Raw genomic sequence first — 135,103 nt, 5'->3', positions numbered from 1 at the left:
CCCTCTCTGAGGATTAAAACAGGACCCGGACCCAGCTAAAGAACCACATACTGGGGGCGCGTGGGTGGCTCAGTCGTTAGGCGTCTGCCTTCGGCTCAGGTCATGATCCCAGGGTCCTGCGATCGAGCCCCACATCGGGCTCCCTGCTCTGCGGGAAGCCTGCTTCTCCCTCTCCCACTTCCCCTGCTTGTGTTCCCTCTCTCGCTGTCTCTCTCTCTGTCAAATAAATAAATAAAATCTTAAAAAAAAAAAAAAAAAGAACCACATACTATGCGAGATGTCCAGATTAGGCAGAGCCATAGGGATAGAAGAAAGCAGACCGGTGGGTGCCTGGCTAGTGAGTGCTTATGGGTTCAGGCTTGCTTTTTTGGGGGGGTGGGGAGTGACAATGTTCTTCAGTGATTGTAGAGATGAATGCACACTTCTGCAGCCACGGGTTTCTAAGCCACTGATCTGCAGGCCACTACAAACCATCCAGTTATATACTTCAAGTGATTTGTGTGCTTTACATTTTCTAGTATGTGAATTCTGTCTCAGCCAAACTATTATAAAAAATGAACCACACCCGGCACATGGACACATGTCGCAAGTGTTCGCTATTATTGCACACAAAGCAAGGGGTGCTGGTAAACGTGGACGCTGGGGTGGGGACCCGTGGATTTCCACTTGTGCTTGAGGGTGTGCTGTTGCAGGTTGAAAGAAAAAAAAAAAAAGGCAGCTCTGAGACCATCAGGGAAATCATAATTTAGGTATTATATGATATTCAGAGATGATTTAATTTTAGGGCTAGTAACAGCATGGTGTTTGCTATACATTTTTAAATGTCTTTTTTTTTAAGGATTTTATTTATTTATTTGACAGAGGGAAAGAGCACAAGCAGGGGCAATGGCAGGCAGAGGGAGAGGGAGAAGCAGACTCCCCATTGAGCAGGGAGCCCAATGCGGGGCTCGATCCCAGGACCCCGAGATCATGACTTGAGCCGAAGGCAGACGCTTAACTGACTGAGCCACCCAGGCGTCCCCATTTTTAAATATTCTTATCGGTAAGAGGAACACACTGAAATGTGTACAGATTGAGCGAAAAGGCAAAGGACAGAACAAGCCGGACTGGCAACAAGTTGAAAATTGAGCCATGGGTGTATGGGGCTTTGTTGTACCAGTTTGTCTACTTCGTGCGAGCTGTTGAATTCAAATTCCATAGTACATTTTAAAGAAATTCACCAACGCCCCTTTTTGTGCCCAGGGACAAGCTTAGGGGTGGCCTGGCCCTGGTTTCCACCCCAGAGGGCTCCCAGTTCAATGGCAGAGGCTACAAGTAACCTTCAGGGTGGGGGGGGGGGGGGGAGAGCTGCCCAGAGCCTCACAGGGAGGCTGGAAGCAGGTTTGAAATAGTCCTTTAGTTTACACCGAGTGTCTCCTGACTGACGCAGAGCCTGTGGATGGAGGGAGATGGGGGATCTCCAGCGTCTCGCCCTCTGCTCTGCAATGTTTGGTCCCCACGAGCATCCCACCCATGCTCCCACATGTAGCCCTGGGCCCCTCTAACCCCGTGGTTAATAAGCCAAAACACTTCCTGGACTCAGATACTCATAAACACTTTTTTTTTTTTTTAACCTACATACGGGTCTGGCAAAATGTTCCAGAGTCATGGGGGTGCAGGACAATTCTTTATTAGGTAACAAATCTTCATTCTGGCATCCCCAACCCTGGTCATGGAATGAGGTAGTAAGTACTGTGTGTGATACATACAGCAGCCCCCCCAAGAACCACGCTGTCATGCACACATAGAGGCTGGTGGGCAGTGACCAGCTTCACCTACATCTCATGGGCATCATCCCAGGAGGTGGAGTTCTGAAAACCCTTCCCTCCCTCCTTTCCTTCCTTCCCTCCTTCTCTCCTTCTTCCCACAAATATGTATAGAGCACCTGCCATCTGCCAGAAAACATTCTAGACAGTGGAGACCCAGTAATGAGCAAAGCGGACATGCTTCCTGCTCTCAGGGACCTGTCACCTTAATGGGAGGTGTTTCAGCGAGTTAATGCTGTGTAACAAGCCACCCCAAAAATGTAATGGTTCTAAGCGCAGAATTGATGACTTCTCACAATTACGTGGGTTGACTGGGTGGTTCTTGACTCTGTGTGGTGTGGGAGGTCCCTCACGCAGCTACTCTCAGCACGGAGCTTGTTTGGGACTATCAGGCATCCTCCGTGTGGCCTCTCTCCTCCTGCAGGACAGGCTTCACTTCCTCTGAGCACGTTGGCTGGACTCCACGAGGACATGGACCAGTGTTCATGCAGATATAACAAGAGTTTGAACGTTTGAGCAGGACCTTGTATCGGGTTTCGCTTTATTACACTTGGCAGATACCACAATTTTTTTTTTTTATACAAATTGAAGGATTGCAGCAACCCTGAATCAAGCAAGTCTATAGGCACCATTTTCCAACAGCATTTGCTCACTAGCTGTCTCTGTGTCACGTTTTGGTAATTCTTGCGATATTTCAAACTTTTTCATTATTATTATATTTCTGTTGGTGATCTGTGATCAGTGATTACAACTCACTAAAAGCTCAGACAATGGTTAGCATTTTTTTTTTTAAGATTTTATTTATTTGACAGAGAAAGACACAGCGAGAGAGGGAACACAAGCAGGGGGAGTGGGAGAGGGAGAAGCAGGCTTCCCGCCGAGCAGGAAGCCCGATGCGGGGCTCGATCCCAGGACCCTGGGATCATGACCTGAGCCGAAGGCAGACGCTTAACGGCTGAGCCACCCAGGTGCCCCAATGGCTAGCATTTTTTAGCAGTAAAGCATTTTTAAATTAAGGTCAGTAACTTTCTGTATATATAAAGATTTTATTTATTTATTTATTTTTGAGAGAGTGAGCATGAGCAGGGGAGAGGGAGAAGCAGACTCCCCGCTGAGCAGGGAGCCCAATGTGGGGCTCGATCCCAGAACTCCAGGATCATGACCTGAGCCGAAGGCAGCCACTTAACCAACTGAGCCACCCAGATGCCCCTAGGTGAGTAACTGGTTTTTTCAGACACTTAATAGTCTACAGTAGAGTGTAAACATACCCCCCCCCTTTTTAAAGTAATCTCTCTGCCTGACTTTGGGCTTGAACTCATGACACCGAGATCAAGAATCAAACCCTTCACCGAGCCAGCCAGGCGCCCCTAAACATAACTTTTATATGCATTGAGAAACCAAAAAATTCATTTGACTCACTTTATTGAGATACTTGCTTTGTTTTTATTTTTATTTTTTTAAAGATTTTATTTATTTATTTGAGAGAGAGAGAGAGAGCGAGAGAGAGCATGAGAGGGGAGAGGGTCAGAGGGGGAAGCAGACTCCCTGCTGAGCCAGGAGCACGATGCGGGACTCGATCCCGGGACTCCGGGATCATGACCTGAACTGAAGGCAGTCCCTTAACCAACTGAGCCACCCAGGCGCCCTATTTTTATTTTTTTAAGATTTATTTATTGGAGAGAGAGAATGCTTGTGCGTGTGAGCGGGGGAGGGGCCGATGGAGAGGAAGAGAATCTCAAGCAGACTCCCCTCTGAGAACAGACCCCAACATGGGGCTCGATCCCAGGACCCCGAGATGACGACCTGAGCCGAAACCAAGAATCAGACGCTCAAACAACTGCGCCACGTAGGCGCCCCACGATATTCCCTTTATGGTGAATGTCCAGAACCCGACCCCCAGGATGTCCGAGGTGTGCCCACACTCCGATGAGAAGCACCAAAGATGAAGCCAGACCCCAAGCAGTGTGTGCTGGGGTCAGCACATACCGAGAGAGGGGGAGAGAGAGAGAGAGAGAGAGCCAATGGTTAAGTTTCCGGGCTGGTTTTTAAGCACAGGCATTACCTAGAATTAAAATGTATCACAAGTGAATACATTATATCAAACCAAAGGCAATGAAGGCTCAAAATTCCTCATGCCCTGACTATTTTTTACAGTCCAGTACTACTATCTCTTGAGGTTATCTACTGTATCTGTTTACTGGGTATTATATATCAGTGTTCTGTGCATCTCTTTGCAGTTTGGTGTGATGTCTGTGTTGGTTGCTTGAAATTGGCTGGGGGGTGGGGTCTTTATACCACGGAAATTGGCAAATGCCACTAAGCAGGGATCCCCCGCCCCCAATGGAGCTGGTTGTTAAGCTTTTACCAGCCGCTGGTCCTGCTGAAGGGGTAGATCAGCAGTCCTCAGTTGGGGAGTACTGTCCCAGGCGGGGGGCATTCTGGGCATCTGTGGGGCATTTTTAATTGTCACAGTGGTTGTCTGATGTTACTGCAGCATTTAGTGACTGAGGACCGAGGCTGCTAAACATTACATAGGGCAGATGTGTCCCGCATCCCCGTGACTTTTGGATATCCGTTCAGACATCCATACAGGTAAAAAAAAAAAAAAAAAAAAAAAAAAATCCGTTTATACATTTCTGAGCCCAGGATCTGCTTTGTGCATATTAGAAGGCTCCCTTTGCTTCTTTTTTTCTTTTTTCCCCAATGTTGGGGAAACCGGCTCATAGGGTCCTGTAGACTGTCCCACATTCTGGACTTGGCTTCTGGACTTGGACCCTCGTGGTGTCCATTCACCGGCAACTCTATCCTCCTGTTTTGTGAAAGCTGGTGATCACACTGTGAGGCTTGATCAGATTCAGATTCTTTTTTTTGCAGCGAAGCGAAGTGTGAGATTTAGAGACGGTGCAGCGAGCCTCCTGTCGCCTCCCTGAGGGGCCGGGAGGGGCTGCTCGTCCCTCTTTCAGCGTTAGGAATGTTGGGGGCTCTGGAGGTGCCCGCCTCATCCCTCCCCCGCAAAATTCCTCGTCGATCCTGCATTTGAGTTTCGGCAGCGGTAGACCCGCATAGCCTGGCCGGCTGACGTACTATTAGGGGATTCTCGTTTTTTGAAAGAAGGGAAAGGGAGAAGAGTTGGTATTCGCCAGGTGTTTTCCAAGATTCCGGCCTGCCTGGTTTCGAATTCTAGCTTGTCTGACTGCCTAGCTGTGTGCCCTTGAGCAAGTTACTTCACCTGTCTGTGCCTCGGTATCCCCCTCTGGACCGTAGCGCTGCTGAGAGGGTCGACCTCACCGAATTGTGAGGATGGAATGAGATTGATAGACCACGTAAATGCTACTGGTGTTGCCAAGATAAATAAAAGCAGGACCCTGAGAGGACTGAATCGGGAAGAGCCTGGCCCCGCGGGACTCGGTCCTCCTCCTCCTCCCCCTCCATCTTCCTGGCCAGCTTCCCAGCAGTCACGTGGGGAGGGAGAAGGCCGGGCGCCGGGCACACCTGGCTCCCCAGGCCCAGCCACCCCGCCCCCCTACGGCTCTGGAAGGCCAGGTAGATCCTGGGCGGGGTTTTCCGGACAGAGTGCTGGAAGTTCAGATTTCTGAGTAAGGAGTCGACCTCAGGGGAGGGAGCACGCTGATCTGCTCGCTGAGCAACCACGTCGGCGGCTCCCCGGATTCCTGCAGCCAGAACCAGGTGAGAGACGGCGAGGGGGGGCTCTCCCCTACCCGCAGCACGCGGGCGAGGGCGCGCACACACATTCGCACGCGCGCGCACGGGGCAGGAGCGGGGACACACTTGAACTCAGGGATCCCCTCTGGGATGCCCTCACCCCCGAGTCTCCGGAGGCAGAGGGTCCATCCCTCACAGCCCAGGCGTCCCCGTCCTCTGCCTCCAGCCCCCCAGACGCTGCCCCACTCGGCTCCCCTCACCTTCCCTCCTAACTGATCTGATAGCTCAACCCCCACCCTCCTCCATCACCCCCACTCGCCCCTCCCCCGCCCCAGGCTTCCAACTCCCTCCCTCCCTTCACCCGTTTCCTGGAACCTACCTGAGAATCACTGTGCCGACCCCAGAGGCCGGGGACGAGCCTATAGTACTAAAGTTTCCTGGTCGCTTCTCGGGCTCTGCTCCCCCACCCCCGGGACGGACGCAGGACCCAACCACAGGACCCCGGGGTCCTCAGAGCCCCCGAGCCGCCGCCCCCACCCCCCGGCCCACCATGGCCCCAGGGATCCCTGGCTCCCAGTCACCCCTTCCGTTCCCGTCCTGGGAATCAAGTTGGGGACATCAAAGTGGTGGCCTCACATCTGTGTCCCAAGCCCTTCCCCAGAGCCGCGCTTACACTGTGAATTCCGGGCGATGGGAAGGATAGGACAAACCTGCAATGCCCAGAGCTGTAGGGAGGGGACTGCACTGGGTGATCTGGGATTACCTGGGCGAGAGGCTGGGAAGTGCTAGGGAGGAGTTTTCCGAGCGGAAGGGACGGACACGCAAATCAAGAGTGTGACCACTGGGCCTGGGGACGTGGGAGAGGGAGTTATTTCTTGGTAGCAAAACCTGGCTGAGTGGGGGATGGGAAGCCCTGGGAGGGCTGTGAGCTGAGGAGGGGGCCCGGCCAGCTCTGGGGGTGGGGACGGGGCGGGGGGGGGGGGGAGCGAGGCGCCTGGGGCCAGGCTCCAGAGGGGAGAGGACAGAGAGGACGAGTCTCAGCCTGGGATATGAGACCGAGAGAGTTTAAAAGTAATTATGGGCAGATATTGGTGGCCCCATTTTTCTGAGGGACCTGCAGGCTGGGCTCCTCCTTCAAAGTTGGGGCCCCTTTCTATTCTCCAATCCTCCTGCTGCGATCGCCCAAGGGACGGCCGCCAGGGGACCTGGATGGAGGAAGGGCGCTTGACCCTTCCTCTTTTTTTTTTTTCAATTTGAGATAGAGAGCAAGAGAGAGTGAGCAGGAGCTAGAGCGGAGGGGCAGAGGGAGAGGGAGAAGCAGGCTCACCACTGATCAGAGAGTCAGACGCAGGGCTCCATCCCAGGACCCGGGGATCATGACCTGAGCCGAACCGACTGAGCCACCCAGGCGCCCCTTGACCCCTCCTCTTGCCCCTCCCTCCTTGGCTGGCCTGAAGTGCCTGATGCCGCTGCAGGGACTGAGGACAGATAAGGAGGTGGATTTTCTGCTCTCCAGGACTAGGGGGAAGGCAGACTCCTCCCACTTACCCCAAGCAGCCTTGCTTTTCATGCAGACTCCCAGCGGTTGGCTGGTTGGCTGTTGGCATTTCCCCAAATCTCCCTGTGCCCAGCTCCACGCCCCAGCCCTGGCCTTTCCCCAGGCTTGCCCCCTGGACCCCTCTCTGACTAGTCCCTGAGACTCACTTTGCCTTTGCTTTCAAGGCGTGTTTGCACTGACCTGCAGGATTGGCCCATGCTCTTAAGCATTCAGTTCAGATTTCCTAACCCATGTTGTGCTCACACAGCCCTGAGGAGAAATATTATTATCCCCAATTTTTGGATGACAACACTGAGAAGTAAAGGCCCTTGGTCAAAGTCACATAGCCAACATGAGGCTAATGACCGCACTCCCCTGAGCTTCTCTCCAGATCCACGCCCCACTCCCAGACACTGGGTTTCCTTCACCCTGTAAGCCTCCCTCCTTCCTCTCCCCACAGCCTCGCTCAGGGACAGGGGGTCAAGGTCTGCAGGTGCTTCCCTTAGGCCTCTCAACAGTGACCCTCCCTCTTCCCGAGGGAGGAAGCAGGAAACCACCAAGGAAGCTGAGAGATGCTGTTCTAGAACATTCTGTCTTCCTTTTTACCCAAACAAAACTAGCCTTCTTGTCTTTCTGTCTGCTGTAAACATATTTCGAGGGGATATTCAGGGCCAGCCCAGAAATTAAGAGGTTTGATTGTGAAGGTCGTCCTTCCAGTATTCATCTCTTTACCTACTTGGTGCCGGGAAATGGATTCAAAAACCAAAAAAAAAAAGAGAGAGAGAGAGAGGAACTCAAGGCAGGGAGATGCTGGCAGACACTTGCTGCGAGGAGGAAAAGCAACAGATGGAGTCCGACTGGGTCTTGACAGGTGGAGACAGACCCACATGCCTTCTGCATACATTTCTTGAGCACCTACTATGTGTCGAGCCCCGTTGGCTGTGGGCTGCCGGGGATACGGAGGGAATAAGACCAACGCTGTCCCTTCCTTCACGGAGCTGTGTGTGTGATCAGGAGACTGGGACTGAATGATCCGGACAGAGACTCACTTGGAGACACAGAATTGGGACAGAACAGGGGCCAGAGCTGGACTGAGTGCGGGCAGATCCACCCCATCTGCCTTATTTCTCTCTCCCTCTCTTTCCGTCTCTCACTCTCTCTGTCTCTCTTGTGGTTTTTCTGTTCCTGTCTCTCTTTCTCCCTGTCTCTCTTTCTTTCTCCCTCTCTCTTTCCCTGTCTCCATCTTTCTCTCTGTATCTCCATCTCTCCTTGTCTATCTCTCTTCCTGCTCTCTCTCTCTCTGGCTCTGTCCCTGTGTTCCTCTCGGTCTAGTTCCCTCTCTTTCTCTTTTCCTGTCTCTTTTTCCATTTCTCTCCTCTCTCCTTCCCCCCTTCCTCCCTCCCTTCCTTGCTTCCCTCCATCCTTCTGCCTTCCCACAAGCATTTCCCTTGGCCCCTGTTGTCCCACGTCCTGTTCTTGGCAAATTCGGAACTAGACAGAGGAGCTAAGTCGACTCCTTGCCCTTCGAAGACTCACAATCTAGTTGGCGAAAGGAAGAGAGAAACACCCAGAAGAAGTGGGAAGAAGGCACGAGGCCACTCCGGGGGGAGCTCTCCCTCCTCCTACCTGGGGTGGCCCCTCCTTTCCCCAGCTTCCTCCTGCTTCCCAGTCTCCAGACAGTTCCTTCTACCCAGCATCGGGGGCGGGGTCTTGAGGAATCGTGTTGGGACCTGGACATGAATGTAAGCGCAAGTGGCCTCGAGGAGACAGGAACCAGGAAACCATCAGGGTCCCAGTCATACTTTCCATTTTTCCCTCAGGATCCTCTTCCTTTTTATTCTCAGGATCGAATTCAATGTGCTTATGGATTTCCCTGGTCCATCTTAGATATGGCTCAACATGGCTGCACGTGGCCCTAATAGGCCCTTTAGCCACCAGCCCCACCACCAACCGGCCACCTTCTCTGTGCTTCTGACTTCAAATTCGCAAGGGAGAGAATCTGCTTGGTACAGATGAGTCTCTTGAGCCACACCACCCATGCCCACACATCATGAGCTGGCAATAAAGAGGCCAGCCTTGGACCAATATCATACGATACACCGTGGGCTGTGTTTTAGTTTAGATTTTTTTTTTATAAAGACACCAGTCCTGTTGGATTAGAGTCCACCTTAGGATGACCTCGTTTTAACTCGGTCACTTCTGTAAAGACCCTGTCTCAAATAAGGTCATATTCTGCAGTAACAGGAGTTAGGATTCCAGTATACCTTCCGCAGAAAGACACAATCCAACACATAACACACAAGGTCTATGGGTTGGGTGAGCAAAAATGTAGGGCCTGTTTTTTTTTTTTTTAATATTTTATTTATTTATTTGACAGAGAGAAAGAGAGAGAGAGGGAACACGAGTAGGGGGAGTGGGACAGAGAGAAGCAGGCTTCCTGCTAAGCAGGGAGCCCAATGCGGGGCTCGATCCCAGGACCCTGGGATCATGACCTGAGCCGAAGGCAGACGCTTAACCACCTGAGCCACCCAGGCGCCCCTGATCTGGAACTTTTTTTTTTTTTTTAAGATTTTTTATTTATTTATCTGAGAGAGAGAATGGGAGACAGAGAGCATGAGAGCGGGAGGATCAGAGGGAGAAGCAGACCCCCTGCTGAGCAGGGAGTCCGATGTGGGACTCGATCCCGGGACTCCAGGATCATGACCTGAGCCGAAGGCAGTTGCTTAACCACCTGAGCCACCCAGGCGCCCCTGATCTGGAACTTTTGACCAGTAAGACTGAGACTCTCCTGAGCATCAGCTGAGTTGTGAAGTGAACTTTATTCAGCAAGTCCAGCTTCTCTGGCTCCTTTCATTCAAGATGAATGGGGTGAGAGGAGATTGTACCTCCCAGGAGTTCATTTCAGGTTAGGCTCAACATCTGGTGATGACCCAAGGGGCCCAGACCCCCACCTGAGTTGGTTTAACTCAAATCCAGGCATCTAGTGGACAAACCTGAGTTTCTTCTAGAAAAATAATGCAGAGCGCCTGGGTGGCTCAGTCGGTTAAGTGCCTGCCTTGGGTTCACGTCACAGTCTCAGGGTCCTGGGATCGAGTCCCCGCATCAGGCTCCCTGCTCAGCTGCTTCTCCCTCTCCTCCCCACTCATGCTCTCTGTCGCTATCTCTGTCTGTCTGTCTCTCTCTCAAATAAATAAAATCTTGAACAAAAGAAAGACAATGCATGTAATCTTAATAGGCTATGAGGATGGCAGTGACTTAGAAACAGGGATATTGCTTAATTAGATCCTGTGCCAACTTTTATCAGCCATAATTAATCATTAAGGACCATACCTGCATAGCTTCTGGCAGCTTCCCAGGTTAAACCAGGTCACACCTGGTTTAGCCCCAGTGTTCTCTTCTTAATGGCCACTTGGTTCAGTACTTTTACCAGGAACCCAAGCCATGCACCAAGTCAACCAGAAACCTTTCATCTCGAATGTACCTTTGTGCAGGACCTCCAGGATATGCTTTGATTAAAGCCTGCTTATGAGGAAGAGTTTTAAAAAGAATGGGTGGGAACCTCACATGCACAGGGAAGGAGGAGGAAAGTCTTGGAAAGAGCTGGGGAAGCAGAAGGGTCTCATTCTTTTGACTCCTCCCACATATCCCCATTCCCATTATTCCGATTCCAAAGTAGATCAGTGGCCAAACCTGGACTTTTACTGTGGCAGCATGGTGCAGGTGTTGTTCCAGCCTAGACTGCGGAATGACAAAGCCCATCAGTCATTCCTGGATGCAGTCTTTAGCAACAATAAAGCATTAACTGTGATCATCCTAAACAATGCTTGCTCTGCTTGTCCTTTACTGGCTTCTAGCCACATAATTGGGAGTCAGCACCAATTCATTCCCTGCTTTCTTTCACTGTCAACTGTTTGGCTTGAGCTCAACAACCATATCTTCAAACCCTATCCTTCTGGGGCCTTTACTTTGTTCCAAGGGGTCCCAGGAAGGAGCTTAATTAACTGCTTTGCTCCGTAAATCACTGGCCCAAGTTGTATGGCCTGGGATGGGGAATGCCCCTACCTCCTATGATACCACAGTAAATCCCATGTGTTCTCAGAAGGTCTGTCCAGTGCAACCACCCCACTCCTAGAACTAATTCCCGTTGTAACTAGAGTTGAAAAGAACAGGTTGTATACTTGTTCAAATACAAGGGGATTTTCTCTGGGTTTTCTTGGCCAGTTCTCTTTACGTCTCTGCACAGGTCTTCAGGTGTCTCTCTGTTACTGGCTGCCTCTGCTTCAGGCTGCATCTGACATGTCCCAGCCACTCCAACACCTCCTCTCTCAGCATCACCTGCTGTAGTCTCCTACAGTGATATTTGGTCTTTGTCCCTAGCTCCGGCACATGGCTCGTAAAATCCTTGGCATTTCCTGAGTGATAGGGTGATAGGAGTGTCTTTTGCTCTGATGAGGTGACTCTTCATATGCCCCTAGATAGCTTCAGCATCTGGTCACCAGAAAAACCAAGCTTAATGAAGAGATTGGAACTTTCATCTCCAGCCCCCAACCTCTAGGGAGGGGAGAAGTACTGAAGATTAAGTTAATTACCAGTGACCAATGATTTAATCAATCGTGTCTACATAATGAAACTTCCATAAAAGCCCTAAATGGGTTTCAGAGAGCCTCTGAGTTGGCAAACACACCCATGAGCCAGGAAGGTGGTCCATGGGGACAGAAGCTCCTTCTGGATCTTACCCTATGTACTTCTTCTGGTTATTCATTTGTCTCCTTTATAATAAACTGGTAAATGTAAGTAAAGTGCCTTCCTGAGTATTGCGAGCCATTCTAGCAATTTATCAAACCTAAGGAGGGGGTCAATTTATTTTTTTATTTATTTATTTTTTATTTATTTATTTTTTTTTAAAGATTTTATTTATTTATTTGAGAGAGAGAATGAGAGAGAGCACATGAGAGGGGGGAGGGTCAGAGGGAGAAGCAGACTCCCTGCTGAGCAGGGAGCCCGATGCGGGACTCGATCCTGGGTCTCCAGGATCATGACCTGAGCCGAAGGCAGTCGCTTAACCAACTGAGCCACCCAGGCGCCCAGGAGGGGGTCAATTTATAACCTATCAGTCAGAAGAAGTATGAATGGCTCAGGACTTGCAGTTGGTATATGAAGTGGGACTGAACTCTTTAACTTGTTGGATCTGATACTAAGTCAGGTAGACAATGTCAAAATTGGATTGAATTGTTGAATTCAACTGGGTGCCCAACACCCAGGGGAGAAGAAAACAAACTCTCACCTGCACAGGGAAGGTTATCGATTGCCTTCTGACCTTTTAGTAAAAATATTCACGAGAGAATTGGCCAACTCATCTTTCAGAGCCAGCCTACAACCTGTCATGACCAATAAATGGCGAAGCCACCGTGGAACCTGGCGTTTATCTTGCATTCAGTTGGCTGTGGCCAGGAGGATAGGCAGGCCAAGTGGTTGAATTTGGGATGGGTTTGGCAATTTCCCTTCAAAGAGAATATAGATAGGTAGGGCATGCAAAGATGGACATCTCTAGGAACTGGATGCCCAGTAAATAGTAGGTTTATACACTTATACCCCCTATCTATAGACACCCACGTATGTATATTCAGGCTATAAACACCCTTATTTAAACATATAATGTATATATACATAATGTGTATGTGTGTATATATATCCACACTGTATCTAGAGTACACACCCACATATGTACACGATATATATACATTGATACGATACAATGTACACATGTCCATTATTTGTACACAAATTCACACACACCCATATGTGTATACAATGTATAGATACCCGTATGCACGCGCACACACACACACACTCATACAATGCACATGTCGTGTGTCAATACACACAGTGTACTCATATCTACACATGTAAATAGGAATAAATGAACTCAGTGTAAACACACTCCCATCACACACTCTGGAGACATACCTCCATACATGGACCTGAGCATTCACACCCCTTGAGACCCAGACCCAGCAAAGCCACCTGCACATACACCCACATGATGTTTGCACACACAACTGCGCTTGCACATTCAGGCACCACCCCAGGGCCTCCATCCCCGCCCCCGAGCTAACATTCCCTGCTCTCCCTTCCCTGACAGCCATGCTCAGCAGTCAGGTGCCTTTCTTCTTCCCCATGGCCCACTTCATCCTCTTTATCTTCACGGCTTCCACCATATTTCACCTTCAGCAGCGGCTATCGAAGATTCGCCCCACATGGGACTTTGAGACGCTGGTTTTGGCGAGGACGGAACACCCCACGAGCCAGCCACCCAGGGGCATGTGGACGATCAATGCCATGGGCCGCCTGGGGAACCAGATGGGGGAGTACGCCACCCTGTACGCCCTGGCCAAGATGAACGGGCGGCCGGCCTTCATCCCGGCCGAGATGCACAGCACGCTGGCCCCCATCTTCCGAATCAGCCTCCCGGTCCTGCACGGCGCCACGGCCAGCAGGATCCCGTGGCGGAACTACCACCTGAACGACTGGATGGAGGAGCGCTACCGCCACATCCCGGGGGAGTACGTGCGCCTCACCGGCTACCCCTGCTCCTGGACCTTCTACCACCACCTGCGAGACGAGATCCTGCGGGAGTTCACCTTGCACGACCACGTGCGGGAGGACGCCCAGAAGTTTCTGCGGGGCCTGCAGGTGAATGGGAGACAGCCGAGCACCTTCGTGGGGGTCCACGTGCGCCGGGGGGACTACGTGCACGTCATGCCGCAGGTGTGGAAGGGCGTGGTCGCCGACCGGGGCTACCTAGAGCAGGCCCTGGACTGGTTCCGGGCCCGCTACGACTCCCCCATCTTTGTGATCTCCAGCAACGGCATGGCCTGGTGTCGGGAGAACATCAACGCCTCCCGGGGGGACGTGGTATTCGCCGGCAATGGCCTAGAGAACTCCCCCTCCAAGGACTTCGCGCTGCTCACGCAGTGTAATCACACCATCATGACCATTGGGACGTTCGGGATCTGGGCCGCCTACCTCACCGGGGGAGAGACCATCTACCTGGCCAATTACACCCTGCCCGACTCCCCCTTCCTCAAAATCTTTAAGCCAGAGGCAGCCTTCCTGCCGGAATGGATTGGGATCAATGCAGACCTCTCCCCACTACTCAAGCACTGATGTTAGGCGGCGCTTGGCACCTCCTCCTTCATGCCTCCGAGACAAGTTCCCAAGGCATGAGGAGCATATTGTTACATGTACCAGGACACTTCCGTCTTGCATCGGAAGTCACTGACTTGTTTAAACAACCTATTTATGTGTCTCATACAACAGGACCAGAGGTTGGTGCATCTCTGGGGTTAGTTAAGTCAGCAGCCCAGCAATGTCATCGGTGACCCCGGTTCCATCCATCTTGTTTAACTGCCATCAACTCCTCTCAGACTGGCTCCCTCATGGTCCCAGAAGGGCTGCCACATAGCCGGGTGTCACATGCAGACAACCTCTTCATGAGAAAGCGAAAAAGAGCTTCGTTCTTGGGTCCCTTTTGAAGAGTGAGAGAAAGATTCCAAAGCCCTCCAGCCATTGCCACCACCCCTCCCACCCCCGCATATCTCATTGACCGGAAGTGTGTCACATGCCCACATGACCCGTTATAGGGCAAGGTGAATAAGACCCTGGGATTGGCTTAGCTTCAGATCAATAAATCTTTGCCCCCTCCAGCTGGGGAGTTGATCAGCCTCCTCTGAAAGACGTGGAGGCTTGCAGAAAGAAAATGGGTGCTCTTAACAAGGAAGAAGGTGTGACACAAAACAGAGAAGCCCTGAATTGTGTGGCTTGTTCACTACACAAAGGCATTTGGCCAAGGAGGCAGGTGGGACTCTAGGAGAGTCAACAACCTACTCTCCAAGCTATGTGTTCCTGGGACTGTGTCCACCCAGAGGGCTCACTGTTTTCTAATTAGTCTGCCCAGACGGGAGACCTTTTCCCCACTTTTTACAAGAGCGCCGCCCTACTGGCCAGTAGCTGGTGTGCATCTAAGACCTCCCACCCCAATTCTGCAACCCTGGCTTCCTAGGGCTTAGGATGATTACTGGTAAGAACTCAAGAGACCAGCACAGCTCAGTGAACTTGAAGAGAGTCCATTTGTTCTTTGTAAATGTCTGTGGTGGTGCAGCTAACAGACAAGATCTCCACTAGCAAAGGTTGTGTTAACAAAACATAGTGGCTTGAAATGACAGCAATTTTTTATTTCCCACAATCCTGTAGGTCAGCTGGGTGGCTCTCTGCTCCATGCAGTGTTGGCTGAGGCCTCATGCAGCTGCATTTTTGTGGAATTCAGGTGGAGCATCCCCTCAGTCATCAGCATCATGGAAGCAGCCCCCATGCTATGAGGAAGCCCAACCCAACTCCGGGGCCACGGGTAGGTGCTACAATCAGCAGTCTTAGCTGAGGTCAACTTCAAGTCGTTCAGCGTAGGCATCAGATATGATTCCACATGTCGTTTAAGTCAGCCAGGCATCCAGCTGAGGTTCCTGACAACATGTCGCAGAGAGGAGCCCTATCTCCATTCCTGATTCACAGAGTCTGTGAGCATAACAATAAGATTGTTTGATGCTGTGAAGTTTTGGGGTCGTCTGTGATACAGCCAGAGATAAACAAACTAAATCAATGATTCTCTATATTGGCAGACACTTTCATGACTTTGGCACAACCTAGGCAAAACTTGGACATCCCCACCTGACTTGAGATCACACGTGCAAAGGCCCTGTGTCAGGGGGAATCTAGTTACACATGAGAGCGGAACCAGACCAGCGTGGCTGGAACACATGGAGACAGAGGTGGGAGAGAAGTTAACAGGGTTGACTGTGAAAGGCCTTGTGGACCATGGCAAGGACTTTGGGTTTTATTCTAAGACCAAGGGGAAGCCATCAGAGGGTCTTAATTAGGGGAATAACACAATCTGATTTGCTGTGTGGACTTCTCTGGCTGCTATGCAGAGGAAGGGCTGTAGGGGTAAGAGAGGGGCAGAGACCAGGGAAAAGGCTACTATAACATTCCTAGCAAACTAACAGTCCTAGCAAAAAGTGGTGCTGGGGTCTCATTTCAAGTGCTCAACAGAGACTCCTAGTGTTTCTCTGCCAGTTTCACAATCTTGAAAGAGACAATCTTGATGCCTCAATCAGAGTGATGTTTGAGTCAAGCATTCACCATGGGCCAATTACCTGAGGCCATGCGGAGAGGTCACAATACAAACATGGCCACTATGTTTGTAAGGGAGTTGGTCTGAAAAGAAGGTAATAAAAGAATATAAGGATTGGGGGGACGCCTGGGTGTCTCAGTTGGTTAAGCGGCTGCCTTTGGCTCAGGTCATGATCTTAAGGTCTTGGGATCAAGCCCCATGTTGGGCTCTCTGCTTGGTGGGGATTCTGCTTCTCCTTCTCCCTCTATGTTCTCTCTCTCTCTCAAATAAATAATAAATCTTTTTAAAAATAAACAAAATTTAAATAAATAAAAATTTAAAAAAGAACATAAGGATCGGGAAGATGCTCCAAAATTGAGTATACGGGGAAAAAAGTTTGCCACTCACGTTTCAGTGGCTGAAGCAAGTCAAGTGGTCACACCCAATGTCAAGAACAACCCATCCACATACCCCAGAATATTTGTGCTCTAATGACCACCTCACACCTTGCAGGCCCCCACAGTCTCTCCAGATGGTTCTCTTGGAGTCCCTTTCTTTTGGCTTAGTGCCCATGGAATGGGTGCCACAATACTTAGTATGCTGATAGGTCTCTTCCTCAATAGCTATTTAACTCATTCAAATTTCCAGTCTGATTTTAGATTTTATTTTATTTTTTTAAGTAGGCTCCATGGAGCTTGAACTCACGACCCTGAGAGCAAGAATCACACTCTCTACCCACTGAGCCAGCCAGGTGCCCCCAGTGTGATTTTATACAGCTGGGATGGATGATGGTTGCCGGACCAGGTTTTGCCATTTAAAAATAAATAAATAAATCCTTAATTATTTTGCATATAAATTTGGCATTCTCTCGGGCGCCTGGGTGGCTCAGTTGGTTGGGCGACTGCCTTCAGCTCAGGTCATGATCCTGGAGTCCCGGGATCGAGTCCCGCATCGGGCTCCCTGCTCAGTGGGGAGTCTGCTTCTCCCTCTCCCGCTCCCCCCTCTCGTGCTCACTCTCTCTCTCAAATAAATAAATAAAATCTTTAAAAAAAAAAAAAAAATTTGGCATTCTCTCTTTTGATGTACGTTTTCAATGTATTGCAGGGGGGCACATTTTACATGGTGCTAAATTAAAACAACATCACGGTTGGTGGTCATTTCCAAAGATGGCCATGACAACATCTCCCCTCGATTCCAACCACCCAAATCTTCCCCTGCCCATCCCCATCTCAGTAAATGGCATTATGCATTCACTTCGACCAAAAACTCAACTTACTCTAGATTCTTCCTTTCACATTCCATCTACTGGCAAGTTCTGTTGGCTTTACCTTCAAAATATATCTTGAATTGGACCTTCTTTCCCTCCTCTACCATCACCACTCTATCCAAGTCACCACCATCTTTGCCTAGACACCTACAAAAGTCTCTTTCAAAATAAACTAGGGGACGCCTGACTGGATCAGTTGGTAGAGTGTGCAACTCTTGATCTTGGGGTCATGAGTTGAAGCCTACTTAAAAAAAAAAAAGTGTGTGTGTGTGTGTGTAATTCTGTATCACAATGCCAAGAAAGCTATGATGTAAAGACTATATTGAACATATGCCTTGAAGAATGAATCTGACTGATTTTCACTATCAGCAAGCCACGATGGTGGACCAGTGAAGTCATGGCCGAAGTGAGGTAAAGAGACCAGAGAGATTACCAGATTTCAATATTCACCATAAAGCTAATGTTACCTTGACAAAGTTGTACCGGCATAAAAGACAAATGGAATCCAACAAAGAGTCCAGAAATAGACCACATACATATGGTCACTTGATTTATGACAAAGGCATCAACACAGTTCAGGTGAAGGACAAAAGAGCTTTTCAATCAATGGAAGCAATCCAATATCCACATAGAAAAGGTGAACTTGACTCCTTCCTCCTCCTGTTCACAAACATTAATTCAAGATGGATCACAGACCAAAATGTGAAAGCTAAAAGCATAAAGCTTCTATGGGCACCTGGGTGGCTCAGTCATTAAGCGTCTGCCTTCGGCTCAGGTCATGATCCCAGTGTCCTGGGATCGAGCCCCGCATCGGGCTCTCTGCTCAACGGGAAGCCTGCTTCTCTCTCTCCCTCTCCCACTCCCCCTGCTTGTGTTCCCTCTCTCGCTGTGTCTCTCTGTCAAAAAAATAAATAAAATCTATAAAAAAAAAAAAAAGCATAAAGCTTCTAGAATAAAACATGGGAGAAAAGCTTCATGACCTTGAGGTGGGCAAAGGTTTCTTTCTTTCTTTTTTTTTTTTTAGTGATTCCCCCTTCAGGGGGATTTCCATTTTATTTTTTTAAAGTAACTTCTAGGGGCGCCTGGGTGGCTCAGTTGGTTGGGCGTCTGCCTTCGGCTCAGGTCATGATCCCAGGGTCCTGGGATTGAGCTTGGCATCAGACTCCCTGCTCAGCGGAGAGCCTGCTTCTCCCGCTCCCTCTGCCTGCCACTCGCCTTGCTTGTTCTCTCTCTCTCTCTCAAATAAATAGATAAATAAAATATTAAAAAAAAATAAAGTAACCTCTACACCCAATGTGGGGCCCAAACTCACGACCACCAAATCAAGAGTCCCACGCTCTACCAGCTGAACCAGCCAGGTGCCCAGTTTCTTAACCAATACACAACCCCCCAAAAAACAGTAACCATAGAACAATTAATAAAATGAACATCTTCCTAGAGAGCTCACACTGATTCCTGGCTCTTAACTGCAGGCTCACAAGACACCTGATTCATAACCTAGTATAGAGTTTTATTTGGGGTCCTGCAAACACAGCACTATCATCTGCCTCCTATTCTGTATCTTGCACCCTCTAGGACATCATACCATCCCCATTCTCCAGATTTTTTTTTTAATCAATTGCAGACAGAGTAAAGCTAATCTGGTCCATATGCTTCAGATATTTATGGTCTTAAACATACATTGCTTTATATTACAAGCCAGCAGGGGCCTGAACTAGGAGAGGGCAGTAATATTTCATAAAGAACTTGAGGCTGGTTCATCTGCTCAGAGTGGCACCTGTTATGAACTGAATTGTGTCTCCCAAAAGGGATTATGTTGAAGTCCTGACCCCCAGGATCTGTGAATGCAACTTATTTGGAAGTAGGGTTTTTGAAAATGTAGTCAAGATAAGATCATTAGGGTGGATCCTAATCCAATATGACTGTGTCCTTTTTTTTTTTTTTTTTTTAGATTTTATTTATTTGAGAGAGCACAAGCAGGGAGAGCAGCAGAGGGAGAGGGAGAAGCAGACTCCCCACTAAGCAGGGTATGTGGTAACATAGACATAGACAGAGAAGGGAGGGAGAAAGAGACAGGGAGGGCCGGAGAAACGGGGAGGGGTGGGGGAGGAGGAGAAAGAAAAACCAGTATATTCTCCAGGCTACTCAATGCAACCTTCTGGAGATTATGTCTATAAGATAAATTGATAGGGGCACCTGGGTGGCTCAGTTAAATGTCTGCTTTTGGCTCAGGTCATGATCCTGGGGTCCTGGGATCGAGCCCCACATCAGGATCCCTGCTCAGTGGGGAGTCTGCTTCTCCCTCTCCCTCTATGTTCTCTCTCTCTCAAGTAAATAAATACAATCTTAAAAAAAAAAAAAGAAAATTGATAATTTTGGTCATTTGTTTAATGTATTCTTGGTCTTTCTCATGTGTCTACTGAGCTCCTGGGATGGCAACATGGTACTCCCCGTCTTCCTGTGTCCCCCTTTGGTCCAGCCTTTGGGGGCGGTGCAGCCCTTTCCCTGGGGGACAGGAGGGAGCAACTGGGATGTGTGGAGAAGGGTTGGGTGACAGGTGGTAGGGAGTGTAGGGCCCAAGTCCTTCTCTCCATTGCTGGGTTCAAACATGCACACTCTACCCAAGCCTGTGCCTGTCTTTCAAATCTCCACCTACCAGAGAATTCCTTAGCTGCCACCCCTCGGCCTGACTCCCTCTGGAGCTGCCCTCCCCTGGACACAGGAGACATGGGGACAGAGGGTCACAAGCTCAGAGTTGGGCCAAGATGGAGACAGACAGAAGCACCACCACACCCCTTCCTGATCTTTCCAGGGCTGATGGCGCCCCTTTACCCCCAATTTTCAGCCTGACAGAAAGGTGCCTGCAGGCCCCAACTGCCACCCGCGTCCAGCCCCAAAATCTGGGGCAGCCACACCACCCACCTTTTGTTCCAGCAGCCCTGACCTCACAAGGTTCCTCAGGCTGTTCCTCTGACTGCCCTACCCATTCCCCACGGCTTCTGGTACTTTCTAGGAGTCATGGCACCTCTGCCGTGAAAATCCTTATCACCCTGCACTGGTACTCTCTCTGTGCAAATGTCTGAGCTTCACCAGAGCAGAGACTGAGGCTCTGTTTTTCAACTCCGAGGGCACAGGCTATGGACTCATGAATCTGATTTAAAGCGCCCATCCGACACCTCCCTGACTGGTCAGAAGACTCCAAAGACTGCCTTTGCCTCATGGTAGAGATCTCTCCCTCCCTTACCTGTTCTCTCATGACTCTCTAATGCCCATGGAGGAACTAGAATCGTGGATTCGCAGCTCATAAGGGTGATTATTTGTCAGCATGTCTCCCACGTCAGGTCCAGCTCATGGGAAGTCTCAGTGAACATCTCATCCTCATTGGGCTGTAGGGCTCAGTGAACATCTCATCCTCACTGGACCCATGAGCAAACGGACAGCCCCAGACGAGGGGCAGTCACTGGCTCTGGGTACTGTCGCACGTCACTGATCTGCTGTCCTTTTCCACCTGTAGTGGATACTGTGGATGGCCCACCCAGGTCCCCTCAGATAGATCTAGATCCCTCTTCCCAGCTCTCTGCACTCAGGTCCCCCCGCTCCCCATCTTCTGTGTGCTCTCCGCATTCATTATGGCTTTTTATTTCCCATATTTCTGGTGCTTTGACATCTGGAGGGACTGCCCCTCCCTCCCAGGGCTAGCCAATTCCCAGAGATAATAAAGGACTCACCCAGGAGCATGCTTTGCATATGCAAACCAACCAGTCCAGAGCCCAGACCCCCAACCATTTCCTTTATGAGCTTGTATACTCCTCCGGGCCATGATTCCTCGGCCTCATCACTGCAGGACCTCGTTCCAGACAACTAGGGATGGTCCCTACACCCCAGAGCCAGGTGAAATCATTCATACTAGACAATCTTAAGCCAGCTTACCCTGCCTCCCCTGTTCCCTCACTGAGAAACCACAACAAAGACTCTTGCTCAGGGCTCCCCTCTCCCCCCCTGCCTCCTGACTACCTTGGCACTTCCCCAGGTGGCCGTGCATGGCTTGGCACACCCCCTTCTTTGGGGATCTGTGAGAATAACAAACTATCTTGTTTGTTTTTTTGTTTTTAAGTAGGCTCCACGTCCAGTGTGGAGCCCAGTGTGGAGCTTGAACTCACGACCCTGAGATTGAGACCTGAGCTGAGATCAAGAGTCAGCCACCAAACTGACTGAGCCACCCAGGTACCCCAGTAAAGGATCTTTTCAATTGCGGTCATTCTGATATATCAGCTTCCCCACACCTGCATAATAATAAAGCCTATATTTTACAAGATTTTGCTGCTTATGGGCTTCCTCTGTGACCTTCTTCCCAGGACTGCCCTGGGGCTCAAGGTGCCCACAGTCTATGTCCCGCCCTCTCTTCATGACTGATGAGAGGGGTGTGGCGGAGTCTCCATATATGGTCCCCAATGACCATGCCTCCAAGATTCCTACATCTTTGTAGCCCCCTCCCATCTTCTGCCAGCCCGACTTGCATTAACCAATGGAGCATAGTGCAAGTGACACTGGGCCAGTTCCAAGCTTGGTCTTTATGAGACTGGCAACTTCTGCTTCCTGCTGCAGTAATGCTCGCTTTGGGGGACCCTGAGCTACCGTGTAGGGAGTCCGGTTACCCTGCCGGAGAGACCACAGCCCGGCTGGCTCCAACATACTAGCCATTCCTGCCAAGGCTCCAGACATGTCTGAGCCATCTTGGATGGTCCAGCCCACTTGGACCCTACGATGACTGCAGCCCTAGTCATATGATGCCAAAGAATTGCCTTGCTGAGCCAGTCAACCCATGAAATTGGGAGTGATCATAAATAGTTATTATTTTAAGACTCTAAGTTTGGGGGTGGCTTGTTATTCAGTAATAAGAAACCCAAATAGGGATCTCCCTCTGCCTCAAAAGCCTAGCTCCCCCCCCCCCCCAAAAAAAAAAAAAAAAGCCTAGCTCCTTTTGCCTCAGGGTAAGAAAGACCCTGCAACTTAATTTATCCTCCAGAGCTCCCCATGGGATCACGCAGAGGTTGGGACTTCACCTGAAGCCATACTCTTGATAGTCTTCTTCCCCTTCACTGTTTGGTTTCCTCCGCTCCTTTTTGGTTTCTCCTCGGAGCATTTCTTTAATAAATCATGGGCACACGAATCTTGTCTCGGGCTCTGCTTCCAAGAGAATCTGACCTCAGACATGACGCTTCTGATATTCTCACTTCCAACCGGAAGCCAAGGGTCTGGCTCCCTATTCTCCCTCCTGACTCTTCCCTGCCCCCTCTCCTGCACCCAAAAAACACAGACCACCTTCCAGACTCCCATCTAGTTGGTGGCATGGGAGGGGAGAAGGTGGGAACAAAGACATCCATGAGGTCTCTGAAGGAAGCAGCAAGCAGCTTGTTTGCCCCTGGCCCGCAGCAAAGGACACCTCCCCACCCCCAACCACACAACCATGGAGGGGATCATATGGAGGTCAGGCAGGCGAGAGTCAGGCGGTTGGCATGTCAGCAGCAGTTCGGGGCCTGGTGGGGATGAGAGTCCTCTCTGATTCTGTGTCTGTGGCGGGAGGGGCTCTGCCGGTTGTCCCACCCCTATCTTTGGGAGTCTGTCTCGGTGACCTTCCCATGCCCACCAGTTCTCCGTCCCTGGAAACCCCAGCATCCATCACCATGGATCCTCCAGCAGGTCCCACAGCCGGGTTCCACTGGAGTCAGATAAGTCAGCAGAGAAGATGCTGGGGGCTGGGGGACCACAGCCTAGCAGGGGACCTCCACTCAGAGCCTCCAACCAGTCCAAGGAGTCTGTGGGACCCCTGGGAGAGGGGGACGGGGAGTTTGTGGGGGACGGGAGCGAGGAAGAGAAGACAGAGGAGAGGCCTTCAGAGTCCGGGGAGGGGGACAGCACGTCGAAGGAGCCGGGGAAGTCCAGGGGGATGGGGGGCAGCGGGTCTGCAGGAGAAGGAATGAAGTGTGAGCTTAGGAAGGCAGAGATCCAGACCCACTCCGTTATTCCTCGTTTCCAGAAATCCAAGTCCCCAGCCCACCCCTCCCTAGAACCCAGGACTCCAGATCCCAAACCCTTCCTCCTTTGGACTAGGACTCCAGAAACTCAGTCTCCAACTCCCCCAAATCTAGGGGTTGGACTCTTACCCTCAGGCTCCACCTGATCCTCCAGGATGTCATCAATGCCCCGGTTCGGAAGCAACTGCGGACGGGCAGAAGCGGCGTGAACCTGGGATCCCGCACCATCCTGACCGAGACCCATAGCCCGCTCCCTCTCACCTGTGCCCTGCGGATGGCTTCCTGCAGCTCCTCCTCCACAGTCAGGGCCGCTGTGGGCAGTGCTGAGGAAGGAGTCGGTGCTGGAGCCGCAGCCGGAGCCGGGGCCGGGACCGCAGCAGTAGCAGGGGTGTCCGAGGCACTTGCAGGAGGCGGAGGGTGAGAGTTTGGGCTCGGCTTGAGCTAGAACCGTGGAGTTCCCATAAGCCACGCCCGCCGGGAGCAACCCCACCCACTCGCAACGTGTGGCTCCACCCCCTGGTCGCCTCCCGGCCCTCCGCTCGCTCGTCGACCACCCCCCCTCGGTATCGCCCCGTATTCTTTCATTGGCTTCTCTTCCCTTAAGAGCCTCCCACTTTGCTCTTAACCACGCCCCCCACACTTCATTGGCTATTCTTCTTTCGACTTCCCGCCCCGTCCCGCTTTGTCTTCTCCTCACTGGCCCATACGCGCGTAGCCCCGCCCTCACCGAGCCCTGCCGCCGGACGGCTCCCAGAGCTTTGGGCCTGAGGCGCGGCCAGGGAGCACCCGCGGGACAGTCCTCGCGCCGCGGCTTCGGCCGCTCGCGGGGCAGGGCGCCGCCGCGCATGCGCTCCAGGAGCATCGACTTAGTCCCCGACACCGGGAGGCCCCGCAGGCGCAGCTGCTGCCGGAGCTCTGAGACCTGGGGTGGGAGGCGGGGAGAGGCCTTGCTGGGAGGGCTCCGGGGCGCAGGCGGGAGCTGGGGCTGCACATTTGGAAACCGCGAGAAGAGGGACTGGGGACCCAGGCTCCTGGGTCTCCGATGGGGCAGAGGCAGCGGGGTTAGAACTATGGGTACCCACCTGGGAAGTTACTCCCCACACTCACCGTCAGCTCCTCCAGCTTAAGGGTCTGAAGTTCCAACTTGTGTGGAGGGGGCGAGGGGCTGGGGACTCCAGGTGGGGAGGGAGTGAGGGCAGTGGGCTTCATCCTGGCGGTGAGGCGTGAGGGGGAACCAGAGGTTAGAGGGGGTGGAGGGAGACGGGGCATTCCGGGGTCCTCAAAGGCAGGGGCTTGCGAAGAGGAAAGAGGGCCCAGACTTCTGGGTCTCGGAAGAGGCTAATTCCTGTGCGTGGGAGTGGAGGAACCGGAGGCCCAGTCTCTCGGGTCTGAAGCCAGGACTCCTGGGAACTGAAGGAAGAGGGACTGGGAACTTGGACTCTCGAGTCCTGGGGGAGGAAGGGGTTGGGGGCTGGCCTCTGGACTCCCCTGCTCTTGGACTCTGGGTTGAGGGAGGAGGATGTGCGGGCGAGGGCGGGGGCTGAATTTCCCCCCAGAGAACAAAAACAGGGATCATACCTGGGAGGTGGCTGCTGTGAGTTTGTCCCTTCCCACAGAGGTGGTCCAGGGGGACCCAAGGCCAACCCTTTGGCCTGGGAGTCTACCCTGGACCCTTGTCTCCGCCCTGGGGGCATGTACTGGTGGTAGGTCAAGGTCCCCTTTGGCTTGGGCTCTCTCCAATGTTGGGAGATCTTGGGAGACTCCTGGAAAAGCAGGTGTGATGTCATATGTTTCCGCTCTGTCCCCGCTGTCCTGCCCCAGAGCCTCAGCTTGGCACCACCAGAAAGGAGCCAAAAGGGCAGTAGCAAGGACGACCAATGCTAGACTCTCCGGGGTATTTCTCCTCACTCGATGGAGACTCACCTTCAGGGACCTCCAAGGGCAGTATTCTGATTCATGGAGCAGGTCCCCAGGGCTGAAGAGGAAAGGGGTGGGGCCCAAGGGCGAGACTGGGGCCGGAGCTCTGGGGGCCAGAGCAGGGTCTGTGGCTGAGACCCACGGATCTGGATCCAAGACTGGAGAGGCAGTGAAGGACCCTGAGAGGCCTGTAGACAGCAAGCCAGGCAGGGAGGAACAAGACTGTGTGGGAAGGAGGGCCCTGGAGGCCTCAGCCGCCCCCCCACCTCCCGGTGTGGGAGGGCAGGACCAGGGAGGGAAACCACAGTGTTAGGAGGTGGGTGCCCAGACTCCTGGATCTCAGGGCAGAGGTTCCAGAATTTTATATTCTCAAGAAAGTCAGGAATCAGGTCCTCAGTCACCAAGATTTAGGGGGTTTTGCTGGAACAGGGGCGGGGCCAGCATTCCTGGTTCTTAAGGAGAGAGAGAAGCTGAAAGCCGCATCCTGAGATTCGTGTGCATGCCAAGTGAGGAGTCTGGGATGCCTGTCTTCTCCAAAGAAATCGGATCTGGATGCATGCATTTCTTTGGAGTGGGAAAAGTCATAGGGCAGGAAGCAGAGCTTTGAGGGGTGGGGTAGCCAGGGACCTGTACTCGGGTCCTCAGGGCGGGACAGGATAGGACTTCAGGGTGTCCCTGGCAGAGGGGCCAAGGCTCAGGAACCAGTCCTGAGATCTGGTAGCTGCACTCCTGGGCATCCCAGGGTTGTCGGGCCTCCATCCCCTCCCTTTCAGGGCCCACACTTACTTGGGTCCTGATACCGTCTGTGGATCCGAAGCTGGAGGACTATGGAGGAAGGAGGGAGGTGGGAGGAGAAAGGCGGGAAGGGAGTGTCCAGGAGCCCGGCCTGGCAGGCGGTGCGAGCTGCAGTTGGCAGGACACGCGTGCCCAGCCCCCTTACACACCCCATGCAGGCGGGTGGGCCGGCAGCCTGTTCCCTTTCCCGGGCCTCCCGCCTGCTCCCTGCTCCCTGCCAGAGCTGTTCTGGGACTAGGAGCCAGCCAGTGTGCAGGCAGGAGGCAGCCCTGCCCCCAGCTCCACCTGCCCCCTTCATGAGCATGTGCCTACCCCACCCAAGGCATGATCGCCATCTTGGCAGACTGACCCATGTGTGCCTCACCTCTTCTCGTCCGTGCGCTCCCGTCTGCACCAGCCCGCTCCCTTCGGTGTACCCCCAGGCCTCCCCACACTCACCCCCTCTGCACATGCATTTCCCTGGGCTCTGGTCTGGCACCTGGGCCACTTGTGTGCGCTCGTACCCTTTGCTATGCTTCATCCTTGGCACCCACCCAGCCTTACTGACACTTCTTTGCGCATTCAGGATTTGGCTTCCAGTTCTGGAGCAGAGATCTCTCTTTGCACATTTCACGTGCACTCTCTGGCACACTCATTGCTCTTTGGGGACTGGTGTCTTTGCACCCATCTAGCATACTCATTTGCACACTCGTATGCCCTTGGCCCACTGAGGAACTGACATCCAGTGCCACACTCACTTGCACGCTTTCGGTCCGCATTGGGACCTAAAATACAACCTTTGACGCGTTCAAGTTTTGATATAGCGCACTGTCCCCTCACCAACACTCCCACACCGCCCACTTCTAAGTCCCCACTCTGTGCACTCCTCCACTTTGCACACATGTCGATTTAAGCCCCTGTTCCTTTGCACTACCTGACCCTCTGCACACCCACCCCTCGCCACCCACTCCTCACTGTTTACAGGAGCATTGCATTGGCCATTTGCACCCTCATTGAGCCCCCAAAATTCAACCCCTTTGCTGGGGCCTCCTTTATACACAAGTGACCTTTTGCACAGAAAACACCTGCCTTGTGGGTCCCATGGCCCCCCTCCCACCTCACCGACCACACACACTGCCTGAGTTAAGAGTATTTCAATCCCAGGACCCAGAAGACCCCTTCCCTACATGCATAGAGAGAAGCCTCTCACCAGATCTGAACTTGGAGCGAATGATTTGGGAGCGCTGAGAGGAAGTTGCGAGAGTCATTGCCAAGGCTGTGATGGGGACCTGGACTGAGGGGAGGACAGGGCCCCCACCGGAGGAGGGTCAGAGTGGAGGTCAGGAGGCTGTCCCTCCCTGTGAAGGCAGCAGGGAAAGGGCCTCAGGGGCTTAGGGATAGGAGAGGCCTTGAGCCAGAACTTCTGGAGCCTGGGGGAGGAGGGGCTGGGAGCTCGGACTCCTGGATTTGAGGGAGAAGGGGGTTGAGGGCCCCAATTCCTGGAGCCTGGGGGAGGAAAGACTGCGATCTATGAAAGGAGACCCCTGGGCCTGTGAAAAGAGAGGAAGGAAAAGAGGGTGAAGGGATAGAGCTCAATACTCTGAAGGGACTAGAATCCAACACCCTTGATCAAGAGGGGAAAGGGACCCGGTAGGTTCCTGGGGAATTGGGAAGGGTCTCTGCCACCTGCATTTGAGAGGGGAGTGGGTGGGTATCAGCCACCATGGTCTGTGAGGAAGGGACTGGGACCAGAGAGGTGACAGAAGAGTTAAGGTGGGTTCCCCCCACCCCCATCCCAGGGGCTTCTCACCAGGTGGGCTCGGCGCAGCAGTACTCTGGAGCGGGTTGAGTCCCCTGGTCTAGGCTGGAGGCCGCAGGCTCCGCCCCACCAGCCTGGGACTGCCTAGGACACCCCTTTCTAGGGCGTGCCAGGAGCCTGTGGAATGGGGCGGGGGGGGAGGGGGGAGACAGGAGCCCCGCCTGGGACCCTAAGAAGGGGTGGGAGCACGGGCTGGGAGGGACTGGGGCGGGGCGAACGTCGGGGTTCCCTGGGTCGCTCCTCCTCCGCGTCCTGGGGCTGCGGGGTCGGGCGGGGCAGCGGCGGGCGGACTGACAGAAGCAGGTGCCTGGAGAGGGGCGCCGGGTGAGCGGCGGGAGCAGGTGGTCGCGACCCGGCCCTGCGGGCAGGTGCCACCTGTCGCTTATTTTTTCCCTGACGCAGCAGCAGGAGTCGGATTTAGGGGAGTGGAGAAGTTCAAACTGGAGCCCCGAACTCCTGGATCCGAGGGAGGAGGGGGCTGAGGACCTGGACTCCCGGGTCTGAGGGAGAAGAGGGCTGGACTCTGGCCTTTGGGGTCGAAGGGAGAGAAGTCTGGTTCCCACCGGCAGGACTGAGGGCCTGATATTTGGCAGAGCAAGCTTAGAGCTCTGTCCTGAAATTCGTGGGAGGCCCCAGGGCTCCGGGTTTGGATTACAAGCCGCAGGGCAAGCTGAGGCCAAGGCTATAAATATCTCCTCGGACTCGGCAAGAACCCAACGCTCTAGTCGAGGACCCTGGTGCTCTAATCCGCAAAACATCATCATCACCAGCGTTCCCGAGTCTTAACAAGTGAGGCGTTGCCAATACCACAGATACCTTTATTGCTCCTTGCGCTCACATCCCAAGCCCATCTTCCCACTGTCCCATCCTCTACTACCCGAAAACTCAAACTCCCGGCAGCCCACGCGGGGAAAGAACTACAACTCCCAGAGAGCTCTGAGCTCGAGCGGGCTCCGGGGAGTAGAAGCCGAAGAATTTTCAAGGTTCGCGCGCTCGTTTGTTATTGGTTTTCAAGGAGGCGTGGCCACGGGAGGTCCGTGGCGGTGATTGGCCGGCAGTTCCTGCTGCTCAAGATCCCAGAGGAGGCGGCGGAGCCTGCGCAGTTCACGGTGCAGGGCGTCGTCTGTCACAGGACCCGTGAGGCGCAGGCGCGAGCTGCCCAAGGGCAGGATGAGGGGAGGGTGGGAAGAGAAGCTTTCGAAGATGTCCCCTAGGAGACCGAAGAAGACGGAGTCAAAGTCTGAAAATGGGCGTGGGGCAGCAGTGTTGGGGAGAGGCTGTGTCACGCCCGAAGGAAGGAAAAACTTCAACCCCCAGCAAATCCTGGAGCGGGAGTCACTCAAACATGACACGCGGGAGTCCCCAAGCATCATGGAGTTGTAGTTTCAGACAAAGAAAGGCCACCGTTGCCTGGGAAACGGGCGAGGCATTGGGTTCTTGGGCCCGTGAGGAAGGAAGGTCTGGGAACTTAGTTTTACGGATTCCGTAGAGTGGAGGGGGCTGGAACCCGAACTCCTGGGTGAGGAGGGTTGGTTGTCCGGGGAGGAGGCTGGGGGCCTGAACCCTGGGGAACAAAGGAGCTGGGGCTTGAACTCCTGTACCCTGGGGGAGGGGGGAGTTGGGGTCCATCACTTAAGTCTTGAGGGAGGAGAGGGTTAAGGGTCCAGAATCCTGGGTCAGAAGGAGGAAGGCGCTGGGGCTGTGGAATCCTGGGTACTGAGAACCAAAAAAAAAAAAAAAAAGCTGACAGCCCCAGTGCCTCTGTCCCCATCTCTCCTCACCTGTGTCCACAGCATCTCGCTCTGCAGGGGGCGGGTCCCAGGCAGGTGGTGGCCCACGGCCAGGACCCAGCTGGTAGTGGCTGAGCAGATGGTGGAGCTGAGCAGGGGTCAGTGTGGGGTGGTCAGTTCGTAGGCTGCTCCATGAAGCCTGGTGGGAAGATCAGGTGAGAAATCTATGGTCATTATGGGGCAGCTGAGAAATCCGAAAACAGAAGGCCCTCCATAAAGGGCATGGATGTAGTGGGTAGACAGTGGTGTCTGCAATATCTTCCGGACACTGTGAGGCCAGGCTGTCAACCAAAGGGATGGTGGGAAAGGGCGCTTTAAAAAAATGTCAATTGGGGGCGCCTGGGTGGCTCAGGTCTGCCGTCGGCTCAGGTCATGATCCCAGGGTCCTGGGATTGAGCCCCGCATTGGGCTCCCTGCTCAGCGGGGAGTCTGCTTCTCCCTCTTCTCCCTCTCCCACTCCCCCTGCTTGTGTTCCCTCTAGCTGTCTCTCTCTCTAATAAATAAATAAAATCTTTTTTAAAATGTGATTTGCTTCAGCATAAATGAGGATGTAGGAGTTGGTGGGGGGGTGGAAAAGAAACAAAATTGGCCATTAGTTTATTATTGAAGCTGATGATGTGTACCTAGAGCTTCATTACTGCACTGTGGCTATTTTTTGTATCTGAAAATTTCTACACCTGAGATGACATCTGAATCATCCGTGGGGTGAAAACCAGAGACTCTGGACCCAGAATGCCTGGGTTCAAAAATCCCAGCTTGACTACTCATTACTTTCTGGCAAGTCACTGTGCCTCACTTTTTTTTTTTTTTTAAGATTTTATTTATTTATTTGACAGAGAGAGACACAGCGAGAGAGGGAACACAAGTAGGGGGAGTGGGAGAGGGAGAAGCAGGCTTCCCGCCGAGCAGGGAGCCCGATGCGGGGCTCGATCCCAGGACCCCGGGATCATGACCTGAGCCGAAGGCAGACGCTTAATGACTGAGCCACCCAGGCGCCCCTCACTTTTTTTTTTTTTTTAAGATTTTATTTATTTATTTGACAGAGAGACAGCTAGAGAGGGAACCCAGGCAGAGGGAGAGGGAGAAGCAGGCTTCCCGCTGAACAGGCAGCCTGATGTGGGGCTCAATCCCAGGACTCCAGGATCATGACCTGAGCTGAAGTCAGACGCTTAACAACTGAGCCACCCAGGTGCCCCTGTGCCTCACTTTCTTCATCTGTCAATTGGGTGTGGGCGGGAATAGAACTAACAGGGTAGTTATGAGGATTCAATATGGCAAGATGGTAAAGACTTAGGACACTGCCTGGTGCTTATTAAATGCTCTGTAAAAGTTTGATAAATATAAATAAATGAAATCAAGTAACTTATCCTACCTGATTTTCAGTCTCCTTGTCTGAAAAGAATTGTCAATTAATAACCTATTTCATGAGGCTTAGTCAACATTCAGTGAGAGTGCTAGACAGCATCTGGCATGTTGTTTATATTCAATGCATGTTCTCACTATCACATTCCTTGGTCTCATAGCAGACTTTCTGAATCAGCATGTCTGAGGGTGGAGGCCTTGGAATCTATTATTAATAAGTCCCATGGGATTCAGATGCAGTTTGGACACTTGTGGCTGACTTCCTTCTAACTGTCGATGCATCATCCACAGTGTCAGAGCTGGGACCGGGGATAACATGAAGTCCAAGGGGAGATCCAAGGGTGAGCTGAATACAGAGGATGGCTGAGTGGGGTCGAGGAGTCAGAGGTCAGGGATCAGGAGTCACCTTGAGCAGGGAAGTGCGGGGCACGCAGAGCAGGTTCACAGCTATGGAGAGTTTCCGGAAGAATTCAGTGGCAATGTCACCCAGCCCAGCCCCCTGCAGCCAGTCCAAGACAAGGTCCAAGTTGGTTCGGATTTGGACAGCTCGGGACCATTGATAGAAAGGCCGGCCTTGACCTGTTGGGGGAAAGGTATGAAGGGCAATGAGCATGTGGACTCGGCCCTCCTGCCTCCCAGACCCTTCCTATCCTTCAACTTGGGATCTGGAACTTGCTCTCCAGAGTCCCTAAACATGAGGCCTGATCCTGGGGCATGCTCTCTGAATTGACATGGGTCTCAGAGGTTCCCATGCTTTCCTCCCTGTCCCTTCCCCAGTCCAACCCTCACCTCGTTCCATCAGCGAGTTGAGAAGGGATGCATTGGAGAAGAAGAACAAATAACCAAAAGTCTGAGACACGAGGTCCGGGTGCAGCTCACACTGGCTGGTCAGTTCCAGGGCTGCCTGGAACACGCCCAGCGTCGGTCTCAAGCCCGGAGGCATGGCCCCCAGCTCTGCTCCAGGCCCTGGCAGCTCTGCCCCAGCTGTGAAAGGGTTACTATCCAGGAGAGCAGGCAGCGTTGAATACAGAGTCTAAGAGGATACAGAGATGCAAACAAGTGATTGGACTACACCCCATGGAAGCTTCAGGGTGACAGAGCTTCTGGGAATTATAGTCCATTGTACCTGCAACACCCTAAAAGTTCTCTGTGAGCAAATCCCTACTTTCCAGATGGGTGTCTAATATGCATCAGGCCGAGGACACCTCAAGTCTTAAGAAAGCCTCCAGGAGTTTCCTGGGTATTTTACGACCACCTCGGTGCCTCATAGGTCTTGTAGTTCTCAACAGAGACAGCTCACAGAGGACAAAGGATACCGAACAAAGAGGCCCCCTTCAGTCAAAGAATTATTTATCCAGAGTTCCCGAAGGAAAGAAAAAAGAATGAAGAGTCAGGAAGTGGGAGTGGCGTGGCAGTGAGCCAGTGGAAAGTGAGATCAGGCCAAGGACAGGAAATGAGGTCAGAGCCGAAGAAGAAATAAAGCCACACTTGGTGGGGATGGACAGGAAGCGAAGCCTTGGAGGAATGGGCTTCACCAATCAAGGCTGCTTAAGGAACATAAAGAATCTCCCCAAAGATCCCCTTTGCTGTTACAGATAGGGACTCAGGCCCACGAGAAGCCTGAAAACCTGCGAATTCCAAGAAGCCATCTTAAGGTCAAGGGTGGTGGGGGACTGGGGCAGAAAGCACTCCAGGGAGAAGATCTGTGGCTCGGAAAAGGGAGTGAATTCCGAGCTGTAGGAAATGAAGTCAGCAAACACAGGAAGTGAGGTCGGATTCAAGAGGACCTTTCATTTAAATGACAGTGTCTGGCACTATTTGATCCCTATCTATCTATCTACCCACCTATTAAATTTACCAGTGGACTTAGAAAACAGGAGCTTAAAAAAGTGAAAATGGTGATATAACCAGATAGTAAAGTTAGCCTGTCAAGAGGGGGATCGTTGCAGAGACAGGAAGAGAAGCCAGAAAGACAGGAAGTGATGTAGGCTCAAACAGGAAGTGGTACCAGAACAGCAAAGTGCTGCGGTGAATGGGAAGTGATGTCAGAGAAGCAGGGAATCTTACAAGGTCAAATAGGAAGTGACATCGGAGCGATGTGACGTAATTCAAACCGGAAGTGAGATTATGTCAAACAGGAAGTAGGGGATGAGACCAACCTTGGTGAGGTAGTAGACAGACTGCTGGAAGGTACACATGATGACCTCGTCCAGGAGGGCCATGGCTTCATCACATAATTCCAAGTCATTGCAGAGCTGTGGGTCTGAGGACAGACCTGGGGGTGAGAGAGAGAACCAGAGGCTGACAGGCAGGAGCCCAAGTCCCCAAGTAGCAGGAATGACAGGGGGCTTGGACAGGTCTGGGCTTGGGTCAGAGCTCACCCTCCTGGTCAGCCTCCTTCTCCATCTCCAGCACTTTCTCCTGCACAAAGCTCAGCAGCTCTGTTGTGTTGGCCATCCACAGCATGAGTGGCCTCAGCTCTACAGACACAGCCTCGGGAGTCAAGGGCACCTCGGGGACTCCCTCTGGGTGGCTGGGGAGGGAGAAAAGGACCTGCGTCCTTTGCCCAACCCCCACTGTAGTGTCTAAACCCCGAGATCTGGGTCTAATTGGGGACTGAGACCAATCCTCATTTCACGGCTGGAAAAGTTGAGTGCCAAGGAAGAGCAGAAACCTGCACTAAGCCATGAATGGAGTGAATGAACCACCAGCTGCAAATCCCCACCCTGCATCCTTCTAGACCCTTCTCCCCGGAATTTCTCTTACTTCTCTGGCTGACGGTCTCCAATTTCCTTAATCTTTTCCTGTAGAACAGTAAGATCAGAGTCAAGGTGAGGAGGGTTGGGGAGAGGCCTATGAGTTATTACCCTGGTGTTTCTAGAAGCACCTTTTTGACAGAGACTCTCCCCACTCAAATGGACTCTAAACCTCAAACTTCAGAATGGTCTCTCCTCTTCTTACCTTTTAAAACACAAGCCCCTATGATTGTGAGTGGTCTATCATCCTCAGGTCCACTCAAATCGTTTCTTCTTACTGCCCCCTCCCCCCAAAAAAACACTTCCTTAAGCTTCTCTCTAATGAGCCCTAGCTCAGTGGGATGGAACCTTTAACCCCACTCTGGATGATTTCTCCCAGGCACTTCCATCTGTAAGTCGGACCAATGTGTTCTTCCTCGACTCCAAGAATGGTCTTGCCCACTACTGCTCAAAGCCCCCAGCCCAGTGGGCTGCCGGCCTCACCTCCCACAATGGTCTCTCCTGACTTCTCATCCAACGGGATCTCTCTCCCGATTTCCCGGAATGGTTTCTCCCATTATCCCACAAGTGCAAAGCTGGTGCTTCACTGCCTTCTCTTCCAGCACCGTGGATGAATCCACAACTCCCAGCATCCCGTGAGACCCCTTGCTTAATAGCCGAAACCCCTCCTGGAGCATCATGATAGAGGTAGTTTCATCCCGCCCAACTACGGCTGGAAGGTGGAGACGAGGGGTGGCTGGGGATAAGAACCTGCGGCGCCGACAGGGCTGGGCGGTGGTGGGAGGCACTCACCCAGACAGCCTCCTTGATGAGACGGGCCAGGCGGCCCAGCAGGCGCGGCAGGTGGCCCAGCTCCAGTTCCCGGGCTGAATGCTGCACGCACAGCGCCAGCAGCGTGGCGGGCCCGAGCGGCGGCAGGTCGCCAGCGCCCGCGGCCGCAGCGCGCACGATCTCGCCCAGCAGCGCCTCTTCCTCGCGCGGCCGGAAGCGCAGCACTGGCTCGCGGCCGTCCAAGTAGGCCGCCAGCGCCTCGCCCCGCTCCTGCAGGCCCCGGCCGCACAGGCGGCAAGAGAAGGCCCAGCCGGGACCCGGCGGGGCGGCCCCAGGGCGGGCGGGCAGCCAGGGTGGCCGCGCGGGCCCCGAGCCTCCAGTGCGGGGGTCCTTGTACATGAAAAGGAAGTGCTCGCCCAGCCCCAGCAGGTCGCCGGGGTGAAGCTCCGCCTCCCGCAGCAGGAGGCACCCGTTATGCGTGACTGGGGCACCCCGGGATGGGCGCACCATGGCCGGGGGCTCAGGGCCCGCACGCACGGTGCAGTGCCGCGGCAGGATGTCAGGGGCATTAAGAAAGGTGTCCACATATGGGGCCGGGGACCCACCACGGGCCGAGGAGTTCCCGCCCCGGCCAAAGACGTGCTGCTCCCGCGTCATCACATATACCACGAAGTCCTGGAGGGAAAGGGAAGACACAGGAGAGACACAGCTCCATGAGGAACGGATGCTTGCAACGAGGACCCTTTTGCCACAACTGACTCTCCCATCAACCACCTCCCTTAGAATGAACACTTCCAAGGAGATCTCCTGGGATGTCAAAGGACTCAGCAATTACCTCCCCCCAAGCATGAGTGGACTTCTCTCTCTCTCTCTCTCTCTCTTTTTTTTTTTCATGAGTGGACTTCTCAAAGGCACTTCCTGTGAAGGACTGGCCCATAACACTCATCTTGAAGACCGGCTGCTTGGGTATTTTACGACCCCAAGGAAACCCCTTTCTTGACAGGGGCTCTAGAATTCCCCTCCCTCAAATTGTTGTTGCTTTCCAGGAAACCTTTCTCCAGTAGACTCTCCCATCTTCTCATCTCCTCTGAACGGACCCTTATAAGGCTATCCCTTCCCACAGTGCAGTCTCCCACAACATCCAGCTCAAGGAATAGGTGCTTCCAAGAACACACCCCCACTACTAAAATGGACTGTCCTGTTATCTTTACCCTCAAAGAATGGAACTTTCCTAGGAAATCTTTCTCTTAGGAACCGTCCCATTTCCCTACCCTTGGCCCCATTTGCCCGACATTCCATCCCCATGATGGAGACTACCAAAGACGTTTGTTTCCCCTTCCAATAATAGCTTCTCTGAATATTTCCAAAACAAGGGATAGATATCTTTAAAGAGATTCCCCCTTTCAACAAAGGTTTCTTCCATTTTCTCCACCCCGTGAGTATGCACTCTGGGGAGACCCCCTTTCTACAAATGGACTCTCATTTTTCCCCACCCCATGCTGCACTCACTTCCAAGGAGACCTAATACTACAACGGACTCACCTACTACCCTCATTCCCATGATAGAGGATTCCAAAGATACTCTCCTTTCCATCAATGGATGCTTTCAATATTCCCATCCCAACAAAGAAAATCTCCATGGAGATCTCCATATAGTAGCTCTTCTAGCAACCCCACCTTATAAATAAATGTTTTCAGGGAGACCCTCTTCTTATAATGGAGTGTCCCATTTCATCCACCAAATGAAGAGGTGCATTCCAGAAGACCCCTTCCTAAATGACTTTTCCATCTCCATCCTATAAAAATGGAAGAGCTCAGTCTGATCCCCTTCCTAAAATACACTCTCTGTTCTCTACTCATGTCTGAGAGAATAGTCATCCGGATATTCATAAATCCCCTTCCTACACTGAACTCTCCTATTACCTATACCCCATGGATGGACATTTCCAAAGAGACCCCTTCCTACAATGGATTTGTTCATCTGCCTCTAGAAAATGGAACTTTCCAGTCTGACCACTTTCTGAAGGTCGAATCTCATGTTTTCTATCCCTGTTTGAAGCAATGGAATGGTCCAAAATACATGAACCCCTTTTCTAAAACTGCTTAACCCAAGAAGGGATGCTTCCACAGTGCCCACAATGAACTCTCTCGAGTTATAGCCACTTGTGAATACATGAGTGCAGATAAATTCCTCTCTATAAGAGATTCACCTCTTATTCCTGATCCCAAGGAAGGAAGACTTCCAATGAAGCCTCTTTCTTAAAAAGGAATTTCCCCATGAACCTCACTCAAAAGAATGGATGCTTTCAATGTTTCCCCCTCTTCTCAGAACAGACTCCACCATACTCCCAGAACAGATCCTTCCAATTTGACTACCTTCCCAAAATAGACCCTCCTATTCTCCAACCTTGTCTTGAGAAATGGGCTGTTATAATATATGCAAACTCCTCCCTATAATGAACTTGCCCCATCCCCTTGACCCGACAAGGAGGAATAAATTCTTCCAAGCAAGCCCTTCTCTAAATAGTCTTCCTCTCTCACTCATATTCAAAGCCAGGCCACCTAACCCAATTGGATCACTCTCTATGACCATGAAAATGGGACTATTCACTAAGTTCCACCAGTGGGCTTTTCCATTGATTCCCAAAAGTACCTGTTGAACTTGGCTGTACCACTGTTACCCAAAGTTGAACAACATCATAAAAATGATTCCCCCAATCATCACATGCACAAAAGTGAGTATTTCCAATAATTCATTATGTTTCTATTAATGAAATAATTTCCTGCTAATCCACTAATAATTTTCTACTAACTCCTAATCCTTTCTCCCCCTCTGCTCCCTAACACTCAAGCAAGTTCTATAGTCATCCAAATATATAAAATAGAAGTTATCAGTATCACCTACCCCCATCAACAATAGTCAGATCGTTCCAGTGTAAACCAGAACCTTTAAAGAATGGATTAGTTCACTCCTTCCAAGAAAATACAGGCTTACCCAGAACAAGATCCCATGCATCCATCAAATTATCTTCTTCCCAAACAAGATAGACACTTCCATTACTCCTCATCAAGAAATAGACCCTTACAAGGAGATCCCTTTTCTACAATAGGCTCTCAACTTTCCCCCCTTGACAAAGACAGCGCTTTCCCCCCAGTTTTGCATGAAATGAGCCATTCCCTACTTGTTCTTCCAGCGAGATCTCAGCCATCAACTTTCCACCACTACCACCTCCCCACGCAACCCCCATCCCCCATCTCTGACAATGACATCTCCTACCCTGGAACCTTGCTGGGACATACCTGAGACTACCACGACCCAAGGAATTCTGGGAGTTGTAATTTTGTCTCCCTGCCACCGAAGGGTGGAGCATAGGTCTCTTCCAGTAGCACGGACTGCGCGTACCTGGGCATCCTGGTAGCCCTGGAGCAGCAGGAAGTAGGGACGGTTGCTGGGGGCCTGGATGAGGCATTGGGTCAACTGATCGAAGTCGCCAGGGTCCGCTGGTCCGATCTGGGCGTCTGCTGCCCCCGGGGCCATGCTAAGTGCCTGCTGCCGGCGCTCCTGCTGCCGCCGCCGCCGCCCCTGCAGGCTGAGCTCCGACACGCTGCGCCGCAGGGACAGGTTTTCCGAGCGCTCTTTGCCCCCGGACCCAGCCGGGGGCCCTGACCCCGACCCCGGGCCGGGACTGGCCAGCGCCGCCCCGCCGGACGCCGCCCGGGTGCGGTTCTTCTGTGGCCGCCACGAGGGGGCGCCCGTGCCTGCGGAGAGATAAGGAGTCATGGATGAGGCAGAGACTCGAAAGAGAGGCAGGCTCCGAGAGCTGGAGATTATAAAGAGACAAAGAATTGACTACAGAGAAGTGAGGCGGCTTCCCACATTAGGTTTTTGCATATGCTGTTCCCTGTGCCTGGAACATACTTTCTGCCTGCCTCCTACCCACCTTGCAGTTTTCAGCTCAGAAATTCATTCTTTTAACTGTTTTTTGGGGGACACCTACGGCTGCACCATACTCGGGGCTTTGTCTGGACCCAGCAGAGCCCTGGTACATAGTGGGGGATTAGTGGAAATGAGCCCAAGGAATGAACTGATGGGTTTCTCACTAGGCTGTAAAATCTAGGGGGGGGGATCCTCACCTGTCATGTGCTCACTGTACTCCCCCACGGCCCTAAATAATGTGTGGCCCACAGTAGGTGCTAAACGAATGCTTTTTTGGGGGGGGGGAAGACAGCGATGGTTATAATTGCCATTCTTTATTAGGCAACTACTATGTGCCAAGTCTTGTGCTAAAGCCCTGTTATACATGAGCTCATGTCACCTTCACCTAGGGTTTTGCTCAGTTTAACTGGCAAAGGACAGACTGGAATCCAAGCCAGAGTTCAAAGCTCATGAGTTTAACTACTACACCACTCTATTTCCCAAAGGGAGGCTCAGAAACAGAAAAGCATTAGAAGGCTCCCTGAGCGGCCCGTGGCCCTGAGCCAGACCCCATCCCTGCCAGGCCCTGCTCCACACGCGCTATTCCACCAAGGGCATCACCTCCTGCTCCAGGCCCGGCCTTCTCCAAGACCAGTCCGGCATGTAAGCACGACCTTCCTCGGCCTCTACAAATACTCTTCCTCTTCATTTCCCTTGAGCCACCCTCAAGTCTCCCATTCACACTCTGCGGCCAACCTAGGCCTAGGGCCACCTGCTCCAAGACCAGCTCCCCTGAGGCTCCGCCCATCCTTAGGCCCCGATCAGGCAGACCATTTTTTCACTTTCCAAGTCCCTTCCCCTTATACGCTTAATCTACATAGGCCCGGTCCCTCACGAACCCCTTCAACCTATTGCTCGGAGAGGCCTCCTGCCACAGGGGCCAGCGCCACCACTCAACACCTCTGGCTGCGGGTTACTCTCTTCCGCAGGCCCCACCCCAGCATCCCAGGCCCCGCCCATCGGCTCTGCAAAAACCTCCGGCCTGGCCCATCTTGCCAAGCCGGGTCCTGCCCCAGCCCCACTCTCCACTAGACACGGTGCTCTAGGTCCCTCCCAGTCCCCATCTCCCCCGCGCCCCCGCCTCCAGCCCCGCCCCCGCCCCGCCTCCCGCAGGCCCCGCCTCCAGGGCAGGCCCCGCCCCGCCCGCAAAGCCCCGCCCCCAGCGTCCGCCCGCCCCCTCACCGTCGCTGTCCGCCGCCCCGAAGGCCTCCTGCTCCAGGCGGCGCGCCTCCTCGCGGCCGCGCAGCTCGAAACGCCGCGCCCAGCCGGGCCGCGCTCGCCACAGCTCCTGCACCAGCAGCGGCCGCTCCGAGTCGCCCAGCACGCGCAGGTGCTCCGCCCGCCACTCGCCGCTGCCCACGCCGCCCGCCGCGGGCCGGCCCAGCGCGTCGCACAGCGCGAAGGCGTCCACGCAGCTGCTCTCGCCCGGGCTGCCGCCGGGGCTGCCCGCCAGCCCGTAGCGCTCCAGCGCCTCGGCCACCAGCTCGCGTGCCGTGGAGCGCGCGGTGGCCAGCACGCTCTTGTAGTTGGCGCCCGACGCCAGCCCGGCGCCGAAGATCTTGAGGACCCCCGGGGGCGCCGTGGCGCGCGTGACCAGCGGGGGCTCGGGGGCCACGCCCGCCGCCAGCTCCGGCAGCTTCTTCTCGCTGGCCCAGCGCTGGGCGCCCCCCGGAGTCCCGGGGCCTCCCGCGCCGCCGGACCCCGTGGCCCCGGTCCCCGAGCCCCGAAAGAGCTGGGAGATGCGCTTGGCGCGACTCCCCGAGGCTCCCCCGGCCGCCTTGACCGCGCCCACTCGCCGCAACTCCACGTGCGGCGGCGGCGGGGGCAGCGGCTCGCTACTGCGACTCCCCGTGTCCGAAGAAGACGACCTGGGAGCCCGCCAGGGAGTGGAGAGGCGGGAGAAAGACCCAGAAAGACAGGCAGAGAGGGGAGTAGATAGATGGTAGAGAAGGAAGGAGGTGGGAAAGACCCAGATGGAGGGGACAGAGACCCAGGGAGGAAGAGATCAGGGACAGACACCCAGGGAGTGACAGAGACCCGTTGAGAGGGCACAGAGAACCAGAGAGAAAGGGCAACAAAAACCAGGAGAAAGAGAGGGACGGAGGCCCAGAGAAAGAGGGAGACGGGAGACAGAGACCCACAGAAGGGAGAGAAATGCGGGGGCGAGGTGGGGAGGGGGGACGACAGAGATGGAGTAGGGCAGAGGCCAGAGGCAAAGAGAGAGAGATAAATACATAAATAAAGGCGAGTCCCCCAGAAGGAAATTCCAAGAAGTAAGCAGGGAGGGGAGGAAGGAAGGTGAATCAAACCCCTGCCCCTGTGTCCCCATCCCGGTGTCCATCCAGCCTAACCCCATCTCCAGACCCAGCACTCCCCACACTGGGCCCCAGAGCACTGTGGCCCACTGTCTCCTCCTGCCTGTTAGCTCACTTGCCCATTCAGGACAGGAACTGGAAGCCAATCCTTGGGGCCCCTGGCATTACCCAGCGCAGAGACTGGGTCATAAACAGGGACAAATGGGAAGCAGATGGGGCAGGGGTGGGAGTCTCAAGGGGGTGAGCACTCACTTAACAGAGGCAGCGCTGGGCCAGCGCCGCCCCAGCTTGGCCAGCTGCTTCCTGGGAGAATTGATCCACAGGCCCACGGGGAGATGGAGCTTCCCGAAGCGGGGGCTTCCGCCCTCCTTCCGTTCACCAGATAGCATGGCCCTAAGGAAGGGTGGGTAAGACCCCAACACCTGAGGCCCTGAGTGGCGGGGTTGGGATGGAGGGGGATTCCTCAGTCAGAGAGGGGGCTGGGGCTCAGACTTCTGAGTCCGAGTGGAGGAGAAGGATGGGAGCCTAGACTCCTGGGTGCTGGGATGGGAGGTGGCTGGGGACTGGCTCCTGGGTCTGAAGGAGGAGGGTCTGGACTTCTGGGTCCCTGGTTCTTACCCTGCTTCAGGTCCCAGCAGCACCCCGGGGCCCTGGCTCCGTTGGCCCTGGTTGGTTCCTGACCCCGCTGCTCCTGTTCAGCCTTTGCCTCTGCCCCAGCTCCCAGCACTGGGTGGGGGACAGGAAAAGGCGAGAGGAAACCCGGCAGGAAGAGCGGGGAGGGGGCGTCCTGTGAGGGGACTGGGCCTGGGGGAGGAGATCTGGGTAGGGCTGGCCTTTCCCTGCTCCTTGATTCTGGAATTATGTCTCAGCCGGTTGGGCCCTTCCAGGACTTCGGAGCCAGCGTCCCGGCCCCTCCTGCCAGACCTCTCCTCTGGGGAAACCAAAAATTAGGATCAGACCAGAGGAATGAGTCAGATATTTATTTAGACAACCAGATAAATCTTTATTTCGGCCTTGATGGTGTGGCTTTTTCCTCTGGAACCTGGGGCTGCTTGGCAGGCTCCTTCTTGGTGTCGAAACAGGACTTGATGGAATTGATCACCTTCTCAGGTCGAAAGCAAAGTATCCTGGGGGGAGGGTGGGGTGCAAATAGGGGAACCAGATGAGGTCCTAACTGAGTGAGGGACCCCCCCCCCCAGCCTCCCTATATTTAATCTAATTCTAGCAGTGACCCAAGCTTAGTCCACCTAGGTAAGGCCCACCCTATTTTCTAAGCCCCATCCCCAACGGAAGTACAGCTCTCAGTATTTCCCTAGCTCCCAGACCCCCTCCTGCGTTAGGAAGTTGGAAATCCCGCCCCTTGCTCCAAGCCCTGCCTTCTTCAGTGGGCGGCTCACGCGGTCGTAAAGCCGATTATCAGCACCACAAAGCCCCAGATCAGCAGTCCTATCAGACGGCCTCTCAGCAGGTTCTCAGACTTCGGACACTGCGTCGGCGTAGGCTGGATGGTTGAATCCCCCTGACCTGGGGCCTGCCCACCCTGGCTGATGTTTGACGGTAGCTCTTCAGAGATCCTTCCGGGCAACACTGATAGAAGAGAGGGAAGGAGCAGTCCTGGGAGGGCATGAAGGTCCCGCCCTGGCCAAGGCAAGCCCGCTCTACTCCAGCCCGCCCCAAGGAGAGAATCACGCCCCTAAGTGCGTGAAGCCCTGCCACTGTGGCGGGAGGGCCACACCCAGGGCACGAAGCCACACCCTCGTGGCCTGAAACCACACCCCAACGGAAAGTTAAGCCCGCAGACCACGCCCCTGAAGCTGACTGCCTCCACCCCCAGGACCCTGAGTCCCACACTACTGTCAAGCCCCCAGCACTAACCTTTGACTTGATAAAAGATGATCGTGGCTGGGATGGATCGCACACTGTCCAAACTGCAGCGGTAGACACCCGCATCCTCTGCAGTCACCGCGGTCTTGATCAGGGTGGAATTTTTCCCCTTGGACAGCAAGGTCTCAGAATCTTTCCCCCAAACCTAGACCCAAGCTCAAGGGGTCACAGAGGCCTGGGAAATTCAGGGTTTAGGGTTGTACAGGGGTGAGATCATCACGGGCCTCATGGTGGGGGACATGGGAGTCCAGGGTGTACTGGTCAAGACATGGGGTCCCCGGGGATCAGTAGAAGCCAAACCTGGTAGGTCATGGGTCATAGGGATTGTGAGTGCAAACCTGTGGATACAGGGATCAGGGGGCTCACACAAGCCTGATGGACTTGGGGTTCAAGGGTTACAGGACTTAGAGGGCCCCACCCTGAAAAAGCTGTAATCGGTCAGGCCTTGAGAGAGTCGATGCCAGTTGAGCTCACAGTTCAGGATCAAGTCTTCCATTTCATGGACTGTGACTAGGCGCACTGGGGATAGGGGATTACGGTGGGATGCTTCTTCAAAGTTCGGGGCCTTCCTCAACTCCCTCCCACTTGGTCTCGGCCCTGCCTTTTCTCGCCTGCCGGCTCCAGGCTCCGCCCCCTCTAGATTCAGTCTCTCCTCTGGCTCCCCCCCTTTCGCGCCGACCCCCCCTCCTGCTGGCCCCAGCTCTCTCACCCCCGCAATCAGTGCTCTTTCGACAAGTGTGAACCTGCTTCTGGCAGGTATTGCACCAGATCAGACTCTGCAACATCATACCTGAAGGGGCAGGATCAACGCTGTATTCGCCCTGAGAGGCGAGGCTAAAAGGGGAGGGCAGGGTCAAGGACTGGGGCGGGGTCAGGGGCCCAATCCCTAGGAGGTCAGCCCAAGGGGCGGGGGTAGAAGGCAGCCCCGCAGGAAGAGGGATGGAACCAGGCTCGGTAAAGAGTGCAGTAGAATACGACGCGCTCCCCAGTAAGTGCGCAGTGCAGAAGGAATGTGGAACCTCTCAGACGTGGAGAATGAAGAAACATCGAGACCCAAAGGGGGAGGAGAACGGCTGGGTATTAACGGAGCGACCATGAGGGATAGAGGACCAGCTCCCATAATCCGCACTCACCACATTTGTTGGGACAAAAAGCTGCGTCAGAAGAAAGAAAGAAAAAAAATGATTATCATATTTCTAAGTTAAAGGAGATGAGAGAGGGCAAGGGAATAGGTTGGGGTTTGGGCTCTTGGGTTTGAGGGAGGAAGAACCCAGGTGCCTGGATCCCTGGGTCCAAGGGGAGGCGGAGCTGGGAGAGCTGAGGGGCTGGACCTGGAGAAGCAGGGGGCTGGGGTCAGGGACTCTGGGACTGTTGAAGAAAGGGGCTGTGGTCCCTGACGGACTCCCATCTTCCCTCACCCTCTTTTTGGAACTGAGCTGCAAAGCGGGCAAACATATCCTTTTGCAGGTGCAACATCCAGTACATCTCCTTCACGAAAAGTTCACCTGGGGAGGAGCAGGGTGACACACAGTGCTTCCCCTCTCCCTCACTCATCCCAGGAGTGAGGTACAGGAAGTCTGCTTCTGTCGGAAGAGCCTGGCATTCCACTTTGGGGTCTTCTCCGGGAGGGACAATGAAATTGACCACTTAACATAATGCTGGCCACTGAGCTAAGGGACAGCTGGGACTGTTTTGATCTTCATTTTAGAAGCGACAAAGCTGCGAAATCCCTCACTCAAGGCCACACGGTTAGGAGATGACAGAGCCGGAATCTGAACCTAGGCAGTTTGGCTCCAGAGCCACTACCAGACCAGTTGTCACCAACTATCACTTCTCCGGAAGATTCTGGAGCCCCTCCGCTGGCCCCTCTGTGCATTTACCTTTTACATTACTGTCTGTGATACGTCTCAAATCCTTCAGAAAACTCCAGGATGCCTTTTCCAGTGTGGGCTTATCTGGAGGGGTGGGAGGTGGGGATGCAGGGAGGGAGAGATAGAACTCCAGATTCCAAGCCTCACCGTCTCCTTGGCTCGCCTATTCTTAGAAACTACAATACCCATGAGGCTACTGGGCAAGGATAGGCCTGGTAAAGGGATTGTCTGCCCTTGCCTTCTGGGAGTTGTAGTTGTTGGTTTTTTTTACACAAACTTGCAGGCTAAGCGATGGGGAACACAGTATTTACTAGCCTTGGGTAAGGCCCAGAATCTGCATTCCAGCCTTCTACATTCCCGAACCCAGTAGACTCTGCCTCCATCCCTGCCCTCCCTGCCCCCGCCCCTCCGCCCCGGCCCCGCCCCCAGCAATCCTAGCCACAGACCCCTCCTTTCCCAGGACTCAGGATTTCCACACTCTTCCCTGCCCTCACCGATAACCCCCATATAGGAATCCTCTTCAATTGGCAGGTCCTTGAAATCCAGCACGGCTTGTTTTACCCTTTGCATAAAGCTTCGGTGACGATCGGCCGCCAGGCGGCCGGGCAGGTAATCCGTCTCCAAGGATTTTAGCGCCTCCACGACCTTTGCAGCACATAGGATACAGCCCCGGGCAGGAAGCAGGCAGCCGGCCAGCGCCGCCACCAGGAGGGGAAGTTGCGGACCCATTGCGGCCAGAGCGCTCAGTCCGCGCAGGGGGAGGGGGAAGGGGAAGGGTCCTTTCGCCCCAAACGTTCACGCTAAGTGGAGAGAAACCCTTCCCCGAGACTAAACCCCCCAATTTGCAGGGCGCACACTTCTCGGTTAGGAAACCGAGGTGTCCGGAGACCCGATGCGCCCTCAACAGCCGCTGCCCGACCTTGACCTTGAATGTTGTACCCTCAAATACTAGGGTCCGCTGAAGAGCCGAATCCAGGCTGAGGGCTTTTAGAGAGGAGGAGCAGGCCACGTCCTTCCACTCTGCTATTTTCCCACGACTAAAATTAAGGATTTTGTTGGGGGCGAGGGTGAGGTCGGTCGCGTGATATGGAGAGCTTTCTGACTGGAGTCACAGTCACCGTTCGCCCCGGTCTAGGAGGAATTCCCACAGCTTCCCCCTTCTAGCTTCCCACGTGGGGCCCCAACTCCCCAAAAGATACTCCCGGGGAGTTTTCTCGGCCCCGCCCACAAGCCCAACGCTGAGTCTGATAGGACCGCAACAAAGGGAGACTCCGCCTATCGTTCCATGATATCACAAGAGGTGGCCGTCCTTTCAGACTAGAATTTTCCCAGCGTCTACCGAGAGGAAAGTTATCTTGTCCCTTCCGACTTCTAAAGCCAAGGAAAGGGCTTCTGGGCTTCAGCTTCCTCCCGTCTCCGGATCCAGGCTTCCGGCTAGGTGCACGTGGCCTTTTGGAAACTTGGAGTCGAGCCACGAAGATGAGGGAAGTGGCCCTTTCTAGCCCTAGGACTACGACTCCCAGGAGGCCCTGGGGCCTCTCCCTGGCCAGCCAGATGGCTATATGGGAAATGTAGTTCCAGAGTTACACACTTTGCTCACTCCCTCCTCCACCTTCTCTCCCTAGCCCAAGGGGCTTGGTGCCAAGGTTCCAGAAGAAAGAGGCCTAGAGCCAATAGTGAGAAACTGGGGCTCTACAGGTCCTGGAAGGTCTCTCCTCTTCTGCATCATTGAAACAGGCCACCAGAAAAACAGGCAGCACTACTCAGCCAACTCTGAGAACAAGAGGCTACCAGATCTGAGCAGGACAATATCCCTAGACATGAATAATGAGTCCCTGGCAGTTCCGTACCTTTCCTCCTACACACACACACACACACACACACACACACACACGACTCCAAAAAACCTGCAGACACAGGGGTTGGCGATGTGGACTTTTAATTCATACCTCCCTCTTCCCCACCTGGAGCAGCTGAATAGGGAAAGATCCCTCAAAACTCCCTGAGAAGACTAAAAAAGGGGTCTGCATTCTTCTGGGTAAACGGGAGATGCGATCAGAGTTGTCTGCAATAAAGCTAGCTAGCCACCTTCACCCCCTTCGAAAAGCCTCAAGGGGTTCCTGAAATCTGAGTCCAGAATCCCATCCTCCTTGGCCAAACCCTGTGCTCCTTCCCGCCTGGGTTTGAGGATAGTCTGGAGTCTGAATACCCTCAGATTCTTTCAAACCCGAAGCTGTGAAATCGGGGGCAGACAGGGGTTGGCAAGGGACACAAGGCCAGCTGCTTTCTGTAAGCCCAAAGGAAATATTCAGGCCGGCTGAATTCCAGAAAATCGATCCCATCATCACCCGCCCACCCCCAGCCCTGCAGCAAAGGAGCAAACGTCTGTAATTGGGAGAGGCGACCTAACTCAGAGCCACCTTGTGGGGTGCTTGTCTTTGGCAGTTTTTGAGCTTAAAAAAAAAAAAAAAGTGTTCCTACATTTCTGGAAAACTTTGCTCCAGAAGCTGCTGCAATTCAGCAGCCGCCCCCCTCCCCCACCTCCCATGTTTTCGCCTATCTGCTCAAAAAAGAGTCTTGGTCTTTTTTTTTCCGGGGCTGAGAGGTTGGACAGATTTCGGGTCTGCTTGCAGCTACAGAGAGTTTGTCTTCCACCAATCTTTCTGGCAGTGGTTGAGGCGTTGAGCTTCGGATTGTACCTTCCTGAGATTCTCCTGGAATTCCAGAACTCCATCCCCTCTGGAAGAGCCCTGCAGGATTCTTCACAGGCACTAGAATTGACCCTCTCTAGAATGGCTGCATGAAACACAGAAGGGGAGTTGGTGAGTGCTTGCTCTAGAATACCGACAGATTCCTTCAGTCCTGGAGATGAACCTCTCTTCTAGAAAAGACCAGGGGCAACATTAGAAGGGGGAGTCCTGTACTTGGGGTGCAGCCATCTAGAAGTACTCCAGAAATGGCCTGGGAGGAGCAGGTAGGCATTGCCTTCTAGAACTGACATGAGCCTCTCTGGGCATTGCCAACCAACAGGAAAAGATCTTCTGCTGGTTCTAGAATGTCCAGACAGCTACAGAAAGCCCTCTTTTCTCTCCAAGCTGCCAGGCCTCTGGAGATGCATAAATGCTGGCCCAAGACTGATCAGCAATTCCAGAAAGTCTCCCTGCTGCTCAAGGCCCTGCCAGTGACTGGAGTGCAGACAAGTCCGCATTAATACCCACCCACTCGGGCAGGAAGGCGGCCTCAGGCTTAAAGATCTTAAGGAAGTTGGAGTTAGGCAGGGTGAAGTTGGCCAGGTAGACAGTGTCTCCACCGGCCAGGTAGGCAGCCCAGAAACCAAAGGTCCCAATGGTCATGATGGTGTGGTTGCACTGCGTGAGCAGTGCAAAATCCTTCCCTGGTGAGTCCTCCTGCCCGTCGCCAGCAAAGATCACATCCCCCCAGGAGGTGTCAATGTTCTCCCGACACCAGGCCATGCCGTTGCTGACGACCACAAAGATGGGGGCTTCGTGCCGGGCCCGGAACCAGTCCATAGCCTGCTGGAGGTAAGCGCGATCGCCCACCACACCCTTCCAGCGATGGGGCATGACTTGCAGGTAGTCCCCGCGGCGCACGTGGACACCCACAAAGGTGCGAGGACGGTCCCCCGTGTGGCCCAAGCGGAGCTGGCTCAGTAGACCCTGGGCCTCCTGCCGCAGGTGTTCGTGCAAGGTGAACTCGCGGCGGATCTGGGCGCGGAGATGGTGGAAGAAGGTCCAGGAGCAGGGGAAGCCCGTGAGCTTCAGAAAGGCATCCTCCAAGTGGGCATAGTCCTCCGACATCCAGTCATGCAGCTGCAGCTCCCGCCATGGCGTGTGGCCGTCCACCTCGGGGGCCAGCACGGGCAGGGTGATGCGGAACACGGGGGCGAGGGCGGCATGCATGGCGGGCAGGATGAACGCCTGGCGACCGTTGAGCTGGGCCAGGGCCAGCAGCGTGGCATACTGCCCCATCTGGTTACCGAAGCGGCCGTCTGGGTAGATAGTCCAGATTCCTGAGAGGGAGGCAGGGGGCTTGAGACAGGGAAAGGAGGTGTTGGGGGCCATCGGTGAGCCCGACAGGCAGAAGATGGCCACGGGGGGTGTCAGGAGGCGGCGGTCGGGACACAGGGCAGTGAGGTCTAGGCCACTGTGAAACAGGTCTTGGTGGATGTGGAGGAAGAAGACGGCTGAAAGAACACAGACTAGCAGGAAGGTCAGACAGAGCTGCCGTCGGCTGGGGGCCCACGTGGCTGCACAGGAGGAAAGGCGAATTAGCAGGTGCTCAGAGCCCCAGGACGAATGTCAGGGAGCAGAGGACGGGCGGGAGGAGGGTACTAAGGATTCAGACTCCTGGGTCCGAGGGAAGGGGAATCAGGGTCCTGGATCTGAGGGAGGAGAAGCGGGGAGCTTGGAATTTCGGGGGATGGGGATGGGAAATGGTGCTTTCCAAGATAGGGTCTAGGATCCAGCATCTCATCTCCACATCTTGGAATCTGGCTCCCCAGGCCCCGAAGGCCCACTGAAGCTGAGCAATGTTCCACCAACTCCCTTCTCAGGTGTACCTGGGTGGCGGGGGTGGGGTGGGGTGGGGAGGAGATGGGCAGCCTCCACCATGGAGGTGACAGGAGAGACAGGCCAAGCAGAACAGGGGAGGCTGGGAATGGATGAGGGATCTTGGTTCCTGGAGGAGCAGGAGTTGCGGGTGGGGTGGAGACTCCCGGGGTCCTAAGGGGCGAGAGGTTGGGGGTGCAGTTCCTGGGTCCCAGGCATCCGCTAGTCCCACTCACCTGAGCTCCTGGCGGATGGCACATCCGCAGTCGGCTTGGCGGGGCTGGAGCGCGCCGTCCTCAAGTGCAGCCCACATCCGCCCGCCCCCGGAACCCCGAACTCCAGGTCCCAAGGTTCAGCAGCCCTCCCCTCCATGCCGCTTCCCCCGACTGGCTCCAAGGGCTCGAGGAAGAGAGAAAGGAGATAGGCGCGGTTCCGAGGCTCGCAGCCTCCGCCCCTCCGGGGCGAGGCAGGTAGGTCCGAGGCGGAGCCCCGCCCCCGGCCTGACGCCCCAGGCTAGGGTGGTAGCCCCCGCCCCCTGCCCTCCCCAGACCCGGGACCCTGCGCCCAGCCCCATCCTCCTCGGCCTCGGCCTCGGCCAGCCACAGGGCTCTCCAGGGCCGGCCTACCTGGCCTCCAACAGCGGTATCCTTCGTGGACGTGGACTTCTAGCGCCCAGACGCAATGCTGGACCCAGGTGCTCGGGTCCATCGACTTCTCCCCCTTCTCCGGCGCCCGGGCTCACAGTCTGCCCCGGGTACCTGGATGGTCGGAGCCCGGCCACTCCCCGGCCGCTAGGGAGGACCCGGACAGCAGGCCCGCGCGGGGAGGAAGATCCTGCGCCCTCTGCCTCGTCCTGCCGGTGGGGGTGAAGAACCTGTTCGCCAGGCTGCTCCTGGAGCGGATGGAAAACCTCCTCCAGCTCCCAGACGTGGGAGCCTCCGGCCGTAGGTGTCCCCGCGCACAGCAGGGGCCGCTGATCCCCCAGGTCGGCGCCGAGCACCTGCAAATTCCAGAGTCGCGGCCCCCAGCCTCTCCTACAGACGGAGTGGAGGATTTGGCACCTGACCGCTCCTTTCTAGAAGGGCACCTCCCGGAGGCAGGCTCTCTCCCGGAGCACAGGAAGGAGCAAGCGGGCGTGGAAGCCAGTTTATCTTCCCAGCCTCCTGGTTGGGGTCCAAGGCTTCCCTCTGCAGCACACCTGAAGCTGTTCCCATCGTCAAGGTGGCCCTACCCACCCCCACCCCCACCCTGGCCGGAGCAGGGTGACCGTGGGCATTCAATAAATCAAACCCAGGAATTTGACGTCACTCTCCAGAGATTTGACCCTAAATGTCTCCAGACCCAGGAGTCCCGCCCCCAGGCCTCCCCTTCCTCAGACGCGGGACTTCCAACCCCAGCCCCCTCCTCAGACAGAGAAGTTCAGGTCTCCAGTGCCCTCCTCCCTCGGCCCCAGGTGGCCAGCCTCTGTACCTTTAGTTTCCAGGAAACTGTCCACCCCCTCATTCCCTTTGGGCTCTTGCCTCTCATTTCCCCCTCCAGAGCCTGGCTTGGCTACCAACGCTGAGTCAGAGACTCTCACCCTCCCCCCTGCCCCACGCTATTTTGAGAGCACTTTTCTGGGCCTGGAGGTAGCTTCTCTGGTGAAAGAAACACCAGGATTGCATCAGGGAGGAGAGAGGCCGGACGTTTGGTGCCGGAGGAACGTCTGGGCTGGGATTGGTGAGGTTGAGGTCAGGACGCCTCTGTCCCAGCAGAGGACGCTTTGGTCATGTGGCATTCACTGCCTTCCTGATGATCAAGGAACGTCAGCGTGTGACCCCAGAAACCTAGAAATTCAGGTGGCATGCAGAAATTCCAGTTATGGGACGCCGTCTGCGTCCCCATCAGCCAGGGAGGCAGATTTCCAGCCCCCCCCCCCAGCCCTCTCCTCCCTCAGACTCCAGGGGTCCTGGCCCCCAGCCCCTGTCACCCAGGTCCCAGTTCATCAGACCCCTATCCCCCTGATTCCTCAGACTCGGGAGTCCAGGCCCCCATCTGGAAGGACCCCCTGATTGCATCATCCGTTCAGCCTGATCTGGCCACGGTGGAATCCTAGCTCCTGCCAAGTGGGTCAAATATCATGGGTCAGGTGTGGGGAAGGTGATTGGGCGAGTCTGTCTGGATATAAATTTTGGAGTCCCTGCATCCATTCTAAGAGACCTGGGTATTCGGTTCAGCTGGGAATCCACGTGTGAGAGGACCCAGGCGTTCAAGCAGCGATCCGTGGATCTGCTCTCCCAGACAGCCAGGCTCTGAAATAGAATCTATACCATTCCGCTCATCAAATCTCAGACCCCAGATCTCGCCTGAGGACGTGAGCCATTGATGGGCTGGGAGGAGGCCAGGTCTGAGCACCTGGGGCTGTGGGTCCCTGTGCTGGCTGTCCTTTTCCTGGAAGCCTGCCGGGCACACCCTATCCCTGACTCCAGCCCCATCCTCCAATTTGGAGGCCAAGTTCGTCGGCGGTACCTCTACACGGACGATGCCCAGGAGACAGAGGCCCACCTAGAGATCAGGGCTGATGGCACAGTGGGGGCGGCTGCCCGCCGGAGCCCCGAAAGTGAGTGTGTAGACCAGGGCCTGGTCTGAAGGAGGAGGGGCCGGAGGCCTGGACCCCTGGGTCTGAGGAAGGAGAGGGCTGAGGCCCTGCAGTCCTGGGTCTGAGGGAGGAGGGCCTGGGGGCCTGGACTCCAGGGTCTAAGAGAGAGGGGCCTGGGCAGAGGCCCTCTGGGTCCCTGACCACTTTCTCCCCTCAGGTCTCTTGGAGTTGAAAGCCCTGAAGCCGGGGGTCATTCAAATCTTGGGTGTGAAAACATCCAGGTTCCTGTGCCAGGGCCCGGATGGGACACTGTATGGATCGGTGAGTTTCCAGGGTCCCCCTCCTTGTGCTCCCCCCTTCCTCATGTCCTCTTTGTCCATCTGGGGTACCACGTCTGGCACCTGCGGCCTGGGCCAGGTCTGGTCCTGTGCTCTCCACGTGCCTGCTCCACGCCAGCACCCCATGTGCATGTGGGAGCTGACCTTGTCAATGTTTACAAGAAGAGGAAACTGAGGCTTACGCAGGGACACACCAGCTGCCAGTCACGAGGCCTGTGAATGACAGAGTGGCCTGAGAGGCTGAGTCTTGTGACTCGGGACCCCTGGTGGCCGCATGGGCTCCTACATGTCCCGTTCCTGCTGGGCGCAGGGTCGCTCTGAGGACCTATGGCCTATAAAGTGACCGTGACCCCTGGGGGGAAGCCAGATGCCCTTGTCTGGACTCAGAGAGCCTCGACTGGAATATTCCTGTCTGTGAAGTGGGGACGGGGAGGTGGGCCTTGCAGGACTGCTCAGGGGGGAAGGAGGAGCCTGCTGCTGTTGTTCTTGTCCCGGAGGAGGGGGCTGGGGACCTGGACTCTGGATCTGAGGGAGGAGGGGCTCCCCCAGCTCCCTAGGAGTGTCTGGACTCCTGTATCCTGTTGGAAGAGAGCACTCTGTGGTCTGAAAGAAGAGAGAGCTGGGGGCCCGGACGTCTGGGTCTGAGGGAGGAGGGCGCCAGGGGCCCGGACGCCTGGGTCCTGCAGCAGGAAGGTGTGAAGGAATCCTATATCTCTGATCTGTCTTCTCGTCCCCTCAGCTCCACTTCGACCCCATAGCCTGCAGCTTCCGGGAACTGCTTCTCGAGGATGGGTACAACATCTACCACTCCGAGACACTCGGCCTCCCACTTCGCCTGCCCCCCCACAACTCCCCATACCGGGACCTGGCGCCCCGGGGACCTGCCCGCTTCCTGCCCCTGCCCGGCCTGCTTCCACCCCCCCCAGAGCCTCCAGGGATCCCAGCGCCCGAGCCTCCTGATGTGGGCTCCTCGGACCCCCTGAGCATGGTGGGGCCTTCGCAGGGCCGAAGTCCCAGTTACGCTTCCTGAAGCCACAGGCTGTTTATTATGGGGTCTCCTCTATTTATTGGGTTATTTATCTTATTTATTTTTTTATTTTTCTTACTCGGGATAATAAAGAATCTGAGAGGAGGACCCGAGTGAGCCTGTGTGTTTGAGGGAGGATATGGGATCCGGCTGCCTTGTCTCCCATCGACCCCAAGAACCCTTGCGCCCATTGTCAGGAGGCTGTGGGAAGGTCCCAATCGCCCTCTGGGCCTCAGTTTTCTGCTCTGCTTAGGTGTCCCCAGGGACTGGACTATCCCTGCCCTTTGACAGGAGAAGGCTTGTTAACCTCCCCGCCTCCCCCACCCACCCCCAACTTCGTGCTTGTGTTGTGGAACTATTTTTCTGAGGTCCCTCAATAACAGGGGAACATTTAAACAATGACACCACAGACCTACAGCCTCATGGGAGATATAGTTTTCTGGGTCCACTTAGCACGAGGAGTTGGATGACATCTGGGTCCTCAGGGCCGGGGCAAGGACTCTTGGATCCTAGGGTTTTGTTTTTTTTTTAAAGATTTTATTTATTTATTTGACACAGAGAGACACAGCAAGAGAGGGAACACAAGCAGGGGGAGTGGGAGAGGGAGAAGCAGGCTTCCCACTGAGCAGGGAGCCCGATGCAGGGCTCGATCCCAGAACCCTGGGATCATGACCTGAGCCGAAGGCAGACGCTTAACGACTGAGCCACCCAGGCACCCCGGATCCTAGGGGTTTAATTGGTGTTAGATGGGACACTTGGGTCCTGAGAGATCAGAGAGCTGGACATCTGGACACCTGGGTCCCAGGAGAACAGGGGAAGAGGAACGTGGAACCCTGGTCTGAGGGAAGGACTGGAGGGTGGGAGTCCTGATTCTCAGGAGGAGCACTTAAGGATCTAAATGCATCCATCCAGGTACTTATGGACGCCGGAGTATAACCACTGTCACAGACTCCAGTCCCAGTGAGTGAGTTGCCCGTTCTCCCTCCCTTCCCACCACCTAGATTTCCACATTGCTCCTCGGGTTATTTCCCGGTTAGGAAAGACGGGAGGACGGAGATACAACACCTCCCCGGGGTTACGGTCAGCGCCCTCTGGGTCCCGGGTGTCTGACCCACTACTGCAGCCTCTCAGGAGTTGTGGTCTTGGACCCTTCATTTTTAATCCCCACGTTCAAATGAGAGGAACATCTCAGTGGAAGGGCGGGGATATCAGTGCAGGTCCCGGCTGCTCATGGGAGGGATTCAAGGCCCAGAGGAGATGAAAGTCTGCATCTCGTGGATGGGCGGTTTTCCACTCAGATGGCACGAGGCTGGCTCAGGTGGGGGACAGCGTTGTCACTGGAAGCAGAAGCCGAGATGCCAAAAAAGTCACCGGAAAGAGAGTTTTCATTCCTGGGGGGGGAGCTTCACCGGAGATGTAGGTTCTTCGTCAGAAGAGTCTGCCTGCCTCAGGAAAGATCTCCCTCGAGATCTGCCCCATCACCTCTCACTGCTTCTAGACTCCATTCTGGCAGCTTCCACAGGGTGAGGTGCAAAGTGTGGTCAGTGAAGAGCTGCGAAGCACACCCAAAGAACAGCGGCATCTCGCCCTTGAAATTGGTAGTGACCTGGGGGGCCAGTCTGGGAAGGGAACTTGCTAGAAATGCACATTCCCGACCCCGGACCTCTTGAATCAAAAAATTCTGGGGACTAGGCAAACTCCTAGACACAGAAATCAGCTTAGTGGTTACCCCCAACTGGCAGGAGGGTGGAACAGGAAGCCTATTATTTTCCCCCCGGGGCTTGCCATAACAAAGTACCACAAACTGAGTGACCTAAAACAACAGAAATTTGCTCTCTCATGGTTCTGGGGCAAAAAAGTCTGAAATCAAGGTGTTGGCGGAGCCAGGCTCTCTGCAAAGGCTCTCAGGGAGGAGACTTCTTTGCTTCTTCCCAGCTTCTGATGGTCGCTGGCAATCCTTGGCATCCCTTGGCTGATAGACATGTCACTCCAAATCTCCATCTCCATCTTTATATGGCCTTTTCCCCAAGTGTCTGTGTGTGTCTGTGTCTAAATTGCCCTCTTGCAAGGACACCAGTCATATCAGATTTAGGACCTAGTCTACTCCAGGATGACCTCATCTTAATTTAATTACATCTACAAAGACCCTATTTCCAAATAATTCACATTCACGGGTTTCAGGAGAACATGAATTTCCAGGGGATGCTATTGAACTCAGTATGTACCCTGGCAGTTTCCTACTCTCATCTGGTCTCGCTCACGTGTAAGTATATTTAGGAGGGGTGTGGGCCAGGAAAGCTCTCCTGGGCTCAGAGTTCTTAAAGTTTACTCTTTGCTCTTTCCAGATGGTATTTAAAAATATAACCTCTCTTGGGGCGCCTGGGCGGCTCAGTCAGTTAAGTGTCTGCCATTGGCTCAGGTTGTGGTCCCGGGGTCCTGGGATCGAGCCCCGAGTCCAGCTTCCTGCTCAGTGGGGAGTCTGCTTCTCCCTCTCCCTCTGTCCCTGCTCATGTGCTCTCTCTCTCTCGCTCACACTCTCTCTCCCAAATAAATAAATCTTTAAAATAAATAAATAAAATAAAACCTCTCTTATTGGGGCACCTGGCCGGCTCAGTAGGAAGAGCATGTGACTCTTGATCTCAGGGTTGTAGGTTCGAGCCCCACGTTGGGTGTAGAGATTACTTAAAAATAAAATCTTTAAAAAAGGAAAAAATACATATATATAACCTCTCAGTATATCAAACTCTCCAAAATTGTGTAGACAGATCTGTTTCCTCCCCCACCAGTATCTGAACCTTTTCTCCCGGAGTTCCGGCCAAAATCAATCTGGGTTCTCCTTCCATTAATTTTCACAAGAATAGAGCTTAGTCCAACCACTAAAAAGAAAGGATAATTATGTAACCCGATAGAGGTGCTCATTATTGCTATAATGGCAATCATATTACAGTATGTAAATGTATCAAATGAACATGCCATGCGCCTTGAATTTATTTATTTATTTATTTATTTATTTATTTATTTATTTTAAAGATTTATTTATTTGACACAGAGAGAGAGACAGCTAGAGAGGAAACACAAGCAGGGGGAGTGGGAGAGGGAGAAGCAGGCTCCTGACTGAGCAGGGAGCCCGATGCGGGGCTCGATCCCAGGACCCTGAGATCATGACCTGAGCGAAGGCAGACGCTTAACGACTGAGCCACCCAGGCGCCCCTCGCGCCTTGAATTTATACAATGTTATATGTCAACTATATTTCAATAACATTTTTTTAAAGCACGGAGCTTTGTCCTTCCAAATGAGAGATTCTTGGGGGGGCCTGGGTGGCTCAGTCCGTTAAGTGGCGGACTCTTTTTTTTTTCCTCTAAGATTTATTCATTTATTTGTTTGTTTGTTTATTTGAGAGAGAGCACGAGAAAGAGAGAGAGAGAGAGCACAAGCAGGGGGAGAGGCAAAGGGAGAAGCAGGCTCCCTGCTGAGCTGGGAGCCCAATGTTCAGTCCCAGCACCCTGGGATCATGACCTGAGCCGAAGGCAGACACTTAACTGACTGAGCCACCCAGGAGCCCCAAGCAGTGGACTCTTAATGTTAGCTCAGGTCTTGATCTCAGGGTTGTGAGTTCAAGCCCCAAGTCGTCTCCATGCTGGGTGTGGAGCCTACTTAAAAAAGAGAGAGATTCTGCTGAGGAACTGTGAGATCTCAGGGGACCCAGACCCCCACCCCAGCATCTTCCAACCTTCCCATCATCTGGACACCACCTACTATACTAATTGGAGCTGTGAGCCAGGGCGCGTGTGCGCGCACACACACTCACACACACTCACACTCACACTCACACATACTCACACACACTCACACACACACACTATTTGAGTGCGGCTGTTCTAACTGCTCTCACCAAGTCCTCAGCTATGAAGGCAACCTCTCCTCTAGGGGTGGGGGCTGGGGGGAAACTTCCAGGCTTGCTAGTTTCCTTTTCTTCCTATACCTCTATACTGGGACGGGCTCCGCCCCCACTCGTATTTCAGGGCTCCATGGGGGCTCCATTGTCAGCTGGTTTTGTGCAAGATGTCATTTGTGAGTTTTTGCTGTCCTAGTTGCTGTACCTGGATTTGCTTCTGTTGTTGTTTTGTGGGGATGGGGCTGGAGGAGCGGGTGGGGGTGGGAAGATTAAGAGACCGTGCCCCGCAACCTGAATCTCATCGTGAGGAGACATCAAACATTTTTCAGTCAGGAGGCCTTCTGCCAAACAACTGGCCTTGACTCTTCAAAAAAGTCAAGGTCGAGAAAGAGGAAGATGGAGGACAAGTTCCCATTAATGGACGCCAGCAGCAGTCCTTTGAGCAATCAGGTGATATCCCGGTTGTGAGTAAGACACCTGATGAAATTTGAATGAGCTCCGTGCATTAGATAGTAGTAATTGATCCATGTGAAATTTTCTGACTTGGATCATTGCATTGTGGTTATTAAAAAGAATGTCCTTGTTCTTAGCAAATACACACTGCAGGATTCAGGGACAAAGGAGCGTGGTACCTCCAGTGTTTTCTCAAATACCTCTGGAAATGTAAATATATAATAATACAGAGAGATAGTGACCGGATGATAAAGCAAAAGGGGGGCGGGAACAGCGAGAACTGGGGAGCCTGGAAAACATCTATGGAGTTCTTTGCACGAGTCTTGAAACTTTTCTGTAAGTTCAAAATTATATCAAGTAAAAGCTACCCCTGCAGAAAAAAAATCCCCGCTGCGACCCCACTGTTATCTCGCCTCTTTCCAAACATCCTTCTAAACGTACAGATGAGCTTAAGAGAAGACAGGAATTTCCAGATGTCCTCCCTCACAGAAGACGAAGAAGACGAAGAAGACGAAGACGAAGACAGAAGAAGAAGAAGAAGAAGAAGAAGAAAAAGAAGAAAAAGAAAGAAAAAGAAGAAGGAGGAGGAGGAGGGGGAGGAGGAGGAGGAGGGGGAGGAGAAGGAGGAGAAGGAAAAAAGAAAAAGAAAGAAGAAAAGGAAGGAAAGAAGGAGGGAAGGAAGCAAGGACATTGAACAGCAGGATTAAACAGCCTTGTCTCACCCCATCCCACCCTGCAATAATTATTTTATTTTATTTTATTTTATTTTATTATTTATTTATTTATTTATTTTTTAAAGATTGTATTTATTTATTTGACAGAGAGAGACACAGCGAGAGGGAACACAAGCAGGGGGAGTGGGAGAGGAAGAAGCAGGCTTCCCTTGGAGCGGGGAACCCGATGTGGGGCTCGATCCCAGGACCCTGGGATCATGACCTGAGCCGAAGGCAGATGCCCAATGACTGAGCCACCCAGGCGCCCCTATTTTATTTTTTAAAAGATTTTATTTTTAAGTCATCTCTACACCCAACACGGGGCTCAAACTCACAACCCAGTGATCAACAGTCGAAGGCTCCACCAACTGAGCCAGCCAGGCGCCCCAACCCTGCAATAACTTTAGATTGTAAAGCTTTCAGAGAAAAACGGTTTTTGAAATCTATTTTTTTTAATGATCAAATATGCACTTTCTTAACTATTTTTAAGTCTACAGTTCAGCAGTATTGAACGTATTCACATTATTGGGTAGCCAGTCCCCAGAACTTTTTCATCTTGTAAAATTCAACCTCTGTACCCATTAAACAACTCCCCATACCCTCCTTCTTCCAGCCCCTGGCCACCACCATCTACTTCCTGTTTCTATGAATTTTACCACTTTAGATACATCAGTGGAATCATAGAGTATTTTTGTGTGTGTGAATGTCTTACTTCACCCAGCATAAAGTTCATCCAAGGTGTTGTAGAATGTGTCAATATATCCCTTATGGTTAAATAGTATTCCACTGTATGGACAGACCACATTTTTGTTTTCTTTTTTTTTTTTTTAAAGATTTTATTTATTTATTTGACAGACAGAGACAGCGAGAGAGGGAACACAAACAGGGGGAGTGGGAGAGGGAGAAGCAGGCTTCCCGCCGAGCAGGGAGCCTGATGCGGGGCTCGATCCCAGGACCCTGGGATCATGACCTGAGCTGAAGGCAGACGCTTAATGACTGAGCCACCCAGGCGCCCCCACATTTTTGTTTTCTATGTACCCATCGATGGGCATTTGGGCTGCTTTCACCTTTTGGCCATTGTGGAAAAGGCTGCGATGAAAACATATGTACAAATATCTCTTCAAAAACCCTGGTTTCATTCTTTGGAGGATACACTCAGCATTGTATTGCTGGATCATATAGTAACTCCACTTTTAATCTTTTGAGCAACTGCCAGTCACGGTTAATTGTATGGGTCAGCTTGACGCGACGAAGGGATACCCAGAGAGGTGGTAAGACATTATGTCTGGGTGTGTCCGTGAGTGTATTTCTGGAAGAGATTAGCATTTGATTTTGCAAACTCATCAATGTGAGTGGACATCATAGAAAGCTATATAGATACACATAAATCCCTAACCAGATATATGATTTGCAAATATTTTCTTTTATCCCGTGGGTTGACTCTGTTGACTGTCTCCTTTGATGCACAAAGGTTTTTAATTTGGATACAGTCCCATTCTTCTATTATTACTCTTGTTGCCTGTGTTTTTGTTGTAATATCCAGGAAATCATTGCCCAATCCAATGTCACGACGCTGCCCCCCTCCACCCCACCCCACCCCCGCCATGTTTTCTTCTATGAGCTTTATAGTTTGGGTCTTTACGTTTAGGTCGCTGATTTAATTTCAGTTAATTTTTGCATGTGGTGTTAGGTAAGGATCCACCTTCATTCTTTGGCGTGTGGACATGCACAACAAATGAGCATCATTTGTTGAGAAGACTGTGGTGAGGTCTTTTAATGTCAGAAAAGCTTTTATGGATGGACACAAATATTCACAACTATTTGTTTCTTTGGTAATGATTAATGAATTTTTAAGCAATCCACTTTCCTCTAAATATTAGCTGACGACTTCCACAGCTAAAGATAGACAGCTTGTGCGTTTCATAATTTTAGATTTTTCCAAACATAAATCTATGAACTTCCACAAGCCTGGTATCTCAGATTCCCTTAAATGAGTGAAGTGCCTTGAAGAGAAGACAGTAATAACAAGCTTGATCATATTTTTTGCAAGTCAAATATACGAGATTTTTCTAAATGCCTTAAATATCTCAAGGACAGACAGATAGGAGTACAGTGATCAGCAAATCAATTTCTTTACATTTAACTGGTTACAAAGGTGCCAGTGTGCTGGATACAAATATGTTTCTTCAATACCTCTATTCTGATCAAGATTTTGATTTCCTGTATCAGTCCTGATACTTCTTATCAGTCCTGATACATCTTACTTGTGATTTTTCTTACCTTATAGGTAGGCTTCAATCATCCACAAGCTGAAGTTAACAGTTTGAGGGTTGAAGATTCAATCCTACGATATGAGCCCTGCTACCTTCCAAGTTAGTTCCCACCACGCCCGAATTCCATGACAGTTAGACTTTGTCACCATCACACGGATTAAGAAATTGATTTTGGGGGGCACCTGGGTGACTCCGTCAGTTAAGTGGCTGACTCTTCATTTCAGCTCAGGTCATGATCTCAGGGTCTCAGGTCATGATCTCAGGGTCATGAGATGGAGTCAGGCTCGGCGCTCAGCGGGGAGTCTGCTTGAGATTCTCTCTCTCCCTCTCCCTCTGCACGCCCCCCACTCTCTCTCTCTCTCTCAAATAAATAAATAAATACATTTTAAAAATTGATTTAACAGGGGCGCCTGGGTGGCTCAGTCAGTTAAATGCCTGCCTTCCACTCAGGTCATGATCTCAGGCTCCTGGGATCGAGCCTCATGTCACGGTCTCTGCCCAGCGGGGAGCCTGCTTCTCCCTCTGCTTGTGCTCTCTCTCTGTGTCAAATAAATAAAATCTTAAAAAAAAATAAAAATAAAAAATAATAAAAGTGATTTAACATTAAAAAAAAAGAAGAAGAAATTGACTTTACTGATCCTGATATATTTCCCACAGCTGTTCGCTCAGAGTGGCAAGTCTTCACGCCACAGCCTACAAAGCGTGTTCTAAGAGTGCTATTATTTTAATAGGCGGGGAGGTGAGATGATTTAGCAGCTACTTGCTCTGGGTCCCTTGTCTGTTAAGCGTGTGGAGCATCTCCTCTTTCTTATGCATTCACGGTGAGCCCTTCCCTCTGCGAGTTCTGGTGAGGCCGCACTGCTGTCTCTCTAGCATAAAGCTCACCCCCCAATTCTGTGACCCCTGTTGACAACCAAGAAGGCTGGCGGGGAGGCCCTGGCGGGAGACTAGGAGGCAGGAGGAGGAGCAAAGGACCCCCCCCCCCTCCAGTGCGAATGGTGCCAGCAGCCATGGGCAGAACTGGCTCCAGCATCTGGTTACTTTTGGCACTTCTAGCACCAGCCAGCTGAGCGGCTCAGGCAGGAAGATTTCCAGCCCCCTCAGACGGAGGTGCCACCTGCAGAGGCCACACCCTCCTGGAAGCCGGAGCGACAGCGGCCTGGGGCATCCCCACCCTCCCAGCCTCCAGAGGGACGAGTCCTACCCTGCAGAGCGCCACTCCTTCTCGTGCCTACAGTCCCTGGGGTTTGACTGCTTCTGATAACAGCTCGGTCTCCTACCTCGGGGATCATGGGTTGCTCCTCCCGCCTCCCAGTGCTCGCAGAACCAATTCCCTTTAATAAACTCCCTGTATTTGAAATACCTGGAGTGGTTTCTGTTTTCCTCAGCTGGCCCAGAAACCTGGTCTGTTTCAGGGCAACTGAAAGCCCTTGGTCAATTTTGAAATCACAGCTTATCTTTCCAGCAAAGCGAAAGGTCTCGAATACTGACAACTACAAAATGAACACATTCAAATGCCTAGACGTTAAAAAAAAAAAAAAAAAAGAGGATGAGAAATGAGAAAAACCAAGGCATTATTAAAAGACCAGGCCGGTTTGGAAAAGAACCAAATAGAACTTCTAGAAGGAATGAAACACACACGGAAATGAAATAGTCATTGAAACGAAAAGCTGACGGGAAGAGTCAAACAGCAGATTAGAAACAGCGAAAGGGAGAATCCATGGATTGGAAGGTGGATCTCAGTAGGTTACTGACAGAGACAAATGGATGGAAAATGGAAGAAGAGACACAGAAAGTAGAATAAAAAATTCCAATGGGGGGCGTCCGGTTGGCTCAGTCGGTTAAGCATCTGCTTTTGGCTCAGGTCATGATCCCAGGGTCCTGGGATCGAATCCTGCATTGGGTTCCTTCTCAGGGGAGATTCTGCTTCTCCCTCTCCCTCTGCCTGCTGCTCCCCCTGCTTGTGCTCTCTCTCTCTCTGTTAAATAAATAAATAAAATCTTAAAAAAAAAAAAGTATTATTTTGGGGCGCCTGGGTGGCTCAGTCTTTAAGCGTCTACCTTCGGCTCAGGTCATGATCCCAGGGTCCTGGGATCGAGTCCCGCATCGGGCTCCCTGGTAGGCAACAGGGCTCCCTGCTAGGCGGGGAGCCTGCTTCTCCCTCTGCCTCTCTCTCTCTGACTCTCATGAATAAATAAATAAAACATTAAGAAAACCAAGCAAAAACATTTCTAAACTTAAAAAAAAAAAAGGAAGAAAAGGATATAGTGTGAGGAGGAGTCTGCTGACACCAACTCTTTTAGAAGTGTTCCCAAATTCCAGGGCAGTGCGGGGAGGGACTTCTCCCCTCACACACCACCAACGAATCCCTGCTCGTGTCCAAGAATTCCAACTCAATTCCGACACTGTCTGCCTAGAGGCAGCATCGGACTCCACACGCTCAGACGGCCCTCCACCCCCCACTGCAGACATCAGTCTACATAAACCTTAGGCTGTGGTCTGGACCCACCCACTACAGATGGGAGCTTCCAACAACCTCCTCTGTGATGCTTTTAATTTGCTAGGGTGGCTCAGGGAAACACTTACTTGTGTTTATCCGTTTATGAAAGGATATGATAAAGAATATGAATCAACAGCCCGATGAAGAGATACATAGGGTGAGGTCTGGGGAAAAAGTGGGGAGCCTCTGTGCCCGCTCCAAGTACACCGCTCTCTCCCAGACCTCCATGTGCTCACCAGCCCAGAACTCTCCAGACCCAGGCCTTTTGGGTTCTTCTTCTTCTTCTTCTTTTTTTTTTTTTTTGTAAGATTTTATTTATTTATTTGACAGAGACACGGCGAGAGAGGGAACACAAGCAGGGGGAGTGGGAGAGGGAGAAGCAAGCTTCCCACTGAGCAGGGGGCTCAATGCGGGGCTCGATCAGGCCTGAGCTGAAGGCAGACGCTTAACGACTGAGCCACTCAGGCGCCCCTTTTCTTTTCTTTTTAACTTTAATTTATTAGCTTCCCCCCCCCCAATTTTTATTTAAGTAACCTCTGCACCCAACGCAGGGCTGGAACTCACAACCCCAATATCAAGAGTCCCATGCTCCACCAGCTGAGCCAGTCAGGTGCCCCTGGAGAATTCTCTCTTGACCTTTCCCTCCTCGCCCCACAAGACATCAACATCTATTTTCCTTAATAGACTTCTTTGATCAGGGTGTCTGGCTGGCTCAGTCCGGCGACTGTTGATCTCAGGGTTGTAGGTTTGAGCCCCACACTGGGCGTAGAGATTACCTAAAAAAAGCAAAATCCTAAAAAAGAAATAGACTTCTTTGATCAATTCCCCTGTCTGTTACCCCTCCCCTCCTCTGTCCCCACCCAAACCCTCAGCACCTACCTTGGGCATCTGCTTCCAAACCAGCTGGCCCCCCAGCCAGCAAAAACCCCTTGGGTGCTCCCCACTGTGCTGAGCTCTCCCCACCCCACCAAGGTCATCACACCCCATTCTGGGCCATTGTTCCCCCATAAACTGACCTTGCCTGCTCTACCCGAGGGCCTTAGGACTATTTGCTCAAAAAGAAACAAAAAAGAAAGAAGAATGTTTGATCCTATTCCCCCTGTTTAAATGCATCAGTGTTTTCTTTTTATGGCTTCAGGATTATGAGTCACAGTTTATTTTTTTTTTTTAAGATTTATTTATTTGACAGAGAGAGACACAGCGAGAGAGGGAACACAAGCAGGGGGAGTGGGAGAGGGAGAAGCAGGCTTCCCGCTGAGCAGGGAGCCCGATGCGGGGCTCGATCCCAGGACCCTGGGGTCATGACCTGAGCCGAAGGCAGACACTTAACGACTGAGCCACTCAGGCGCCCCTATGAGTCACAGTTTAAAGGCTTTCTCCACACCCAGGTTAGAAAGGAACTTTCCAATGTTTGCTTCTCATTCTTTCAGGTTTCGTATTTTACATTGAAATCTTTGAGCCATTTGGAGTCTATTCAGCGAATTATTTTTTCCATTCCTTCTTTCTATTGGGTTGATGGGGTTTTCTTTATTCCCGTTTCTTTCTTTCTTTTTTTTTATTTTAAGATTTATTTATTTATTTGAGAGAGAGAAGACAGCATGAGCAGGGAGGAGAGGGAGAGGCAAACTTTCTACTCAGCAGGGAGCCTGATGCAGGGCTCGATCTCAGGACCCCGGTATCATGACCTGAGCTGAAGGCAGACGCTTAACTGAGCCACCCAGGTGCTCCCGCATTTTTTTTTTTAAGATTTTTATTTATTTATTTGTCAGAGAGAGAAAGCACAAGCAGGGGGAGCAGCAGGCTCCCTGCTGAGCAAGGATTCCCCTTGCGGGACTTGATCCCAGGATCCCAGGATCACGACCTAAGCGAAAGGTAGACACTTAACCAACTGAGCCACCGAGGCGTCCAGGTCTCTTGATACTCCTAAACAAACCCTTTTCAACCACATTTGCCTTTATATGCTGACTTTGGAAAGCACCTAAGTGTGGGGGCTGGTTGTTTAACCTAACCAACCCTGTGGTTAGAGTTAAAACTTTCAGTCCCTTCCCCTGACCACAGGGAAGGGGAAAGCAATTGGAGGTTGAATTCATCACCAATGGCCAGTTATTTAATCAGTCATGTCTGTGTAATGAAGTGGCCATAAAACCCAAAAGGACGGGATTCAGGGAGCTCCCAGGTGGATGAGCTGCTGGAAATTTGGGGATTGTGGCACCGCCGGAGAAAACATGGAAGCTCCGTGCCCTTATCTGGCTGTTCCTGGGTTATATCCTTTTATAATAAACCAGGGATCTAGTAACGAACATTTCTCTGGGTTCTGTGAACCACTCTAGCAAATTAATCCAATCCAGGGAAGGGATTGTGGGAACCTCTGATCTGTAGCTCATGGGTCAGAAGCTGGAATTGGAACTGGTATTTGAAGTAGGGGGGCAGGGAGCAGGCTTGCAGGACCGAACCCTTACCCTGCAGGATCTGGGGTTCTCTTCAGATCAATGGCATCAGGCACTGAGTTAAATTGCAGGACCCCCAGCTGCTGTTGGAGAATTGCTTGGTGGTGTTGGAAACCACATCGGAATTGGGGTCAGAATCATGGACCCAGAGGTTCATTATCAGTGGAATGGGTAATAAACAGGTACATTCAATGGCAAACTCTAACCACGCAAAACAGCGTTAAGGGAAAGAAGTCCTGTTTTCTTTCTCCTCTCATACCTGGCTGGTTGGGGTGTGATCTCATAACATCCCGTCTGACCCGTTGGTCTGACCTTCAGAATGCACCAGAATCCCATCACTCTTTGCTCCTCCCACAGTTACCACCCTGGTCCTGCAGCCCCCCCCCCCCCCCCCGCCCCCCATGAGTGCCCCGGTTGAAAGTCCCGGCTTCCATCCTCTCCTCCCTCAGTCTGTTCCCCACACGGCCGCCAGATGGCGCCCGTTCCCACTTACGGAATGTCGAGTTCCTTTTCTGCTGGGAACTCTTTCCGTGACTCCAGGCTCATGCCTAGAAAAGCCTCAGTGCCCGCAAGGCTTTGAAATATCTGGCCCCTTCCCTGTCTGCGCGCCTCACCGTCTCGCCGTGGCTCGTTGACTCTGTTCTGGCCACACCTGCCTTGCAGTTCCTGGAACACGGATGGCACCTTCTAGCCTCAGGGCCCTTGTACTGGCTGTTTTCTCTGCGCGGAATACTCTTCCCCCAGACACCCACGTGGCTCATCCCTCACCTGCTTCAGGTGGCTGCTCCGAATCTACCTGCCATGGACAATTAAATGATATTAGGGAATCGTTGATTTCATTATGGGTGGCATCGTTGGAAGACACACACTGGAGGGGGGGAGGGCTGAAGATGTCTGGAATGAACTCTAAGAGGGTTCAGCAAGGGGCACCTGGGTGGCTCAGTCGGTTAAGGGTCCTGACTCTTGATTTCCGCTGGGATCATGCTCTCAGGGTCATGGGACCATCTATCCCCCAATCAGGCTCCCTCGGCCAAGAGTTAGCTTCCTCCGTCTCCTGCTCCCTCTGCCCCTCCCCCTCCCTCCACCTTGTGCTCGTGCCCATTTTGGGGACCCTGGCACCGCTGGAGAGAACATGGAAGCTCCGTGCCCTTTCCCCGTGCCTTATCTGGCTGTTCCTGGGTTATATCCTTTTATAATAAACCAGTGATCTAGTAAGGAACGTTTCTCTGGGTTCTCTGAACCCATCTAGCAAATCAATCCAACCCAAGGAAGGGACTGTGAGAACCACATTTACCAGTGTGTTGTGTTTACTCTCACCCCCACCCCCATCCCGTTGGAATGTGAGAGCCAAGAGGGCAGCCCTGTCCTCTTTTTTTAAAGATTTTATTTATTTACTTGAGCGAAAGAGAGAGCTCGAGTGGGGGAGAGGGGCAGAGGGAGAGGGAGAAGCAGACTCCCCGCTCAGCATGGACCCCAAGGTGGGACTTGATCCCAGGACCCTGGGATCATGACCTGAGCTGAAGGCAGATGCTTAACCGACTGAGCCACTCAGGTGCCCCTATTTTTTTCCTAAATATCTTATTTATTTTATTCAAGGATTCCTGAATGGGGCAGCACCCCATCTAGCAGGTAGGTAGGAGCTCCAAGGAGGTGTGCAAAACGAAAGACTTTTACAGGCAGAGGGACTGGGGACAAGGATGTTATATTAGCAAAAAGCGGATTGGTGGTGGCAAGGGCCCCTTCCTTTAGGGGATGGCAGGGGTCTACCAGGCAGGTGGCCTCCTGAGGGCTGGTGAGGTGATTTCAGATGGTTTAAGATGCCATTCCTGAAAGAGGCTGAAACTGTACCTAGGTTTAGTTGGATGTCAAGTCTCTGGTGATGTAGGGCTTGGCTTTGCACAAGTGATTCCATGTTGGACCTCGTGTCTCTTTTTTAGCAGTTTCGTGTTTAGTTTTTAGCAGTCTAGTGGTAGCTCCATCCAGCTACCAGCCTTAATGTGAGCAGGTAGCCATATGTGCAGTTTGAGACATCATGGCGGCCGGACCCCAGCCTCCTTCCGGCAGTGACAGTTGGTCCCAGTCTTGTGGTCAATGGGAAGCTGCCAGCCTCCTTTTCAGCTTTGAGGATGTGGCCCATTCTGGTCACTGAGGTGTGGGAGGTATGTCTTCGGAATCTCAGTGTTGAATGAAGACAGATGGGCATGACAAAAGAGCCTTTGCTGCTTCTCTGAGGACAACAGAATTGCCCCCAGAAAGGCAAGAGCATCGCCAAGAAGCTGACCAACATCCGTGGATGGTTGAGCTGCTGATTTAACAGACCCTGGACGTATGTTCTTGCCTCTTTCTCCTTACCATTATTCTTTACGACTATTCAGGTCATGAAAGATCAGAAAAGATGCACGAGAGGCGCCTGTGGGCTCAGTCAGTTGAGCACCGGACTCTTGATTTCGGCTCAGGTCCCGATCTCAGGGTTGTGGGATCAAGCCCTGTGTCGGGCTCCAGGCTCAGCGAGGAGTCTGCTCGAGATTCTCTCTCTCCCTCTGCCCCTCCTCCACTGCTCTCACTTGCTCTCTCTCTCTCAAATAAATAAATAAATCTTTAAAAAGAAAGAAAGAAAAGCTGGAGGACCTTCCCCACATAGGAGGAGGGTAAGCAGCCATGACAAGTACGGAAACGTGGGATCCCAGATTAGATCTAGATCACTGGGTGATTGTAACAGGATATAACCCAGGAACAGCCAGATGATGAGACGCAGAGGACCAGGCCTAGGGAAGGGCGCAGAGCTTCCAAGGCCTCTCCAGGTGCACCACCCTCCCCCCAAAATAAGTTCTTTTAAGAGATAAGCTGCAACAGTAGCAGATCTGTTGCTTATTTTATTATTTAACCAAGTCTCACATTAGCTTGCTACGTGCCAAGCATTGCTCGTGGACTTTTTAGTCCTGAGACCTCTTGACCCTCCTCCACGAGGACCCCCCTCCCAAGGGGCCTTAGTTAATGTGGGTTACACCCATCAATATTTATAGAATTAGAAATCACAACAATTAACCAAATATGTATTCATTAAGTCATTTAAAAAATAACAATACTTAACTAATGATGTGTTATGTTTACCTCGCTGGGCCTCAGGTTCTTCAGGAGGGCCTCTGCCTCATAATAATGGCTGTTTACCAGTCCTTTCCCTTCAGATGCAAATCTAGGACAAAAATCTGGCCCACCCTTTTGGGGCCCAGTTACTGGCCAGCAATTCAATTGGCTACTAGAGTCAGGGACTCTCCTTGGCTGTGATCAGCTCTGGCCATCGGGAAAGACAAAGAAGCAAAGAATCTTTTGACTGGAAGTCACAAAACAAAGCAAAACAAAAACCCTACAAAATACAAAAAAACCCAAAAGCAAATCACAACCTGACAAAAGTGGTTTAAACCAGTTTTTGTTTAATTTTGACTTTTTTTATCTATTTATTTTTTAAAGATTTTATTTATTTATTTGACAGAGAGAGACACAGCGAGAGAGGGAACACAAGCAGAGGGAGTGGGAGAGGGAGAAGCAGTCTTCCCGCTGAGCAGGAGCCTGATGCGGGGCTCCATCCCAGGACCCTGGGATCATGACCTGAGCTGGAGGCAGACGCTTAACGACTGAGCCACCCAGGCGCCCCTTAATTTTGACTTTTTTTAAAGCAAAACTAGAAATCAGGGTTTTTTTTTTAAGATTTATTTATTTATTTGAGATAGAGAGAGAGGGCACGAACAGGGGGAGCGGCAGACAGAGGGAGAAGCAGGCTCCCCGCTGAGCAAGGACCCAGGGATCATGACCTGGGCCTAAGGCAGACGCTTAACCGCTTAACCGACCGAGCCACCCAGGCGCCCCTAGAAATCAGGTTTAATGGTTGGAGGACCCGAGGTCTCTGTGTTCGGCGGTCAGTACGTGGACAATGGCCCTCTTGGGCGTGAAGTGGCTACAGCTACTCCAAGCATCACACTTCCGGATGATCACAGCCAAAGGGAGGGAAGAAAAGAAAAGGTTGTCTTTCAGGATTTCTTTTATCAAGGGAAGAAAGCTTTCCCAGAGGCCTCCAGGCAAATTTCCCCATTATGTGCATGACCCCCTCTTGAGCAATCATTGACAAAAGGAAATGAGAGGGTAGGACAATGGTTATCAGCAAATCAGAATTTTGTCCCACAGCTGATAATTGCGGGACAGGCCCCAGACTGTGTCCGCCCTAGTCCCACATGGGTCTCCCTCCAGCAAAGGGGGTCAGAGATAAGGTGACAAGCCCAAGGTCACACACCAAGCAGATAAGGGAGGCACATTTGTATCCAGACCTGCAACCAAATGGATATGCCTGTGATGTGGGATGCAAAGGCAAAAGAAAAAGTAAATGTCTTTACCACTTACAGCCCACTGACAAGTCCTTGAGACAGGAAGAGTGACATTCCTCTAGGGCCTCGGCCGCCTCGATGTTAACACTTTGCTAAGGGCAAAAGGCAATCTTAGCTTAACATTATCCATCCAGACCCCCCAGGATCCTGTGAGTCTACTTTAACATATAAAAATGTCTTTGGAAACTTCCCTTATCTCTACCCGCCCCTCCCCCAAGATGTATGTTGGCACTCATCCCCCAAGCATGTGACCCACTGATACACATCTGAAGGGTCTCATGACTGAGGTTTTATTAGACAGTAATAAATGACCTTTTCCCAACCACAGCTAGCCCCCTCAAGGTCCTGGAAACCTTGTTTCCGAAAATGCCTTAGAGACTTAACGCTATCCCCAACCCCCTCCCAACTTTAAAGTATATAATGGGCCACTCCTCAGGACCCCCATGCGGCTCCTTCTGCCCACAGGTCCTGTCCCTGGGCTGTAATAAAATCAGTTTTTCCATCCTCCTTTCTCGCCGTTGGCCGTGCCAGCCTCACGCTCCCCTGCGCCCCCCGTAGCCATGCCTCCAAAATCGGGGAAATCGAGGACTTTTTGCTCACGGCCAGGCGAAAGGACGCCAAATCCGTCAAGATCAAGAAAAATAAGGATAATGTGAAGTTTAAAGTTCGGTGCAGCAGATACGTTTACACCTTGGTCATCACGGACAAGGAGAAGGCAGAGAAACCGAAGCAGTCCCTGCCTCCAGGTTTGGCAGTGAAGGAGCTGGAGTGAACCTGGCCCACTGATTTGAACTGGATTAAAGTTTGAAAAATTCTTAAAAAAAAAAAAAATCAGCTTTTTGCACCAAAGATGTCTCAAGAATTCTTCCTTGGTCGTCAGCTCTGGACCCCGACATTTTCTTACATCAGCCTGGTCTTAATGTCAGCTCTCTCCATACCTACACATAACAACTATTAAAGTATGTGTGTGGAAGATTGTGTCCAAGATTGGGACACAAGGCATGACACAGGGAGGGAACGGGGACTAGGTTTTATAGACTTCTGATGTTCACTCCTTCCAAGGGTAGAGCATCTTGCCTTGCTCCCCACCCACCAGGGCCCACTGTCGGCAGTATTGGCCATGGGTGCTGGGAAGCCCTTGGAAGAGAGTGAGCAGAGGCAGCTCTGGGGGTACAAAGACTCTTTGGGGGCCAGACTGGATGCAGAGAGCGGGCTAGGCAGGGCAAGGGTCCAGGCAGGAGAAGACAAGAACTGAGCTGAAGCAGGGCTGAGAGGACACAGAGGAGGAGACAGACAGGGCAGGGCTGGGGACAGGAGGACAGGGCTTGAGTCTGATGGGCTTTGGGGGGAAAAGGGGTTACAGTGCCGAGGGATCTGCCTTAGTGACTGGATGTACGGTGGGGCTGTCCCAAAGATGGGGAAGTAGAGGAGGCGTGGGTTGGTGGGGGCAAGAGGCCAAACTCAGTGTATGAGGTGGAAAAATCTCCCACGTCAGAGAAAACGCCAGGTCACTGGGGGCTCGGATTGCTGGGTCTTCGAGAATGAAAAGAGCCCAGGACAGGGATTCCTGGAGAAGACCCTAGAGTCCCTGAGCTGTATCATTGGAGATGACAGCTAATGGCTTGTTCTTTGGCATTTATTTCAAAATTGCAGCGAGGAAAAAAAAAAAAATCAACAGCAGCACGGGGAGATCCGGCCTGAGAACGGAGAGATGCGGAGTCGGGGCCAAAGTGTGTCTTTGACCCCACAACACGGAGCAGCGGGGAGCCCAGATCCCCCAAGGTCTGAGAGGCGGGGCTGGGGGCCCGGACGCCTGGGTCCGGCCCTTATGGCTTTGGGAGTGTAGAGACCACGTGGGGGCGCCAGAGACCCAGGCGTCCCGGCAGCCCCCGGCCTTTTATTTCATATTGCACTTCAGGTGAGTCATAGGTAGGGAGGCGAGGGTCCGGCGAGGACTAGATGCCGTGGGTGGGTGGGTGGGTCCGAGGAGAGGTAGGGCCGAGTCTTTAGCGTCACACCGGGAGCATCCACTCGTGAGGTCCCGCTCCGTACTGCGGGGCAACAGAGGCGAGGTGTGAGAGGAGAGCCACACTGCAACTCCCAGCAAGCCCGGGGGCGCCGCAGGCTAACTGGTTGCGGATTTGCGCCCCAGGACCTCATGGGAAATGTAGTCCACTTCCCGGAAGCCGGCCAATAACCGCAGGGAAGGGGAACCGTGGCCGAGTGGGCGCAGAGGCTGAAGGGAGATGGAGTTCTGCGAAGAGTCACTGGAAGAACTTTTTGGTGGTCGTGGGGCGGGGGGGGGGGGGGGGGGGGGGGGATCGTTTTTGGCTGAGATGGCCCAGAGAGTGGGGAGAGGTGTTGTTCTAGGTCCCGGTGCACAACACTGGACTTTAGAGAAGCTCACAGGAAAGGCAGTTCTAGGTCGAGTGCCGGGAAAGGAGCCCAGAGGTTCTCAGGAAAGAGAACTCTGCCGAGATTAATGGAAACACCTCCAGGAGCTTATGAGAGGAAATATTCCTGGGCCACACTGGGGGACCAGGATCCCGGGGCTTCTGGAAGATTTCTCAGGCCAAAGGGAAAGCCCGGGGCTCCAGGGGCTCTGCGCGGGGCTTCTGGCCCCAAGTCCCACGGGCCCCTGGGAAGGGGTCCCCACTGCAAGGACACGCAGGAGCCACGGAGGGGGAGGGAAGGGGATTCCACAAGTCAGCGTTTAGAGGCTCCCAGGAAAGGACAGTGACTCGGTCTGGGGCCCAGAGGCCCACGGCAAGGGCCATGATCGGCTCTTGGGGCTGCGGGGGCAGGAGGGCTCCCAGTCCAGGGGCTCCTGGGACGTGAACTTCCCCGGGGAGCAAACATCCAGCCCACTTCCCGGCCAGTGCACCTCACCTGGATCGCCTTCAGCTCCTTCAGGAAGCGGAGGATAAGCTCAGGCCCGTTTTCCATGGTGGGAACGTGCAAGTGCTGGAGAAGACTGTGCCATGAGGACCAGGAACCCCCTTCTTCCCTCCCGTCTCCAGTGGCAGCCCCACCTCACCTTGCCTTGGTACAGGATTTGGTGCACAGGGCAGACCTGGCAAGCAGTGCCTGAGCCAAAGACTTCCCGGACCCGCCCCTCCTGCAGCGCCCGCAACAGCTCCTCCATGGTGATCTTCCGCTCCGCTACCCGGAACTCCCCCTGCCGGGCCACACACGTGTGAGCCCGGGGCGGCCCTCGCCGTGCAGCCCTGCCTCTCCCTCCCCGAGAATGGGGACAAAGACACCCGAGGAGACAGACACCCAGAGAGAAGGGGCAGAGACGTGCTACTGTGCCCCAGCCCCCCACCCAGAGCCCCCTGAGGTTCCGGACCCCCCAGCACAGCAGTACCCCATCACTCCAGCCACCCACAATCACGGCGCCCTCACCCAGGTCCGGGCCAGGTCCAGCAGGCTCTGTCTGACCACTCCAGGCAGGATGACACCGTCCAGTGAGGGGGTCACCAGTTCCAGCACTGGGGCAAGTATAAGGGCTGGGGGGTTACCTCACGCCCTCAGGCACACCCTCCCATCTTCTTAGGAAGCCACTCCAACCCACCCACCCCCATCCGTGAAACCTGCAGTTGGCTAGGACTTAGGATAAACCCTCTTCCCCGGGGGGGGGGGGGGGGGGGTGTCATGGGAGGGCTCACCCCCGTCCTCGTGGGTCCAGTAGATGAAGATGTTCATGGTGCCCACCTCGGTGAGCTGCTGCTCAGGCCCATAGAGCCAGAGCACCTGCTCACAGCCCCTCTTTTTCGCCTCCTGCTGCACCAATACCGTGGGCCCGTAATTCCTGGCAGAGAGAGAAGCATGGTTGACCAGGAAACCGGCTCCTTCCTCAGACTCACCCGAGGGCTCACTGTCTCCTCGGTGAACAATGCCCCAGCCATTGCCATCACAGTGCCGGCTGCTCTGGATCCTGGGGCTCCCACTAGCCTGGGGGCCCCTGGAAGGCAGGGCCCAGACCTGATTCTTCTGCATCCCCAGCTTCGCCCGGCCCAGGGCCTGGCCCTCGGGAGACCTCACAAGATAGGTGTGTGGAAGGGACCCGAATGAAGCTCTCAGCTGGGGTCACACTTGCTATCCCAACACACTGTCACCCCACCTTCTGCTTGGATCACCTCGGGGGGGGGGGAACCCTCCCTGCCCTGCTGAGCTGAGGACCCTAGCAACAGATTAACACAGGAAGCCCACACAGAGCATGGTGATCACTGGAGGCCCAGGGGACTATGAGAGCTGCGCATGGGGGTGGGGAGGTGGGGGCGCTGGCCAAGCCTGGGCGTTTCAGGGGAGGCTACCTGGGGGAGAGACCAATGAGCTAAGGATAAACTTCATTTCTGGAGGCTTCCCAGGAGGCCAATCCGGGTTTCTCCACTGACTTTCACCTTATCCCTTCCAAATTCTGAGCCGATGTGTCCACAGCGCTTAGCACAGACCCTCTCCCCTTAAGCACCCCGCCCCCAATGTTGTTGGCACAACATCCCATCCCCACGGGCAAGCAGAGCTGTCCCCAGTCATGTGAAACAAGACGGGAAGGAAGGACAACTGACATCTGAAGACACAAATCCACACCCAAAGCAGACAGCCAGTGTCTCGGACATCCAGCGTCCCGGACATGTAGGGTTGGGGGAGGGACTGCTGGAGAGACTACTTACCCCCCCAGCTTGTAGTCACCGACCCCGCCCATCCAGGCCCGGATGAAGGCTGGGTCGGCCAGGAGGGAGACGGGGTCCACGGCGTCTCCCGGGAAGTATGCACCCACGGGGCAGAGAATGACAAACAGGAGCGCTTGCGAGGAACGGGAGACGCCTAGTGAGGGCTGCGGTGGGCAGAAGGGGGCATCAGGGACCCAGGAGTCCAGGCCCCCAGCCCCTCCCCCTCCCTCGCCCCTGGAGTCCCCACCCCCGCCCTGACCTCCACCCCGTCCCGGAGTCAGGGAGTCAGGCCCACCTCATTCCCGATGAGCACAGGCCGGACGTAGAGGCTGCTGTTGTTGCCCTCAGGGACCCAGTCCTTGTCCACTTCCACCAGCCGGCGGATACACTCGAGCAACTCGACCTTGTCAAAACTCTGGGCAGGATTCCCACGAGTCAGCCGCCCGCCTCCCTGCTGCCCTCGCCCCACGCCGCACCCTGCTCCCCCCGGGGCCAGTCAGGGCCCCTCACCGGCAGGCAGAGGCGCAGGGCTGAGCGCAGCATCCGGTCCATGTTGAGCCAGGGTCGGAAGAGGCGCACGCGCTGGTCGCTGCCTTTGAACGCCTTCATGCCCTCAAAGAGCTGCGGGGACAGGTGGGGGGGGGGGTCCCTGAGCTCAGAGACCACCTCGGGGAAGCCGCGAGACACCTCGAGAGATCCCAACACAGCGCCTGATACACAAGGATTCAGACACAGATGCAGAGACGGAGCCGAGAGACCAACCCGCTGAGCGCAGAGAGGAAGAGAAGGGGGACGAGAGAGACGGACAGAGAGAGCCCAGAAACAGCTGGACACCAAAGCCAGAGGTGCCGAGAGAGCGCCCTGCTTAAACCCCTTCCATGTTACTGGTCCGATTTCTCAGGAACAGCGATGGCATGCAAGTTCTGTTTTTAAAGACTCCTTGCGTTCTTGAGAAGCACTGAACTCGCTGTGGATGAAATACTGCATAGCCCAGGATTTGCTTCAAAATCTTACAGGAAGGGGGCACGACGATGGGAGTCCAGACGAAATGAGAGGGTGACCCACAGGTGTTAGCTGATGAAGCAGGGTGGTCGGCGGGGGGCTTATATATTATTCTATTTTTATGTTTGAAATTTCCCATAATAAAAACTTTTAAAAAATCTCTACACCCTACGTGGGGCTCCAGCTGATGACCCTGAGATCAAGAGTCACATGCTCGACTGCCTGAGCCAGCCAGGCGCCCCCAAAACATTTGTTAAAGTACAAAAAAACAAAAAACAAAAAACCAACACAAAGTTGACCCACACCCCCAGCCGGATGTTGACCTCGGCCTTCGAGGCCTCACAGGATCTGGCCCCTCTTATCTCAGCCTCCTGAGGCTGACACTGCAAACCATTTACTAGGGATGAAATACGTTCATCCAAATTCTTGTCACCACTGAAGCTCCCTCAGGAAGCCTCTGCTTTCAGCCATGGCTTTAAGTCATAACCTGAATGCCTCCTGGGTATCTTCCTTAAAGTCCCCGCACCAAGTCCTGCAAAGCCAATCTCCTGCGGGGTCCCCACAGGGGAACAGCCCCCTGGCCTACCTGGTCACCTGGCCAAAACTCTGGGCACCACACTCGGCCCTCCCTTCCCTGCTCTTGTCCAGCCTCCGGCCCCAGCTCAGGCCTCCTGGCCTCCAGCTCATCCTCCATCCGGCCTGAGGGGGTCTCACTACACCCAGAGCTGAGCCTGCTCCATGTCTGCTCAGGGCGCTCCAGGTTCCCAGTGCCCTTGACAAGGTGCCAGCCCCGAGGCCCCTCTGCGGCCCTGATGCCATCCTCAGCCTCCTCCGCCACGTTCCAACCCCCCAATTCCCCCGATACGCCGGGCTCTCCTTTGTCCCGTGGTTGCTCCCTCTCCTGCTAACACCCTAAGCTTCCTCTGCCAGACGAGACCCTACTTCCTTTCAAGTTAGAGGTTGGACTGGTGCCCCCTCTGGCTCCCAGAACACCTCAGGTGCCTCCTTCAGAGCATGACCGCACAGGGCTGTAACCAAAACGTGGGGTTTTCGAGTAGAAGAACGGGGTCTGCTCTTCTTGGGGACCCCGGCATCAGCCAGCACGGGGCCTGGAACACGAGAGACCTCAGAGAACACATCTGGAGCAAGAAGAAACAGACAAAGAGCAAGGCCAGGGCGGTGGACCTGGCAAGCGACAGGGCAAGAGGGAAGCGATGCAGAGAGACAGGCAGAGAGGTCAGCAGCCATGCCTGCATGGAGTAGTGGAGGCCGGAGCAGGCGGGGTGCAGCGTGAGGTTCTGGAAGGGCTGGATACGGGGCCGGCCCCAGCCCTTCTCCTCCTTCCATTCCACCATCAGCATGTGGTCGGTGAATGTCTTCCCAAACACCAGGGGCTTGCTGGGGTCAGGCTTCTGATGAGGCTCCCGCGTCATTTCCAGCTGCAGGTCTGCAGCCTGAGAAAAGAGAGGGGACCCGGGTAGCCTGAAATCTCGTCGCAACCTCAAACTGAAAAACTACAACTCCCATGAACCTCTGGGGCTAAGACCCAAAGAGAAGAGAGACCTGTAGCCCCAGAGGCTTGTGGGACATGCAGTATCAAATCTCTCCCACAGTCTTATGGCGGACTATTAGGACCCCACTGCTAACCACCTTCACCTTTGGACCCTGGACCCTTTTGGAGATGCCCAAATCCAGCTGCCAGCCCTTTCCTCAAACCTAAGAGTCCTGGCCCCCAGCTCCCTCCTCCCTCAGGCCCAGTAGTCCTGGCCCCAGCCCCTCTTTGAGATCCCAAAGTACATTCCCCTCCATTCACCTTGAAGTTGGATGAGGCATATCTTCTGGGGCCACACAGAAGCCAAGAGACAGGGAGGAGTTTTCGGGCCCAAATCTGAGGGTGGGGACAGAAGTAAGAAAGGTGGTGAGGCCAGGAAAGGTAGAGAGAGCAGGGGACCCTCGTGCCTGCTTTGCCACTACGCACTTGGAACGTCCCTCTGGCCTGATCTGTCCCAGGCCCAGTGCATTCTAGATGGACCACGTGGCCCTGGACAAGTCGGCTCCCCTGTCAAGCAGCACCTAGTGGGAGAGAATCCTGAAGGAGGCCAAGACCCCTCCCTGTCCTCACAAGCACAATCCCTAGGAAGGGCTGAATCAGCTCCTATCCCCTCCATGCCAGGGCAAAGTCAAATACAGGCACCTCCCACCCCTGGGAACTTTGGCCCCAGCCCTGAGATCAGCTCAGACAGAAGACTGCGACGCAAAGTGCACAGGTAAGTGACGGCCACCCTGGGGGACCCAAATCCTGATAAGAATTAGAAAAGTGAGGGGCGCCTGGGTGGCTCAGTCGTTAAGTGTCTGCCTTTGGCTCAGGTCATGATCCCAGGGTCCTGGGATCGAGCCCCGCATCGGGCTCCCTGCTCAGCGGGAAGCCTGTTTCTCCCTCTGCCTCTCCCCCTGCTTGTATTCCCTCTCTGTGTCTCTCTGTCAAATGACTAAAATCTTAAAAAAAAAAAAAAAAAAAATAGAAAAGTGAGGAACCTAGAGGCCATACTTCCCCAGAACCCAGAAGCTGGGCCTCCGTCCCCCTCCTCCCTCAGACCTAGGAGTCCGGACCCCCAGCTCCTTCCTCCCTCAGACCCAGGAGTCCAGGCCCCCTGCCTCCTCCCCCCTCAGACCCATAAGTCCAGGCCTCCAGTCCCTTCCTCCCCCAGACCCAGGAGTCTAGGGCCCCAGCCCCCTCCTCCCTCACACCCTGGAGTCCAGACCTCTGGCCTCCTCCTCCAGACCCAGGAGTCTAAGCCCCCAACCCACTTGTCCCTCAGATCCAGGAGACCCAGGCCCCAGCCCCTCCTCCCTCAGACCCAAGAGTCCAGACCCCCAGCCCCCTCCTCCCTCAGACCCAGGAGTCTAGACCTCTGGCCTCCTCCTCCCCGAGACCCAGGAGTCCAGAGCCCCAGTCCCTCTTCCCTCAGACCCAGGAGATCAGTCCTCAGTCCCTCCTCTCTCAGACCCAGGAGTCCAGGACCCCAGCCCCCTCCCTCCCTCAGACCCTGGAGTCCAGCCCTCTGGCCTCCTCCTCCTCCAGACTCAGGAGTCTAATCCCCCAGCTCACTCCTCCCTCAGATCCAGGAATCCAAGCCCCCAGCCCCTCCTCCCTCAAACCCCCGAGTCCAGACCCCCAGCCCATTCTCTCTCAGATCCAGGAGTCCAAGTCCTTATTCTTTCAGGATATCAGACCAACTGGGCTCAGATTACTTGAGCCCCCAACCCCATACCTTGGACACCAGTGATTCCAATTCCCTTCAGATCCCAGGGCTGAGAGGCAGCCACATGGACCTGGGGGGTGATCCCAGGGTGAGACCCTGCTCAGATAAACATCTGTGGCCTGCCTGAGACAAACGAGGGAGAGGAAATCGGTCTGTGTCCATCAGGGTGGCCTCTCCCCAGTATTCTTTGACCTCATAATGCCTCTTTCCCAGCCTGGCAGGAAAGCAGCTGGGTCATGAGATTGGCGCAGATGGAACAGCCTAGCCTGCTCCTGCCTGTGAGCTGGGTGAGCGGACACCAACCAGTGAGAACGAACATGAGTGGCAGCAGTCACTGGTCAGTAGGTGAGTCATGGGGAGATGGGGGCTGCGGAGCGTGACGTCTGAGCAGTGGTTCCGGATAGTGTGGGGCCCAAGGGCTTCTGGGCGGATCAGAGTGTAGGTTCACGGCATGGCCTCTAGGTGGCGCTGTGTAGCCCACCCAAGTCTGTGGCTATGCTTCCGTCCAGGAGGGAACAGGACACCCACAGCATAGAGAAAAGATAAGACACCCAGGGCAGAGACAGCCAGTATCTGGACAGGAAAGCAGAGCTCAGGAGGAGCCAGAATGGAAGAAAAAATAAAAGAGAGGGAAAAGCAAGAATGAGAAAACAAAAAGACATAGAAAACAAAACCGAGGGGGTGCCTGGCTGGCTCAGTCGGAAGAGCAGGTGACGCTTGATCTCAGGGTCCTGAGTTCGAGCCACGCGTTGGGTGGAGAGATTACTTAAAAATAAAATCTTAAAAAAAACCAAACCAGAAATGGAAACCAAACTGAGAACAGAAATCAAGAACACAAGATGCCAAAATAGATATGATCATAAAGAGAGACTGATATGAGAGACAGATAGGGAGGCAAACTCGGGCAAAGTGAAGTCTGGAGAAATCTAGAAAAAGGCCAAGGGTGAGATACGGAGAGGCTGAAGGAGGAAAAAGTAAGCAACGACCGGATTTCAGGTGACAGCACAAAGTGAAACGAGACCCAGAGAAATGAGGAAAGACAGAAAGAGAGCGATGCCAACACCTGGAGACAAACTTCTCAGGGATGCTTAGAGACAGAGTATATCCAAGAGAGAGAGAAGGGAGAGGCAGAAAACACATGCACGGGGCACAGAGAAGGAGCCGGGCACTGTCCACGTTGTACATCAGCACTGGCCATCAAGACCCTCTTGCCCTGAGAGAAGCTGCTTTCATCCTTCAAGGACATTTCTGTAGAAGCGGGGGTGGGGGGTCTCCCCTCAGCTCAGGGAAAGTGCTCCGCCATCTGACACCCCAAGCCATGGGGATTGGGACCAAGGGATGCTAGATGGGCTACTGGGACAAAGAATGTGAAAAGATTGGGGCTGAATTAAGAAACAAGGAAGGGTTGGGGGGGAGGGGCACAGAGCAGGGCTCTGCAATGTGATGGAGCCTCCCCTGTGTCTCATTACAGCCTAGGACTGTCCCCAGCACAATCCAGGACCATTCTCTCAGCACGGCCCCAGGAACGTCACCATCAAAGCCCAGGACTGTCTTTGTCATAGTTCAGCACTGTCCTTCATGCTTCAGGACTGCCCCCCCATCACAGCCCAGGAAGGGTCCCCCTTGTAATGCAGTGCTGTCCTTTATCTCAGCCAGGGACTGTCCCTATCACAGCCCCAAAGGGTCTCAGTCAAAGCCCCAAATTGTCCTCGTTGTGGCCCAGGACCGATCCCATCACATGTAGGACTGTCCCATGATAGCCCAGGACTCTCCCATCGTAGACCAAGACTGCTCAATGGCAGCTCGAGACTCTCCACCATCACAACCCCAAACCGTCCCTGCCACTGCCCGGGACTCTCCCACCACAGCCCAGAAGTGGCACCCCCAGAGCCCAGATGGTCCCAGTCACAGCCCAGCGTCAGTCACCCCAGCCTCGGAACAGTAACAATGTGCCCTGCTCTCCATCAGGCTGGGGTAGGAGTCCCAGACGGGATCCGGAGCAGAACAGGACGCGAACAACACTTCTCCCGGGGTGATGCTGCCGCTGTGCAGGGCTCTAAACATCCCTTCTGTGAGCTGTTAGCGTTTCTTCCCTCGCTGAGAAACTGTGCTGTAAAATCCCGCTCTCCAAAACTCTGCTGGTCGGCCGCTTCTGGGTAAGAATGGACCGGGAGGATCTGTCTCTGTCTCTGTGACAGTCGGAAGAGGGCTCCCTTTCCAACCCTGATGCGCAGCTTCGGAGGAGAGCTTGCAGGGACGGTCCACGTACATCTTAACTTTCAGGGGCCTTGGGTCCAATTCCCAGTCCAGACCTGAGATCTGTGCCTTCGTCCTACCCGCACCCCTAGAAGTTCGGGGTGTCTTATCCCGGCGCCCCCACAGGCTGGCTGTTATCCCTTCCTTCACCGCCCCCACCCCACGCAGCCCTGTGCCTGTCCCATTAACCGTACCCCCCTCCACGTTTCCCTCCTACCTCCCGTCGGCGGCCCCGTCCCACCAACTACCTCCCTCCACCTCCCTCGCCCTTAAAGCCTCGAGCTCCTCTCCAAGGGGCCCCTCCTCCTCGGCGCCCGGCAGCGGAACCCGAGCGCCGGGGGCGCGACGCCGGACGGGGCCGGGCGCTAGTGGTCCACCCGGAAGTGGGCCTCCCCCCGCCCCCCCCCCCCTCCCGTTTCCCCGGCCCGGGGCCGCGAACCCACCTGCCCCAGCGCGGCTGCGGCCATGGTCGGTGCTGCGGGGAACTGTGCCCGCCCGGGCCGCCGCGCGGGAGAAAGACGTTCCGGCCCCGCCCCGCTCACGCCCCCTTCGGCGGGAGGGCTGCTTGCCCTACGCCCCTGGTGGGTCGGGCCGCCCCAATTATACGGCGCCTGCGGGGAGCCGGGCCCTGCTCGAGAGCGCATGCTCTGGAATCCGCGGGGCTGGGGGAGTACAGGGACACGCACCCTCCTCCCCGCCCCCACCCAGATTCCGTTCCAGCCGCACCATTGCTGCGCAACACAGTGCATGAAGTTTTTTAAAAATGCATTTTAATAGGCACTGTCACGGGACGCTAACGAGGATGAGCAGCCCGAGGTGAGAGCTGAGAGGCCAGGAGCAGGAACCTCCGCATGTCTCCATCCCGTGGTGATAAGGCAACGCACTCGCTGTTAAGTGTCGTTAGGTGTCAGTGGGGGCGTGTATCATGTAAATGAAAAGGGAAAGCACTTCGGAAAAAGGCCTCTGAAGAGGGTAGCAGGTAGGGATGCATGAAGGAGTTGCAGTCAACCCCTGTTTGAATATAGTTTTTCTTTCCAAGGAGAAAATGTATGTGTATTCGTTGTAACTTTTTAAGAGATACAACACACGCGGGGCAGCTGGGTGGCTCAGTCCGTTAGGCGTCAGACTCTTAGTTTCCACTCAGGTCATGATCTCAGGGTGCTGAGATTGAGTCCCACACAGCACAGAGTCAGCTTGGGATTCTCTGCCTCTGCCTCTCCCTCCCCCTCTGCCCCTCTTCCTAGCTCGCATATGCACACACTCTCTCTAGAATAAATAAATATCTGAAATAAATAGGGGTGCCTGGGTGGCTCAATCGGTTAAGCCTCCAACTCTTGATTTCAGCTCAGGTCATGCTCTCAGGGTCAAGAGATCAAGTCCCTCGGCTGGCTCTGCGCTCAGCGCAGAGTCTGCTTGTCTCTCTACCTCCGCAACCCCCCCCCCCCCCCCCCCCCCCCCCCCCCCCTCACATAAATATCATTTAAAAAATATATACAACAGGGTGCCTGGATGGCTTAGTCAGTTAAGCGTCTGCCTTCAGCTCAGGTCTCAGGTCATGATCCCGGGATCCTGGGATCGAGTCCCGCCGGGAGCCCGCTTTTCCCTCTCCCTCTGCCTGCCTCTCTGCCTAGCAAGAGAGAACTTGGGTTCTCTCTCTGTCAAGTAAGTAAAATCTTAAAAAAAAAAAAGATACAACACACACGGTTCCGGTCCCATCAGTGAGGCCCGAAAAATTTTAATCCACCAACGCATGAGTGAGCCTCTAAGAACAGCCCCTAGAGCCCCTAGGGCAAGGTTACCTGGTTATGCCCCCTTGTGAGTATCTCCCCAACTACAGGACCCCCAGGGGCAGAGTTAGCTAATTATAGTTCATCAGGATCCCTCTAATGCCTAGCAATTCAAACCTGCATTAGTGCCCCCTATACCGAACTCCTTGGTCACTGTGGCCCCAAAACCTCCTGTGGTCAGAGTTCCCCCAACTCCTGCATCCGGATTACAAGAACCAAAATCTTTTTCCTGTCGAGTCCTCAAACTCCCATTCCTGGGCCACCGTGCCCCCACAATTCTGCTCTGGGATATTTTGCCCCCTAATTCTGTCCCCGGGTCACTGTCGCCCAGCCCTAACAGCCACAGGCCTCGGCAAACCCCCAGCCCTCCCCCCTCAGAGTATCATCCAGTTTTGCTTCCTACACCCCAGTCCTCCTCTCCCACTGCCTGGCCTAGGGCCCGAGGGGCGCGGCAGCCACGACCGCGCCCTCCCCGCCTCAGCCAATCAGCGATTGCCGCACACCCCCCGCGGCGGCCAATCCGCAGCGGCCATGCAGGCCCACCCCCCTCACTGAGGAGATTCAACCCAAAGTGGGCCCCGCGCCCCTGGGGGAATCCAGGCTCCGCCCTTCCGCAACTGGGAGTCCACGCCCCCTATGTTTCCTTCTCCCCCAAACCCAGGAGTCCGGATCCCAGCGCCTCCTCCCTCTGACCCAGTACTCTCAACCCTAGCTGCTGCTTCCCACAGAACTTCTGGAGCCCGCCACCCTCCTATTCCTCAGCCAGCGAGGTCAAATCTCCTTTCCCTTAACGACCAAGATTAACGAGGAGGCCCTTTTGTTTCACCTCCACTATTATCTCCTAATAGGGTTTAATTTATTCTCCCCTGCGGGCCTTTGTATTAGCAGGGGTGAAGCCGACCGGCAATACTTTCCCCAGGAGCCTGCTGCAAGGCCTGCCGGGAGTTGTAGTCCCTCGGGTCGAGGCTACGCGTGGGAACCCGTGGGGGCTGGGAACGGGGACGCGGTCCCCGCGTGGCAGAACTCAAGGGCAGAAAATAAATGTCATGACGCCCTCCTCCTGGCTGCAAACTCCTTTTATGGGAACTTGCGGGGTAGTCTGGCACATTGGTAAGTGGAGTTAACGTCTAGAGCTGGGGTCTGCACCTAAGAGGCAGATGGTAGACGCTGAAATCTGGGAGACTGAGCTTGGGGTGGGAGTTCTAGTCCGGAAGGCCCAAGTGGAAATGTGGGAAATTAGGAAGGGATGGTGGGGAGCTCCACGGGGGTGCCCGGGATGGCCTTGCGCCCATACCCCAGCTCTGCACCCCCGCTCACAAGCAGCTCAATCCCAGTGCAGAAGTTAGCTTCGGAGGCCAGGAACACGGCAGCGGCCCCCACGTCAGCAGGCTGGCCCATGCGGCCCAGGGGCTGGGGAGAGACCAGGGGAAAAGGAGACCAAGTGAAGCACCTGGTCTGACTGCCGCGCCCTGAGCCACTCCCGTACCACCTGGATCTGGCCCCACTCCCACCTGGGCCAACGTGCCCTCTTGGACTGCAGCGGTGGGGTCAGGCGTTGAGGCTGTCAGCTCCTCCCACAGTGGGGTCCAGATGTTTCCCGGGGAAATACTGTGGGAAGGGAGAAAAGGGGATCAGGGAAGAAGTGTGCCATAAACGTGGCCTCTTCGGCTCACTCCCAGCCTTCTCTGCCCACTTGGAGCTGCTCACCAGTTGACCCGGACGCCATATTGACTCTCATCCAGGGCCAAGGCTTTGGTCATGGCTGTTACTGCCCCCTGTGGAAGATGATGGGGTGGGGGGGAGTTCAGTCCAGGGAAGACGAGGTCCCTCTTGTTCTCTCCTCCAACAAGGGGGTGTCAAGCTGGGGCATCAGAATGGGGAGGTCATGCCTTCCCTGCTGGCCTCCATGGGATGCACCAGGCTCTGTTTCCTGGGAGACACTTGGTGCGTAACAACACGCCACAGGTTGTCATGCTTCAGGGCTGAGGTACCTGGAGGGCCTGGTAGGGAGTGAAGGAAGGGGTAGGGTACCTTGGTGGTCACATAAGGAACTGCCTGGACCTGGCCAATGGCCCCCACCAGACTGGAGATGTTGATAACGTTCCCCTGGCTCTTCCGCAGGTGGGGGAGGGCAAGCTGGGGAGACAGAAGGCAAAGTCAGCCAACTGAGCCCCTGGGTTCCCCCAGCCACACTGAAACACATCCTGATGCCTGGGCCAATGGCCATTGCCCTGGTATGTTCCCTAATGGATCTCGGTGCCTTGTAGCGACAGCATTCTAGAACTCGAGAGGGCACCTTCACTGGTTTGCCCCAGGGTCTCTGGGTCTGCTTAAGGAATCTCTCCATGTCTGGAAGGCATTTTTCTCTATGTCTCCTCTACTATCTCTCTCTTTCCCTCCCTCCCTTTGTGTCCCTGTCCCCCTCCCCCACCACCCTCCCCACCTTCTCCCCCAACCCCATCCCAGTCCCCCTCTCTCTAGGTCTCTGTCTCCCCCACCCCGGGTCTTTATATGTTACTCAAACTCATGTCCAAATCAAGATAGGAAAATGCAAGATGGCTGCATATTTTGCAAAAACGGGCGGAAGCTCTTTTATCCATGAGGGCAGTATCGCTGAATTTTAGGGAGAACTCTGTGGTCAGAATGTGATGTGGGAGACCTTCATGAAATGCACCCATTTTACCAGCTTCTCCCCGGCAACTCTCTGGCTCCCCGGAGGCCCCTAAACTAATTCTTTCTCCCTCTCCTCCCTTCCTCTGTCTCTCAGCTCTTTCACTACACATGACCTTGAATAAATTCAAATTCTATCCTTCTCCTCGCTTTCCTTTGACAGCTGAGCTGGCCTGGCAAGACCTGTTCCTGCCGCTAAAGATTAATGACTATAAACAGGTTCCCTTAAGTGGTTTCCAGAGTGGGAATCTAAATTAGCTCCCTCTCTGGGTCACCCCATCAGCTCTTTCAAACTTTCTCCACTCCCTCAAAAACAGCCTCCACCTTTTCTGAGGACTGTAACTTCAAACATACCCTGAGCGTTCCAACCTCAGGGCCTTTGCACTTGCGGTTCCCTCTGTCTGGAGTACTTTTCCTCTGATACGCATGGGACTCACTCCTAGGGTGACCAGCCATTCCGGTTTGCCCAGGACTGAAGCACTTCTGAGGACATGGGACATTCCGAACACTTTCAGGACTAACCTGGGACAATCCCAGGTAAACCTAGTCCCTCAACAATTCCAAATCTTGTTCAAATGTCACCTTCTCAATGAGGCCAACCCTGACTGTCCTATTTATTTATTTAAAGATTTATTTATTTGAGGGGCGCCTGGGTGGCTCAGTCATTAAGTGTCTGCCTTCGGCTCAGTTCATGATCCCAGGGTCCTGGGATTGAGCCCCACATTGGGCTCTCTGCTCAGCAGGAACCCTGCTTCTCCCTCTCCCACTTCCCCTGCTTGTGTTCCCACTCTCTTTGTCTCTCTGTCAAAATAAATAAATAAAATCTTTAAATTAAAAAAAAATGATTTATTTATTTGAGAGAGGGAGGGAGAGAGAGAGAGAGGGCAAGAGCAGGGGGAGGGGCAGAAGGAGAGAAAGAAGCAGACTCCCAGCTGGGCATAGGCGGGGGTGGGGGTGGGGTGGGGCATGCTTAACCGACTGAGCCACCCCAGGCGCCCCTCTGACTATCCTATTTAAAACTGCAACCTGCTTACCCCTAGGTCCCCATCCCTATTCCTGATTCCTTTTTTTTTTTTTTATGATTTTTATTCATTCATTTGACAGAGACACAGCGAGAGAGGGAACACAAGCAGGGGGAGTGGGAGAGGGAGAAGCAGGCTTCCCGCTGAGCAGGGAGCCCAATGCGGGGCTTGATCCCAGGACCCTGGGATCATGACCTGAGCTGAAGGCAGACACTTAACGACTGAGCCACCCAGGCGCCCCCCTGATTCCTTTTCTCTGTAACATAACACCTGCTTCTCACACACCATATCTATTTTACTTACTTATTTGCTTATCCTCTGTCTCTCCCACCAGAATGCAAAAGTTCATGAGGGGTGGTTGCAATTTCTTACTTTGTTTCACCCCTGGTATTCAGGTGTCTGTCACGTAATAGGTGCTCAATAAATATCTTTTGAATAAATGAATGAATTTATTGAATTTTTCTATTTTTTGAAGATTTTATTTATTTATTTGAGAGAGAGAGAGAGCACAGAGGGAGAAGCAGACTCTCCACTGAGCAGGGAGCCCGATGCAGGACTCAATCCCAGGACCCTGAGATCATGACCTGAGCGAAAGGCAGACGCTTAACCGACTGAGCCACCCAGGCGCCCCTGAATTTATCTATTATGTGCCTGGCCCTGTTGTCAGCTCTTCACACAGATCAGCTCATTGAATCCTCAGGACAAACCCAGAAGAAGGGACTGTCCATAGCTCCTTTTCCCAGGTGAGGAGACTGAGCAGGTGACCGATGCTCCGAGGGTCATGTGACAACTGTCAGGGCTGGTATTTGCACCCCACAGTGAGCAGTCAGAGACCAAAACGCACAACCAAAAAAAAGACAACTCTTAAGTCTTAAGAACTTGAAGATAATATGAGCATGAGTGCCATGATTATGTGGGCACTGGGGGGGGGGGATTCAAATCCTCCAACCTCTCCCCAGGGACCTGACTGCCCCCCACCCCATTCCTTTCTCTCCTCCCTCTCGTTGGCCTTGAAACCCTCCCTCCCTCAGCCCTGGCCTTGCCCATCCCCTCCCCCAGGCCCGGCCCCTGCCTATTTCTTTCCTAAACCTTCTCACTCCCTGCCCAGCTGTTTAACTCCCTCCCCACCCCCACCCTGCGAACATGACGTCCCTAAGGGCTGCACAATGTGGGTCGTTTGCCACCCTTGTCCTAGCACTGGGCATACAGCTAGCACTGAATAAATATTTGTCCCACACTCCCTGCGGACCCTTCTCAACCCTCCCACACAGTCCTTGGCCCATGGCCCACCACCCCCTCCAAGGTCACCTAGCGCCTCTGAGCAGCCACATCCAGGACGCGCTGGAACCTTATTGGCCCGTCCTTCCCCCCCCTCTCCCTCCCTCCCTTTGGACACCTGACCGACCAGGAGAGCCCGCAGCCTCGCTCTGGCCTGAGTCGATTTCTCCTAAATGTTGGGGTTCCTGGGTCGGCTTCTCTCTGAGCTCTGCCAGGGGAGCCCCTGCGTGGCTGGTTTCCCATCAGCATATCCTAAATCTCCCTTAGAACCACCTTCTGGAGCTCCTCCCCTGCCACCTTTGGGCACCCCCAGCTCCGTATCTCCAGTGCAAAATTCATCCCATTGTCTCCTCCTAGAATCTGCCTTTCTCCCGGATTTCCAGCCTCAGACATGGGGTCCACTCATACCCAGCTCTCAAGCCAGACACCTGAGAGCCTTCTAGAGCCTCCCTCTCCCTAAGTTCCTCATCTGATCCATCACCAAGCCCTGGCCGTTGTGCCTTCTAAGGACCTCCTGAATCTCTACAGTTCTCTCCCCCTCATTCATTCATTCGATAAACATTAACCAAGCACCTAGTATGGGCCAGGTCCTGGGGCAAATTGCCAGGGATACCACAGGAAACAAGACAGAGATTTCTGCCCTCATGGAGCCCAAGGTCTGGGGGGGAAGCAGCAATAAACAAATAAAAGTGCATGATGGAATGTGCTAGAGTGTGGTCAGGGATATGGAACAAGAAGTAGAGCAAGATGAGGGGAATGGGAGTGTTGGGCTGGGTGCAGCTGCAAACTCAGGTATGAACTGTGGGGATGTCTTGGAGAGGCCTGGGCCAGGCAGAAGGAATGGCATGTGCAAAGGCCCTGAGGCAGGACAGAGCTGGTGTGTTTGGCGCAAGAAAGTCACTGTGGTGGGAGGTGAGGTCAGGGGAGGAACCGGGGCCAGACCATGTGAGGCCTTGGAGGCCACCTCTTTTTACTTGCACAAATGCCACTGTCTCTTAATACTGGTTTCCCCACTCCCACACTTTGTCTTCTGACTTGTTCTGCAGGAAAGAGCCAGAGAGATTTTCTTTTTTTTTTTTTTTAAAGTAATCTCTACCCACAATGCGGGGCTCAAACTCATGACCCTGAGATCAAGAGTCGGGTGCTCTACCGACCAAGCCAGCCAGGCGCCCCTAGAGTGATCTCTTAACATTAATGATCTGTTAGTATTTTTTTTTAAAACTTTATTTATTTATTTGACAGAGGGAGACACAGCGAGAGAGGGAACACAAGCAGGGGGAGTGGGAGAGGGAGAAGCAGGCTTCCCGCGGAGCAGGGAGCCCAATGTGGGGCTCGATCCCAGGACGCTGGGATCATGACCTGAGCTGAAGGCAGATGCTTAACGACTGAGCCACCCAGGCGCCCCGTTAGTATTTTTTTTTTAAGATTTTATTTATTTATTTTGAGAGAGAGAGAGTGGGGGTGTACGCATGTGTGAGTGGGGGGAGGGGCAGACAGAATCCCAAGCCTACTCCATGCCTAGTGCAGAGCCTGACAGGGGCCTCAACCTCATGACCATGAGATCATGACCTGAGCCCAAACCAAGAGTCAGATGCTCAACCAATTGAGCCACCCAGGCGCCCCACAATCTGTTAGTATTAACGGCATCACATCACTTCCTTGCTCAAATACCTTCCATGGCTCCCTATTGCTCTTGAGATAAAGACCAGACACCTCAGCATGGCCCTCGGTTCCCCATATGGTCTGCTCCCCCAACCCCTTCTTGCACCAGCCCCTTGGCTCTCTCCACTCAGCCCCTCCACAGTGCCCAGCTTTCTGGCGGCCAGGCCTTTGCACGGGCTATTCCCTCTGCCAGGAACACTTGAACCTTACATTGTAGCCACATCAAGGACCCCCTTGGACTCTTATAGGTCTGGCTCTCCTCCCCCCTTCACCCCACCTCATCCCACTCCCTAGTCAATGCTGCACATTGTTCACTTCCTCTGGGAAGCCCACCCTGTCCCCAAGGCATATTACTCTTGATCTCGGGGTCACAAGTTTAAGCCCCACGTTGGGTGGGGAAATTACTTAAAAATAAAATCTTGGGGTGCCTGGGTGGCTCAGTTGGTTGGGCGTCTGCCTTCGGCTCAGGTCATGATCCCAGGGTCCTGGGATCGAGCCCTGCATCGGGCTCCCTGCTCAGCGGGAAGCCTGCTTCTCCCTCCCCCACTCCCCTTGCTTGTGTTCCCTCTCTCGCTGTGTCTCTCTCTGTCAAATAAATAAACAAAATCTTTAAAAAAAAAGAATTCTAATAATCTGAATAAGAAGGTCTCTAGATTACCCAAGACCACGGTATCAATGTTAACCTTACTGTGACTACATGAGAGAATGTTCTCATTTTTAGGAAATATTCTCCAAAGTACGGAGGGGTGAAAGGACATCATGCCTCCAATTTACCCTCAAACCGAGAGGCAGAAAAATAAAGCAAACAAATATTAATAAAAATAAAATATTGGGCGCCTGGGTGGCTCAGTTGGTTAAGCAACTGCCTTCGGCTCAGGTCATGATCCTCGAGTCCCGGGATCGAGTCCCACATCGGGCTCCCTGCTCAGCAGGGAGTCTGCTTCTCCCTCTGACCCTCTTCCCTCTCGTGCTCTCTATCTCTCATTCTCTCTCTCTCAAATAAATAAATAAAATCTTTAAAAATAAATAAATAAATAAATAAATAAATAAATAAATAAATAAAATATTAACAATGAGGAGTCCGGGTATATAGGAGTTCTCTGTAATATTCTGACAAGATTTTGTGAGTCTTAAATTATATCAATAATTATAAGTAAACATTCAAATCCATTGGTAGCATTTATGAAGTTCCTACTGATGAAATCATAGGATGTCTCGGTAGGGGATGGCAGGAGGCTATGGATAGAACAATTTAATAAAATGCTTCTAATTGTTAAACTGGAGGTGGAGATGGGAGATGAGTGTCTCTTGTTCTTAAAACACACCTAGGATGAACCATGAGAGACTATGGACTCTGAGAAACAAACAGGGTTTTAGAGGGGAGGGGGGAGGGGGGATGGGTTAGCCCAGTGATGGGTATTAAGGAGGGCACATACTGCATGGAGCACTGGGTGTTATACGAAAACAATGGCTCATGGATCACCTCATCCAAACTAATGAGGTACTGTATGGTGACTAACATAACATAATAAAATTAAAAAAAAAAAAACCACACACCTGGGTGGTTACTGCCCCCAGGACCTTTGCACACTCTTTTTTGGTAAATGATACACCCTGTGGCCTACTTCTCCAATTCCTTTCCTCCCACTCAGGGTTCAGCTCAAACCTCACCTTTTCCCTTCTACTTCTGCCAGGCTTCATCTGCCCAACGTTTATTTCAATGAGCTCAACCTGAGTTAGGTAGATTGGCCATAGGAAACAGAATGGGGCAATGTTCACAATAAGTAATAAAAATGTGCAGACAGTAAACTCTGTGCCAGGCATGTTCTAAGGGCTTCGTGGGTATTTTACCCTCATTCAATTCTCAGGAACAATCCAGTGAATCAGATGCCATGATCAGCCTCATTTTTCACAGGAGAAAACCCAGGTGCAGAGAGATTGAGTAACTTGCCATGTTGCAGGTAGGAGGCGGCAGAGAGCTTGGGCAGGCCTGTCTCCTTGGGCTGGACCTTTATTCCTACGCGAGGGTTCTGTACCAGCCATTCACACCTAACAGAGTCAGGTAGCCCCATCGGGAGAGGTGGGGACTGGGATATAATGGAGAGTCATGCCACATTTAGCAGACTGTTGTTCTGCCCCATGGGTCCAGCTTGCCAACCTTTCAAGAGAAACCAGAGATCTGGTTGCTTATGAGAAATCCCTCTCTTTTTAAATGGTGGGCACTGGGGCACCTGGATGGCTCAGTCGGTGAAGCGGCTGCCTCCGGCTCAGGTCATGATCCCAGGGTCCTGGGATCGAGCCCCGCTTCAGGCTCCCTGCTCAGCCGGAAGCCTGCTTCTCCCTCTCCCTGCCGCTCCCCCTGCTTGAGCTTTCTCTCTCTGTGTCAAATAAATAAATAAAATCTTTAAAAAAAAATAAAAAATAAGTGCTGGGCACTGAGAGATTATATATATAATTACATATATAATATATAATTACATATATATTCCCTTTATGGGCTGTGGTATATATCTTATCGTATGGAGGTGACAACAGAGGTGAACACAAGCGAGGGATGGGAGTGAGGGTTCACAGGTTGAGCAAGAGCACCCAACTGCCCAGAAACATTTCACCTGGATCTCAGGTGAGACCTCACCTAAAAATAGCGCCTGATCTTCCTCACACTAGTGACCCCCCCGGCCCCGCCCACTCCTGGGGCTCCTCCCTTCTCTGTCTACATTGCAATTTACCTTGTCTGTCTACACTGCTATTTGCTGGGGTATTTTATTTTTTTAAAAGATTTGTTTATTTATTTATTTTAGAGGGTGGGGGAAGGGCAGAAGGAGAGGGAGAGAAGGAGACTCCCCGCTGAGCGCGGAGCCTCACAAGGGGCTCGATCTTACGACCCTGGACCCTGAGATCATGACCCGAGCCAAAAATCAAGAGTCTGATGCTCAACCAACTGAGCCACCCAGGCGCCCCTTTGCAGGTAGGAGGCGGTATTTAGCAGACTAAATGAAACCCTGGTTTTTCAGACCTACTCCAGCCTCAGGTTGGTGAGCTCCCAAGTGATGACTCCAAACCTCTCTCTCACCTCACCCCAGACTCAAGAATCCCAAGTGGACATGGGCAGGGCACCACACCCCCACACCCCCTGAAAAGGTCTCCCAGTCCACCGGCTCCTCCCCAGGCTTCCCCCTGGCAACGGATGGCAACTCAGTCCTACGGCCAGTGGGGGACAAAGAAGCCAAAACCCCCATTCCTTTCTTTCTCGAGTCCACCCCCCCACGTCTAGTCTACAAGGAAATCCTGACAATTCTACTTTCAAAATGGATCCGGAATCGGAACACTTCCCACTAAATCCACCGCCACCGACCCGGTCGGATTCAAATCACCTCCTGCCTGGACCACCCTGGGCCCTTTGCCTCAGTCCTCGCCCCCGCCTGTTCCCCACGCGGCCGCCGGAGGGCGCCGGTTCCCACTTACAGCAGCTCACTTCGTTGGCTCCAGGCTCAAGCGCCAAAGCAAAGTCCTCTCCGTGGTTGACAAATCCAGATATGATCTAGGCCCTTTTGTCCCCTTTCTGCTCTCACCTCCCGCCCTCTCCCCCTTGCCCTGCTTCAGTCACCCTGGCCTCTTGCTGTTCCTCCTACACTCGGAGCAGTCCCCACCCCAGGGCCTTTGCACAGGCTGTCCTCCCTGGCCCACTCTGCCCCACGCATATCCTTGACTTAAATGTCACCTCTCAGAGAAGGCTTCTGACCACCTCCACCCTGTCTCAAAAAGCACATAAATAATCTAAAACAAAAACAAAAAACCCAAACAAAACAAAATCTCGTCTGCTAAAAACACATACTAAATTACTTACATGTAAAGTATGTCTGAGATTTGCTTTAAAATACTCCAGCAAGGGCGCCTGGGTGGCCCAGTTGTTAAGCAACTGCCTTAGGCTCAGGTCATGGTCCCAGGGTCCTGGGATTGAGTCCCACATCGGGCTCCCTGCTCTGGGGGAAGCCTGCTTCTCCCTCTCCCACTCCCCCTGCTTGTGTTCCCTCTCTCGCTGTGCCTCTCTGTCAAATAAATAAATAAAATCTTAAAAAAAAAAAAAATACTCCAGCAAAAGGGGCTCCTGAATGGCTCAGTTGGTTGAGCATCAGACTCTTGATTTTTGGCTTGGGTCATGATCTCAGGGTCGTAAGATCGAGCTCCTTGTGAGGCTCTGCAGTCAGCGGGGAGTCTGCTTCTCTCCCTCTCCTTCTGCCCTTCCCCCACCCTCTAAAATAAATAAATAAACAAATCTTTTTTAAAAATAAAATACCCCAGGGACGCCTGGGTGGCTCAGTCATTAAGTGTCTGCTTTCGGCTCAGGTCATGATCTCAGGGTCCTGGGATCGAGCCCCACATCAGGCTCCCTGCTTGCCAGGAAGCCTGCTTCTCCCTCTCCCACTCCCCCTGCTTGTGTTCCTGCTCTTGCTGTCTCTCTCTGTCAAGTAAATAAAATCTTTAAAAAATAGAAATAAAAATAAAAATAAAATACCCCAGCAAAAAGAAAGAAAGAAAGAAAGAAAAAGAAAGAAAAGGAAAGAAAAGAAAAAAGTGAGGGGTCCACAGGAAGAATGACAGAATGTTGATAATGGTTGCTGGGTGATGGGTATGTGGAATTTGGCCCACAATCTCTCTACTTTTCTGTATGCTTGCAAAATGTCAAAATAAAAAAGTTTTATAGGGGCGCCTGGGTGGCTCAGTCAGTTCAGCATCCGACTCTTGATCGAGATCTCAGGTCTCGATCTCAGGGTTGTGAGTTCAAACCCCATGTTGGGCTCCACACTGGGCATGGAGCCTACTTAAAAAAAAAAGTTTTCTACAGGGCGCCCGGGTAGCTCAGTTGTTAAGCGTCTGCCTTCGGCTCAGGTCAGGATCCCAGGGTCCTGGGATCGAGCCCCGCATCGGGCTCCTTGCTCCGCGGGGAGCCTGCTTCTCCCTCTCCCACTCCCCCTGCTGGTGTTCCCTCTCTCGCTGTGTCTCTCTCTGTCAAATAAATAAAATCTTTAAAAAAAAAAAAGAAGCTCTTTGTTCCCCATAGTGATTCACAGGGTGGAAAAGCTGTAACTGCCTATCACTGACTCCCTGCCTCAACCCTTTCCCCCCTGTTCCTAACATCCCCCAACACAACCAGCACACCACTCTGGAAGGTTCTGGAAGGTCCCTAAGGGGACTGGGTCAGGTACCCACACAGTTAGCTTTGGCCGGATGTAGGGATTTGCTCCCACCTACTTGCTATAAAGAACAGAGTCCTTTTGGAGTAAGATCAAACCAAGGCAGAGGAAACATTCTGCTCTGAGAAAAAGTGGGTCTGACAATCTCATCATCAGGAGGCCCCCTGGCCTGGCGGCTGGGGCTGCAGTCCTCACCTTGGTCACGGTGTATGTCCCCAGCAGGTTCAGCTCCAGCAGCTGCCTGAAGCCCTGGGCAGATGTCTCCTCAGGCCACTGCGGAGGTGGATCTAAGGGTGGGGGACAGAGAGGTAGAGAGAATGAGGGAGTGATACAGAGAACAGGGAAGAAATAGGGATATGGGGGGGAGGGGGCACCGGGTTGGGGGGGCAGACAAGAGGGTCAGGGATCGGGAGAAGGAAGGGGGGTTGCATAACAGTGAATTAAAAAGCCGCCTCAGGCCAGAAGGCTTGGGTTCCAATATGGGCCCCTGCCATTTCCTGGCTGTGTGACTCTGGGCAAGTCACTTTGCCTCTCTGTGCCTCAGTCTCTCTATCTACATAAGGAGGATGACACTTTGCTCTTGGGCTTAGAAGTTTCCCAAATCTGGGGGCACCTGAGTGGTCCAGTGGGTAGAGCATCGGACACTTGATCTCAGGTCTTGATCTCGGGGTTGTGAGTTCGAGCCCCCACGTTGGATGTAGAGATTACTTAAAAATAAAATCTTAGGGGCGCCTGGGTGGCTCAGCTGGTTAAGGGTCTGCCTTCGGCTCAGATCATGGTCCTGGGGTCCTGGGATCGAGTCCCGCATCGGGCTCCCTGCTCAGCGGGGAGCCTGCTTCTCCCTCTCTGTATCTCTGTGTCTCAAATGAATAAATAAAATCTTTAAAAATAAAGAAAGAAAAATAAAATCTTATACTGTATGTTGTCTAATTGAGTTTAAATTTAAAAAATAAAGTAAATAAAATCTTAAAAGAATTCTTTTTCATGAGTCAGTATTTGTGCCTGACCCTTAGTCCCTTAATGTATTTGTAAAATAGATAGGAGGAATCGGTGGGAGGGGAGGGGTAATGGCTAGAGGGACAGAAAAATCAATGTTCAGAAGAAAAGGAGCTGGAAAGATAGGGGGATAAGAACAAGGAGAAAAGACAGGCAGGTCGGAGGAACGTACCCTGAATGCTCCAAAGGCTTTAGGAGACAATAGGAGAAAGAAAACAAGATGGCGACCAGAAAGTTGAGGGACTCTTGGATTGTTCTTCCCCAGGGACCCAGGGCTTGTGGCCTGGCTTCCTTCAGCGATCTGCTCAAACATCTTCAGAGAATCCGTCCTGGATCCTCTGTTGAAAACAGCCCCTGCCATTTTCTAGACCCTAAACAGCTTTTTTTTTTTTTTTTTTTAAGTAAGCTCTACGCTCAATGTGGGGCTCGAACTCACGACCCCGAGTTCAAGAGTCGCAGCCTCCACTGACTGAGCCAGCTGGGTGCCCTGACTTTATTTTTCTTCATAGCCTTTATCACCACCAAACATGCTAGTATATACAGTCGATTCTATTATTCAAGGCAGTTATGGTCTACAAAATTTCAGTGAATACTGAATTAATGAATATTCATCCATTGCTCCCAGGGGAAATAGGTACCTATTATACAGTAATGTGTAAATGCTATGGACTAAATGTGTCCCCCACGCCCCCCAAATTCATGTGTTGAAATCCTAACCTTCAGTGTCATGGCATTTGGAGGTGTGGTCTATGGGAGGGGATTTTTAAGTTGCGAGGATGGACCCCTCATGAATGGGATTACTGCACTTAGAAAAGAGACCCCAGAGATCTCCTTGTCCTTTCCGCCCTCACCAGACACGAACCTGCTGGCACCTTGACCTTGACTTCCCAGCCTCCAAAACTGTGAGAGATAAACATTTGTTGCTTGAGCCCTCCCCGGCCGTGGCATTTCTGTTCTACCAGCCCAAACAGACTAAGACACTCTATTTGTCTGCCTGTAGACATGTATATACATATACTCCATAGCTATCTGCATATCAGATTAGAGTCTTAAATCCTCAAAACAATTCCTATGGGGAGACTCTATTTTATTTATTTTCCAAACAAGGAAACAAGGCTCAGAGGTGTTAAGCCATTAGCTGGAGGCCAGAGCTGGGATGCTAACCCATCCAGCTGGCTCCAGGGCAGAGCCACACCTTGTTTGACCTCCACTGGGAACAAGTGCTTCAGGCAACTGGGGATTTTTCTTGCCACTTTCCCTCCCTGCAAATCCGCAAAACACCTGGAAAGCAGTGAGTACTGAGGCTATTTTGTGTGTGAGTTGGTGATTTCACGAATATGGAAACCACCAACGGGGAGGCTTAACTGTATCCTTTCTTGTCTATTTCCTTACTCCAGCATGTGAATCCCAAGAAGACGAGAATGTTTTTGTCTCTTTCGTTCACTGCTCATTGCCCAGTCCCCAGGAAAGAACTTGGGACATAGTAGGTCCTCAGTAAATACCTCTTGAATGTGCAAAGAACACAGAAAGAATGAACTAGTATTCGCCATCTCTTTGATCCTTACAACAATATACGGAGGAAAATGCAGCCCAGAGAGGGTGAGCCACTTGCTTAAAGTTGCCCAGCCAATAAGTGTGTGTGTGGGGGGGGGTAGTAGTGGGGGGGTGTCTCTCTTAGCACAGCCTTGCTGTGTGATCTCGGTACAGAGAGTTCACCCCTCTGAGCCCTGGTTTACCAGCATGAGAGATTCTTAGGAAGGGTAATAATTAAGCTGATGGCATTTTCCCTTCAAAGATACCACACTAAGACCTATAAACCTCATGCATGAGGATATCTTCATAGTCATCAGCAAAGAGAAGGGCCATCCATGTCACTTCATGGATAAGCAAATTGAGACCGCAAGACTTCTGGAAGCTGTTTTCCCAAAATAGTTCTGGTAATTATGAGGCTGAGCAATTTACCTTATTGAATACTCACAACAACTCTGTAATGATGATGATCATTATCATCATTCCCATTCTAGAAATCTAGGAACTGAAGCACAGAGAGGCGAGGGCACGGGCCTGAGGGCACCCGGCAGGGATGGAACGGAGCCAGGACGTAAGCCCAGGAGCAGGGGGATTCCTTAGCTCTACTGTCCCATCCAAGGGGATGGAGAAGGGGATGGGGAAGACGAAGGGGAAACTGAGGTGGGGGAGGAAGGGATGGGAAGCCAGGAGGTAGGTGGACAGCAGCGGAGAAGGGCCTGTGGGCCTCACAACTCACGGTAGCCAGCGTTGTTGACCACACAATCCAGGCGGCCAAAACAGCGGACGGTCTCAGAAATGAGGGTCTGAGGACAAAGATGTCTTGTAAGTGGGCAGTGCGGGCACCCAGCCTTGAGGAGCCTGGACTCCCAAAAGCAAGGGGAGGGGGAAGCTGGCTCACAACCGAGGGGACAAGAACTACGGGAAGTGGGGACTCCCTCAAAGCACCAAGCATGGGAGGAGAAGAGGAGACAGAAAGCCAGGGGGGCCAGAGCCCAGAGGGCTGGTTATATTCACACTGCAGAGACCCGGGGTCAGGGTCAGGGTGGGGGGCGCACATCAGAGAAACATTGACTGAAGGGAAGGGCTAGGAACCCAGAGACAAGAGAAGGAAACTCTTCCAGAAGGAGATCCACTGTGAGGGACTTTTTTGTTCCAATCTCTGTGACAGGTGTGACAAGAGCCTTGAAGTAGTGAGAGAGAAAGGAGAACCTTCCCAGGAGACCCGGAACCTGGCCAGGGGGGAAAGCCTGGAAATGAGGCTGAGCCCAAACCTTTGGGACCAGGCAGGGACAAGAATAGCTCACCCTCACATCTTCCTCCCGAGTCACATCACAGAGGATAAAGAGAGTTCCAGCAAGTGCCTGCTCCAGGGCCCGACCCCTAGATTCTGCAGGGAGAGAAAGGCTGGGGGCCTGGACCCCTGGGTCTGAGGGAGGAGGGGCTGGGGGCCTGGACCCCTGGGTCTGAGGGAGGAGGGGCTGGGGGTGAGGACTGAGAGACACTCACTCACCATCTTTGTCACAGATAACTACTTGCGCGCCGTTTTGCACTGAGAATGGAAGAACAGGTTACCCCAGCACAGACCTTGGCAAAGGCCTCTGCTGCCCTCTTGTGGTCTCCTGGAGTGGGGGCCCATCTTCCCAAACGTTCCCCTCGTGACCCCAAAGTCTCATGATGATCCTCTAGATCAAAGGGCAGACAACTTGACACATATTCTCGTTGGCCACTCCAGGTGCCTTCTGGGGTTCCTGAGCCCCCCATCCCTGGGTTCCAGAATAAACCCTAAACCTGCAAGTGCCATTCCCCAACCACCCACTTTGTAGATACAATAACTGAGACCCAGAGAAAGGGAGCAACCATTTTTGGAGACCCGCCAAAAGCTCAGGCCCCAGGCTTATACCGCCTCCCCTTTCATTAGCATCGCAAGTTGGGTTTTTAATAAGGATCTTGGCTCCAGTACTGAAGATCCCCCACCCACTAGTTCCCAGGGTCCCTCTTCTCCTGGTCTCCAATATTCCCGAGCAGCCAGACCCCTACTCACCGAAGGCTCTCACGATCCCGGCTCCGATGCCGCGCCCGCCCCCTGTCACAACCACCACCTTCCCGGCATAGCGCGTTCCCGTCGCCATTCTGCTTCTGTCTGTTTCTCCCTGTCACTCGCTCTGGTCTTCCTTCCACCCCCAAAGTCGGGTGAGGCCGTGGAGCCGAACCATTAAATAGGGGCTGGATCCTGGAAGCCCGGCCCTGGGGGGGCGTTGCCAGGAAGGCCAGAAGCCTGGAAGTTTGGCCTCGGCTCCCTCCTCCCTCAGAGCCAGGAGTCCGGCCCCCCCCCCCCCCCCCCGATCCCCTCCTTCCTCAAACCCAGGATTTACGGCGTCCAGCCCCTTCCTCCCTCAGACCCAGGAATCCAGGCCCCAGCTCCCTCCGTTTCCAGACCTACAGGTTCCAGACCCTCAAGACACAGGAGTCCACGACTCCAGCTCTGTCCCGAAGAGACCCCAGCGTCACAACCTCAGACAGACAGAGAGAAAGCTATTGACTAAAAGTTCAAAGTTTTAATCCGAATTTGGACAAGTGTTGGGAAAACCAAACTTTGGCCATAGGAACGTCTCCCTCCCCAAGCCAACGAGGACCAGACCACGCCCCCAGGCGCCCTGAGTGGCTCCAGATCGCGGGGCGGTTCCTCCGGGCCCCGCCCCCACGCTCCGACGGGCTGCGGCGCTCGGGCGGGTCAGAAGCTGGACTGCAGCAGCGTGACTCGTAGAGGCCACGCCCCCTCCTCTTGGGTCATGGCGGGAGGGGCGGTCCCGGATTCCCACGTGGGCTCCCAGGAGGCGGGGCCTGCGCCGCGCCCACTACCTCGGCGGGAGAACCCGGCGGAGCGGGAATTAGCCACTGGAGATCTTGGGGGCGAGGTCACCTGGGGGGTGGGGTCTGACGGAGGCGGTGGCGCAGGGGGAAGAGGGTCTCCTCGGGAGTCCGAGTTTCCACCTGGACGGCACGAGTGGACAGTGAGAATGGCAAACTTTGGCACACAGGAGTCCGGACCCTCAGTCCCCTCCTCCCTCAGACCCACAGGCCTGGCGCCCCACCTCCACCCCCAGATCCAACAGTGTTGAACTCCTGTCTCCTCCTGCCTGGGATCTGGAACTCCCAAAAACCCTCTACGGCACTCTCCCCATCCAGACATAGGATCCCAGCAGCTCCCAGAACCCTCCCGACCAGAACCAAGGATTCCAGGCTCTGGGTCCCTCTTCCCCAAAACCCCTCTTCCCCCAAACCCAGGAGTCCAAGGTCCCCAGCCCCTCCTCACCCGTCATCATTCTGTGCCACTGCGATGCCTCAGTGGCCAGAGCTTGAGAGAGGCTGAGGACTCTCTCCCGGTGCCCTTCGGCTGTCGGCAAATAAGGGGTGGTATTCCTCGGACTAAAAAAGAAAAAGAGAGAGAGAGAGATCTGGGGGACGTCGACAATTAGCCAGTACTGCAGTGCCACGCGCGTCCTTCTGGGAGTTGTAGTCCTTAGGCCATGTCCCTAAAGGACTTTAAACAGGGTGTGGCCCTCATGGAGGCCTGCGCGCGTTGTGGGATTTGTAGTCTAGTCCTCCCTACATTTCACCCGCTTTCCTGACGCAGGAGCGGAGTTTGATATCGACCCAGTTCTGCAGTTTGGGGAACTGCAGTTCTCCTGTAGATCTAGGTGCTTTCTGATGCCCCAGGAAGTCAAGCAACTCTAGAAGGTTCTGCAGTCTGTACTTTAGTACTCAAAAGACAGCAATAATAATGCCTTCCCTTTGGAAATTGATTTCCTGCTTTTTGCCCCACTCTCCAGTTCTTTACCTGCTCCAGGATCCAGAGCTTCTGAGCCATTTGGGGGCTCCTGAGTGTCCCTGGACAGGCTGCAAAGGAATTGGGGCCTTAAAATTCCTCCTCACCTGGAAGTGCCCACGTGCTCATTTTGAGGGTGAAATGAAGGGGGCTCAGAGAGGGAATGAAATTGCCCCAGAGACAATGTTTAACTTTACATGCATTCCTGGAAAACAGCAAGAGTTAAGAAAATCCGCCCCCACCCCCACCCCCCAACACACATCCTTTTGCGTTCTGGGAAATGGCTTACCACAGAACCTCTCTTCCTTCCTATGACCTCCACAGGACTGACAGATGATCACCCCCTTATTTACCTATGACAAGGCCAGGAACAGGCCCTCCAAATTCACAATTTTTGGCTCATAAGGAATTAGCTGAACTGCTCATCCCCCTAATACTAACTAGACAGAGAGATAAACATTTGGTGTTCCGCTGACTGAGACGCCTCCTGATTACAGAAATAATCCCAGCTGTAAAATCACCCTACCTATGACTTGTCTAATTACTCCCTAGGAAAGTCTCAGATGAAACCATCGGCCGAGAGACTCTTATCTTCAGATCTGGAAGGCTCTCCCCATTGTGACGGTATGAATATAATCATTTCCTTACTTGCTCATTTTCCCCCCCTTTGATAATACATAGTAACTAAAAAAAAAAAAAAAAAAGCAGGGCCCACAGTCCAGACCTGTGACCCCCATCCTGAGGGAAAAACATTGGTGAAGAGGTCTCTGCCTCCCCCGCCCCCACCCCACAAGGGGAGCCACCAGCATAGGTACACTTTGGGGTGAACTTGGAAACCCAGCTCTGGGTAAAGAGGGAGGGAAATCCCTATTTTACAGAGAGGGAAACTGAGGCTCACACTAGGAACAGAGGATCCACTACCACCCCACCGCCCCACCTTGCACCCTCTGTTCCCTTCACCCTCGGTTCTGTGTCAGGCTGGCGTCTGGTTGGGGACAGCGTCCCCCCCAGAGTGAGAAGCCGGGGGGAGGCCGGGCGAGGGAGAGGTCGTCCAAACTCCTGGTTTCTGCGTATTCTCTCCATCTGCTCCTGAGCACTCATCCGAGGCCGGGCGAGGGGGGCCTGGGGAGATGAGAAACACCTTGAGGCCCCAACCTGGGCCTCCTCTTTCTCTCTTCCCTGAACCTCTCGGCCTTCAGTGTTGCGCTTTCCAGTAAGTTCATCACTAGACTCAGAAGGATCTTTCTGCAGCCAGAGCTGAAGCCATCCTCCCATGCCTCCAAGCACCCTCAGGACAAAGGTGTTTGAGGCCCCACCCGCCCCCCTGGCCTCATTTCCATCTGCTGCCCTGTTCGAATCCAAAGCCACAGCCCAACAAACACCCACATGTCCTGGACATGCCCAGCTTCCTCACACTGGTAATTAGGAGCCGGGTTGTCAACTCTGGGTTCCTTGTGATGAAAAACAACTCTGAGTCAGCTTAGACAGAAATGCAGGAGGAATGAGATGCATTCACTAAATTGTCAAGAGGATCCGTTTGGGTTGGCCTTTGAGAAGGCTTTGTGAGCGCTCTCTTGCTCCCGAAACCAGATGGATGACACAACAGGGACAACACCATAACGCCATGTGATAAGTGGAGTGGGCGGCCACAAGACAAGGACCTTCCAGAAGCTAGGACGGAGGCCTGAAACAGATCCTTCCCCGGCACCTTCAGAGGGAGCACAGTTCCGCTGACACCTCCATCATGGACCTCTAGCCTTAAGAACTTAAAATGCAAGAGGACAGAGATAAATCAAAGAAGAAGAAAAGGGGCGCCTGGGTGGCTCAGTCGTTAAGCGTCTGCCTTCGGCTCAGGTCATGATCCCAGGGTCCTGGGATCGAGTCCCGCATCGGGTTCCTTGCTCAGTGGGAAGCCTGCTTCTCCCTCTCCCACTCCCCCTGCTTGTGTTCCCTCTCTCAGTGTGTCTCTCTCTGTCAAATAAATTTTAAAAAGAAGAAGAAGAAGAAGGAGAAGGAGAAGGAGAAGGAAAAGAAGAAAAACCCACTAAAATGAAACCAGAACTCTGGAGATAATCCCAAGGGCGTGGCTGGACACCCGTTTGCTGAGAGATTAGACATGTGACGTGTGGGTCCAGGAAATCAGCTCAGCAGAAATGCCACCAGCCTGAACTGAAGGGGACAGACTGGGGATGAAATGCAGGAAGGTTGTCATTCGGGCAGGAACCAGGCCAGGGCGACAGATCTCTCCTGCTGCAGACATGTGTCATCCTTCAGGAAACGGGGGCCATGTGGACACAAACGCATACAGCAAGAATGCCAGGGGACACCTGGAGTTCTCTTGCCACCAGTCAAGGGACTATCAGATGTCTGGGAACAGACCCTTCCCGGGTGCCTTCCGAAGGAGCATGATTTTGGACTTCTAGCCTACGACCCGAAGACAATCCATTTGTTGTCTCAACAAACAAAACCAGAGGGAAGAGAACCTTTAGCTGCAGCCTCCTACTAGAAGATTTTAGGGAGCCGGCTTGGGATCAGCTGCCTGGTACAGGGCCAGTTTACTCTGGTTGGCTCTGATCTGGGCAATTGTGAGTCACAGGTCCACCTGCTGTAAAAATGATGGCCCCTGTATATTGACCCTATATTTCTTCTTCCCAGTGGGCCAGCCCATTGGCCCCAAGCCGCCATCACCAAATTCTAAGGTTCACACACCCACTTGTTTTAGACACAGCCCAAGTAGGCAGATAATTGTAGCCATTTACAGCCTGCTGGCTTTGAATCCTCCAGGAAACAGGAGCTCCATCCCAGGACCCCGAGATCATGACCTGAGCCAAAGCTCCCAGTCCTAAACACTCCTGCCTCCGGAATCCAGCAATTTCGGAACTCCCCACTGTAGGACATCGGCTCTCCGCTTTGCTTGCGGAGACTGCATCTTACGAGAATAGGTCTGTCTTAAGCAAGTCATACATTCAGCTTTGCCTCCAACACAGACTAGCAGCCTCTGTCGGGATCACCTCCATGCTGTTGCACATATAGCTTGCACCCTCTGTTTGAAGGACCATTTTCTGCATGGCCCACATCTTTTTTTCACTCATCCGGACTCAGCTTCCCAATTGTTAAAAAAAAAAAAATTTAATTTTTAAGCAATCTGTACGCCCAATGTGGGGCTCGAACTAACAACCCCAAGATTAAGAGTCCCATGCTCTACCAACCAAGCCAGCCAGGCCCCCCAACTTCCCTATCCTTTAAAAGGCTTCCTGATGCTTTGAGTCTTATCCCTGTCGGTTATGTAGGATTGGATTTGTATCTCTCTCCCATCAGACGGGAGCATCAGGTTTAATTCTTGGCTGGACCCCCAACCCCTCCCACAGGGCCTGGATCCCAGCAGGCCTCTATATGCTGAGCAAATAAAGGGATTTGAGATTTCTTCCTGCAGCTACCACCCCTCAAAGCTCAGGGGAGAAGGGAGAAGCGGCAGCTCCTTGGCCCTCCTAACACACTGCTTGGATTGGTCATCTGCTTATGTCTTTTTTGTGGGCATCAGAATGGTCCTGCCAAGACCAGAAGCCAAGCTTTTCCTGCAGGACCCCTCTACCAGCTTTCGGATGGGGGGAGCCATAGAAAAATAGAGGTCGTGATGCAGAGGTTCATCACCCAGCAAATTCAGCTCAAAAGCGTAGATCCTTGGGGTGCGTGGGTGGCTCAGTCAGTTAAGCATCTGCGTTCAGCTCAGGTCATGATCCCAGGGTCCTGGGATCAAGCCCTGTGTCCGCCTCCCTGCTCAGTGGGGAGCCTGCTTCTCCCTCTGCCCCTACCCCCAACTCATGTTCTCTCTCTCCCTCTCTCTCGATAGCTCGAGATAGCATTAAGTGGAGAAATTCAGGTTTCATAGGGTACGCATGGGGAATCCACACGGACATGGAAATTCCAGAGGCAGTCGGGCAAAATGAGGTTATGTGTGTCGTTCTGAACCAGGGAGAAGGGGGCAGCGGTCTGGGACTTCATGGGAAAGGAAAGGAAAATCACACTTCACAGGGTGATTAAAAGAGCAGAGGTTTAGGAATTAGATGGTTGCCTTGTCCTACAGATGGGTCACTCAGATAACATTTATCTCAGCTAATAACCTTTCATCTGGGAAAGACCCCCAATCTAGATTCTTCTATGTAGTTAGGGGAGGGGCAAAAGTTTCTCTTGAGCCCGTAGGGTCTCAACTACCTTCAGCTCAGAATAATCATCATGCCAAAGTGGCCCATCTTGGGGTCCCTCAGCTGCTACACAGTTCATTGCTGATCTTCAACAGTGTATGTGTATCAGGGACCAAGAGATTCCAACTGGTTTGCTCAATTAAAACGAGACCTCCCAGGGGCGCCTAGGTGGCTCAGGTCATGATCTCAGGGTCATGAGATCAAGCCTTGCATTGGGCTCCGTGCTCAGTGAGGAGTGTGCTTGTCCCTCTCCTAACCCTCTGTTCCTCACCTCCCCCCACCCCCCGCTCACCTGTACTCTCTCACTCAAATAAAAAAATAAATAAAATCTTTTAAAAAATAAGAAATAAAAAGTGTATGATATTTATAATCCATTTTTATTCCACTCTGACTCGATCAATCATTTAGTTGTTCATTGCTCTATTTTTGAAAACCACAAGTTTAAATTGAGAGGTTATTTATAAACTGAGCCCCATTTAAGTATGAATATTCATAGTATTGCTAGAGGAATGTAATGTGTCTGATTAAGGGCGCTGTGCCAGACGCTGCTGGAGGATTTATTTATTTATTTATTTATAGATTTTATTTATTTGACAGAGACATAGCGGAGAGGGAACACAAGCAGGGGGAGTGGGAGAGGGAGAAGCAGGCTCCCCGATGAGCTGGGAGCCGGATGCGGGGCTCGATCCCAGGACCCCGGGATCATAACCTGAGCCAAAGGCAGACGCTTAGCCTACTGAGCCACCCAGGCGACCCTAGAATCTGCAAATTTTGGCATTTTGCATTACATCTGGTCCCCAGGGTTTTGGATAAAGTTTGAAGATCGGTATAACTATAATCTACCTTCCTCTCAACCAACATCTCCAGTTCTTCCACTTAACCTAGTGGAAGTTAGGTTATCTCCCGCCTGGACTGTCCTCACTGGGTCCCCTGCCTCGGAGCTCGCCCCACAGCTTGTTCCCCGCATGGCCGGCAGAGGGCGCCGGCTCCCGCTTATCGCAGCTCAGAACCCTCCGCGGGGCGCACCTTGAACCACAAGCCCCACACCGCCAATACCCGTCTCTCCTCTCCTCTCCACCCCTCTCTCCCTCGCTCGCTCACTCGGTTCCAGCCACACGGGTGGCCCCTAAGCACCAGAAATGCAGTGAGTGCAAGCGATTTTTTAAAAATTTTATTTCGGGGCGCCTGGGTGGCTCAGTCGTTGGGCGTCTGCTTTTGGCTCAGGTCATGATCCCAGGGTCCTGGGCTCCCTGCTCAGCAGGAGGCCTGCTTCTCCCTCTCCCACTCCCCCTGCTTGTGTTCCCTCTCTCGCTGTGTCTCTCTCTGTCAAATAAATAAAATCTTTAAATTAATTAATTAATTAATTTTATTTCCTTTTAATTCATTTAAATTTAAATAGTCCGATGTAGCTACCGGCTACCTTATTGGACAGCCATGAAGATATATATATATTTTTAAGATTTATTTTATTTATTTGAGAGAGAGAGAGAGCGCACGAGCGGGAGGGGCAGAGGGAGAGAGAATCTCAAGCTGACTCCGGGCTGAGTGCAGAGCCTAACTCGGGGCTCCATCTTACGACCCTGAGATCACGACCTGAGCCAAAACCAAGAGTGGGATGCTCAACCAACTGTGCCACCCAGGCGCCCCCAGCCATGAGGATATTTAATAAATATTTTCAAATGAATGAATGAAGTCCTTACTACATCTAAATACTATTTTCTTTTCTTTCTTTCTTTCTTTTTCTTTTTTTTTTTTTAAAGATTTTACTTATTTGAGAGAGAGAGAGATAGTGAGAGACAGCAGGAGCAGGGGGAGGGAGATGGGGAGGGGCAAACGCAGGGCTCGATCCCAGGACCCTGGGATCACCACCTGAGTGGAAGGCAGATGCTTAACTGACTGAGCCACCCAGGCATCCCTAAGCACTATTTTCAACCCTAGTTTGAGATCCAATTTGAATCTTCACATCAGCTCTGGCGGGGATGGGGGAGTGGGGTGCTAGGAGCTCCATTTTGCAGATGAGCACACGCAGGCTGAGAGGTTTCATAACAGACCCAAAGTCACACGGCTTAGAATTAGCAGAGACAAAATTCAATCCCAGCACTCTCAACAAATCTCACTCTCTCTGCTCTGGGGCATGATCTCAGAACTCCTTTCTCCCAGCTGTTTGCCCAGAGTGGGTGGTGGTCGGGTTAAAGGGTTACAGATGGGCCTGAGGACGCGCGGATGGACCACCTACCTTGGTTCCTGGTTGTGGGGAAGCCGGCCGGCGACTCTCGGGGCTGGAGGCCCGGGAGACCCTTGGAGATCCAAGACCTGGGAGTGCAGAATAGGGACTTGGTGAGGGCAGGGAATGCCAAGCAAGTCCCATCCAGCCCAGGACGCTCACCTGAGCGAGGGCTGGAGAGGTCTCTGTCGCCCCCGGGGGGCCGTCCCCAGTCAGCCTCAGGGGACCGGGATGAGCTTAGTTCCAAGGACTCAGGCAGGCTCTGGAGGGGTCAGGAAAGGAGAATAATGCTTATCATCGTCATTCTTTTTTTTTTTTTTTTTTAAGATTTTATTTATTTTTTGACAGAGAGAGAGACAGCAAGAGAGGAACATAAGCAGGGGGAGTGGGACAGGGAGAAGCAGGCTTCCCGCCGAGCAGGGAGCCCGATGCGGGGCTCTATCCCAGGACCCTGGGATCATGACCTGAGCCGAAGGCGGATGCTTAATGACTGAGCCACCCAGGCGCCCCTATCATCATCATTCTTACTATTTCTCAGACACTCAGCAACCAAGACACAGCATGAATAGGAGTCAGATTGAAAACCAATCTGGTTTCAAATCTCAGCTCTGCCATTTATGAGCTGTGTGACCCTGGGCAAGTTACTTTACCTCTCTGGGCCACATTTCATCTTTGATATGAAGATCGCATTGAATCCCCTCCATAAACCTGCAAAGCAGCAATTATTATCCCTATTTGACATAGGGAGAAGCCAAGGCCCCAAGAATGAAGTCGACGGCTGAGATCAAAGATGGCAGAGCTGGATCTGAACCCAGGTCTCTCGGATACACAATCAGATGGTCAAGGCCCACAGCAGCTCTAACCCAACTACAACAACAGAGGCTCCTGCCTCCTGAGGGCCTACTCCGTGTCAGACACTTTCTAATCATCATCTCTCCTTTTTACAGAACCCTACAAGTTGAGGGTTATGATCAGCGGTGTCTCGTAAATGTTGAATAAATGCCTCTCTGGGAGAAAACCGCCCTGGTTTGCAGCATTGGCCAATCTCTGTGGTGCAAATACTCCCACCATGGTCAATTTCAAGCTACCAATATGACATCACTGAATACGGAGTTGAGATGAGATGCACAGAAGTGGCTTTTGGGAGGTGCTGGGAGCTGGCTCCAGCATAACGCTGGACTACGATCACAAGATAACAAAGAAACAAAGGCTTCTGGAGTTTAGGATACTTGCCTGTGGATGGTTAGCTGAGAGAAAGAAAGGGAGAGAGAAAAAGGTTAAGTGGGTGATGAATTGTGCAGATGGGACAGGAAGCTGGGGGTGGGGAGAGAGGCTTGTGAGTCTCACCTCCCTCTCTGATGACTCCTCGCCTTGGAGTGCGGGGGATGGGGAGTCAGGTTCAGTGTTGGGGGGTGGCTTTTGTGGGCCCCCCCAGACCTGCCAGCGTGTCTTCCACCATCCATAGCTGCTGCTGAGCAGATGCTCTGTCCTGGGAGGAGGAAAGAAATCTGTTATTCAAAGGTGGGAAAATGCCAGGAGGATTAAAGTTGGGTCTGAAATCAGTGAGGCTATATTTATGGAGTCCTAAATGGATTATGTACGCATGGGGAGGTTATACTTGTGGATATCCATTTCCATATGGATATCCCATTGACCCACCACCATTTACCACAAACATGGTCTTTTCTAATCTGCTCTAAAGTGTGACCTGTTATACATAGGTGAGCATATAAATATGTGAGTCTGTTTCTGAATACCCTATTCTATTTCTTTGGTCCATTTGTCTAAACTACACTGTCTTTTTTTTTTTTTTTAAAGATTTTATTTATTTATTCATGAGAGACAGAGAGAGAGACAGAGGCAGAGGGAGAAGCAGGCTCCCCGCGGAGCAGGGAGCCCGATGCGGGACTCGATCCCAGGACCCTGGGATCATGACCTGAGCCGAAGGCAGAGGCTTAACCGACTGAGCCACCCAGGCGTCCCTAAACTACACTGTCTTATTAACTGTAGCTTTACAGTCAGACTTGACATTTATTTGCCTTAGTCCTCCAGCTTTGCTCTTGGAGGTTGCCTTGGCTACTCTTAGTCTTTTGCACTTCCAGACACAATTTAGAGTCAGCCCGTCAATCTCTACGTAGAAACCTCCCAGATTTGTATTGGGATTCTAAATCAATTTGGGGAGACTACATCTTTACTTTATGTATCTTTCCTATCCACGAACATGGTATATCTCTCCATTTATTTAGGTCTTCTTTAAGTTCTCTCAATGACGTTTTGTGGCTTTCAGAATAGATGTCTTGTATATATTTCATTAGATTTCTTCTTGGATATTTAATTTGTTTATGTCAATTACAAACACTGTTGCTTATAAATATTTATTCTCTATTCATTTGGTACTAACATACAAGAAGATAATTGATTTTTGCATATTATCCTTGCATTCAGTGACCTTGATGAATTTGTTTATTCTAATAGCTTAGCTGGAGATTATTTTGAATTTTCTACATTTATACAATCATGTGTCATCTGTAAATAAAAAACAGATTTACTTCTCTGGTCCTTACACCTTTATTTCCTAGACTTGTACTGTCTAGGACCCCTGGTACAATGTTAACTAGAACTGGTAATAGCAGACACCCTCGTCTTATTCCAGCTATCAGGCAGAAAATTCTCAATATTTCACTGCCAGTTATGTTTGCTGTAGGTTTGTTATAGATGTGTTATCAGATTAAGGAAGTTCCCTTCTATTCCTATTTTGCTGGGAGCCTTTATCATTAATGGATATTAAATTTAGTCAAATGTTTTTCCTGCATTTATTGAGATGATCATGTGCCTTTTCTCCTTTTTAAAAAAATGTGGTGAGGGGCGCCTGGGTGGCTCAGGCGTTAAGCGTCTGCCTTCGGCTTGGGTCATAATCCCAGGGTCCTGGGATCGAGCCCCACATTGGGCTCCCTGCTCCGCGGGAGGCCTACTTCTCCCTCTCCCACTCCCCCTGCTTGTGTTCCCTCTCTCGCTATCTATCTCTCTGTCAAATAAATAAATAAAGTCTTTAAAAATAATAAATAAATAAATAAACAAATAAAAATAAATTTTAAAATGTGGTGAAATACATGGACTGATTTTCAAGTGTTAAATTAACCTTGCATTCCTGTAATAAAGCTAATTTGGTTCTTTTTGTATATTGCTGGTGCTGAGAGATATTTAACACTAATTGTTGGGGGATTAGAGTTGAAGGGTGGATTTTAGGAAGAAAGGGAATGGATTTAACATGAAGAGAGCAGAGCTTAAATCTGTGAGTATGCATTTCATACTGGAAGTCAACAGTTTGTTTAATTTCCTTTTTTGGGCTTAAACCCACCACCCCGATCTCAAGACCTGAGATCAAGAGTCAGACACTTAATCAACTAAGCATCCAGGCACCCCTAGAAGTCAACATTTAAGGGGTGCCTGGGTGGCACAGTCAGTTGAGCATCTGACTCTTGGTTTTGGCTCAGGTCATGATCTCAGCCCAGAGTCTGCTTAAGACTCTCTCCCCGGGCGCCTGGGTGGCTCAGTTGGTTAGGCGACTGCCTTCGGCTCAGGTCATGATCCTGGAGTCCCGGGATCGAGTCCCGCATCGGGCTCCCTGCTCAGCAGGGAGTCTGCTTGTCCCTCTGATCCTCCCATCTCTCATGCTCTCTCTCTCTGTCTCATTCTCTCTCTCAAATAAATAAATAAAATCTTTAAAAAAAAAAAAAAAAAAGACTCTCTCCCCCTCTCCCTCTCTGTCTGCCCCTCCCCCATCTCTAAAATAAATAAATAGATCTTACAAAAAAGGAAGTCAACATTTTAAACTAAAGATATATGTTTCAGAAACTCAATTATTAGGCTTAGATTGAAGAAGTGGGGGGAGGGGCTCCTTACTGACTCAGTGGAGCTTGTGACTCTTGACCTCTGGGTTGTGGGTTCAGGCCCCACCATGGGTGTAGAGATTACTTAAAAATAAAATCTTAAAAAAAAAAAAAAGGATGAAGAAGTGGATCTGAAGCTAAGCAAGGAGGCTTATACTTCAGAAGCGGAGCCTGAACCAAGGGATTGGATTTAGAACTAGAAATTCCAGAGGATAAATATAACAGCAAAAGTCAGGAGGCAGGATGGGGACAGGGCTGAGGGGTGGAGCTTTGAACTGGAAGACAGGGCTTCAAAATTAGAGGAGAGATTTAGAACTAGAGGGGAGAGTGGTTCCGAACCTGAGACAGGTCTTCAAATGAAGGGCATGATCTCAAGTACAAAAAGGGGTTTAAAATGAAAGGCAATGACAGGGGGGAGGAGCTTGAAATGAAGTGGGAGGGGCTTCAATGCCCAAGGGGTTTTCAGGGGAAGATGGCGGAGAGGGTGGAGTTGGGGGACATACCTGGGGGGAACCAAGGTGTAGCAGGTACTCCAGGGTCTCCCTCAAGGTGCCCAGCTCCTGTTCCAGACTGCTGTATGCATCCCAAACCCGCTCTCGCTCCTCAGGTCCCAAAAAGGGGGAGACACAGGTTTAGTATGCCCACCCACCAGATCTTTCCCCACTCCATTTTTTCCCAGCTGAGGAGGAGGAAGAGAAGCCTGGTCCCTAGTGCCCTGGGGGGTATATGCACTACAATTCCCAAGAGCCTCTTCGCTCAGTCACTAGGATCCCCAGAGTCTATATGGAACCTGCCATTCCAATGAGCTGCTAGTGTAGACAAATAACAGATTTTCCTAAATTCTCTGACTACCTTTGAACTTCCCTAGGGAGATAGACTCTACAGATCCAATAAGCTCTTGGGACAGTCAAGATCACGAGCCCCAAGTGCCCCCGGGAAAGCATCACCATCATCATAGCAGTTAACATTGATTAGGCACCTACCATGTGCCAGGCACTGTTCTTAGCTCTCATTTAATTCTCATGAGGTAAGTATTATTAATGTCTCCATTTTACAGATAATAATTATAGCTAATATTTCTTACCATATACCAGGCACCTGTTAAATACTCATATACACTTCTTCTTCTTTTTTTTTTTTTTTTTAAGATTTTATTTATTTATTGGAGAGAGAGGGAGAAGCAGACTCCCCGCTGAGCAGAGAGCCCGATGCGGGACTCCATCCCAGGACCCTGGGATCACGACCCGAGCCGAAGGCAGACGCTGAACCGACTGAGCCACCCAGGAGCCCTCATATACACTTCTAAGGTATATATTTAGATGACATTTATATGATTTATATTTATATATGTATATATTTATATGCTATATATAAGATATATAAATATATAAAATACATTCTATATTAAATATAATACATCAGTGTTAAATATTCATTCATTCATGTATGTTATGTATAAATATATGTATTTATGAAATTCTTATAATGACTCCATGAAGTAAATACTATTTTTATTATTTCAAGTTTACATAAGAGGTATCTAAGGCCCAGAGGGGTTAAGTAACTTCTCTAAGGTGACACAGCTACAATGAATAGGAGTCGGAGTTGAGATTCAAAGCTAGGAAGCCCATATTAAATTCACCCTCTCAACTCACTAAATTAAGTCTCCTGTTTCTTGGCTGCTTGCCCCTCGCCCTCTAAGACTGTCAAGATGACTGATTTAAAACTTGGGGTGGGGGGAGGGCACCTGGGTGGCTCCATCAGTGAAGCACCCGACTCTTGATATCGGCTCAGGTCATGATCTCAGGGTCGTGAGATGGAGCCCGGGGTCCAGCTCCGCGCTGGGCGTGGAGCCTGCTTAAGATTCTCTCCCTCCATCTCCCTCTGCCTCTCACTCCCCTAAAAAAGAAAAAAACTTGGGGAGAGCAGAATTCTCAAGAACAACCTTCCCATGAGCTTCTGCTGTCGGGTTTCCCTTCGCTAACACCCTGTAGAGTCCTCCTGGGAGGGCATGCCCCTTCTCAGATGCTCACCTGAGTCAGGTGACAAAGAGTAGCCCTCACACTGACCAGTCGGTCCTGCAGGAGGCGCTGGTGCCCCCACGCCCTCCCTGGAGCCGCAGCCTCTCTGGTTTGGCCCAGCTGCTGCCTGGTCAGCTCCAAGGCAGCTTCTAGCTGCTCCTGCACCAAAAGGGAGGGTGGTTAGGCTTCTGAATCCACATTCAGCCCCAGGGATAGAGAAAAGGTGTCCTCCCAAATCCTTGGGTGTCCTGGGGAGCAGGAAGGGAGAGGCCACATGTCCTTCCCCATCTCAGAGCCTCATACCTTCTCCTCCTGCCTCTGGTCTAGCTCCTCCTGCAGCCTCCTCAGGAGCCGGTCCTGCCCACACAACTTGGTCAACAGAGTCTGGAGAAAGGAGAACAGGTGCTACTTATGGACCAGACCTGGCTCTTCCCCTGTCCTCCCTGCCACTCCCCACCCCCACCACCATCTAAAGCATTCTTCCCCAACTCTGAGTACTTGGAAGGGTTTAGACCACAGAAACTTACATCTGTCTCTAAGCTTTGGGGTAAACTTGAGTCCAGGGGGGGACCTGGCTGAGGAGAAGGAGAAAAGCCAGGGGTCACATGGACAGACAGGCCTTTATTGTAGCTCAGTGCTCAGTCAAGCCCTGTTTCTATTGATAGACCCCCTTCTCCTTAGTAGCTTTTTTTTTTTTTTTTTCCCTTTTTTTAAATGTAAGCTCCATGCCCAGCGTGGAGCCCAACCTGGGGCTTCAACTCACGACCCTGAGATAGAGACCTGAGCTGAGATCAAGAGTTGGATGCTTAACTGACTGATCCTCCCAGGCACCCGCTTATTAGCTTCGTTCCAAGCTTTAGCAGACCTCAGGAGACCACATGCCAGATTCCTGGCTTTAGGAAGATCCAATGACTCTGTTATCAAAAAGCTTCAGCAATGTTATAATTAATGGAGAACATTTAGACATTTCTTTTACAACTGAAAATAAAATAAGGATGCTCGCTACTATTGTTACAGTTTAACACTGTATTAGAGATCTTGACCAATGCTATAAGAAAAGAAAAAGGAAACAAGTAGAAGTGTAAGAATAGGAATGATATGCTCATCAACCCAGAGAAACCAACGAAATCAAAGAGTGATTAGAATAAGAGAATTTAGGGGCGCCTGACTAGCTCAGTTAGTGGAACATGTGCCTCTTGTTCTTGGGGTCTTGAGTTCGAGCCCCACGTTGGGTGTAGAGATTACTTTAAAAAAAAAAAAAAACTTAAAAACAAAGACTAAAAGAATTCAGCAAGGGTGCCAGGTGAAAGATGAAGTTCCAAACATCAATAGCCTATCTCTACACCATCCATAGCTAGAAAGTATAATTAAAAAAAAAGAAGATACCATTTAAATAGCTATAAAAACTATCAGGAATTTAGGAGTTATCTTAACAAGAGCATATAAGATCTCTATGGAAAAAAATTTAAAACAAATAAATACCCAGAAGATGATATGAATGAATGGAGAGATATTCGATATATATGCTACCCAGTTTGTGGCAGCCCTAGGAAACTAATAGAAGCATCAGTCAAGGGACCTTGAAATATTCACTCTTCTGTATGCACACTAGTCCAGGAGATGACATTCTCCATAGCAAAGAAAGCAATGGAGGGGGCTCTGGCAGATTTGAGGTGCCCCAGGACACTTACCAATAAAACCATGGAAGCCCGTGTCCCGGGAGCTCTCGGGGGTAGTTGGAGATATGTGGAGGAGCCAGAGGGAGCCTGGGAGGAATATTGAAATAGAGATGTTTAGAATTTGGCATGTTTGGGGCACCTGGGTGGCTCAGCGGTTAAGCGTCTGCCTTCGGCTCAGGTCACGATCCCAGGGTCCTGGGATCGAGCCCCGCATCGGGCCCCCTGCTCAGCCAGGAGCCTGCTTCTCCCTCTCCTGCTCCCCCTGCTTGTATTCCCCCTCTAGCTGTCTCTCTCTCTGTGTCAAATAAATAAAATCTTTAAAAAAAAAAAAAAAAAAAGAATTTGGCATGTTTTAGTAACAAATATTAGAGTGGGTGCATCCAGAATTGATGTGACTTAGGAGACTCTTTGAGGTTCACAACTGGGTCCCCGCAACTTCCTCAACTACCTGTTCTCCAGCTTTGTGCCACTGTGGGAACACATAGGATGATAATAAATGGACAAGCCTGGCAAAACTGCCCCAGGGTTCGATAGAAGTTGCAATCTACTCTCACTCTTACATTTGTGTTTAACTGTGGATATTCTGGGCTACAATTCCATGATGCTCAGGGGAAATAGCAGGTGACCATCTTGGAAAGCTAAACTGGAGACACAAGACAGGTGCACTCCAGACTACCTCTCCCAGCACTGTCTTGGAGGACAGTATTCTGGACTACAATCCCCATAACACTTAAGGTGTAATGGCCAGAGACTGGCCTGAAAAGACGGCCCTGAGGACTGATGGGAGATGAAGTCCACTTTCCCCTCACATCTGAACCCAGATGTGATTATGTTGAAACACAATCCCCATGATGCCCAGGGGACCATGGCCTGCAGACCAGCCTGGAAAGACAGACCATAGCCATATGGGAAATGTAGTCTCCCTCCCCATTACCTCTCTGCTCACCTGTGTTCTGGCCTCCTGACTCCAGTGCTGGGGACTCCTGGGGGGCCTTCCTCCCCCAGGCTCAGAGGAGGGTCCTCGCCGGGGAGTGGGGGGCCTGGAGAGTGTCTGGCGCTGAGGGCCCCAATCCAGGGGAGGCCGGACATCGATGCGACTCAGAGGGGTATGGGGTCTGGCAAGAGGTGCTATGTCACCGGAGGATGGAGGGGGTCTGCGTGCAGGAGCAGACCGGGGCCGGGGGAGACTCAGAGGGGAGGGAGGGCGAGAGAGGGCTGTGAATAGGCTGTTGGGCAGAGAGAATAGGGGAACTGGTGAACTAGAGCCCCCTCACCCTGCTACCCACCCAGTCAGCCTCATGTACCCTTTCAGTGAGTCTCATTGTCCCTCTAGAGTAGAACCCCTCTCTATTAGCCTGATCCTGAAAAACTTCCCCCTTTGTGGCATCTCCTTAGGACTACCTTTCTATGGGTTCTGACCTCACAAGAACTCCAGCAACTCACATCCACTCAAGAGAGAAAGCACAAAGCCGCACCTCGAATCAGCCGCAGACCCCGCCCTTCTCTTAGGCCATGCCCCCAAACATAGCTTTTCCTCTGACGCTCTGCCCCGTAGAACTTTCTTGTCCCAGACTCCCTCAACTCACTCCGGGCTCCTGGTCCTCCGGATCCGAGGTCCAGATTGGAGGTCGGCTGTGGGGCTGGGGGTGAGCAGCCCGGACCGTCCACGACCTCTGGAGAGCCGAGCCACCTCTGGTGACTCTAAGCCGTGTCTCTCTTCCCCTCTGCTCACTTCCGGGGGACCACCGGGGCCGCCAGGGCCCTCTCCGGGCTGCGGACGTGCGGGTGACCTGGGTCGCCCACTAACGAGTGGGCACAGAAAAAGACATCACTCCTCTGTACCTCATGACAGCCCTTATTCCCATTTCACGGGTGAACGCACGGGAACCTACACAGAATAAAGGGTAAGTGGTGCACGGTAAATCATTGTTCCCACTTTGCAGATGGGAAAACTGAGGCCTCGAGTGTGGAAGTGACTAGTGCAGGGCTACAAGGTCCATTGGGGTTTCCATTCCATTCATTCCCAGAATGAAACTTGGGAAAAGCCGGGACAGTTTGTCTAAAGCCTTTCTTTTTATATTTGACTTTCCTTAAGTGGTAGCTTTGGGGGTGGAGACTTCTGAGGGAGCCAGTCAGAATATGGAATATTGATGAAGGGGGGGGCTGGACAAAATGGTGGGCGGAGTTTAGAAGAGAAAGACTTTTTGCTGATTGGAAGACATAAAGTTCCCTGGAGGTGGGGCCTGAAGGGCGGAGCCGCCTTAGCTAGAAGATGTGTGATTGGACGTTGAAGAGGCGGGGCCTAAAGGGGGGCTGGAACTAATTAGATGGACTCCGATTGGAGGTACAGGTCAGGGGCGTGGCCAGGAACTATACTCACCAATCGTCCCCCTCTGCGCGCGAGGCCCGGCCCAGCGCCCTCAGCCAGCCGCGCAGATCCTCCAGAGTGTCAGCAGCCAGAACGTAGGTCCTCATGCCTGGGTGCTCGGCCTGCGGGGAGAGAGAGCTGGGGACCTGGACGCCCGGGCCCTCTAAAAAGGAGGATGCCATGGGCCCTGGTCAAGGCTTTTTATCTCCAATAATGGATGCTCCCATGGCTGCCCCCGTGGCCTACTGCCTTAGTGCCCACGGGGAACGGACGGACTCACGGTGAAGGTGAAGCGCCGCCCTCGGGGTGCTCCTGGCCCATCTGGCCTGATACTGTAGCTGGGGAGCAGGACGCTGCCCAGGACGCTCTCCTCGCGGCTGTCTGCAAAAGAGGGCCTGGGGTCAGGGATCACACAGGGATCTGGAGGCCAAGAGGCTAAGGGAAAGGGAGGGTGGGCAGGGGGCCCGTCCACCCCGTGCCAGCCGGGGCACTGACCCTTGTAATAGAAGAGGCAATGGCCGGAGAGGACGAACCAGCGGCGTTTCCAGAGCCGGAGCCCGGAGCTGTCCTGGGGAAACACAGTGGGAAGGGAGGCCTGAGTAGAAGGGGAGTGGGGAGAGGAAACGTGGAAATAAAGACAGTGACACCCGGGGACGGAGAAACCCAGAAAGAGGAGAGGAACAGACACATGTTTGCTGCAATAGATTGAGCCGGAGAGCTGGAAGCCAGAGTTTAGGGGTTGAGCTCACATAGATTCTGGACTCGGTCAGGCCTGAGTGGGGCTCCTAGCTCCACCCCTCTCGAACTATGCCATTAGACTAGTCATTTCCTGGCTAGGACACTCGTGTTTTCTCATCTGTCAATTGGGGATTGAGAAGTTACCAGAAGGTTGGAACGAGCTACTGTACAACCCGTGGGCTGGGACTTTATATACTCAGACTTTTGATTGGATTATTCCGGGGTCAGACACACAGAGAGGCCAGGAAGGTGGCACTGGGAGCCCTAACCTGAATCCTGCGTCTCCCCATCTCCTCTGCCAAAACTATTCCATCTCCAACCTTGTGCCCCTCTTCTCCTCTATAATCCATTCCTACAGAAGTCAGGTTGATCTTTTTCAGTTATGTCAGATGGTGGGAGTCCCCTGCTCAAAACAGAGCCTACCGTCATACTTAGAATAAATCTCAAATTCCTTCCCCTCTTTTACTGGCTTGCAGGGAATCTCAAACCTGGGTCTTAATAAAAATCACCAGGGGAGCTTATTAAAACACAGATTCCTGGGTCCCAACCCCAGAGTTCCTGAGTCAGTAGATCTAGGGTGGGCGGGGGCTGACAGTCTGCATTTCCAGCAAGTTCCTAGCAGGGACACATTGCAAACCACTGCCCTGCCATCCCTCCTATCTCCACCCTTGGCTGGCTCCAGACCCCAAGCTTTGGCCTGCCATAGGGCCTGTCGCTCTCAGATTCCCTCTGTCCCCCAGCTCTTAGCATAATGGGCTCCTTCTCGTCAGTTCGTTCTCAGCTCAAATGACGCCTTCCCTGACCAAGAGTCAAAGGATGCCCTCATCCCTCTACCACTTTTGTGCATATCCTCCTGTGTTATTTCTTCAGAGCAATTCCTACAATCTGAAATATGCTAATGTAGTACGCATCCCTGCCCCACCCCCTCTTGAGCGTACTATAGATACTTGTTTGTCTTATTTGGGCTTGGCATGTTATGAATATTCTGGAAGTGGTCACTGAATGAATGAAAGGGTGCAGGGAACAAGGACAGAAAAAGGGGGAAAGCCTCGTTAGAAAAAAGGAACACGTTTGGAGACTGGGAAGGAGAGAAACAGGGAACAGCCAGGGGCCCAAGCTCTAGCGTCACTCAGTGTCCCTTCCCTTCTTGTGCTCACTCCACCTGCTTATGAAGCCAGCCTCGGATGTGCACCGGGAGGTTGGGATCCCTTCGGAGAGCATTGCCTCTCTTCCCGAAGGCATGCACCTTGCTTACTGCCCTGGTAGGCTTCTGAGGAGAGAAGGAGGACAGAAATGAACAGGATGGTCTTGGGTGCCGTGGGATGCAGGCAACCCAAGGCCCTGGCTCGGCTGCCCTTAGACACCAAGCCAAGGAGGAAACTGAATTTTGAGATCAGAACTGGATGTGCATGGGGGCGCCTGGGTGGCTCAGTCGGTTAAACGGCTGCCTTCGGCTCAGATCATGATCCCAGGGATGGAGCCCCGCATCGGGCTCCCTGCTCAGTGGGGAGCCTGCTTCTCCCTCTCCCTCTGTCTGCCGCTCTGCCGACTTGTGTTCTCTCTCTGTGTGTCAAATAAATAAATAATCTTAAAAAAAAAAAAAAAAAAAAGAACTGATGTGCATGGAGTCCAGTGGGACTGTTACTCTGGTTGAATTAGGAAAATCCAAGGGGTGGGGACAGCTGGGAGTGCCTGTGAATTCCTAGCTGGGGCTGTTGGGCAGTCTGGGATCTTACTAGGTGTGGTGGAGCCCATCGCTAAGGGTCCTTGCCCTTAACAACGGGAATCCTTTGGGTTGGCACGGAACCCAGGGCTGGGAAACAGGAGGATGGGGCAGTCCAGAGCCCTGCCCTCCTCCCCAGCCCCTCCAAGAACCTCGAACCTTGGTGCTCAGGCTGCCCAGCGAGGAGATGGTGGAGGCGCTGCTGGCCAGGCTGAGGCTGCTCCGAGGTCTGCCCTCCTCCATCAAGGGCTTAGGGAGAGAAAGAAAGGGTCTGTGTGCCTGTCTCTGCAGCTGACCCGGCTGGGGACAGAGACGGGGTCAGGGGCTCGCAGGTCGGAGGAGGCTGAGGAGAAAGAGCCCGTTGTCTGGGGACGGGGGGGCTGGGGGAGGCCCTGGCCCGGGACTGCATACCGAGAGTGATGCCAAGAGAGGTGGGCGGCACTGGCAGCTGCGGGGAGGGGGCAGCTGTCTGCAGCCCAAGACAGAGAATAGGGGCTCCTTTATTCTTGCCCCCTGCACTCTAGGCAGGAATTTGACCCTCTCTGTGCTCAGGGAGCCCCCAGTCCCTGCCTCTTCCCGGCCGCCCCCAGCTACCTGTCTCCTGCCCTCCACCCGCACCCCCAAGAAAACCCTGCCAAGTTCTGGGATGCCAGGAATGCACACCCAGGCAGTCCCTCCCAGGCGAGCCAGGGAACTTACCAGCTCTGGGGTCCCAAGGGCGGGGGCAAGAGGGCCGTGTGAGTGCTGAGGCCCCCAGCTGCAGTGTCCCTCCTTTTCTGGCGGGATGGGGGACGACCTCTCAGACTTGTCTCCCTTCTCACCTGCTCACTCACGCGCGTTTTGCTTTTCTTTTCGTCTCTCCTCTCTTCTGATCACTCTTCCCTTTCTTTCAGAGCGTCTCTGTCTCTGGCCTCACCTTGTCTCTCAGTCTCTAATCTCTCTCTTTCAGTCGCCTCTCACTCATTCTCTCTCCCCCGCCCCCAGCACTTTCCCTTCCAGTCTTTCTGTTTCTGTTCCAGATCTTTTTCGCTCAGACTTACAGAGTCTCTCCTCCTCAGGTTTCCGTCTCGTTCTCTCCCCCTCTCTCTCCCTCACCCTCAAGCTCTTCCTCCTTCTCTCTCTCTGTCCCCACCGACGCTGTTTCCTCCTCTCCCTCAGATTCCCCTTCTGTCTTCCTCCCCTCTCCGATTCTCTTTCCTCCCTGCTGGTCGGCCAGCCGCCCACGCTGCGGTCTCCCCTTCCAATCCCGGCTGACCCCGCCCCCCGTGTCCCCCCCCCCCCCCCCCCCCCCCCCCCCCCCCCCCCCGCCGGCCCCCCCCCCCCGGGGGGGGGGGGGGGGCCCCCCCCCCCCCCCCCCGACTCTTGGGTCCCTGCTGGGCTGGGATTCCTAACTGTTTGGAGAGGAGGAGCAGGGCCCAGACTCCGGGGTCGGGCCACTGGCACGCTGAAGGAAGGTAGCTGGGATCCTGGAACTAGAGGGGTTCAGACTTCTGGGTACCTGACAAGGTGTGAGCCTGGAGTCAGGACTCCTGAGTTGTTAATGGAGCCGGGCATCTGGAAATGTGTTTGAGCGGATGGGTCCAGGTTTTCCAGGGAGGAGAGAGTGACCCTGGACTCCTGGATTATGGCTAGGGCGGGGTCAGGTGGCCATGTCAAACATCTACCTCAGATCCAGGTGAGAATTGTGTTCTAGACTGAGGATGCTGCCCTCCGGAGGGAGACATGGTCCCTGGGCATATTTCGAGGCTAAAATTATGGACCAGGTAGGGGGGATGGGTGGGGAATTGGGACTGTGTACCTGGTCCTGGAACTTGTGGCAGGAGACCCCACCCCCATGAGGTTCAGTCGTTCTACCCAGCCAGGATTTCAATTTGTGTATGAGCTTTCTTTTTTTTTTTTTTTTTAATTTTTATTTATTTATTTATTTGACACACAGAGAGAGAGCACAAGCAGGCAGAACAACAGAGGGGGAGGGAGAAGCAGGCTCTTTGCTGAGCAGGGAGCCTGATGCGGGGCTTGATCCCAGGACCCCGGGATCATGACCTGAGCCAAGGCAGTTGCTCAACCAACTGAGCCACCCAGGCGCCCCTGTGTATGAGCTTTTGTATGAGTTTGAAGTGGGTGAAATCCAGGTATGGAGCCTTGTGCTTGAGACCAGGAAGGAGTCTGAGTTTTTGGTTTCGAGTCCACTCACCCAGGATTTGTTGAGCACCTACTATATCCCGGGCACTGAGAAAAAAAAGCAGTGAGCAAAGCCAAGTGCCTGCCTTCAGGGCGCTTACATTCTTGTTCTCGCCTCAATCTAGACTCTGCTGCGACCACCTCGGGCAAGTGACTTAATTCCCAAGCCTCAGTTTCTCATCTGTGAAAATGGACTGTGTAAAAACAATGCTCTCCTCCCCCCCCCAGGAAGGAAGCGGACCGGCTGTGACGATGGGAGACTCTAGCCGGGGTCCTGTTGATTAAGTCGGGGCGGGAAGCCCGTTTTCCCACCCCAAGAGTCGTTGGGAGAGCGCCCGGGCGGCTGAAGCCGTGCACGCGTTTGATTGACAAGCTCGCGTGTTTCGGGGCGTGGTCGAGCTTCACAAAACCCCCGGAATCTCCGCGAGAATTCCGACCTTACTTTCCCTTCCCCCAGCCCTGGCGCCTTGGTTTCGAAACCCCGCCTCCCCTCGTGACGTCATCACGCGCGGGCGCGTAGGCCCATAAAAGCCTTGCGGGCCGAAGTCGTTCCCAGCCTCGCTGTGGATCACTCACGCCGACGACAAGAAGCCCGCGTCTCTTGGCCGCGACGGTGCTTGCAGCAGCAGGTGATAACCTGAGTCCCCGAGCCCGGCACCGGAGGGCGAGATGAACGCGCTGGCCTCCCGAGCCGTCCAGATCTGCGATCGCTGGTGGCAACCCGAGCCGGCGCTCTTGCCCCCCGGGTGACGCGCAGCCCCGAGTCGGTGAGTGAGGGGTCCGAACGCCTGCCCCCCCCCTCCCCCCAGCAGCTGGGGCCGGGGATCAGACTCCTGGTCAGTGAGGAGGGAGTTTGCACTTCTGGGTACCGAGACAGGAGGGTTTGAGGCCGGGAACCCTGGGTCCTGAGGAACGAGGGTCTGGGAGCCCAGACTCCTGTGTCTGGGGAGAGGTGGGACCAGGACGCACTCCAGGGCTCGGACTTGGGAAGGAGAAGAAATTGGGAGCCTGAGCCTGGCGAGAGGAGGGTTCTGGAAGCCAGACTCATGGATCCCCAGTGGAATGGATGGAACCCCGCGGGGGCCGTAACTTTTGGGTCTCAGGGGGAGGAGGGTGATGAGGGCCTGATTTGTGGATCCTCAGGAAGATGAGAGAACCAGGAACTAGGACTTTGTCTCCAAGGGAAGCAAGTAGAGGGCCTGTATTCTCAGTTCTGGGAACTGGGACTTCTGGGTCTGAGAGAAGAGGCTGGGGCCTCAGACTCCTGGGTATTGAGAGGAGAGAGGTGGGAGCCACACTGTGCCTCTGCTGGAGATGGGAGTGGCAGGGATCAGCAAGGAATGTGGGGCAGGGACTCTCTCGTTGCTATTTGTGTTACTATTTCTGTTGCTATGACTCACAGTCATCCCTTGATGCTCTCCCTTACATGGCTTCTAAACTCTATTTCCTGTTGTTTATTTCCAGCCCAGACAGATGGCCCCAGGCCAAGTACCCCATCAGCCTGCCCCCTGGAGGGATACCTACCCCTTTTTCCTCCTGTCCCCGCTGATGGGCCTTCTCAGCAGGGCCTGGAGCCACCTGAGGGGCCCAGGACCTCCAGAACCCTGGCTGTTGGAAGCAGTAACCGGAACCCATCCGGGAGAAGCTGGCCTGGGGGGAGAAGCTAAGACATTTCCGGCCACCTGCCATGCCCCCTGGGGCAGGTACTTTCAAGGGGAGACTGGAGACAGTGGAGCAGCTGAGGATGATGAAGTGTTCTGGGAGGGCTGCCATGATCTAAAAGCCAACAGTTCTCCTCTTGAAGCCTGGGAGTTTTCAGAGGATGATGAAGAGTATGGTGGGGAACAAGCAACTAGTGTCCCTAAAGAGCAGGGAAGTGAATTTATAGATGGCCAGCCTGCTTCCTTGTCCCCCAGCCTTCTGATAAGAGCCCTGCAAGAACCTCCCGGAGAGGAGAAATCTGAGGAAGGAGGAGCTGCGGAAGATGAAGTGGTCACGTTCTTCTCTTTTCCTCCATCACACTCACCAGGGGAGGAGGAGGAAGAGGGAGAAGCTGTAAACAAAGAAGTTGCCAGAAGCCCTACTGCCCCTTTATCTCCAGGATCCAAGCCCAAAGCTTGGGTGTGCTGTGCTGGGGAGGAAGAGGATCAAGCCACAGAGGAAAAAAGAACAGAGAATAAAGAAGTCATAAAGAACTCCGTTTCCCCCTCATTTTCAGGCTTTCACCCCAGGGCCTGGGAGTGTTGTTCAGGAGAGAAATCTGAGGAGGAGGAAGATGAATTCAGTGATTCAGGAGCAGCTGAGGAGGAGGGAGAAGCTGAGGGTCCCTCTTCCATCCCCTCCACAAGTGCCCTTGTTAGGGCCTGGGTGTATCGACCAGGAGAGGACACAGAGGAAGAAGATGAGGACAGTGATTGGGGAGCAGCTGAGGAGGGAGAAGCTGAGGGTCCCTCTTCCATCCCATCCACAAGTGCCCTCTTGAGGGCCTGGGTGTATCGACCAGGAGAGGACACGGAGGAAGAAGATGAGGACAGTGACTGGGGAGCAGCTGAGGGTCCCTCTTCCATCTCATCTACAAGTGCCCTTGTGAGGGCTTGGGTGTATCGACCAGGAGAGGACACAGAGGAAGAAGAGGAGGACAGTGATTGGGGAGCAGCTGAGGAGGAGGGAGAAGCTGAGGGTCCCTCTTCCATCCCATCCACAAGTGCCCTCGTGAGGGCTTGGGTGTATCGACCAGGAGAGGACACAGAGTTAGAAGATGAGGACAGTGATTGGGGAGCAGCTGAGGAGGAAGGAGAAGCTGAGGCCACAGATACTTTTTCAAGGGCCTGGGTATATAGGCCAGGAGAGGACACAGAGCCGGAAGAGGATTCAGAAGCAGCTAACTCTGAGCCAAGTCCCTCCCTTCAGGCTCAGAGCACCCTCCACCGGGGCTGGACATACCGGCCTGGAGAGGACACAGAGGGAAGGGAAGTTGCTGAGGAGTGGGGAGAAGCTGAGCCCTGCCCCTTCCGAGTGGCCATCTATTTACCTGGGGAGAAGCCACCACCTCCCTGGGCTCGTCCTCGGCTGCCCCTCCGACTGCAGAGGCGACTCAAGCCCACAGAAACCCCCACCCGGCATCCAGACCCTGAGACTCCCCTAAAGGCCAGAAAGGTGGGTACTGAGGACTCAATTTCTTGAGGCTTAGGGAGGAGTTGGAACTCCTGGGCCTGGGGGGGGGGGGGCGGAAGGGCTGGACGGCCCAACTTCTGGGTCCCCCATGTGTTGCAGAGGGTTGCATGTGAACTCCGTTGGGAGGGGTGTGTTCACTGTAATGCAAGCCTTTGCAAGAGGCTGGGGCCCCGTGGGAAGGGGGGAGCAGCTGTGGCTCAGATCAGCACCAGGAAACAGTCTCCACCTGCAGTGAGTCACGTGGAGACTGCCGCGGGCCAGTGACTAGCAGGTGACTCAGACAACAAGCATTTTTGCGTCACTCATTTTTGTTCTGGTTCTCTTTCTCTCTCTCTCTCCTGCTCCCCACTGTGGACACGTGGGTCTTGCATCCGTGCTGCTCCCGTCTCCAGGTACACTTCTCTGAGAAGGTCTCTGTCCATCTCCTGGCTGTCTGGGCAGGACCGGCCCAGGCCGCCCGACGGGGACCCTGGGAGCAGCTCGCCCGGGATCGCAGTCGCTTCGCCCGGCGGATTGCCCAGGCCCAGGAGCAGCTGGGCCCCTGTCTCACCCCTGCCGCCCGGGCCAGGGCCTGGGCCCGCTGTGGGAACCCTACCCCTCTTCTGGCCGCCACACCTGCTCCTCCCCAGATCTCACCATTGTCCTCCATCCAGGCCACACCCTTGAGCCATGTTGGGGCATCTCCCTCCACTCCTGTGTCCCCATCTCCTTGCCTGGACCTCAGTGGGAGGCGTGGCTAAGATCATGGAGTTTCCTGTTTCTATTAGCTATTTATTTTGGGGGGATTGTTATATATAAGAAATAAAACCTGATTTGTAGCAAAGCAATGTCACCATCACTGTGTGTATCTGAACTGACAATAATCCACTACCCCTGGGATAAAGGCGAGTACCTCAGTAGAGGACAAACTGTATTTCCCATCATCCCTCAAATTTGCCTCTTCTTGTCCTGAGGCTTCTTTTGAACTAAGGGCTGGTGGGCCTTGTAGTTTTTCTCTGGCATCGGCCTAAATTTTATTAAACTTGGGACGATTATCTCCCCAAGGGGGCTGGGAGCTGGACTCACTGATCACTAAAAAAGGGTTCAGTTCCAGTTTTCTGTGCCTCCCTGGAATATACTCATCCTCCTGCTGGCCTTTAAGTGGTGAGTTGCTCAAGGCTTTCAGCAATCCAATTTCACCTTTTTAAGCCCTGTTCCATAGACTGTTTTCTTACCTATAAAATGTGGCTAACAATAGCACATGCCTCATAGGATCGTAAGGCCCTGAAAGAGTTCATATTTATTTACTTGCCTTTTTAATTTTTTTTAAGATTTTATTTTTAAGTAGTCCCTACACCCAGCGAGGGGCTTGAACTCACAACCCTGAGATCAAGATCCCACCATCCACCGACTGAGCCAGCCAAGCATCCCAAATCCATATTTAAAACAATGCTTGCCACACTGTGAATTGTGCAAAACTGTTGAATCTCAGATCTGTACCTCTGAAACAATGCAATATATGTTAAGGAAAAAAAAAAAAAAATAAGATAGCAGGAGGGGAAGAATGAAGGGGGGGAAATCAGAGAGGGAGACGAACCATGAGAGACAATGGACTCTGAAAAACAAACTGAGGGTTCTAGAGGGGAGGGGGTGGGGGGATGGGTTAGCCTGGTGATGGGTATTAAAGAGGGCACGTTCTGCATGGAGCACTGGGTGTTATGCACAAACAATGAATCATGGAACACTACATCAAAAACTAATGATGTAATGTATGGTGATTAACATAACAATAAAAAATTAAAAAAAAAACAATGCTTGCCAAATAACAAATGTTAGATAAGTGTAGCTAGTATTGTAATTATTCTCACTCTCACCCATGCATGTCTTGAATTACCCATCCAAGTTTACATCTCCAACTCAAGTCTTTTCTGACCCCATGAGATCTATCCAGCAGCTGGTTAAGAAGAGTGGCTCAAATATCCTGCCCCCTGTCGAGCCTCTGACCCTGCCCCTCTCCAGTGGTTCCCCAAGCTCCTGCCACACTATCCTTTCATTTTCCCAAACCGATCAAGCCCCTTTTCACCTTAAGACCTTTGTATGAGCTGTGCCTACTGCCTGATGTTCCCACCCCTGACCCCTCTGGCCCTGGTTTCTCGTGATTCTTCAGATGTGGTGTGGAAATCACTTTTTTAGGGATACCTTGATCTGACCCAGCTGACCTGTGCCTCCGCGTGCTTTTCTCCTTCGTTGCAGAGGCGCATTTTAATTCTTTGTTAAGACCCATCTCCCATGACTGTGAGTCCCGTGAAAGCAGGTGCTGCTGAAAACCCTACTCCCCTGGAGCACAGGACTGGGCACCCAGGCAGAGTATGATGGGTTGGTTATGAGTGAGGCGGTGCAAAAGAAGGCATGCGGGGGCCCTTTCTCCAAATGAGCAGGCACAGAAGCTGGTGAGGGCATGGTATTTCATTGGATCACTCACAGGCCAGCTTGCCACCGAAACTGGACAAGCAGACGGCAAAGGCTTGGAGCGGGCAAAGCGGGAAGCGGAAATCCATGGCGAACGTGTCTGCGGCCACGCGGCCGAACTGGAGCACCAGGTAGTCCGCTGAGGAGGAAGTCAGGAACTAAGTAAGCCTAGCCCCCCTCCTCACCTCCCTCCCGCGGGCCTCTGAGCCTCGAGAACTACCACTTCTCAGAGGCTGTGCGGCGCTCCCACTACGCCCAGAAACCCTGAGGGCCATTAAACTACAGTTCCCAAAAGGCTTTGCAACAGCGTGGGATCAGCCCTCCCTAGAAAAACGCTCAAGTGCTGATGGGAGAAGTAGTTCTCGTCCACTCATGCCCCCCCGGCCCAGGTAAACCGGTTCCTAGGAGCTCACGGTTATCCGGAAGCACGATTTGGAAGTTCTTGACCGAGGCCCGAGTGACTCGACCATGAAAATCGAGTACGTAGGCGCCGTTCTCGTCGCTCCACGACGGGGGTTTGTTTTGCAGCAGGACCAGGCCCTGGCTGGCCCCCCGTCGGAGGCGACTCAGTAGCGACTCCCGTCCCTGTAAGATAGAGTAGGGGGCGTGGTTAACCAACCACCAATGAACGTTTTTCCTCCCGACGCAAAATTTTGCGTCCCTAATCTCTCCTCCTTGAGAAACATAAAAGTCTGACAAAGTTCTTCTGGCTTCACATATGACCACCTGCAAGCCATGGGCCCCCTTCTCCCTTAGGACCTAGGGCAGGTCCCCCAGACCCTCCTCCCCACTGATCCAGAGGTTCTCAACCTTAGGCAACTCACGTTTTGAGGCTGGACGCTGATTCTCCGGTTCTGGGAATCGAATCCTGGAATGATCACAGTCATTTTCCGGGGCCCTCCGAATCCCAAGACGTTGGTCTCCTGGGGGTATTATGCTCCAGTTGACCTGGCTCTTTCTCCCTCCCCACCGTCCTGCTTCATTCTCTCTTGTCTCCCAGACACTCACATAACACACAGCCCCCAGCTCCTCTCTGATGCGAGCGGTCTCCAGGACGAAATTCTTCCTTTCAGGATTCACCCCATTGTCAAAGATGGTGAACTTGGTGCCCAAGACATTAGATCTGCTCCAGGAGGGGAGTGGTCAGAGTAAAAATAATGACTGTTTTTGCTGTACATTAAGTGCTCTCCCATGTCATGTCATCAACTCTTCCCATTAACCCTCTAGTTGGGACTTCAGTTCCGTGTTCCATGCATCTACAGTCCCAATCCCCTCTGTTTCTTTGATGAGTCACGACTTTTAGTCCCTTGCTTTTAGGAAACTTATTCCCCCTAAGATGCAAGAATGCGTACATCACAGCCCTCTCCCATGGGAACTTAGGAGTCCCACCCTCTTGCCTCTCAAGAAGTCAAACGTCTTAAATGTCAACCTCTGTTCCAAAGCCCTTAGTTCTCTTATTCCCACCCACCCTGGGGCTACCACCTGAAGATATACACAGTCCATCAATCCGTAAGACAAGAGGTCCTAGAGCAGGCAGAACTTGTGCTCTGTGGCCTGCTTGTCCCCTTCTCCCCCACCCCTCCCGGCACCCCCGAGGCCTCCTGCCACCTATTTCTCACACCTGTCAGGGCTCTGCCCACCTGACTTTGCCCACAAAGTTGTCCCCATCCCGAGACAGGTCTTTGGGGTCCAGAGAAATGAGGTAATTCGAGGTTGTGCTCCTTTTTCTCTTGTGCCCAGCCAGGAGGAAGTGCTGTGGGTAGGAAGAACGGCCCATCAGAAACCGTTTCTGATATCTGACTAGGGTTAGGGGCCCAAGACAAGGAAACACCGTGTCCCCACGGCAGAGGAGAGGGTAATGGAGCAAAAAGCATCCTGAGCCTTCCTGGGAGTTGCGGTTCTTACTGAAGGAAGTCATCAGCTAGGTCCCGAAGGGGAGCTTCACATCTTAATATCTCCGCCCCGCCATTCCTTCTGCCATTGGGTCCCGAGTCAGGGCTGAGCCCAGGCAGCGGTGAGCCTAACTGAGGCTAGGGAAGAGCCTCACTTGGAACATTGCAGCGGGCCTTTGGTAGGCATTTCATCCAACAAAAGCAGGTCAAGCACTACTGAGTAGGGGGAAAGCCTCCTTTTGGGAGAGTGCCTTGAAGAGAGGCCTCCACACCGAGGGGGAAACTAGCCAGATTGAGAGGAGCGTGATTTGGTTCTAGAATAGACAATCCACGAGGGGAGGAGCTTGGTTCCTAGGGGGCGGGACTTATCCGAGGATTGGGTAGGGGCCTGATAGATTAGAAGGCTCAGTGAGAGGCCGAACTTGGACAAACACAACGGGGCCAACACCTCGAGAGGGTGTGTAAGGGGTGAGGTTTTGGACCCTGAGACAGCGTGGCCTTACTTTGAGAAAGGTGGGCCCAACTCAAGAGTGGACGAGGCTTAGTTATGGGCTTGGTTAGGGCCTATGCTACTGCTAAAGTAGCCTAGTTCCGTGAAGGGCAGGGTTTGGCGTTGGAGTTCACAAGTCCTAGCTCAATGTCATCATTGAGCAAGACCTGGATTCGTGAAAGTCTCGACCTCGCTCAGAAAGGGGCGGGACTTGCCACTGGGAGGTGGGGCTTGCTCGAGAGGGAGCCAGACCGTACCTCCCGGCCGTCGGCCGCCTCCAGGTAGAGACTGTAGAAGGGGAACATGCCCTTGTCTACGCCGCGCTTGTCGCGGCTGATGCGACACTGCACCGTGAGGCCGCGCAGCGCCGGCCGCAGCACATAAGCTTCCATGTCCTCTCCCAGCCGAGGGCCTGGCGCGAGGGGAGGCGAGCGGGGCGAGCTCCCCACATCGCTGCTGCCCGCGCCGACCTCGCCTTCCGCGGTCTCGGACACCTCCTCTTCGGCTGCCGGTGGGGAGTTCCTCACTGCAGACTCCGACTCCTCTTTCTTGTCTGCCAAGTCTTCGCCCTAGTGCACGCGCCAAATTCAAATTGAGGGATGGTTGAGACCCGCCTCCACCACGGGCTTACCAACTACTGATTGGCCGTGACAGCTCAGGGTTACGCCCTCTCTCAACCATGTTTTCTGCCTATTGGTCAAACGTCTCGGCCACGTGCTGATTGGCCAGTACCTTCAAGGGGCCCGCGCAACCAAGCCCTCTTCATCTGTTCATTGGTCAGCACTAATAGCTGCCCTCTGAAGCCACGCCCACCTCACCCACGAGCTGGAGAATCTCTTTGAAAGCACTGTCCATTCAGCTAAAAGCAGTGTTGTTTCGGTCTAGATAACATATAATATGGCCCAGATCTCCCCATTTATCTTACTATTTATCTTACTTTCATTAACACCTGCGAGTACCAACTGTTGGCCCTCCCCCATCACTGTTTCACCCTCTCCAAAGCTCGCTGCCTTTCGGTGGGCTGGATTTTAATGTATGTGCTTACATCGATGTAAACCCTCTAGATTGACTTCCTAAATGGTACACACACAGAGACACTGATGGCCCAATCATAACAGGTTCCACCCACCAGTAAAAAGGGCCTCTGATTGGGCTGCAGAGTTTTAGACCCACCCTCTCTGGAGTCCGAAGCTAGCCCTTCTCCTATATCCTGATTGGCTGTGCCACCTCCCACCTTGTTGGAGGCTAAGCCTCCACGTCCCAGGTCACCATCCATGCCAGGGTTTGGTTCTGGACTGGCTGCCTCATATTCATCTCCAACATCTTGGAATTCACTCTCTTCCTCCGCACTGGCCCCTACGGGGTGGAAAGAGCCAGAAGAAAACTCGCTCAGGACACCTGAGTCCCAGGAGCTTGGGACCAGGTCACCAGTGCTAGCTGGTAAAGAAAGGCCAGATATCCTGGGTTTCTGGCCTCTCCTTATTACTCATCACACTCATTTGCCAGATCCTCCTCCTCCTCCATGTGCCCGGGTGTCTACACTGGCTGAGAAGTCTCTGACTGCCCTGGGTCTAGGGACAGGGTGGGGTTAGAGTCCTCCCTTTACCTTGTCCCAAAGAGCGCATCAGAGAGATTGGGAACTAAAATGGGAGGGTGGAATGGGGTTTGGGGTGATAATTAAGAGTCCTGTTATTGACTCGTTGGTCATGTCATGAGAATAGAAGGAATTGTCATACAATATTAAGAAATAACAAGTAACGATGCTACAACATAGAAGAACATTAAAAACATGATAAGCAAAAGAAGCCAATCACAAAAGATCAAATACTATATTATTCTATTTAAATGAAATGTCCAAACTGAGGGGGGATGGGGTAACTGGGTGATGGGCATTAAGGAGGGCACGTGAGGGCGCCTGGGTGGCTCAGTTGGTTAAGCGACTGCCTTCGGCTCAGGTCATGATCCTGGAGTCCCTGGATCGAGTCCCTGGATCGAGTCCCGCATCAGGCTCCCTGCTCGGCAGGGAGTCTGCTTCTCCCTCTGACCCTCCCCCCTCTCATGTGCTCTCTCTTTCATTCTCTCTCTCTCAAATAAATAAATAAAAAATCTTTAAAAAAAAAAAAAAGGAGGGCGCCTGGGTGGCTCAGTTGTTAAGCGTCTGCCTTCGGCTCAGGTCATGATCCCAGGGTCCTGGGATCGAGTCCCACATCAGGCACCCTGCCCGGCAGGAAGCCTGTTTCTCCCTCTCCCACTCCCCCTGCTTGTGTTCCTGCTCTCGCTATCTCTGTCTCTGTCAAATAAATAAATAAAATCTTTAAAAAAAAAATAAAAAAATAAAAAATAAAAAAAAATAAAAAAAAAAGGAGCGCACGTGATGTGATGAGCACTGGGTGTTACAGGCAACTGATGAATTATTGAACTCTACATCTGAAACTAATGATGTACTATATGTTGGCTAATTGAACTTAAATAAAAAATAAATAAACAAATGAAATGTCCAGAATAGGCAAATCTAAAGAGACAGTACATTAGTGGTTGCCTAGGGCTGGGAGAAATGAGGTGTGGGGGGCGGCGGGGGGGTCACTGCTAAAAGGTACAGGGTTTCCCTCGGGATAATGATAATGTTCTAAAATTGATTGTGGTGATGGTTGCTCATCTCTCTAAATATATTAAAAACCATGGAATTGTGAACTTTAAATGAATGAATTGTATGGTATGTGAAATATATTTCAATAAAACTGTTACCAAAAAAGGGGGGAGGATCTGCCACATGGACCAGGGACCGGATTCCACCCAATGTCCCCGAAATTACCAGGTCTTCGGCGGGCTGGCCAACCCCTGCGTCGAGTCCCCGGAGGCTCTTTATAAGGAGGTGGAGAAGCAGGAACATCCTCCACGGAGACTTCCTCCAACTCCAGATCGGAACTGTCTGGTAGCCAGGATAAGGGAGAGGGACTAGAGACTGGGATTTTGGGGGGTGGGGAGGCAGGGAAGGAGCCTGGAGATTCAGATTCCTGAGTGTTAGAGAAGGAGTAGTTTCAGGATCTGGACTCCTTGGTGTGAGGGATGACAGGGCCCGTGGGGGCCTGGACTCCTGGGTTCTTTGGAGAGCAAGGATTGAGGTTCCAGACTCCTGGATTCTGGTGGGAGTGCAGTTCTAGGGTATAGGCGGCCCAAAGACTCGAGATTACCTCCTGTCAGCGATGCCAGTGGGCCACGCTCACCGCTGCCGTCTCCACCGCAGCTCACGATGCCCAGGGCACTGTGGGCACCAGAGCGCAGATGTGCCTCTGGCATGTGCTCCTGGAGGAAAGGGTTCCCAAGGCCTGGGAGAAGATGCAGCGAAGCCCATTAACACGATGTACAAATTCCAGTCCTCTGCGAAGATCCGCTCCCTCACTGACTCCCAGACACCATCCCTGAGTGACCGCTCAAACCCGGGAGACCCATTCAGAACGCAAAGTCCATCCTAAGGCTCAAGCAAGCACAGACTTGCAGCTAAACTGTTGCAAACTCTGTGCCTACACAGTCTCACACATGGCTCTCGGTCTCTCCGGGGACCTGTCTCTAAATTATCCCGGCCTCGCCCCCGGGCTTTGTTAATTTCAGCCCTCACTCTCGCGAAATTGAGTCCCTGCCTTTTCCAGGGCCGCTCCCCCTAACCTCCCCCAGGCTCCGCCCCAGAGCTCTAGGAAGCCCAATCACGGGATTCTCTCGCGCCCCACCCTCTAGTCGGACCAGGCTCCACCCCCGCGCTGTCCCTGCTCCGCCCCTGAGCTCAGCCAGGTCCCGCTCCCGGGTCCCCAAGGGCCCTGCACTGGGCTCTCCTTGGGCTCCTGCCCCACACTAGAACTTTTCCTCACCCCTGTCACCCGCGAGGCGCTCCTCCCGCCTCCATGGTCGCCGGGGCCGCAGGGAAGCGTTGGGATTGGCCTGAACCATGAGGGGCTCTTGGCGCTTCCGCCGCTGCTTCTTCTCAAAGAGCCGCCGCTGCGGGAGTGGAAAAGGGGGGGTGTGGGGGCCAGGAACCGGACGGGAAGACAGGGGTGAAGGAGGGCCTGGGGCAGGGGGAGGCATGCATGGGAGGGAGTCTGGGAGTCCAGGCTCTCAGTCCCTCAGCTCCTCCTTCCTCGGATCCAGGAGTCCTGGCACCCTGTCCCCTCCTCCCCCAGGACCTAGCAGTCCTGCCCTCCAGAAGGGCATTCTCATCATCAAGATTTGCTTCCTTAGGATCCCCAATTCCTATTTTCCGATTTCCCAATTGCAGACTTGAGGCTTGGAGAGAGTCAACGAGGACCAGGAGTCCCAGAGCAAATCTTGGGGGTGGTGCTCCTGGAAGCTCTGGAAGGCTGAAGGGGCGGGGTGGGGGGCGTGGGGGGAGGTGGCAGGACTCCCTGGCATAGTACCTGCTGTTCCAGCTTCTGCAGCCTCATGGCGGCGAGCTCATCCCCCAGCGCCCTGAGAAAGGTGCAGGCTCATGGTGACAGCAAGCAGGGCACCCCCGCTGCGCAAGAGCCCCTCCTTCCCTTCTTTCTTCCTGCCCAACTTAGGGTTCTGAGCACTTGTGAGGTCACAGAAGGAGCAGAACCTGAGCCTGCTCCACCAGTTCTGAAGCTCTTTTTCCCCAGCATTGGCCTGTCTAGAATCCAGGAATCAGAGATCCCAGGCCCCTCCTGTCTCAGGATTCAGGAGCCCAGGCCCCCAGCCCGTCCTCTTTCAGACCCATGAGTCCTCATGTGTAGCTCCCTCCCTTCAGGACCCAGAAGTCCAGGCCCGCGCCCCTTACCACTAGGCTAATGGTGCTGAACCTGAAAACATGGTCATAAAGCCAGAATGGAGTGAATGTGGGCATAATCAAACTTTAAGTTCCTCCTGCACCCCCATTTCCACCCCCGCGCATCCCCTTTCCCCACTCACTCTTTCTTCCATGTGTCATTCTCCTGAGACATTCTGGAGAAGCAGAATGAGGAGTCAGGACACAGACCAGTGGACCCAGGCAGCCCGAATTCCAGCACCTACTTGGTCAGGGACCCAGC

General features: G+C 53.0%; 12 protein-coding genes and 1 long non-coding RNA gene across 21 annotated transcripts; 5 read left to right on the top strand and 8 right to left on the bottom strand.

Moving 5' to 3' along the window:
- The first annotated feature begins 5,414 nt into the window (after positions 1–5,414).
- On the top strand, positions 5,415–14,172 carry FUT2 (fucosyltransferase 2). The gene is made up of 2 exons (XM_032388356.1): positions 5,415–5,492; positions 13,148–14,172. Exon 2 carries the CDS (start codon positions 13,150–13,152, stop codon positions 14,170–14,172), a length of 1,023 nt encoding a protein of 340 aa, XP_032244247.1. The 5' UTR covers positions 5,415–5,492; positions 13,148–13,149.
- Positions 14,173–22,422: 8,250 nt separating this feature from the next.
- On the bottom strand, positions 22,423–27,432 carry MAMSTR (MEF2 activating motif and SAP domain containing transcriptional regulator). 3 transcript variants are annotated; one of them, XM_032388543.1, is made up of 9 exons: positions 27,375–27,432; positions 26,177–26,215; positions 25,397–25,578; positions 25,052–25,236; positions 24,581–24,683; positions 24,201–24,395; positions 23,735–23,914; positions 23,603–23,657; positions 22,423–23,401 (listed from the first exon to the last, which is right to left on the bottom strand). In XM_032388543.1, exons 1-9 carry the CDS (start codon positions 27,430–27,432, stop codon positions 23,118–23,120), a joined length of 1,281 nt encoding a protein of 426 aa, XP_032244434.1. In that variant the 3' UTR covers positions 22,423–23,117. The 3 variants fall into 3 exon arrangements, with proteins under 3 accessions (XP_032244434.1, XP_032244435.1, XP_032244436.1); XM_032388544.1 differs by having other exon boundaries at positions 25,397–25,548; XM_032388545.1 differs by lacking the exons at positions 24,201–24,395; positions 25,397–25,578; positions 26,177–26,215; positions 27,375–27,432 and having other exon boundaries at positions 25,052–25,196.
- Positions 27,433–28,780: 1,348 nt separating this feature from the next.
- Positions 28,781–41,664, bottom strand: RASIP1 (Ras interacting protein 1). The gene is made up of 12 exons (XM_032388278.1): positions 41,572–41,664; positions 41,206–41,346; positions 39,821–40,506; positions 38,066–38,421; positions 34,684–35,337; positions 33,902–33,939; positions 33,517–33,668; positions 33,295–33,398; positions 31,925–32,168; positions 31,542–31,714; positions 29,765–29,912; positions 28,781–29,193 (listed from the first exon to the last, which is right to left on the bottom strand). The coding sequence occupies exons 2-12, from the start codon at positions 41,340–41,342 to the stop codon at positions 28,994–28,996; spliced, it is 2,892 nt and encodes a 963-aa protein (XP_032244169.1). The 5' UTR covers positions 41,343–41,346; positions 41,572–41,664; the 3' UTR covers positions 28,781–28,993.
- Positions 41,665–42,346: 682 nt separating this feature from the next.
- IZUMO1 (izumo sperm-egg fusion 1) lies at positions 42,347–45,833 on the bottom strand. Its single transcript, XM_032388458.1, has 8 exons — positions 45,203–45,833; positions 44,718–44,792; positions 44,256–44,342; positions 43,971–43,991; positions 43,547–43,627; positions 43,256–43,356; positions 42,829–42,982; positions 42,347–42,540 (listed from the first exon to the last, which is right to left on the bottom strand). The coding sequence occupies exons 1-8, from the start codon at positions 45,435–45,437 to the stop codon at positions 42,347–42,349; spliced, it is 948 nt and encodes a 315-aa protein (XP_032244349.1). The 5' UTR covers positions 45,438–45,833.
- Positions 45,834–46,638: 805 nt separating this feature from the next.
- Positions 46,639–51,239, bottom strand: FUT1 (fucosyltransferase 1 (H blood group)). Of its 3 annotated transcripts, none has more exons than XM_032388852.1 (4): positions 50,747–51,239; positions 49,903–50,168; positions 49,513–49,675; positions 46,639–48,975 (listed from the first exon to the last, which is right to left on the bottom strand). In XM_032388852.1, exons 3-4 carry the CDS (start codon positions 49,646–49,648, stop codon positions 47,876–47,878), a joined length of 1,236 nt encoding a protein of 411 aa, XP_032244743.1. In that variant the 5' UTR covers positions 49,649–49,675; positions 49,903–50,168; positions 50,747–51,239; the 3' UTR covers positions 46,639–47,875. The 3 variants fall into 3 exon arrangements, with proteins under 3 accessions (XP_032244743.1, XP_032244744.1, XP_032244745.1); XM_032388853.1 differs by having other exon boundaries at positions 49,903–50,129; XM_032388854.1 differs by lacking the exons at positions 49,903–50,168; positions 50,747–51,239 and having other exon boundaries at positions 49,513–49,742.
- Positions 51,240–51,357: 118 nt separating this feature from the next.
- Positions 51,358–53,250, top strand: FGF21 (fibroblast growth factor 21). The gene is made up of 3 exons (XM_032388855.1): positions 51,358–51,875; positions 52,072–52,175; positions 52,932–53,250. Exons 1-3 carry the CDS (start codon positions 51,641–51,643, stop codon positions 53,220–53,222), a joined length of 630 nt encoding a protein of 209 aa, XP_032244746.1. The 5' UTR covers positions 51,358–51,640; the 3' UTR covers positions 53,223–53,250.
- A 16,131-nt stretch (positions 53,251–69,381) lies between these two features.
- On the bottom strand, positions 69,382–81,948 carry BCAT2 (branched chain amino acid transaminase 2). 3 transcript variants are annotated; one of them, XM_032388679.1, is made up of 12 exons: positions 81,515–81,948; positions 77,366–77,440; positions 76,803–77,006; positions 75,061–75,171; positions 74,846–74,965; positions 74,551–74,714; positions 73,546–73,688; positions 73,283–73,368; positions 72,915–73,055; positions 72,767–72,841; positions 69,894–69,969; positions 69,382–69,476 (listed from the first exon to the last, which is right to left on the bottom strand). In XM_032388679.1, exons 1-12 carry the CDS (start codon positions 81,818–81,820, stop codon positions 69,472–69,474), a joined length of 1,506 nt encoding a protein of 501 aa, XP_032244570.1. In that variant the 5' UTR covers positions 81,821–81,948; the 3' UTR covers positions 69,382–69,471. The 3 variants fall into 3 exon arrangements, with proteins under 3 accessions (XP_032244570.1, XP_032244569.1, XP_032244571.1); XM_032388678.1 differs by having other exon boundaries at positions 69,382–69,969; XM_032388680.1 differs by lacking the exons at positions 69,382–69,476; positions 69,894–69,969 and adding an exon at positions 71,500–71,928.
- On the top strand, positions 70,299–70,697 carry LOC116622408 (60S ribosomal protein L38-like; the record flags this gene model as incomplete). Its single annotated transcript, XM_032388878.1, has 1 exon — positions 70,299–70,697. A coding segment is annotated over one exon (351 nt), but the record flags the coding sequence as incomplete, so codon positions are not given.
- LOC116622307 lies at positions 78,078–82,228 on the top strand. Its single transcript, XR_004297553.1, has 3 exons — positions 78,078–79,160; positions 80,784–80,971; positions 81,849–82,228. It is a non-coding gene; the product is annotated as an uncharacterized LOC116622307 (long non-coding RNA).
- A 517-nt stretch (positions 82,229–82,745) lies between these two features.
- HSD17B14 (hydroxysteroid 17-beta dehydrogenase 14) lies at positions 82,746–99,559 on the bottom strand. Of its 3 annotated transcripts, XM_032388522.1 has the most exons (9): positions 99,253–99,559; positions 98,722–98,760; positions 98,516–98,598; positions 97,948–98,014; positions 94,881–94,972; positions 84,890–84,994; positions 84,566–84,633; positions 84,370–84,466; positions 82,746–84,268 (listed from the first exon to the last, which is right to left on the bottom strand). In XM_032388522.1, the coding sequence occupies exons 1-9, from the start codon at positions 99,338–99,340 to the stop codon at positions 84,095–84,097; spliced, it is 813 nt and encodes a 270-aa protein (XP_032244413.1). In that variant the 5' UTR covers positions 99,341–99,559; the 3' UTR covers positions 82,746–84,094. The 3 variants fall into 3 exon arrangements, with proteins under 3 accessions (XP_032244413.1, XP_032244415.1, XP_032244414.1); XM_032388524.1 differs by lacking the exon at positions 84,890–84,994 and having other exon boundaries at positions 99,253–99,527; XM_032388523.1 differs by lacking the exon at positions 98,722–98,760 and having other exon boundaries at positions 98,516–98,637; positions 99,253–99,527.
- Positions 99,560–99,578: 19 nt separating this feature from the next.
- Positions 99,579–120,994, bottom strand: PLEKHA4 (pleckstrin homology domain containing A4). Its single transcript, XM_032388521.1, is given in 21 exon segments — positions 99,579–100,202; positions 100,525–100,637; positions 101,050–101,108; positions 101,998–102,159; positions 107,476–107,552; positions 107,626–107,725; positions 108,811–108,894; positions 108,896–108,952; positions 111,857–111,955; positions 113,387–113,533; positions 113,678–113,758; positions 113,902–113,949; positions 115,066–115,140; positions 116,000–116,279; positions 116,640–116,855; positions 117,434–117,543; positions 117,702–117,802; positions 117,917–117,989; positions 119,322–119,429; positions 120,042–120,131; positions 120,582–120,994. Coding segments are annotated over 20 exon segments (2,334 nt in total). The 5' UTR covers positions 120,126–120,131; positions 120,582–120,994; the 3' UTR covers positions 99,579–99,942.
- A 1,616-nt stretch (positions 120,995–122,610) lies between these two features.
- Positions 122,611–126,539, top strand: PPP1R15A (protein phosphatase 1 regulatory subunit 15A). Its single transcript, XM_032388665.1, has 3 exons — positions 122,611–122,830; positions 123,528–125,219; positions 125,630–126,539. Exons 2-3 carry the CDS (start codon positions 123,537–123,539, stop codon positions 125,975–125,977), a joined length of 2,031 nt encoding a protein of 676 aa, XP_032244556.1. The 5' UTR covers positions 122,611–122,830; positions 123,528–123,536; the 3' UTR covers positions 125,978–126,539.
- A 474-nt stretch (positions 126,540–127,013) lies between these two features.
- On the bottom strand, positions 127,014–133,685 carry TULP2 (TUB like protein 2). Its single transcript, XM_032388358.1, has 9 exons — positions 133,259–133,685; positions 132,880–132,996; positions 131,302–131,423; positions 130,325–130,636; positions 129,326–129,438; positions 128,694–128,808; positions 128,510–128,608; positions 128,099–128,270; positions 127,014–127,824 (listed from the first exon to the last, which is right to left on the bottom strand). The coding sequence occupies exons 1-9, from the start codon at positions 133,362–133,364 to the stop codon at positions 127,691–127,693; spliced, it is 1,290 nt and encodes a 429-aa protein (XP_032244249.1). The 5' UTR covers positions 133,365–133,685; the 3' UTR covers positions 127,014–127,690.
- Between the last annotated feature and the right edge of the window lie 1,418 nt (positions 133,686–135,103).

The sequence above is a fragment of the Phoca vitulina genome, unplaced genomic scaffold, assembly GCF_004348235.1.
Source record: "Phoca vitulina isolate PV1807 unplaced genomic scaffold, GSC_HSeal_1.0 scaffold52, whole genome shotgun sequence".
Lineage (NCBI taxonomy): Eukaryota > Metazoa > Chordata > Mammalia > Carnivora > Phocidae > Phoca > Phoca vitulina.
This window is presented reverse-complemented; position numbering and strand designations above follow the sequence as displayed.

Excerpts from the sequence above, each read along its gene's own strand:
- BCAT2 (XM_032388678.1), bottom strand. The coding sequence starts at position 81,820 with ATGCACTGTGTTGCGCAGCAATGGTGCGGCTGGAACGGAATCTGGGTG. Across the intron at positions 74,715-74,845 it reads CTGTGCTCATCGGGAATGAG|CCCTCACTAGGCGTCTCCCG; the intron begins GTGGGCCTGACT and ends TGCCCACCGCAG. Across the intron at positions 69,970-72,766 it reads AGGAGCTGAAGGCGATCCAG|CAAAGTGTTAACATCGAGGC; the intron begins GTGAGGTGCACT and ends TTTTGCCCTTAG.
- IZUMO1 (XM_032388458.1), bottom strand. The coding sequence starts at position 45,437 with ATGGGTCCGCAACTTCCCCTCCTGGTGGCGGCGCTGGCCGGCTGCCTG. Across the intron at positions 43,992-44,255 it reads AGCTCAGTTCCAAAAAGAGG|CTTTTTGTCCCAACAAATGT; the intron begins GTGAGGGAAGAT and ends CTTCTGACGCAG. Across the intron at positions 42,983-43,255 it reads CCGATTACAGCTTTTTCAGG|GTTTGGGGGAAAGATTCTGA; the intron begins GTGGGGCCCTCT and ends GCTTGGGTCTAG.
- FUT1 (XM_032388852.1), bottom strand. The coding sequence starts at position 49,648 with ATGGAGGGGAGGGCTGCTGAACCTTGGGACCTGGAGTTCGGGGTTCCG. Across the intron at positions 48,976-49,512 it reads GCCATCCGCCAGGAGCTCAG|CCACGTGGGCCCCCAGCCGA; the intron begins GTGAGTGGGACT and ends CCTCCTGTGCAG.
- HSD17B14 (XM_032388522.1), bottom strand. The coding sequence starts at position 99,340 with ATGGCGACGGGAACGCGCTATGCCGGGAAGGTGGTGGTTGTGACAGGG. Across the intron at positions 84,634-84,889 it reads TTCCTTATGTGACCACCAAG|GGGGCAGTAACAGCCATGAC; the intron begins GTACCCTACCCC and ends CATCTTCCACAG. Across the intron at positions 84,269-84,369 it reads AAGAGGGCACGTTGGCCCAG|CCCCTGGGCCGCATGGGCCA; the intron begins GTGGGAGTGGGG and ends GTCTCTCCCCAG.
- FUT2 (XM_032388356.1), top strand. The coding sequence starts at position 13,150 with ATGCTCAGCAGTCAGGTGCCTTTCTTCTTCCCCATGGCCCACTTCATC.
- TULP2 (XM_032388358.1), bottom strand. The coding sequence starts at position 133,364 with ATGCCAGAGGCACATCTGCGCTCTGGTGCCCACAGTGCCCTGGGCATC. Across the intron at positions 129,439-130,324 it reads AGGCGGCCGACGGCCGGGAG|CACTTCCTCCTGGCTGGGCA; the intron begins GTACGGTCTGGC and ends TCCTACCCACAG. Across the intron at positions 128,271-128,509 it reads TCAGCGTCCAGCCTCAAAAC|GGACGGGAGTCGCTACTGAG; the intron begins GTGAGTTGCCTA and ends TCTATCTTACAG.
- RASIP1 (XM_032388278.1), bottom strand. The coding sequence starts at position 41,342 with ATGCTATCTGGTGAACGGAAGGAGGGCGGAAGCCCCCGCTTCGGGAAG. Across the intron at positions 33,669-33,901 it reads GGAGACCGTCAGCCAGAGAA|CCACCCAGAGGGAGTCCCCG; the intron begins GTAAGAGAAATT and ends CTCCCTCCCCAG. Across the intron at positions 31,715-31,924 it reads CAACTCGCTGATGGAACGAG|GTCAAGGCCGGCCTTTCTAT; the intron begins GTGAGGGTTGGA and ends TTCCCCCAACAG.
- FGF21 (XM_032388855.1), top strand. The coding sequence starts at position 51,641 with ATGGGCTGGGAGGAGGCCAGGTCTGAGCACCTGGGGCTGTGGGTCCCT. Across the intron at positions 51,876-52,071 it reads TGCCCGCCGGAGCCCCGAAA|GTCTCTTGGAGTTGAAAGCC; the intron begins GTGAGTGTGTAG and ends TTCTCCCCTCAG. Across the intron at positions 52,176-52,931 it reads ATGGGACACTGTATGGATCG|CTCCACTTCGACCCCATAGC; the intron begins GTGAGTTTCCAG and ends TCGTCCCCTCAG.
- PPP1R15A (XM_032388665.1), top strand. The coding sequence starts at position 123,537 with ATGGCCCCAGGCCAAGTACCCCATCAGCCTGCCCCCTGGAGGGATACC. Across the intron at positions 125,220-125,629 it reads CTCCCCTAAAGGCCAGAAAG|GTACACTTCTCTGAGAAGGT; the intron begins GTGGGTACTGAG and ends TCCCGTCTCCAG.
- MAMSTR (XM_032388543.1), bottom strand. The coding sequence starts at position 27,432 with ATGACTCTCGCAACTTCCTCTCAGCGCTCCCAAATCATTCGCTCCAAG. Across the intron at positions 24,684-25,051 it reads TCACAGCAGCCACCTCCCAG|GATGAAGCCCACTGCCCTCA; the intron begins GTATGATCCCTG and ends CCTCACCGCCAG. Across the intron at positions 23,402-23,602 it reads GGATCAGGTGGAGCCTGAGG|ACCCGCTGCCCCCCATCCCC; the intron begins GTAAGAGTCCAA and ends CTTCTCCTGCAG.